General features: G+C 47.4%; 5 protein-coding genes and 2 long non-coding RNA genes across 10 annotated transcripts in view; 3 read left to right on the top strand and 4 right to left on the bottom strand.

Moving 5' to 3' along the window:
• Cfap92 (cilia and flagella associated protein 92 (putative)) overlaps positions 1-1,613 on the bottom strand; it is a 36,063-nt gene extending 34,450 nt beyond the window's left edge. Inside the window, exon 1 of the mRNA XM_048355067.1 lies at positions 1,352-1,613. Within this exon, the coding sequence (XP_048211024.1) occupies positions 1,352-1,613 (262 nt within the window). The remainder of the gene's footprint in view (positions 1-1,351) is intronic.
• A 21,720-nt stretch (positions 1,614-23,333) lies between these two features.
• Gp9 (glycoprotein IX platelet) lies at positions 23,334-24,120 on the top strand. Its single transcript, XM_048356375.1, has one exon. The coding sequence runs from the start codon at positions 23,347-23,349 to the stop codon at positions 23,884-23,886; it is 540 nt and encodes a 179-aa protein (XP_048212332.1). The 5' UTR covers positions 23,334-23,346; the 3' UTR covers positions 23,887-24,120.
• A 3,722-nt stretch (positions 24,121-27,842) lies between these two features.
• On the top strand, positions 27,843-40,756 carry LOC125358882. Its single transcript, XR_007212414.1, has 3 exons — positions 27,843-27,960; positions 37,965-37,968; positions 40,708-40,756. It is a non-coding gene; the product is annotated as an uncharacterized LOC125358882 (long non-coding RNA).
• On the bottom strand, positions 29,728-50,443 carry Rab43 (RAB43, member RAS oncogene family). Its single transcript, XM_048356372.1, has 3 exons — positions 50,040-50,443; positions 34,267-34,450; positions 29,728-30,639 (listed from the first exon to the last, which is right to left on the bottom strand). Exons 1-3 carry the CDS (start codon positions 50,235-50,237, stop codon positions 30,389-30,391), a joined length of 633 nt encoding a protein of 210 aa, XP_048212329.1. The 5' UTR covers positions 50,238-50,443; the 3' UTR covers positions 29,728-30,388.
• A 5,548-nt stretch (positions 50,444-55,991) lies between these two features.
• On the bottom strand, positions 55,992-76,199 carry Isy1 (ISY1 splicing factor homolog). The gene is made up of 11 exons (XM_048356371.1): positions 76,045-76,199; positions 72,734-72,756; positions 70,225-70,276; positions 68,705-68,770; positions 68,510-68,552; positions 66,183-66,295; positions 63,657-63,774; positions 60,781-60,903; positions 59,803-59,930; positions 56,980-57,066; positions 55,992-56,605 (listed from the first exon to the last, which is right to left on the bottom strand). Exons 1-11 carry the CDS (start codon positions 76,045-76,047, stop codon positions 56,498-56,500), a joined length of 864 nt encoding a protein of 287 aa, XP_048212328.1. The 5' UTR covers positions 76,048-76,199; the 3' UTR covers positions 55,992-56,497.
• A 3,127-nt stretch (positions 76,200-79,326) lies between these two features.
• Positions 79,327-84,907, top strand: LOC125358883. Its single transcript, XR_007212415.1, has 3 exons — positions 79,327-79,388; positions 81,193-81,199; positions 84,753-84,907. It is a non-coding gene; the product is annotated as an uncharacterized LOC125358883 (long non-coding RNA).
• On the bottom strand, positions 81,476-91,460 carry LOC125358881 (CCHC-type zinc finger nucleic acid binding protein). 4 transcript variants are annotated; one of them, XM_048356378.1, is made up of 5 exons: positions 91,299-91,460; positions 83,784-83,922; positions 83,593-83,685; positions 82,909-83,107; positions 81,476-82,482 (listed from the first exon to the last, which is right to left on the bottom strand). In XM_048356378.1, exons 2-5 carry the CDS (start codon positions 83,905-83,907, stop codon positions 82,365-82,367), a joined length of 534 nt encoding a protein of 177 aa, XP_048212335.1. In that variant the 5' UTR covers positions 83,908-83,922; positions 91,299-91,460; the 3' UTR covers positions 81,476-82,364. The 4 variants fall into 4 exon arrangements, with proteins under 4 accessions (XP_048212335.1, XP_048212334.1, XP_048212336.1 ...); XM_048356377.1 differs by having other exon boundaries at positions 82,909-83,110; positions 91,299-91,456; XM_048356379.1 differs by having other exon boundaries at positions 82,909-83,110; positions 83,805-83,922; positions 91,299-91,456.
• Positions 91,461-107,256: the final 15,796 nt, after the last annotated feature.

Here is a 107,256-nt window from a genome sequence, read left to right as displayed (position 1 = left end):
ACAAAAATGTAGCATAAGGATATCTATTGAAGATCAGAAATAGGAGAATATTGGAAGCAACTTAAATATCCACCACAAAAGAAGCAGGATAGGGCTGGGATATAGTTCAGAACACTCAGCTCCATAAAACAAGGGAGTAATATGAGAGACATATAATAAAACAACAGAACCATACAATAGGGATGTGGCCCACAGCTGTAATCCTAGTACTTGTGAGGCTAATGCAAAAAGATCAAGAAATTGAGGCCAGCCTTGGCTTAATAGCAAACAACAACAACAACAATAAATAAATAATAAATAAAACAATTATGTACTCTATCTTCTATATTTTGAGTTATCAATAAAAATATGAAAGTTGTAGAATAGACCACATGAAATCTAATTTCTCTTAAATAACTTACATTTATATACTTATTATAAGTATTTAGGTATTGAAGGGATAGCGGAGCCTAAAATTTTATTTCCAGACAAAAGTATATCAAAGGTTTCACAAAGTTTTGAAGATAAGTTCTTCAAAGGCCTTTTATAGAAGTACCAAAATAAGGAAATAAAATGAAAAGGGACAGGTGTAATAATTCACGTCTATAATCCAACTGCTTGAGTCCTCAACAAAAAACCCCATCTCAACAAATAAGCCAGGTGTGTTAGCACACATCTGTAACCCAGTGATACGGAGGAATGAGGAGGGAACATGTGGTCTGAACCCAACCCCAGGGGAAAAAATGAAACCCTAACTGAAAAACAAAGCAAAAAAGGAAGAGGGCATGACTCAAGTAGCATAGCTCCTGCCTAGGAAGCACAAGGCTTGGGGTTCAAATCTTAGTACCAGCAAAAAATAAAATAAAATAAAATAAAAAGAAAGAAAAAAAGAAAAGAAATATAAGAAGAAGGGGCTGGGAATGTGGCTTATTGGTAGAGTGCTTGCCTAGCATGCATGAAGCCCTGGGTTCAATTCCTTAGCAACACATAAACAGAAAAAGCCAGAAGGAGCGCTGTAGCTCAAGAAGTAGAGTGCTAGCCTTGAGCAAAAAGAAGCGAGGAGGAGGAGGAGGAGGAGGAGGAGGAGGAGGAGGAGGAGGAGGAGGAGGAGGAGGAGGAGGAGGAGGAGGAGGAGGAGGAGGAGGAGGAGGAGGAGGAGGGAAGAGGGAAGAGGAAGAAGAGGGAAGAAGAGGGAGGAAGAAGGAGGGAAGGGAAAGAAGAAAGAAGGAAGAAGAAGGAGGAGGGAGGAGGGAGAGGAGGGGGGAAAGAGGAGGAGGAGGAGGGAGAGGAGGGGGGAAAGAGGAGGAGGAGGAGGAGGACAGCACTACTGACCTCCTGGGAGAGGATTCTGGAATTCTGCCTAGGTACCTACTTGCATTTGCTGGGAGAGCAAGTGAAATAACAAATTTGCAGGGGACAACCTGGGGCACGTCTGAGTCAAAGGTGCTAGCAGTCTTGACTGAGGAGTCCATGCTGAAGTGGTCATCAGAGTCTGACTCCTGGGCCCTGGCCTTGGCCCTGAGGTATTCCTCCATGTCACGATCACTCAAGGACTGATAAAAACTTGCCAGAGAAGAGATGGGTTCCATGTTTCCTGGGTCCTCATCTTCCCACTCCCAGGCCTGCAGAGACATACTGTACAGTGCCCACCTGGCTGGCAGCCCTGGCTGAGAGAAAGGAAAGACTACATCACCACCTGCCCCAGGAGTGAGCCTGTCTCCTGCAGGAAGACCACCTTCCACACACTGCTCTGCCGCTTCCTATGAATTGCCCAGACCTGGGTCATTGCCAGTCTTAGACTCTTAAGTGCTCAAGAGATTTGGAGAATAAATGGATAAAGGAACCACTGACATGGCAACTGGCCTATTTTCATTTCTCTAGCTGCCTCTCCTTTCACAAGTCAGGAGTCAGTCTGGCACCAGTGGCTCATGCCTATAACCCTAGGTACTCTAGGAGGCTGAGATCTGAGGATTTCAGTTCAAAGCCAACCTACGCAGGAAAGTCTCCAATGAATCACCACAAAAAAGGAAGTGAAGCTGTGGCTTGAGTGATAGAGTGCTAGCCTTGAACAGAGAAGTTCAAGGACAGTGCCCAGGCCCTGAGTTCAAACTCTAGGACAAGTCAAGAGGCAGTCATTGGGTGCTTCTGAAATGCCTGCCCAAGTGAGCACAGTTCCTCAGATGCCAGAAGGCTAGAGGGTGGAGAGCCTGGGTGTGGGCTCCAGGGAGGGAAGGCACAGGGCAAGGCACTCTGCATTGAAGCACAGTAGGCCTTTGCCATAGTGGGTAAGGGACACCAAGTCAAAGCCAGTGCAAGAGCCTGGCTGGTCTGGAGGGGTGAACTGCAGAGACAGGACAAAAGCTTTGGGCTTGGGGTGGAAGAATGTTGGAGGAGAGATCAAGCAGAAAGGCACATCTGGCTTGTGGGTAGAAGACAGGGGTACCTGTGCTCCTGTGTGCTGGTAACAGCCCAGGTAGACCCTCAGCCCCAGCTTGGCAGCACACACCCCTCCTCACCTGGGGCTTGCTCAGAACATGGAAGGCAGTGAGTCGTCTCGCTTTGTCTCACTGTTGCCAGGAAACCCAGGACTGGGCTGTCTGGGGCTGCTCCTGGTCTGGGGCCAGGCCTCCCTCCTAATGCCAAGGCTCCTACTGGTAGCAGCACACAAATCAATTCTGCAAGCAGGTGTATCCTGATTCTTTGAAACCAATCTTCTTCACTTATTTGTTCATTCTATCCTTAGGACATGTTTACTCTGGACATAAGCACCTATCACACATCAGGCTTTGACCTGTACTATGGAGGCAGGAGATTTGCGGACACTCTAGATAGTCCAACACAACATACACACACAGAATGATAGAATGATGAAACTTCATGAAAAAGTTTGTCAGTATCAAAAGCTTGCCAAGTGTTTATAGTTTATAGTTCTTGTCCCACTAACAAAGCACCTGGTATCTACAGCTAACCATTCTCAGTATTGTCTTAATGAAGGAACACTGAAAGCTACTGCCCTGTGTACTTCAAGTGCAGTAGCCAGTATGTGGAGTAGCCTCAGAGCCACTTTTGCAAAGAATTGATAATGATGGCATGGCTGTTTATGAAGTTGAGTGCCTACATTGGTTTTTATGTCAAGTGGAATGAGTACAATTGCCATACCATAAAACAGTGCCCTTTGTGTTTTGACAAATGTATTCAGTCATGGAATCAACACTCTAATGATGATACAAAGTATTTCCATCACCCCAGAAAGCTACTTGGTATTCCGATGCATGGAGACTCTGCAAATAAACATATCAGAAACATACCAACTCTCATCTTTGTAGCAGGGTGATGGATAGTTTATGCTCTTTAGCATTTTCCAGACTTTATAACAGCAATTGGAACAATATACAGCTGGAAATAACTCAGACAATGTTGAAGTGACTTCAAAAAGTAGACAGGACTATGACTGCCCACAGTAACCCCACCCCATCTCATAGAAAGGGTTACAGGTCTTGCCCACAGAGTGGCCCTACCTCCATCTCCTACAAAGGGACAGAGATTTCTACATTTGCTTACTTTGAACCTCAAACAAAACCTTGTAGATCCAAATGGAATTACTTCAGAGGTGCCTAGAAACAACCCACAGACCAACAGGCCTAACAGCACACCATTATAAACCCTCGCCTCCCACAGCCATGAAGGGGGGCAGAGGCCAGGCAACAGCTCCATGGCCAGATAGAGAAAGCTTTCTTTTCAGTATTGACCGGTCCTGGAAAGTAGTTAGCTGCATGGGAGAGGGGAACCAGTGTATGCTTAATCATTGGCTGGGCAATCAGCTCTCAGCCCTGAGAATCAGTCTCATCTGCAGAAAAATGAGACTCAGTGTGCAGAGTCTTGCTCTTAACGTACATCTCAGACCCAATCATGGGTGTCCAGCATGGAGGCCTCTGCAGTCCAGCTAGAGCTCTGAGTTTCTACCAACACGTAGACCTCTGGGGCTTCACATCTCTGGACCAGAGGGCATTCAACTCCTGTCAATGTTTGATAGAGATAGTTTTCTTTTTTGGTGTTGGGGACACACAGCCCATAGGATGCCCAGTGTCTGCTTTGTGCAGATGGCTGGTAGGCTCAAGATTTCCAGCCTTGTGTAACTAACTGGACCTTGCATGAGGCTCACAGATAATATGGTGCTTGGGCTGCTTTTTGAAAACCCACGTCAAGAAGGATACCTGCAGGGGCTGGGGATATAGCCTAGTGGCAAGAGTGCCTGCCTCGGATACACGAGGCCCTAGGTTCGATTCCCCAGCACCACATATACAGAAAAAACGGCCAGAAGCGGCGCTGTGGCTCACGTGGCAGAGTGCTAGCCTTGAGCGGGAAGAAGCCAGGGACAGTGCTCAGGCCCTGAGTCCAAGGCCCAGGACTGGCCAAAAAAAAAAAAAAAAGAAGGATACCTGCAAAGAAAATGCCATCTGCAGTGGCAACTGTGAGAAGGAAGCTGGGATAAGGGCCAGAGGTTCTCTCCATGTACCAAAAGAGATGTAGTTTCAGGCAACAAGAACAGGAAACATCCCTCCCCCTTGTCAGCCCACAGTTTCCTACCTGGAGACAGACAAAGCAGGAGGATGTAAATGGCTAAGGCTGGGTGCTAGGGGTTCTCATGGAAATTAGTGAAACTGGAGCATAGAATTTGAAGGAGATGAAGGGTCAGAGTATATTTCTGGGTGAGCAGGTCTAAAGGTCTCCTGTCCCCAGAGATGACCACCAAATTATTTGTGAATGCATGTATCTTCTATGTATTTCCATACCTGTGTCTTTATAGAAAACAGGGCTGGGAATATGGCCTAGTGGCAAGAGTGTTTGCCTCCTATACATGAGGCCCTGGGTTCAATTCCCCAGCACCACATATACAGAAAACGGCCAGAAGTGGCTCTGTGGCTCAAGTGGCAGAGTGCTAGCCTTGAGCAAAAAGAAGCCAGGGACAGTGCTCAGGCCTGAGTCCAAGGCCCAGGACTGGCAAAAAAATAAATAAATAAATAGAAAACAGTAATGTTTTGTGCAGAGTTATTGTTATGTGTGTGTCAACATGCTCCTGCATACATGCTCCAGCTTCCTTCCCTCTCATTTGATTTGTCCTGCCTGATATCCCATGCATAGCAGTTTCTCACAAGTATCAACAATGGTGCAGTGAACTTTCTATGCAAATGGCCTTTTCTAAGGTAGAAGCCAAGAAGTGGAACTGTAAAACTCTGTCAAATCGCCATTACTTTTATTATTAAAAAACAAACCTTGGGGCTGGGGATATAGCCTAGTGGCAAGAGTGCCTGCCTCGGATACAGGAGGCCCTAGGTTCGATTCCCCAGCACCACATATACAGAAAACGGCCAGAAGCGGCGCTGTGGCTCAGGTGGCGGAGTGCTAGCCTTGAGCGGGAAGAAGCCAGGGACAGTGCTCAGGCCCTGAGTCCAAGGCCCAGGACTGGCCAAAAAAAAACAAACAAACCTTGACCTAGGAATGTAGCTTAGTGGTAGAGGGCTTGCCTAGCATACATGAAGCCCTGGGGTGAGGCGGAGGAGAGGAGGGAGAGAAGGAGCAAGGCTAAGAAGATGAGGGGGAGGTGTAAGAGGAGGGGAGGGGGCGGAGCGCGTGAGGAGGCGGGGCAGGGTGTGCCAGGGGTGGGGCGGGGGAGGGCCTATTTTCATTTCTCTAGCTGCTTCTCCTTTCACAAGTCAGGAGTCAGTCTGGCACCAGTGGCTCATGCCTATAACCCTAGGTACTCTAGGAGGCTGAGATCTGAGGATTTCAGTTCAAAGCCAACCTAGGCAGGAAAGTCTCCAATGAATCACCACGAAAAAGGAAGTGAAGCTGTGGCTTGCGTGATAGAGTGCTAGCCTTGAACAGAGAAGTTCAAGGACAGTGCCCAGGCCCTGAGTTCAAACTCTAGGACAAGTCAAGAGGCAGTCACTGGGTGCTTCTGAAATGCCTGCCCAAGTGAGCACAGTTCCTCAGATGCCAGAAGGCTAGAGGGTGGAGAGCCTGGGTGTGGGCTCCAGGGAGGGAAGGCACAGGGCAAGGCACTCTGCACTGAAGCACAATAGGCCTTTGCCATAGTGGGTAAGGGACACCAAGTCAAAGCCAGTGCAAGAGCCTGGCTGGTCTGGAGGGGTGAACTGCAGAGACAGGACAAAAGCTTTGGGCTTGGGGTGGAAGAATGTTGGAGGAGAGATCAAGCAGAAAGACACATCTGGCTTGGGCCTCTTCAGGGCATCATACTGACTGGGCAAGCATATTAGCCCCGGGAGGGAACCAGGTCAGACGTAAGACAAGCTTGTCTTAAAGTCCGATTCTGTTTGCAGCTGCCTTGGAGAGGTTTGGAGGATTTTGTCCTCTACCCATATCATACAGGCATTTTAGCACTTGTGAGTGAACAAAAGATCATTATTCCCAGTCTCTTTCTGCAATGGAGCCTTCCTCGAAGGAAAAAAAAAAACCAACAGTATGGCACATAGGAAGAGCAAGATGTGTGTTAAGGAGGGAGTGCTGCTTTCCGACTTACATTGGCATCAGGATCTTGCACACCTGGGTAGCCTGAGTAGCCTGCTGGCCTGGTGCCCCAGCAATACTTGACCACCAAGCAAGGGACAGTATTGGACCCCTCACAGGGTTGTCTTTAGCCTTGGGGTACACAAGCTGAGGGACCTTCATGGAGGAGGCCCTGGTTCAGGAGGCAAACCTGGTACCAGGTTCAAATCCCAGCTTCCCTCTCCATTTTGGTGGGCCCCCTTCACCTTTGTAAGCCTTCTCTTCATCTGTGGAATAGGGTGAGTCCTGTTACTCTGGGTCTTGGTGAGAAGGTTTGTGGGAGAATTAACTTCTCTGACCAGTGGAAAACTTAGCCAGGGCACAGTTACTCTGATGCCTTATTAGCATACTAATAGGCCCTTGGGAACATATTCCCAGTAAAGATTTCCTTTGTGTTTGCGGGCCAAAGGACACCACCTTTTGTGATGAGAATCTCCCCCTCCCTAAGGAGACTGGCTAGACCAGCTAGCTGCCTTTAGTGATAGATTCTCACTGTAGATAGGGAAGTCTCTTCACAAGTCAATGGGGAAGTCAAGATCAAAGTTATTTAGCCTTGAGGAGATAGTAGCTAGGAGATAATTATAGCTCTGCCTTGACTGGTTATAACCCCTTGTTTTCATATCAACAATCTTTGTAGTTACTACCTCCTGTAATAGGAAAGCTTTTGTATTGTTTCCTCCCTCACAGTAGTAACATCCTCAAATACTTTTGTATTTGAGATGGATATCATGCTGTGTTAATTTTTACCCTTGAAGTTGTGAAATTGATTTGTAACCCTATATAAACCCTGGCCCTCCTGAAATAAAGCATGCATTGGTTCACTCGCCTTGCATCCTCCGTGTCCGGACTATGGCTGCAGTTACAGGGGTCCAACAAAAGTTGACATAGAGAAGCAGTAGCCCAGCTTTGGGGCTGCAGCCTATAGCAAGTAGCTGTTGCCTCCAAGAACCTTGTCTTCATCTGTAAATGGGAAGAGACTATTACCAACACTCACTTCTTAGTGGGTCTGAAGATTTAGAGCTAACCTAGGATAGTGCTTAGCGTTGAAAAAATGTACTTTTTCCTTATCACAGAATGCAACACATGAAGAATGTCCTGTAAATAGTAATAGTCACGATGTTTGCCATTAATATTCAGAGTTCAGCCTCCAGAAAGCGTTCTGACTCTGAGGACATCTCAGCAAGCAAAAGGACCATTTTAGTGCCTGGGTGATCCTGGCTGAGAATCAGGACATCTCCTGGGGAAATGCTATAATCTGCTCTGTTGAAGAATAGGCAGTATTTTTCTGGACAGTGTACATTTGGGGTCCAACGAATGCAAAGTCTCAGAGGTGAAAGACTTTGGTCCCTCTTGAGAAGGAGCCTTAGAATATAGCTTGACTTTGAAGCAGGTAATGGCAGGCAAAGCAGCTAGAAGGGTGGGCAAAAGTTCTGATGGTGAAGGGCCGAGGCACCAGGCCTTTACCGCAGAGAATAAGTGAGACTGGGGAGGGATTGAGTCAGGGAGCAAAGTGATCCAATCTGAGCTTCATCAAGAACCCACTGGCTGGGGCTGGGAATGTGGTCTAGTGGCAAGAGTGCTTGCCTCAAATACATGAAGCCCTGGGTTCGATTCCCCAGCCCCACATATACAGAAAATGGCCAGAAGTGGCGCGGTGGCTCAAGTGGCAGAGTGCTAGCCTTGAGCAAGAAGAAGCCAGGGACGGTGATGAGGCCATGAGTCCAAGCCCCAGGACTGGCCAAAAAAAAGAAGAAGAACCCACTGGCTATGCGTGGATGACGGCCTGAGCTCATAAGGAGTTGTCTCAATTTCTGTAGGAAGAACACGGCCTGACCACTTGATCAGGAAAGAGGGACCACAGGCTCCATACCTGGAGGCCTTTCCTGGAGCTAGGTTCCTCAGCCTTGTTACCCTCCATCCTAAGACCAAGCCCTCAGCACAGTGACAGGGTTTTAGTGCTAGAACTCTTCCTAGTGTTTTGCTTGCGTGCAGGACCCCCGAAAAGACCACCAGAGACCAAGACCAATGAAAATAGCAAAGAGGCGTTTATTGCGAGCTAGCTCAGACCTCCGCTGATGACACTCAAAGTGTCCCGAGTCAAAATCTAGCAGTCTTTTTATATCATGAAACAAACAACTCTCTCTTTTTTTTTTTTTTTTTTGGCCAGTCCTGGGGCTTGGACTCTGGGCCTGAGCACTGTCCCTGGCTTCTTTTTGCTCAAGGCTAGCATTCTGCCACTTGAGCCACAGCGCCACTTCTGGCCATTTTCTGTATATGTGGTGCTGGGGAATCGAACCCAGGGCCTCATGTATATGAGGCAGGCACTCTTGCCACTAGGCCATATCCCCAGCCCACTAGGCTAATCTTATCTATAGTTAACTTTGTTAGCAGAGGGCCATAGTTAACTCTGTTAGCAGAGGGCTATAGTTAAACTTTGTTAGCAGAGGGCTAAACCGCATTCCTAAAGTTAAACTTCAATCTCTGTTTATATCTAACACATACATCCTCCATTTGAGACATTCAGCAGTTTTTCTCAAAAAATGTTTTGTGCAGACTTTCTGTGTAACCTCATGATTTAGGGGAGAGCAAGCATAGATTTTTTAAGATGGAGTCACTTAGGCCTTTTCACTAGCGGTCAGGGATTATTCTGTTATTCTGTTGCTAACCATGGTGGCAGATTGGGCTGGCAGGACCTTGGAGGGCACCTGTCCAGAGGCGGGAGTCCAGGTCTGATGGGTGTTCCCATTTTCCTGGCCTACTAAGGGTGGTAGATAGGGACCAGAGGGGAGGAATCTCAGAAGCTGCTATCCAGGAGACCCCATAGTCTCCTCATGATTTACTTTCAGCCCTTCCTCCATGACCACTCTGCTCTGGCTCTTCCTACTGTTATTCTCTTGTTTTGACATGCTGGCGCTTGACATGCTGAGTGAAAAACCTTTTTCACTCAGGAAACATCTCACAGCAAGGGAAGCTACTGTGTGGAGCCTCCAGTATTCCGCAGCAGGCTCAGTGGAGGCTGTGCCTTGACCATCCACACCAGCCTCCAGGAGCCTGGCCTGCAGTCTGTGGCTCCTGTCAGCTCTGTAACTCCCTGAAGCTCCCAAGACTCTGAGTGTAGTGCAGAGGGTTGGAGGCAGAGATGGAAACAGCAGTGATTTTACCCATACCAGAAAAGACCACCCACTGGGTATAATAGTCTTTTGATGTGTGGCTTCATCTTTTGGCACTTCTAAGGTGTTTTGGGGTGTTTTTTTTGTTTTGTTTTTTGTTTTTGCCAGTCCTGGGCTTGGACTCAGGGCCTGAGCACTGTCCCTGACTTCTTTTTGCTCAAGGCTAGCACTCTGCCACTTGAGCCACAGCGCCTCTTCTGGCCATTTTCTGTATATGTGGTGCTGGGGAATCGAACCCAGGGTCTCACGTATACGAGGCAAGCACTCTTGCCACTAGGCCATATCCCCAGCCCCAAAAGTAAATAATTTTAAAAGAAAATTGTATCACCGTCGTAAGTTTAGAAATGGGATTGATGTGTTCATTACTTTTAGTAGACATTAAATGCTTAACAGCCTCCCTGTTAACTGAGCACCACTTAAAATAATCTCAAATATTAGCAAAGACAGGCACACCACATATTTGGAGGCTCTATGTTCTTTTAGTTCATCATTACAGAGCCTCCAGGTCCTAGCGCCAGGCAGAGCCTCATTACTGCTTGCTGACAGCTCAGCGAAGAAAGGCTGATATGGAGGGCCCACAGTGAAGCCACAGCACTGCTGGGTAGAACCATGATGGTAAGTTCTGGGACCCAGCTCTCTGTATCACATGACTGAGGGAGAGTTATGGCCAAAGGATGGGGGAAGGGAAGGACCATGGCAAGCCATCCAGGCCACTGGGCTGGCAGCCTGACAAGACTATCAACAGCAACAGGAAGATACCATCAGAGGCTGGCCCCAGGCTCTGGGAGGGTGCAGCTGGAAGGAGCACCCATAAATGATGTGTCAGAAAGGGAGGGTGTGAGGAGGAGGGCCGGCCTGCCCCTCACCACCACCCTTCAGCATCATAGAGCCACAGGAGGTGCTCCAACAACTACTTCCAGGCTACAGGCATCTCAGTAGCTTCTACGGGCCTGTGCACGTGTACACACTCACTCATACACACCTCTCCAAGGTCCCAGAGGAGAGTGTTCAGACACAGGGGAAGAGACCAGGGGTTGTAGGTCTGGAGGCAGGACCCACTGCCATGCTCTCTCATGCCTGGTGTCTCAGTAGCCCTGAGGAGTGACATAGCAGAGGGTGGGCCAGTGATGGAGGAGGACACTTTAGTCCCCTGGGGAAATGCAGCTGCCCACAGCCTCTTTCCTCTTCTTGGAAAATTCTATAACCTCTTCTCTACTGCTCACTCTCCATTGGTCCTACCCCTGTGACCTGTGGTCACCTAATGCAGATGGCCACTGGCCTGTGCCATTTGAGAGCCCTGCCTTCTGGTGTGGTGGAAACTGAGGTACAGACCTAAAGTCAGGACCTAAGAACTTCTCCATTTCTGAGGTGTGGGCAGGCTACTCCAACTCTCTGTGCCTCTATTTCTTCTGTCCAGTGGTAATGGTGACATCAGGAAATATTTTAAGTACCTACCATGGTTCCTCATGGTGGTGAGCACTCTGGAATCACTCTGATTAACAGGATGTTGTGCCTGGACAAGGTTTCTAAGACTCAAGAGCTGCATGTGTGTGCGTGCATGCATGAGTGTGTGCGTGCGGTGGGGGGGGGGTGGTACATAGGATCCAGTCCATCCTCAGCCAGCTTTAGGTAAAAACTGGCAAACAAGGCCACTTGGTAAGGGCTATCTATCTCATTTTGTCTGATGATAATAATTTAAGGAAAAATGAAGATGCATCTCAGATGTGGTCTGTTTACAACTCTACTGAGTCCTTTACAACTCTACTGAGGTCCTTATTCTCTCTGATGCCTTCCCCAAGCAGCTCACTGCCTTCCAGGGCTACATAATAAGCAGGATGCTCAACTCCCAGGTCTGTGAGCAGATGGAAGATACATTCCTTGCCAACACCCCCCAATTTCACATCAGAGTCTGGTCTTGCCCACCCTTGCCAAGCTGGTGGCAGGAAAAGCACCAGTACTGGTGGAGAGGCAGCTGCCCTGGCAGCTGCTGGCAGCAGAGAATATCACTTGGTGGGTCCCTCCAGCCGTGGGAGCCCCTGTGCTGCCACCCTACCTGCCAGGATCCTTGGGCCTCTATCACCAGTCTGTCTCCTACACCACTCCAGGCTGCAATACCACAAAGACTTAGAATAATTGGAGGAGCTTATGCTGGCCAACCTATCTGCATAGAGCAGAAGGGCCCCAGCAGCTGGGTTGTAACAGTTCTGGGGTGAAAGCCCCATATCATTCTTGGCCAGTAATCCTCATGGGAATGTTTTCCTTCCTGAGTTAAAACTGCCTCTCTTGACTTTGTCTTTTACTTTCACTGGTACTCATGTTTGAACCCAAGGCCTCCTGTATTTCTAGGCAAGTGCTCTACCACTTGAACACATCCTCACCCCTGGAACTGCCTCTCTTTGACTCTTCTTTCTCTCACGTTGGTGCCTCACTCTGGTCAAACATCCCCTCTGGGACGGTATAGCAGGTACTTCATCCTGAGTTGCAGGGCCCGTGACCTTATACCCATGTCTTCGCCAAGCTTTGGTCTATAGCTTTAGTAGTGCAAGGAGACTATCATTTTCATGGTTCAACCTTAACTGCTGGGACCTAAGCTCCAGACACTTGTCTCAGGTTTGCCCTTGCTTCCAGGGGTAGAGAATCTCAGAGTTGACTCTGAAACTCCCGTTCTCCTCTTGAACTGGGTGAACCTGAACACAAAACTTTCTAAGTACAAATGATGGTCTTGTAAATCACTAAAGTTTACAGCCACCTTTGGCTTCAGGTAAAGCCTGACCCAACAACTCTTATGCTTTGTGGTTGTCCTCAGTATGTTGTCCCAGAACCCAGAGGGTCTTAGATTCTGGCCCACAATTCCTGTAACCTGGTCCTCACCCTGCCCTGACCAGCAGCAGCAAAAGGCCTTCTAGTCCAGAATAGTGGCAGGTACTTCTTTTTCACCAGCCAACTAGAACCCTTGGAAGCCCTGTGGAACCCTGGGCCAGATACAGTGCTAGATTGGGGATATGCTTATTACTCAAAGAATATCCTGTGCTCACCCTCCAACTTGCTGCCACTTACGGCTCTGCTGTGGGTTGGCAGCCTCAAGATGATGCTGCCCCAGAGGGCTCCTGGGTGCCAGGCCCAGGCCTCCCTCCATACAGTCCCCTAGGTCCCCCTCAGCTCTCTACCACTAGACCCACAACTCCACTTCCAGCTTTTTGGTAGTTAATTGAAGAGTCTCAGATTTTTCTCCTCAGATCTCGGCCTCCTGAGTAGGATCACAGGCATGAGCCACCAATGCCCAGCTGGTGAAAACATTTTTTTTTTGTCCAGTCCTGGGCCTTGAACTCAGGGCCTGAGCACTGTCCCTGGCTTCTTTTTTGCTCAAGGCTAGCACTCTGCCACTTGAGCCACAGCACCATTTCTGGCCATTTTCTGTATATGTGGTGCTGAGGAATCGAACCCAGGGCCTCATGTATACGAGGCAAGCACTCTTGTCACTAGGCCATATTCCCACCCTGGTGAAAACATTTTAAAGAGCTCACCCATATGAAGTCCAGAGGTGAGTATCTGCCAGCCTTGTTGAGTTCAGCAGCCAAGATGCCAGAACTCTTGGGAGATCTCTCAGACAGTTCCTTGTGGTCACAAGCTAGTGTCTGCTGCTCTAAACATCCCATCCACACATGGCAATGTCCACAGGCAGAAAGGAGAGGGCACTTTTTCTCAAGGCCTCTTTTTCTTATCTTTTGGCCGGTCCTGGGACTTGAACTCTGGGCCAGGTGCTGTCCCTGAGCTTCTTTTGCTCACGGTGAGTGCTCTACCACTTGATTCACAGCACCACTTATGGATTTGTGTGGTAGTTGGAATCTTGTAGACTTTTCTGCTCGCACTGGCTTTGAACTGCAATCCTCAGATCTCAGCCTCCTGAGTAGCTAGGATTACAGATGTGAGCCGCTGATGCCTGGCTCCAAACCAGCACCTTTTTTTTTTTTTTTTTTTTTTTTTGCCAGTCCTGGGCCTTGGACTCAGGGCCTGAGCACTGTCCCTGGCTTCTTTTTGCTCAAGGCTAGCACTCAGTGACTTGAGCCACAGCGCCACTTCTGGCTTTTTCTATATATATGTGGTGCTGAGGAATCGAACCCAGTGCTTCATGTATACAGGACGAGCACTTTACCACTAGGCCATATTCCCAGCCCCAAACCAGCACCTTTTTATGATATGAAAATTTGTTCAAGCATACTGGTAGAAATTAGTCCCTGGCTTGTGCCATGATGCAAGGAAGGGGGGCTAGGAATATCGCCTAGTGGTAAAGTGCTCACCTTACATACATGAAGCCCTGGGTTTGATTCCTCAGCACCACATATATAGATAAAAGCCAGAAGTGGTGCTGTGGCTCAAGTGGTAGAGTGCTAGCCTTGAGCAAAAAGAAGCCAGGCACAGTGCTCAGGCTCTGAGTCTACGCCCCAGGACTGGCAACAAAAACAAAACAAACAAACATGATGCAAAGAAGGTTGGAAGACTGGCACTTCCCCCTGGGTGAGAGGCGCTGAACCTGCCAAGACAGTGATAGACAGTCTTGGAGATCTTGGCTGTGCAGAGTGAGTGGTAGAAGAGAATTGACTCCATGCCACTCACCTTCCCGGCATCTGTCTCTCCCCTGCCCACAGATCAGAGGGTCCTCAACGTGCAACCCTCCCACAAACCTCCACAGAGCCAGGAGACTAGAGTGGTGAGCCTGAAGACAGAGGGACCAGAGACCCAGCGGCCACTCTGGAAGTAGCAAGGAGCCTGGCAGTCAGATGGCAGCTCCAGAAGCAGAGCTATGGAGGAAGGTCTGTTCATATTCAGACCTATTTCCAGACCCTCCCCCATCAGTCCCACTGTACCTCAGGCCTCTCACCACCAGTACCAGTGCCACCATCCAGCCCCAAACAGAGCCCTGCTCCTAGCTCTCAGGCTGGTTTCTTGTGCCCACAGGGACCCCTCCCCAGGTCCCTGCCCTTAAGTATTGAGTCACCTACCCCATCACAGGCAGAGCTGTGCCTCCAGTTCTTACAACTGCCCTCAGAGCCCCTTGCCTGCCCCTACCTTAGGCGCTGGACAGTGATCATGAGTGCCACCCTAGACACACATGCACACAGAAGCAAGTTGTCAACAATGGAAACATACAGCATCAAAAGTAATGAGACGTGGCCCTGACGTGGGCAGAAGAGCCCTGGCCACCACAGCTGGAAAAGCCAGGAGCATTAGTATCCAAGGCCATGAGTCTCCAAGTCTGAGGCCACAGAATTCACCAGGTGGCCAGGATCATTGCGAGCCATTAAAACCCAGACTTTCAAGGCATAACCCTGGCTACTCTGGAGGTAGAATTTGAGAGGATCACAATTAGAGACCACCCCTCTTTCAACCCTATTTTGACCAGTAAAAGACTGTGCACAGTAGCTCACACATGTCATCCTAACTTCATGGGAGGCCCTCAGTCCAGGCTATCCCAGGCATTAACATGAGACAATGAAAAATAAGAAAGACAAAAAGGGATGGATGCATGGTTCAACTGTAGAGTGCCTTCCTAGCCAGTACAAGGACCTGAGTTTGAACCATAGTACCAAAAATACATTTAAAAGACAGACACCAGACTCTACCCAAAGGCCACTTTTTTTTCTAGAAGGAGCTCTTCAACCTGGTTTTGTTCTAAACCAGTTGGGACAGACATTGTATGTGACTGTCAAGACAGATTAAGATGAAGGAGAACTTCAATCCACACTAAAGAGTCTACACAGGTTTCAAGCAGCCTCCAGGCCTGCTTTTAACCCAGTCCCAGAGAGCACCTCAGCCTGTCCTGTCTGGTCCCCAGGCCTTCCCAACCCTGTGGTGGTCACTAGGGTGACTTGTCTCTGACAGTCTCCAAGGTGAGGAAGAAGAGGGCCTAAGACCCCAAGGAAGGTCAGGACAGCTACAGCAGACCCCGCCTCAGATTGCTTGTGTCCAGCCAGGCCACGCTACCAGGGCACAGCTGTGTTGAAGCCCACACAGTCACATGTGGGATACCAGTTCTTCTATCACCCCTAGACGTGAGAGCTGGAGAGCTGTTCAACCTGGTGCCCCACCCTGCAGAGACCCACTCAGGCCCTCAGGGGCTCCTGAGGTCCGGTGGGTGTCCTGAAACAGAAACTTCCCACTGAGGCCCAGGCCTGCTGAGCTGCCCCATCCTACAGAAGAAGAGGTGTGAGACTATCTCCCTGGGGTCCCAATGTGGAGTCCAGGGAGGGGCTTCTTCCCTGGGGTCCTGGGGTTGCAGGGAGGAGACACCCCAGCTGAGTCCTGTGGTCCTGGGGTCACAGGGAGGAGACACCCCAGCTGGACCCTGTGGTCCTGGGGTCGCAGGGAGGAGACACCCCAGCTGGACCCTGTGGTCCTGGGGTCACAGGGAAGAGACACCCCAGCTGGACCCTGTGGTCCTGGGGTCACAGGGAGGAGACACCCCAGCTGGACACTGTGTTTTTGAGGTCACAGAGAGGAGATACCCCAGCTGAGTCCTGTGGTCCTGGGGTCACAGGGAGGAGACACCCCAGCTGGACCCTGTGTTTTTGAGGTCGCAGAGAGGAGATACCCCAGCTGTACCCTGTGGTCCTGGGGTCACAGGGAGGAGAAACCCCAGCTGGACCCTGTGTTTTTGAGGTCGCAGAGAGGAGATACCCCAGCTGTACCCTGTGGTCCTGGGGTCACAGGGAGGAGAAACCCCAGCTGGACCCTGTGGTCCTGGGGTCGCAGGGAGGAGACACCCCAGCTGGACCCTATGGTCCTGGGGTCACAGGGAGGAGACACCCCAGCTGAGTCCTGTGGTCCTGGGGTCACAGGGAGGAGACACCCCAGCTGAGTCCTGTGGTCCTGGGGTCACAGGGAGGAGACACCCCAGCTGAGTCCTGTGGTCCTGGGGTCACAGGGAGGAGACACCCCAGCTGGACCCTATGGTCCTGGGGTCACAGGGAGGAGACAACCCAGCTGAGTCCTGTGGTCCTGGGGTCACAGGGAGGAGACACCCCAGCTGAGTCCTGTGGTCCTGGGGTCGCAGGGAGGAGACACCCCAGCTGGACCCTGTGGTCCTGGGGTCACAGGGAGGAGATACCCCAGCTGGACCCTGTGGTCCTGGGGTCGCAGGGAGGAGACACCCCAGCTGGACCCTGTGGTCCTGGGGTCGCAGGGAGGAGACACCCCAGCTGGACCCTGTGGTCCTGGGGTCGCAGGGAGGAGACACCCCAGCTGGACCCTGTGGTCCTGGGGTCACAGGGAGGAGACACCCCAGCTGGACCCTGTGGTCCTGGGGTCACAGGGAGGAGACGCCCCAGCTGGACCCTGTGGTCCTGGGGTCACAGGGAGGAGACACCCCAGCTGGACAATGTTTTTGGGGTCGCAGAGAGGAGATACCCCAGCTGTACCCTGTGGTCCTGGGGTCACATGGAGGAGACACCCCAGCTGGACCCTGTGGTCCTGGGGTCACAGGGAGGAGACACCCCAGCTGGACCCTTGGTCCTGGGGTCACAGGGAGGAGATGCCCCAGCTGGACCCTGTGGTCCTGGAGTTGCAGGGAGGAGACACCCCAGCTGGACCCTGTGGTCCTGGAGTCACAGGGAGGAGACACCCCAGCTGGACACTGTATTTTTGGGGTCGCAGAGAGGAGACACTTCAGCTGGACCCTATGGTCCTGGGGTCACAGGGAGGAGATGCCCCAGCTGGACCCTGTGGTCCTGGGGTCGCAGGGAGGAGACACCCCAGCTGGACCCTGTGGTCCTGGGGTCACAGGGAGGAGACACCCCAGCTGAGTCCTGTGGTCCTGGGGTCACAGGGAGGAGACACTTCAGCTGGACCATATGGTCCTGGGGTCACAGGGAGGAGACACCCCAGCTGGACCCTATGGTCCTGGGGTCGCAGGGAGGAGATACCCCAGCTGGACCCTGTGGTCCTGGGGTCGCAGGGCGGAGACACCCTGGCTGGGTCCTGAGGTTCTGAAGTCACAGGGAGAGGACACCCCGGTGAGGTCCTGGGATAACACAGAAGAGACACCCCAGCAGGGTCCTGGGGTCACACAGAGGAGACACCCAGGAGGGTCCTGTGGTCCTTGGAGGTGACAACCCAGTGGGGTCCTGGGATCACACAGAAGAGACACTCTAGCCGGGTCCTCACCTCACAGGAGGTGGGACACAAGGGAGCCCTCCACCAACCCACACATTTCCTCTGAGTGGGCTGGTCCCCTTGCAGTGAGCTTCTCACATCGTCCCACACCTAGTGCTTCTCTGGCAGTAGATGAGCAGCTGTTCCAGTCTGTGGAGGACCAGGCTGCCTCTGAGGAAGAGGAGGAGATAAAGGAGGAGAGGCAGGAATGGCTGGAGGAGCAGGGACACTGTGGCCACAGATGTGGGTAGGTGCCTTTGCAGGGGTAGCTGGAACCTGGGGACATACCCAGGCATTTATTAAGCAACTGCCAGGAACAATGTGACTGCTATCCTGGAGGCTCTACTCCAGTGAGGAAGGGAGAGCCAGGGCAGAGGGCAGGCTTCTCTGGAAAGAAAGGTGCTATATAAGCAGAGATCTGAAAGGAAGGAGGAGGCAATGCTGATTCAGAGAGAACATTCCAGGAAAAGGGAGCTCAAGCACAAAAGCTCCGGGGCACATTGGAGGGACAGTGTTCCAGGAGGCCACTGCGGCCTCGGAGAGGCTGGGGCGGAAGTGGATACGTCATGGGTGTGGCGCTGGGCCTTTTCTCTGAGTGGCCATGGGATGGCGCTGAGTAGAGGGTGCTGTGGCCTGGCTCCACTTTCAGGAGACTGGCTAGTGCCAAGGCTGCTCTCTAGGGTGCAGCAAGGCAGCGGCAGCTGGTGATGAGCCTTCTCTCTGAGGCTGAGGTCAAAGGACCTCTCCCTCTCCTCAGTGGCCTATCTTGCTCTTTGGAGTTCCAGGAGGCCAGAGTCTGGGCTTTCTGGTTAAGGAGTCTGGTTATCCATGATGCTAGAGCCGTGCCTACATGAAACCAAGGCCTCTCTATATCCCATGGGGTGCCCAGAATTCACTGGCTGTTAATTCCATCTGTGTGCAAATTTTACTATCTGCAAACTACTGGTTGATTTGGTTAATGTTTCATAATAATGAAACCTTCATGATTTATTTAAAAATGTAAACATTAATGTTCTAATGTGACAAACTCTCACACTTCATTTCAATTAATATCTTATGCGAATGATATAATTAAACTAAAAGTAAATTCATTTATCTTTATGTTTTATTCCAGTCCTGGGGCTTGGACTCAGGGCCTGGACACTGTCCCTGAGCTTCTTTTGCTCAAGGCTGGCACTCTGCCACTTGAGCCACAGCACCACTTTTGGCTTTTTCTGTGTATTTGGTCCTGAGGAATCGAACCCAGAGCTTTATGCATGAAAGGCAAGCACTCTACCACTAAGCCACATTGCCGGACCCAATGCATTTATTTTTGAAGAGAACATTGTATGACTGAAATAAAAGGAGAATGACATCATTTCCCTAAGTAGAGGGTAGCCATTAAAGTAAATAAAACAGTGATTTTAAGTTCTAGCGAGACACTAACTTCTGGTAGAGGTCCCGAGGGTACATCTGCAGTTCTTCATTAGAAAGAAGGGTCAGGGAGTGCTAGGAATGCTGAAGGTACCACACACCAGAAAGAGACTCTCTCTGTTCGGCCTGTTCAGAGGGACTGAGGAAAATTAAAAATGATGAGCGCAGGCTGCAGCTTTCAGACTGTGTCTATCCTTGTGTTACTCCATTCTGCTACTCCATTTTGAATATTAGTTGTTGGGGACTCAGTTTTGGCCTTAATGGGGGAAGGGCGACAAGAACTCCCGAGACGCTGCCCTTCCCCCAGCCCTGGGACAGTGTAAAAAGCTAGCCCCTCCCACCTTCCGGCCTTGCGAGAAGACCCCGCCCCTGGGGGAGGTAAACACGTGGGTGCCACCATGATAGGAGTTGTCCAGCCCACAAAGGAAGTTTCATGACATCACCTGATGGACACGGTCTTTAGCCTATGACTGGCCCTTTGGCCAGTCCCCCTCCTTTCCCGCCATTACCGCTATATAAACCCCTTCCCAATTAAATCCTGTGAGACCCATTCAAACATCAAGGTGTCTCCCTGATATCTTCTGCTGCTGCTCCTGAAACGTGAGGGGACCAGGGGGAGGGGAGGCATCAGCAAGCTTTCCTCAACTTACTGCAATCCATGAGGGTACGCCTTTGCCTTCTGCTGGCGGAAGACAAGGCCAAATGCTCTTTCATAGTTTCTGGGGTTCAGGCATTTCCCCAGGAGATAGGGGAAAAGGGATCCTTTAGGTCCCAACATTAGTGACAAGACAGAATGAATTTGCATTTTGTTTATACAAGTAACCCTCCACCACCTGCTGGTACAATATGATGCACAGAAAGTTTATTTGTGACAATAAACAATTTCTTTTTCTTTTTTCTTTTTTTTTTTTTTTTGCCAGTCCTGGGCTTGGACTTGGCCTGAGCACTGTCCCTGGCTTCTTTTTGCTCAAGGCTAGCACTCTGCCACTTGAGCCACAGCGCCACTTCTGGCCATTTTCTGTATATGTGGTGCTGGGGAATCGAACCCAGGGCCTCATGTATACGAGGCAAGCACTCTTGCCACTAGGCCATATCCCCAGCCCCGACAATAAACAATTTCATTTGTAAATTACATAAAATCGTATCAAAAATGCCACACACATAAACTTATTGGTCACACTGTAAGCCCCTGATCTGAGAGACAACAGAACCCTAAGACTGATGGGTACCTGGCCCACTGCCCCATCAACCATCACACTATCACTCAGGGAAAATTGCATAGTAAAGGCCCTGCTACCCCTGGACTCCAGCTCAAGCAGCTTCTCTTGCTTGCCGTGTGGACTTTTGATGCTGAAATGCTCTGCTGCCCAGATCTGTACCCAACAACTGTGCTCACCACAGCTCTGCACCTGAGGCTCATAAAATTTCTTTTCCAGGCCCCTACAGAGATATCTCCTTGGGTTTTGGGTGGGTTTTTTTGTGGTTGTTGTCGCTTTTTTGTTTTGCTGGTTGTGGGGCTTGAACTCCGGACCTGGGTGCTGTCCCTGAGCTCTTCAGCTCAAGGCTAGCTAACACTTTACCACTTCAAACTACAGCGCCACTTCCAGTTTTCTGGTGACTAATTGGTGATAAGAGTTCCACAGACTTTCCTTCTGGGGCTGGCTTTGAACCACAATCCTCCTATCTCAGCCTTGTAAGTAGCTAGGATTATAGGCATGAGCCTCCTGTGCCCCATTGTTGTTGTTGTTTTTTGTGTGTGTTTGTGTGTTTTTGTTTTGTTTTTTTGGTGGGGGGTTGTTTTGCCAGTCCTAGGGCTTAAATTCAGGGCCTAAGCACTGTCCCTAGCTTCTTTTGGCTCAAAGCTGTGCCTCTACCACTTGAGCCACAGTACCACTTCTGGCTTTTTCTGTTTATGTGGTGCTGAGGAATTGACCCCGGTGCTTCATGCATGCTAGGCAAACACTCTACCACTAAGCCACATTCCCAGCCCCTTGTTTTATGTTTTTATAAACTCTTTGCCTGTGCCTTCCCTACAATCCTCTGAACTCTGTTGCTGCTTTAACCCTTTCTTGACCCACTCTTAGGCATATATTCCATAATGAGTAAATAAAATTGGAATAGAAAAACCTGTGTTTGTCAGTGACTCTTAGCCTCCAGGTGAAATCAGTAGCACTTGGTGCATTAAAGGCAACAAAGCTGGTGTCAGGGGCTGGTGGCTCACACCTATAATCCTGCTACTCCAGAGACTGGGCCAGCCCAGGGAGGGAAGGCATGAGGCCTTTATCTGGTAGAGGAGTGGTAGAGTGCTAGCCTTGAGCAAAAAAGCTCAGGGGCCATGCTCATGCCCTGAGTTCCTGCCCCAGGGCTGGCACACACACACAAATTGATATCATATGTGATTTATTATAATTCAGTAAATTCTGACAATGTGAAATAACACCAGTGTGTTTGTGTTTCTAGTCACTATCTTTCCTCAAAATTCCAGGCTGGCCAGGCAGTGGTGGTTCATGGCTGTAATCCTAGGTACTCGGGAGGCTGAGATTTGTGGATCATGGTTCAAAGCTAGCTCTGTCAGGAAAGCCCACAGACTTCCATCTCCATTTAAGCACCCCAAACCAGAAGTGGCACTGTGGCTCAAGTGGTAGAATGATAGCCTTGAGTGAAAAAGCTCAGGGACAGTGCCCAGACCCTGAGTTCAAGCCCCACAACAGACAAAAAAAAAGAAGAAAAAAAACCTCCATGCTGGTGGGTGCTCCCTAGCCCACATCTGTAGGACACAGCAGGACAGGGGTGATTGCTCCTGTTTTATGTGTCTGGAGGCACCAGTGGCCCAGGAAGGCATCGCCACCTCTAGGACTCAGGTCCTGGATGCCACAATCACTTTCAGACACCACAGAGGCCCACAGGACACTGGGCATGTGGGGGGGGGGGTCCCCTCCACGACCTGGGCGTGGCCTGTGGCTCTGGGCCCACAGCCTCCTGCCTGTGGAGATAGGCCCTCAAGGGCTGCATTCAGGGGATCAGGCAGGCTATTTTCATCACTTCCTTCCTCCTTCAAGCAGCACCCTTCACTGAGGAGCTAGCTCTTACGGCTCTGCCACACAGCCTCAGCCTCAGCCTCAGCCAGGGAGGCAAGCCCAACCCAAACCCTGCAGGTAAGTGCCAGCCTATTACCCAGTATGGCCTTCTATTCTGCAGCTGGGCTGGAAGGGAGTGAGAGGGCCACCTGATCACCACTGTCTCCCTACTAGAAGATGAGGGGGTGAGAGGGCCGCCTGATCCCCCCTCTGTCTCCCTACTAGATGAGGGGCAGAGTTTTTTTTCTAAGATACCATGGCTCCTTTACTGAATCAAGATAGATTGGTTCAATTACTACTCAGCCATTCTGTGAAGGGCTCTGGTGAGGGAGCTGGGTCTGACAAGGAGACCAGCCTCCACCCCCAGGCCGGAGGGAAGGCCACAAAGCCGACAGAAGGCTGGGCTGGCTCCTGGGATATTTTTATGACACTGGTGATCCTGAGCAAGCTTCTCTCCCTCCCCAGACCTGTTTCCCAATTCTAAGCATTAGCCTAAACGAGTGGCTTTCTAGACAGGCCCCTTGGGGTTCCATCCCCTGCCCCCTCCCAGAAGACCCCTCCTCAGTTGAGCTGTGGAGGTCTGATGGTGGATCGAGGCCATCTGTGGAGGGTTCTACCCTAGCCTGGGCCAGGCTCAGGCATGAGGCTGGGTGTGGTAGCTAAGAAGCACTTTGTAGTCTCTCAGGCTCAGGAGCTGGGCAGGAATCTCTTAGTCCTCCACTGTGCTGCCACCCAAATAGGGTCTTCTAGAGACCAAAAAGATCCTCCCCCTCTCACCTCAGAGGCCTCACTCCAGATGTTCTGCATCAGCCGCCACCCCCATTTCACCGAGGAGAATGCTGAGGCTGAGAGATGAACACACACACACACACACACACACACACACACACACACACACACACACACACCCCGCCCATAGCTTAGGAGCCCTGGCCCTGGGGAAGGGCTGCCAGGCCCTCTTCATGCTGCTCTCCCCCCAGCCCACCAGCCTGATGCCTGCCTGGAGGTTCCTGTTCCTGATCTGGGTGGTGGTGAAGGCTTCCCAGGCCTGTCCCTCACCCTGCACCTGCCAGGCCTTGGAGACGATGGGGCTGAGGGTCGACTGCGAGGGACAGGGGCTTACAGCCCTACCTGCCTTGCCAGCCCACACTCGCCAACTCCTGCTGGCCAACAACAGCCTGCGCTCAGTGCCCCCGGGTGCGTTTGACCACCTGCCCCAGCTGCAGCACCTGGACGCCACGCAGAACCCCTGGCACTGCGACTGCAGCCTCGCCTATCTGCGACTCTGGCTGGAGGATCGCATGCCCGAGGCCCTTGTGCACATCCGCTGCACCAGTCCTGACCTGGCCGCCCACCGCCCGCTGGGCCAGCTGACAGGCTACGAGCTGGGAAGCTGCGGCTGGCAATTGCCGGCATCCTGGGGATCCCCAAGGTTCTGGTGGGATATGGCTTTGGTGGCTGTAGCTGCGCTGGGCCTGGCTCTCCTGGCTGGCCTGCTGTGTACTTCTAGAGAGCCCATGACCGTGACATAAGCCAGGCAGCCAGGCCCAGGGCAGTCTCCCAGGCCCACAGCCCTGGTCAGCCCAAAGTGAGGCCGATGAGCACCTTCGTGTGAGAGCAAAAAACATTACTTGTGCCTCAGGACTGAGTCTGGCCCCTTCTTGAAGGTGGGTTCATTTTGTTTTAACAAAATACAGGCCACAGTGACTCTATTGCTCCCATTTCCCACCACCTCTGGGTCCTAGGACTCCGGCTCTCACAGACTCTCTGGTCTCATGAGCCCCTCACGAGGAATGGCCAGGCCATGTGTTCTAGCATTCAACCCTCCAGAGTGCTCGCTGCACTGAAGGTCCTGGGGTAGGGAGGGCCTCCATGAAAAAAATACTTTGAAAGGCACCTCACCTTTCCTGCATGGTCTCTGGCCACTCCATCCTGGCCACAGTATGCTGCCCAGGCATACTGTCCTTTCCTCCCTCCTCCCTGTCTCACAGAAAACAACTCTCCTCCAAGCTCTGATACCAGCTGCTTCCAAACCCAGGTCCCTTCTATCCCAAACAACAGTCATCACATGATGCAAGTGACAACATTCTCTCCCTCTAAGAGATTCTGCTGTCAAAATGGCTCCCTGTGGCTGGCCAGGCAGGCCTCCTGCAGTGGCTCCCTGTGGCTGACCAGCAGAGCTGAGAGCAGCCCTGGCCTTCTGCAAGCTCCTCTGTCATGATGTCCCAAGTCATCCCAGGCTCCAAAGCAACTGGACTAACCCAGCATTAAACTGTGGGCCAAAACAGGACATTCTCCATTGATTATCTCCAGTATATTTTCACAGTGGTGGAAAGCTAACACAGAGTGATTTGTAAACGACAGTTTATTTCTCACAGTTCAGAAGGCTGGTGAGTCTGTGATTAAGGGAGCAGCATGCCACTTCTGGCAGGAGGGCAGGGGAGGAGGATACCACTCACTCTAGCTCTGCTTGAAGGCCCTAATCCCGCCCAACAGGCCTCACCTCCACAGAGCCACCTCTAAGATCAAGGCTCCCCAGATGAATTTGGGGGACACACTCAGGCCACAGCTCGACCTTCATTGTCCCTACAGTCTGTGTCCCTGCCTGGCTGGAGCTGGGCATGGGTGTGAACCTGGGGTCTTAATACAGTCCTTCTGAGCTCCAAGACTGGGCATGGCACTCTCCCAGACATGGAAATTAGGCATGCTTGCCCAAATGTCTAACCAATTAGATGATGTTTTGAATGTGTCTTGAGGTCTAGGCACTGCAGTTGTGTAGAGAGGACTGAGGGACAAACTGACCCATGCCCAAGCCTGTGGGGGACCCTGGAGTGGCCAGGCCCAGGCAGGCCACTCATTTTGTCTAGGAGCACAGTGAGCTTTGAGGCTTCTTCCTTGTGCTGAAAGCTAGACAGTTCCATCAGACATTCCTTCTTCTCGCAGCCCACTTAGAAAGCAGGACTGGCCAATTAGAGCCACTTTGGTGGATACTGGGTCCAAAGAGCTGGCATTACTTGCTCATGGTCAACACGTCAGGGTCAAACTGGGACAGACGTGGCTGGCCTGTTGCAACCATGCTGGTCAGCTCCACTTGAGGGGGCTGTCCAAAAGCCCCCTTTCAGCACAGCACCGACAGAGTGGACCAAGTTACCAGGATGGTTACTAGCACACAGGGGCTGACTCAGACACCTCTCCCTGCATGGAACAGAGCAGGAGCAGTCTGGCTGCACAGGGGCTCCCAACTACACTTTGAATGACAGCTCTACTTCCTTCCTGTTGACAGCCTCTAACACCCAAGAAGCCTCCCCAGTTCAACCAGCTAAGGAGCCCTGGGCCCAGAGGAGAGCGGTTACTTGTCCTGGGTGTTGCAGGGCCTGCCAACCTTCCCTCCCCCGAGCTTTTTTTTTTTTTTTGGCCAGTCCTGGGCCTTGGACTCAGGGCCCGAGCACCGTCCCTGGCTTCTTCCCGCTCAAGGCTAGCACTCTGCCACTTGAGCCACAGCGCCACTTCTGGCCGTTTTCTGTATATGTGGTGCTGGGGAATCGAACCTAGGGCCTCGTGTATCCGAGGCAGGCACTCTTGCCACTAGGCTATATCCCCAGCCCCCTCCCCCGAGCTTTTATGTTGTTGGTCATGGGGCTTGAACTCAGGGCCTGGGTACTATCCTTGAGCTCTTCAGCTCAAGGCTAGCACTCTACCACTTGAGTCACAGTGGCACTTTTGGTTTTCTGGTGGTTCATTGAAGATAGAGTGTCTTACAGGGCTGGGAATATGGCCTAGTGGCAAGAGTGCTCGCCTTGTATACATGAAGCCCTGGGTTCGATGCCTCAGCACCACATATATAGAAAACGGCCAGAAGTGGCACTGTGGCTCAAGTGGCAGAGTGCTAGCCTTGAGCAAAAGGAAGCCAGGGACAGTGCTCAGGCCCTGAGTCCAAGGCCCAGGACTGGCCAAGAAAGTCTTACAGACTTTCCTACTGGGGCTGGCTTTGAACTGCAATCCTTAGATCTCAGCCGCCTGAGTAGCTAGGACTACAGGTTTGAGTCACTGGTGCTTGGAGTGTCTGCCTCCCTTTGCTCAGAGGCTGTAGGTGATACTTACTCTTAGGCATCCAGCTGGGGAGGAGTGCCAGATGGGCAGAGCTGAGTGGTGGGGAACCACCTCCTCCCAGTCCTCCCCAAGCCTGGGGTTTGGTCAGGGAGGCCCCTGGGCTGGGGCCGGGGAGACCCACTATGACAAGAAGGTGAGAGGGTCAGTCTTGGGAAGAAATGTTTAATGGCTAATATATATACTCTGGCTCTCCAAAGTCTCCAAAAAGGCAACTTTCCATGTGTTAATAGACTTGATATAGACACATATTCATAAATAGGTAACACGAAAACTTCCCCAATGCCAATGGTACTGGGGCTGGCAGAGTACCACCCCCTAAGCCAGGCCCTCCAGGGTCTGGCTGGAGAGGCCCAGCCCTGACAGCACTCCTGGGGGGAGGGCATCTGAATTCAATATGAATCAGGATCTTCTCCCCACATCCCCCCACAAGGGGGCCTGTGTCCCTGGGGGAAAAAAAAAACCTTCCTTGGGAGGCCCCAAACCTCCATCCTGGTACCTGTAGGAGGATCCTGGGACCTCCACTCCAGCACCTACCTGTATTACAGGCATGAGGCATGAGGAACCATGCCTAACCCTCATTTCACTCCTGCTGGGAGCAGAAAACAGCAGTCACCCTTGGCTTCCCTCAAGCTCCCCTGGCCTCTGCTCCCCAGGCTAGACAGCTCCTCTACCTCCTGTTCCCCACCTCCCTCCTGCAGAGCAACCCTTCCATGCTACCTCAGCTTCTACCTGCAAAGCAAGACTGAAATGTTCTCTTCTGGCCCCAGAGGCCCTGAGCTGCTGGGAGCAGGACAAGCCTGCCACAGGGAAGAGTCCAGTCTGCTCTGTCACACATTTCCTCATTTTCTCTCACTGAAGCCTAAGTTCCCTTTGAGAGAGGCCCCAGGCCAAGAGACCCAGACCCCTCCTACGGGAGTACAGCAGGGCTAGACCCTGGCAGGCATGTGAGAGTGGGTGATCATGGCTTCTCCTTAGGAAACTGGCTTCAGTTGGACTCCCGGGACCTCCCAGGCCTGAGGCTGGGAGGAGTCCATTCTCAGAAATGTGTCCTGCGACTCCAGATTCCCACCACTCTGGAGGGCAGGGTTGATAGGCAGGGGGTGGGAATGGGTGTCTCAGGGGTCTGGACCAGGGAGGTCAAGCTGGTCTTGGCAGGTCCAGGGTGCCAGAAGGAAGTGTGCATCCAGGCCAAGTGCACACCACCTCTTGGGCCTCTGGATCTGGTATGAACTTCAGGACTGCCACTTGGCAGTGCAACTGCAGCCCAGAGGGCAGCAAGATGTCTGTGACTGGGTGAAAAGACACAGTGGGCACAGAAGCAGCAAGGCAAAAAAGCAGACGTCAAAGTACCTGGAATGAGGTACCTGGAATGCTCCTCCTCCTTGGACCACATGGGAGCAGGGAGTCACTTAACCCACAGACTAATACCTTGCCATTAGAAAAAAGGAGAAAGTAAAATGGGCCTGGCCATGTAAACCAAGAAACTACTAGTGCTGGTTAATCCCAGATACTCAGGAGGCTGAGATCTGAGGATCATAGTTTGAAGCCAGACTAAGCATGACCAAAAAGGCCAGAAGTGGAGTTGTGGCTCAAGTGGTAGAGTGCCATCTTTGAGGGAAAAGCTCAGGGACAGCATACAGATGCTGAGTTTCAGCCCTAAAACACACACACACACACACACACACACACACACACACACACACACACACACAGCCACTAGTGAAAAGGGTTCCTAGGTTGAGCAAGTAACCCTCTTCTAAGCCAAGCCTTTTAAGGTTGAATATCTCCAGCCCTAGAGAGGAGAAGGCAGCAGTGTAAGTGACCTCCAGCCCTAGAGGGGAAAAGGGCAGTGGCCCAGGGTGACAGGTGACCTCCAGCCCTAGTGGGGAGAAGGGTGGTAGCCCAGGGTGGCAGGTGAACTCCAGTCTTTGGGGGAGGAGTGGTGGCCCAAGGTGACCTCCAAGCCAAGAGGGGAGAAGGGCAGTGGCCCAAGGTGATGGGTCACCCCATCACAGAAGCTACAGCCCCTGTGAAGGGCTGGGGCTCTGTCCAGAACTGCAGTGGGCAGCATGCAACAATGGATTTGACTGCTACCTGTGGCTCAATGCTGGACTTGCCCTAGAAATGCCACTCAGACACCAGGTGCAGGCTCAAGACCCCAGTGACCTCCCTGCCACCCACAAAACAGCAAAGCTAGTATTAATGCCCTTCTCTTCCTAGCCTGGCCTCTAGGTTGGAAGCACAGCTGACAGAGCTACTCCAGAAGCGCCAGCCACTGCCATGCGGGCAGGGCCAGGCAGGGCTGGTCTGGGGGAGGCCCTGCTCATGGAGCATAGCATCCCAAGTGAGTAGGGACCCTGAGTGGTATGAAAAGCACTAGGTACTAGGCCCTGACTATAGCCAGACTGCAATAGCAGGGCTGATGGGCTGCTGTCCATCAGCAGACTGAGAATGAAAGAGGCACACAGAGCCCTGGGCCCACTGGGCTACACTGGCCATGTGAGCCAGGCAGCCTGCATCTGTACACAGGCTCACCCCTACATGGGCCATTCCTACCCTGGCCCGCCTGCCTTCTCTCCTGAACCAGGCTCAGCCTTCTCAGAAAAGGGAAGACCAAAGTGTTTGATGTTGGTGCAAGGACAGTCTGAGGAGGGCATGAGCCCTGTTCTAGGACTGGGTGGAGACTGGCCAAGTTGGGGGGATTGGAGAGCCTGATGGATGTGGGCTCACTTGTGAGTCCGAGTGCAGTTCATTTCTGGGAGGCTCACACTGAAGAGTGAAAAGGCAGAGCTGGCTGACACAGGGGCCCTGGAGGCCTGGGAAGACCAGCCCCTTAGCCCCCCCTCCCCTGTCCCCATCACTGTGACCTCTGAGCCTCCACCCAGAGAACAGCACTGGTTCTCCCGGAGACTCTGCCTTCTGCTCTCTCAGCGCAGGCTGAAGCTGTTATAGCACAGACCAAAGAGACCACCAGCCATACCGTTTTTGTTTAAGAAACTGAGAGCAGTGTGGAACCGGATGCTCCTGACCATGCCAGAAAAGATTTCTGTACATGAGGTAAGGAGGAGGTTCTCCTCAGACTTCAATCTCAGAGATAAAATGCAGGTGCTTCTTTCTTTTTGCTTTTGTTTTCTGTTTTGTTCTGGTGTGGAGGATTTAACCCAGTCCTGTGAACGTTAAGCATCAGCCATGCCCTCTAATCTTCTTTTACCTCAAGTGTTCACTTTCCATCTTAACCCCCAACCTTCTGACTTCAGAAACTGTTGAAAGACTAGCTGGTTTTTCAACCCAACTGGTACAATTTGGGGCCCAGGCCAGCAGAGTCCCTAGCTGGCCATGGCCATGACCCCACACTTGTACAGATGAAAATGAGAAGCTACATGGAAAACCAGAAGAACCCTAGAGGTCTTGATAAGGCAGTGAACCAGGCCCCAGGAAGTGTCTGTGAGCTCTAGCTGGCAGTGGAAGAAGGCAGCTGTTCCAACCTGGACAAGCTCGGGCACCAGGCTCCTGGTCCGGTCACGCTTGCTGTCAGTGCTCCAAATGGATGATCTGTAAAAGTCTGGGGCACTAGCTACATCCCTGGAGGGTAACTGCTGCAGTCAAGGTCAACAATGGTCAAAATTAGCAAGTGAAGGACAGAGGCTCAAGCCCCTCTCTCACTGCAGTCCTGTTGAAGGGCTTGGGACAGTCCTGGAATGTGAAGATGAGGGAGAGACCCCAAGTTGGCTGGAAGGACAGGCCAACAGGCCCCCTGCAAGGGGTACCGTGCAGCTCCCTTCCCACCATGCATCCACGCCAGGGTGCAGAATGCTGGGGCTGACACAGCAGCTATTGAAAGGCTGGGGCCCTGGAAGGCCATGCTCCACAGGCCAGAGAGAAAGAAGGTGGCTCAACCCCTGGCCTGCTTGCCCTGTGCCCTGGTCAGCACCCACAGCCCCAGCTCTCCCCAATGTCCTTGCTGTCCAGCTGGATATGGTCGGTACTCTTCTCACTGAACATGGGGCCTCCGTGCCTCACGATGAGCTCGGTGGCCACCCTCATGAAGGCTTCGTCCACGTTGCTCGAGTCCTTGGCTGAAGTCTCGATGGCACACAAGATGTCGTAGTGTTCTGCTAGGCTCTGTGCCTCAGCCAGCGGAACCTCCCGGAGCTCAGCAAGGTCCAACTTGTTTCCTGTAGAGAAAAGCCAAGTATAGGGGTAGCCTGGGAAAGCCTAGAAGCCACCCTGAACACCCTTCAAGGTGAGCACCACCCTGCAGAGCCACCCTGAAGGCTCACAAATGTCCTCTCCTTGGCCTGCTAAAGCTAAACATTTCTGAATATAGCAACCCATCTTTCTTAAAATAGTCTTTCTTATTTAAACAAAAATGGGTTCTCATTTGGCTGTCCAGACCAGCCTCCACTCCTGGACTCAAGAGCACCCTACCAAGGGCTCCTGAATAGTTGGGTACCACAATGGCCAGGTGCCTTTCTATTGTAAAGATCTTACTCTAGTCTTTCAATCTCTTATTTTGCCTTTTTCAGCTGCTTGTTTTTGCAGTGCTAGGGATACATGCCAGGCTTATCCTTGAAGCTGCCCTGCATCCCTGACTCCCTGCCTCCTCTGAGAAGAAGCCATGTTGTTTGGTGAGAAGCACATGGCACTGTAGAGCTGGAACTCCAGCCTCTGTCCACATGAGCCCTGGTAGGTGATTTCATCTCTGGGTCTTGGGTTCTCAGGCCAATTGTGCCATAATTGACTGTGGAAACATTAGCACTTGGTAGGTACTCCACAAATGTGAACACTACAAAGAAATCTGGCGTTGCTATTTTTTTTCTTTGCTAGAAGTTCATAACTATTATTTATTCTCTATTTTCTTTTAGATTTTTTTACACTTAATAAGTTTTTTTCTCTTCATGGTGAAGATTGAGCCCAGGGCTTTGGAAACACTTGCTTATACACTAAGCTATACTGAGCTATACTCCCAACTCCTGGGGGTTTTACTTTTCTGACAATAACAGCATAGGCTACCTGAGAGTATGTTAGTTCTTCTAAGGGGAGAGGTGTTTTCACTGCTATCTATACAAGCTGTTAAACTATTACATGACCTAATTTCTAGAAGAATACTTTTTAGTCTCTAAGTGTTTGCAATGTGGTTACAGGGAGAGAAAAAATTAAGAACTTGTAAAGATCCACTCCTTGTTAATTTTAAACCATCAAATTTTTCTGGATCCTGGTGTCAACAAACTGGAGAATGGCCACCACATATAAGCCTTTTGACCAATTATAAATATAAACACGTACCAGTTATTTGATGCCTACAAGGAAATGTATTTTTGAGACTTTCCGTTGTTTTTAAAAAAAAAAAAAAAACTGGGGGTGGGGGTGGGTGGTACCAGTCCCGGGACTTGAACTTAGGGCCAGGGTGGTATCCCTGAGCTTTTTTGCTCAAGACTAGTATTCTACCAACCACCTGAACCACATACTTCCAGCTTTTTGGTAGCTAATGGGAGATCAGTCTCATGGACTTTCTTGCCTAGGCTGGCTTTGAACCATGATCCTCAGATCTCAGCTTCCTGAGTAGTTGGGATTCCAGGTATGAGCCACTGTTGCCTGGTTTGAGGTTTTGTATTTCTGAAATGGGGTCTTACTATGCTGCCCAGGCTAGACTCACACTGCTGGGACGTGGTAATTTTCCTGCCTTATCCTCCTTAGTAGATGTGGGCACCATCATAGGATTAGAGGATTGTAGGCATGAGACACTGGTACCCAGCTTCTGAGTTGCTTTCTAAGGAAATGTATTTTTATATATGAAAATACTATTCCTATATAATTTTACATACCTGTGTTTTATAGATTCATGCAGAGGAAATAGTTTGGTGTCTGAGATTAGTCCCCAAGTAATATAAGGGAAAGGAGTGACCAAGATGAACTTAACTGCCAATTACCAGAAGCAGAGGAGCAGGCACTGGAGACCTACTTTTTACACTATGTAAAATGCACTATAGTAGAATGTTTCCTAGAAAGGTCCTATATAAGAAATGTGGTTGGCTCAAGTGATAGAGTGCTAACCTTGAGCAGAAAAGCTCCAGGGTAGTACCTAAGCACTGAGTTCAAGCTCCAGAATAGGCACACACATGCATACGCAGGCAAGCAGGCACACACACATACAACAGAGGAGTGATTGGGCCAGATAAGGCCAGCTCTGTTCCTGCCAAGGAGCTGGGTCTGGAGTATACCTCCATACCCCTTGGAAAGCAAGGAATACTGGCAGCATAAATAGGAAAATCATGCTCCAGGCCAGCCTAGGCAAAAGTGAAGGATCTATATGAAAAATATCTAAAGCTAAAAAGGATACAGGTGTGACTCAAGTGTTAGCATGCCTATCTAGCAAGCATGAGACCCTGAGTTCAAGCCCCAGTATTGCCAAAAAACAAAAACAAAAACATACATCCCTGGGCCCTACCCTCCTGATTGAAGTAAAGCCCACCATCTGTATTTTAACAAGCCTTCTAAGTGGTTCTGAGACCCACAAACAATTGAGCATTCACAAGGTAGTTTGGACACAGAAAGCCACTGAGTTGTGCTCAGCAAAACTCAAGTCAAACTCCACATCGCTGTGCTAACAGGCTGTGTGGACTTGGATAAACTGCTCCACTTCTCTGAATCTTACCTTATCTCATTGACAAAGAGGAACCATGGCTAGGTGAACTAAATCTCACATCAACCCTGAGCACAAACACAGTGACCCTGTGCAAGGGTTTGGTCTGCCACTCAAAGTGGAGCACAGGCTGCAGTCCAACTGCCACATGAAGCATAAGAAGGTAGAAACTCAACTATGCTGTTTGGTGGGGGAGGTGATGAGGGGTAGAGATCTCCAGGATAGAATCCCCACTACTGGATCTGGTGGCTTTATAAGATGAGGCAGAGAGACAAGACAAGCACACACATGTGCTTTCTGTTTCCTGTCATGTGACCAGTGCTGCCTGGGATCTGCCAGCAAAAAGGCAATCGCTAGACACAGTCCTTTGCCTTGGACTACAGGGCAGGAAGCCAAAATAAGCCTCTTTTCTTTATAACGCAGTCTGTGGTATTGTTTTATTAACAACTGAAAATAAACTAAGTAAGACATGTGGGCTGCAAATTTCAGCTCCCCTTCTGTCCATTTATTTATTATTTATTTATTTATTTACTTACTTACTTATTATTGCCAGTCCTGGTCCTTGGCCTGAGCACTGTCCCTGGCTTCTCTTTGCTCAAGGCCAGCACTCTGCCACTTGAGCCACAGTGCCACTTCTGGCCATTCTCTATATATGTGGTGCTAGGGAATCGAACCCAGGGCTTCATGTATACGAGTCAAGCACTCTTGCCACTAGGCTATATTCCCAGCCCTCTAATTTCAATTTTTAACTAACTTTAAAGTGATTAGTAGTGGGCTGGGAATGTGGCTTAGAGGCAGAGTGCTTGCCTAGCATGCATGAAGCCCTGGGTTCGATTCCTCAGCACCACATACACAGAAAAAGCCAGAAGTGGTGCTGTGGCTCAAGAGGTAGAGTGCTGGCCTTGAGCAAACAGAAGCCAGGGACAGTGCTCAGGCCCTGAGTTCACGCCCCAGGACTGGCAACAAAAACAAAACAAAGTGATTAATGGGATTAGTATCTACCAACTCATGTTGAACCTGAAGCTCACTCCTGTATGGCTAAGCTCAGCACTCCTGCACTTGAAAAGGAGAGAGAGGCAAGGAGAGAGAGGCAGAGACACAGAGGGATGAGCTTTATCATCCCAAGGCCTCTTCTAGCCGTCCAAGGTTACCAGCTCACCGATCAGCAGTTGCACAATGTTGGAGCCTGCGTACTTCCTCACATCCTCAATCCAGTGAGGCACAGACAAGAAGGAGCTCCTCTTGGTGATGTCATATGCGAGGATGGCCCCATTGGCACTTCGGTAGTAGCTCTGTGTGATGGTTCGGAATCGTTCCTGGCCAGCTGTGTCCCAGATTTGCAGCTGGAGAAAGAGGGAATCTTGGGTGAACTCAATGTTGTGTGTGGAACACAGGAATAACGACCCATGCCTACAGCAGCATTTTCAATGGCCTTCAGAGGCAGGTAGCCCACAAGAACAAACTTTCTGGGGCTGGGGATATGGCCTAGTGGCAAGAGTGCTTGCCTTGTATACATTAGGCCCTGGGTTCGATTCCCCAGCACCACATATACAGAAAATGGCCAGAAGCGGCACTGTGGCTCAAGTGGCAGAGTGCTAGCCTTGAGCAAAAAAGAAGCCAGGGACAGAGCTCAGGCCCTGAGTTCACGGCCTAGGACTGGCCAAGAAAAAAGAGGCAGAGATCTGAGGATCATGGTTTGAAGCCAAATCAGGCAGGAAAAGTCTGAGACTCGTCTCCAATTAATCACCAAAGAAAGCCAGAAGTGGCGCTGTGGCTCAAGTGGTAGAGTGCCCAGGCCCAGAGTTCAAGCCCCAAGACTGGCATGGCATAGAAAGAGGGAAGAAAGGGAAAGGGAGAAGGGAGGGAAGAAAGGCAGGCAGGCACAACAATTATGAAGAAAGAAAGTGGATATGAAGGAAAGGCAGGCAGCTTGTCTCAGAACCCCAAGGTATTTGGGAAGGTGGGGGGAGGCTCTAAGGAACCTGGGACGTTGGAGGAAAGGCTGTAACAGATATATCTAAAATGAGTCCTCCAAGGGCCCACCTTCCCTCAACACTGGGCTCACAGCCATGGCTGCTAAACAGCAAGAGCAACCTGTAGCTGCACCTAACAGCCACCGCCAGGGTACGATGAAGCAGTGCTGGCCACACTATAGGCACACTGGATCCTGGTCAAGCCTAAGGCCTCTCTAGCACTAGGGTTCCCAACCAGCATGGTGGTGACCATGCTGGGCTGGGGACAGTAGGTGATAGGTGGAGTCTTTCCTTGACGTGAGAGACTGCTTCCATTAGATCACACAGCTTGGCCAAAGTGAGGGGCTTGAGGTCTTTATTTAACAAATGTCCACCAGTGCCCTCTAGAAGCCTCCTCCTGAGTATAGGCTGTGGAAAAGAGGGGCTTACATGTGGAAAGAGGTGTGCTGAGTTGTTTTAGAAGGAATAGCCTGCAGGATGAATCTCTGATATGGCAGAGGAAGAGGCTGGACAAGTGGGTCCAGCAGACCACACCACCCATAAACTGAAAGCCTGTCATCATTTGATGGCTTACGCACTCCAGATAAAACTTTTTTTTTTTCTTTTCATTTTTTCTCTCAGTGCTGGAGATGAAACTCAGAGCTAGGCAGTGCTCTACCACTGATCTGTGCTCCCAGCTCTCTGGGTACTTAGTACTCCAAGTAGGGGAGACCTTCTTATCTGCCTTCTAACAAGCTGAGGCTTCCAGCTGTTCCTGAAGGCAGGTCCCCTTACCCTCACTTCCCCTGCTATGATGGAAGTAGAGAGTTAAAGCACTGAGGTGTGGTGTACCGCATAAAATCTCTTTCCTGAAATTTCTACTTCTCCCTTGGCTATGAGAGACTCCAAGAGAACCCGACCCCGCAGGGCTCATGGTGCCCACTTGCTCACACAGGGCAGCACAAGGTGATACATAAGGTTCACTAGCCTAGGACCTAGAACCTAAGGCCTCACTGCCATATCGGAGGGGAGGGCAAAACACAAAAGACACAGGCCAAAGAGGAAAAAATTATAAGAAAAAGGAATTTTGTATTTACTCTCTGACTTTCCATCTCTGGGGTTCCTTAATCCTTGCATGGGTCTGAGTTTCTGCTAATGTTTAGTCTTTTTTTTTTTTTTTTGCCAGTCCTGGGGCTTGAACTCAGGGCCTGAGCACTGTCCCTGGCTTCTTTTTGCTCAAGGCTAGCACTCTGCCACTTGAGCCATAGCGCCCCTTCTGGCTTATTTCTATATATGTGGTGCTGGGGAATCGAACCCAGGGCTTCATGTATACGAGGCAAGCACTCTTGCCACTAGGCCATCTTCCCAGCCCTAATGTTTAGTCTTGAACACTGGAGGGCAGCTTTAGCCTTACTTGTAACAGTACACATCTTCCAGGGAACTTTTGTCTGCTATCATTTTTTGAAATTGTCTTTATTTCGCTCTTCCCTCCCCCACCTCCCCACCCCCGGGCCTTAACACTGTCCCTGGCTTCTTTTTTTGCTCAAGGCTAGCACTCTGCCACTTGAGCCACAGCGCCACTTCTGCCCATTTTCTATATATGTGGTGCTGGGGAATGGAACCCAGGGCTTCAAGTATACCAGGCAAGCACTCTTTGCCACTAGGCCATATTCCCAGCCCCTCACTCTCTCCTTAGAGGGATTCTTTTGCTTAATGCAGACAGCAGCACTGAAACTTCCTTCTAGCACTTTTCAGCCATCTTGTGACCTTTGTTATTCTGAGAAGTTACTTGTTATGTATATTGATGTTCCCCAGTACATGGTATATCCTTTTCACTGACTGCTTTCTAGATTATCTCCCATATTTAAATTTTGTTTTTCTGTTGGTCTAGGGGCCCTGAGTTCAGGGACTGGGTGCTGTCCCTGAACTCTTGCTCAAGACTAGCACTCTAGGGCTGAGAATGTGGCTTAGTGGTAGAGTGCTCACCTAGCAGCATGCATGTTTTTCACATCAGGCTCCTCACACCTCTCTTTCTTAGCCTCAGCTTCCTACCTCTCTCAACTTCTGCTGCCACTCTGGTCTCCATCATCTCTGTTCCCTGTTATTTCTGTTCTCTCATTACAACTGCCACTTTCACTATCTTCCATTACCAACTCAGTCCACTCTACAAATGGTAAAGATCAAAAGAAGACGAAAAGGGCTGGGGATATAGCTTAGTGGCAAGAGTGCCTGCCTCGGATACACGAGGCCCTAGGTTCGATTCCCCAGCACCACATATACAGAAAACGGCCAGAAGCGGCGCTGTGGCTCAAGTGGTGGAGTGCTAGCCTTGAGCGGGAAGAAGCCAGGGACAGTGCTCAGGCCCTGAGTCCAAGGCCCAGGACTGGCCAAAAAAAAAAAGAAGACGAAAAAAGACTACTCAAGAGAAGCCTTTTATTGGGCCTAGTGTTGCAATGCCAGGAGCAGCACAAAAAGTAATCTCCTGCCTCCAGGTGAGCCCTACAGTCTGCTTTAGGAACACAGAAAGGTATGTGATAAAGGGGTGTGGCAAGTTTTCAGAAGGGCTGTGTTTGCACCAAGCACAGGCCTTCTGCCAGGACAGCAGGACAGTGTTCTCCCTCTGGCCTGGATGGAAATGGCTGCTGGATCATCTATAGTTCACCAAGGCTTGTGATGGTAAAAAGTCCAAAGCAAGTTATTTGAAATACTCATGGTTGGAATAGTGCCTTTGGGAGTTGGAGTTGTGCTTCAGCAACAAGCAGCCATGGCTGCAGTGTCGCCTCATGGATTCAAGGCAGCTGTACTGCCAATGAGAGCAGACTGGCTGGCTGGCTGGATGGATGGATGGATGAAAGTCCTGTGCTGAAGGCACAGAGAGGTTCTAACCGCAGTCAATTAGGGAAAGGTGGGTCACTCTGATCTATCTCAGACCGAGAACAAATGTTGATGAGAAAGGTGAAATCGTACTGGCAGAGGGTACATAAGGTAGGGATGAAGTGGCCTGAATACTCTAGGGTTTCTTGGGGGACACAGTTGCCCTCCAAATTCATTCGGCCAAGCCCAGAAAGGTGATGCTGCCTGCACCAGGAGGGAACCAGATGAACATGGAGAGCTGTAACCTCTTCAACATTATCACGCCCATCAGGAAAGCCTCTCTGACTTCCTTGGTCCTCAGAGCTTCCACAGTTCATTAAACCCCAAGTCTTTTGTTTTTCCAAAATTCCTCATCTGCAAAAACCCCATCTATGCAGACAGGGATATTCCAGGACCAAAATATATGAACCCTCCTGTATCCTACTATTTGATCATTGGATAGCAACCTACCCCAGGGGCCTCAGCCCAGCCTTGGGCTCTCCCAATCATCTTCCTCCTCCAATCTTCTCTGTATAGGCATAAACTCTCAAGAACAAACAATGGTAAACCATCTCCAGGGGCTCCCAGACACAGCTGACCATTTTGCTTCCAGTTGCCTTCAGGTGGCCTTGCCAGCAGGTAGGCCTGGGAATTTTCCATAGCCTGGTCTCCACCACACTCCAGCCTTGAAGAGCTTACAGTCCTGGGTCCATCTGACACCCTCCAGGCAGGTACCTAGACAAACACCTGCCATTCCTCTTGCACCTGTGGCCCTGCACCCACACAGCTACGGCATCCAAAGCTTTAGAAACAGAGGAATTCTCACTGACTATATATACTACCAAGTTCAGAGCTAGATGAATGAAAAACTGCCCTATATCTAAACATACTGTAATAATATTTCAGAGCAGCATTTTTTTTTCAGAAATCTATGCTTCCAAAAAGAAAAAGCAAGTAAAGAGCAAAAAAAAAAAAAAATAGTACTTGGCTGGGGATATGGCTTAGTGGCAGAGTGCTTGTTTAGCATGCATGAAGCCCTGAATTTGATTCCTCAGCACCACATGAACAGAAAAGGCCAGAGTGGCACTGTGGCTCAAGTGATAAGAGTGCTATCCTCAAGCAAAAGAAGCTTAAGGACAGCACCCTGGCCCTTGATCCCCAGGACTGGCAAAAAAAAAAAAAAAAGAAGAAGAAGAAGAAGGGGGCTAGGGATATGGCCTAGTGGCAAGAGTGCTTGCCTTCTATACATGAGGCCTCGGTTCAATTCCCCAGCACCACATATACAGAAAATGGCCAGAAGTGGCACTGTGGCTCAAGTGGCAGAGTGCTAGCCTTGAGCAAAAAGAAGCCAGGGACAGTGCTCAGGCCCTGAGTTCAAGCCCCAGGACTAGCAAAAAAAAAAAAAAAAGAATAAGAATAGTACTTTATCAGACATCAACAGCAAGGAAGCAACATCTTCAAAATTCTGAGGAAATTATTGTGTACTTAGATTTCTATCTTTAGCTAGGCTGACATGAAAATTAAGGAAATAAAGTTAATTTGAGTATGTGGTTATTGAAAGTTTATCAGGTAGTAGGTAGTGAAAAATCTTTATAAGGCCTAATAAAAAATTTTTAAAGTAAAATCCCAAAATAGAAAATAAAGTGAGGCTTAGTATGAATAAACTGGGTCAATAAAGTGTGTTTGTTTGGTTTTGGTTTTGTTGCCAGTCCTGGGGCTTGGACTCAGGGCCTGAGCACTGTCCCTGGCTTCTTTTTGCTCAAGGCTAGCACTCTGCCACTTGAGCCACAGCGCCACTTCTGGCTTTTTCTATATATGTGGTGCTGTGGGCTTCATGTATACGAGGTGAACACTTTACCACGAGGCCATATTCCTAGCCCAATAAAGTGTGTTTCTGAAGGAGATATAAAGACATGGGACACTCATTTTGGACCAGAGAACTGCTAACACTATGTCAGACTCTAGTGGATTGGTAACTAGTTCTAATCATAACATCCTGCCACAAGAGAACACTAGTTTAAAAACATTTCAATTGATTTAAACATTTCTCAAGGGGCAAACTCTGAAAAGAACAACACCCATCTACACACTTAGGCTCTTGGCTGTTATTTCTAGCCACACTCTGTATTTCTCTTTTGTTTTGTTTCTGCGGTAGTTATCACTGTTGCCCAGACTGGCCTTGAACTCCTGGGCCCAAGGAATCTTCTTGCTTTGGCTTCTTAGTAGTTTGGGACCACTGCATACAGCTTAAAAACTCCACATTTGGTATGATGTCATCTTGTGATCACTCATGAACACACAGTGAAAAATCTCTACGAATTAATGCATACATACCTCACTGAAGAATAGTTTCCCATGTTTTGGGGAAAAAGTAAAGGTGGAAGCACACAAACGGAGGGAGGATGAGCAAATGCAAACATTATAGTCAATGCACATTACATACAAATTGAACTATGTAACTTGATGGTAGAGATGGAAGGGAGAATAATAGGGAGAATAATGGAATGGGTGACACTGATCAAGAAGCATTATACTCATAACCTGATTTATGGAATTGTAACCTCTTTGTACAACTACTTAATAATAATTTTAAAATAACTATCCTCCCTTTTTCCAATAGAAGGGGAGTTTGAGAGCCAAAGTGGTAAGAATAGAGAAGACACTGAGTGATGTCTATGTACAAGCTGTTAGTGACACAGGGTCCTTATCAGGATTTCATTGGTTTCTGTTCTGAACAACAGAACACCAGTTAGTAGGCCAGTCTAAAGGTAAGCATTTTCACCAGGCATGGGTAGCTCACACCTGTAATCCTAGCTACTCAGGAGAGCTACTCACTGAGATCTGTGGATCACATTTCAAAGCCAGCCAGAGCAGAAAAGTTTGTGAGAATCATCTCCAATTAGCCAGCAAAAAAAGCTGGAAGTGGAGCTATGGCTCATGGGTAGAGCCTTAGCCTTCAGCAAAAAAGCCAAGTGAGATCATAAATACCTGGGTTCAAGACCCAGTACTGAAAACAAGAAGCAGTGCTGTGACTCAAAGGGGTAGAACACTACCCTTGAGTGAAATCACCAAGAAACAGAATTCTGGCCATGAGTTCAGCCCCAAGACCAACAACAACACAACAACAACAACAAAAAATAAAATCCAAAATAAAATCCACAAAACCACATTCTTTCTTTTTTTGGCCAGTCCTGGGGTTTGGACTCAGGGCCTGAGCACTGTTCCTGGCTTCTTTTTGCTCAAGGCTAGCACTCTGCCACTTGAGCCACAGCGCCACTTCTGACCATTTTCTGTATATGTGGTGCTGGGGAATCGAACCCAGGGCCTCATGTATATGAGGCAGGCACTCTTGCCACTAGGCCATATCCCCAGCCCCAAAACCACATTCTTGAACGAAAGTTGCCAATAGGAAAATCTGATGGAATTCTGCATAGAAGCTTTGAAAAACTAATGAAATGCTAAGAAATCTCTACCTATAACTTTATGAAATCTCTCTTCTGTCTATTGGTGTGCAAATAACTATGTAAAAAACAAATGGATGTATATAGTTTGTATGATTTTTGAAAATTTTATTAAATATTGGAAAAGTAAAAAAAAAAAAAAAAAAAAGGAAGACCCAGTACTGGCACATATGCATATGCACACGCACACACACACACACACACACACTTTCAAGTAAAATAAAATGATCTATAAAATTAGTCTTGACATTTCTTGGTTGTTAGTTCTTTTGTGTGTTATGTATGCTGGAAGTGTTGCAAGGCATAAAGCTGCAAAGAGGAAGCTCCTGACTAGGAGCCAGAGGCTAGGATCTGGTTTACTCCTAGTCACATGCAGGCCCAGAGTGTCCTGAAAATCAAACAGAGCATTGCATAAGGAAAGTGGTAAAAATCAGTAATACGTGAACACCTGAGAGCAATTTTCCTCTTGCTAAGAACTCTTCATGCCCATAGCACCAAAAGAAAACCATACAGCCTCAGGAGAGGTATATAAGGTCAATGGGAAGCAAAGAAAACCTACAGAGTTTAAGAACACAGAAAGGAAATGAATACAGACAAGGGGATGCCCTAATGCCCATGTAAAGCCACAAGGTTCTTGAAGTCCATCTGTGACTTTACCTCCCCATTATCCCTCACTGGTTTCAAGTTACTGCCCAAACCCCCTCTAGTGCTAACACAATCACTGGAATCCAATTTCTTATACAGAAAACCATCTGTGGACAGGTAAGGCAGATATGACTTTCCTCACCTTATTTTCAGGGCAACAACTCAGTGAGTGACCTACTCACATCACCTAGCAAGTAGGCTAAGTACATAAGCTTCCTGACTCTCTTTCCCACCCTCTCTTCAGGGACTTAGGCACCAACATTACTTCCCATCCACTGATGAGCCACAGGGCCAGGTCCTTAAAGGCACCTTATAAAACCTTAAAGGGGTTTTGCAGGTAAAAGAGACCGGAAGAGGTGACATCACATGTCCAAGGCCATATAGCAAAGCCAAGGCTCCAGCATGGTGTCGTGAAGCTCTGAAACTGGCCTTCTTTCCTCTAGCTTCCACTATGCACTGCATCAGAGTTTTAAGAAACCTCGAGGGGTTGGAGGTGTGGTTCAGTTGAAAGAGCTCTAGCCAATGAGCAAAAGTGCCAGGTACTGAGTCCAAGTCCAGGTCTCAGACCAAAAAGAAAAGGAAAGAAAAAATAAGAAACCTCCAAAGCAAGGGTCTTTGCAGTGAAAATAGTTGCCATTAGAATTAAGAACAGATTTCTTCACTTAAGTAGCTTGAACCAGAATGTCTTTCTTACTTAATAATCTTGTTGCTATTTCTGATCAAAAGTGAAAAGTTGAACTTTCTTATCCAAATAGGAAATGTATACAAGCAAAGCTAGACTCAAGTGGAAGGAGAAGCCATACTTTAAAAAAAAAAAAGTTTAAAAATGTACGGTATCGGGTGGCTCACTCCTGTAATTCTAGCCACTCAGTAGGCTGAGATTTGAGGATCACGGTTCAAAGCCAGCCAGGCAAGGAAATCTGTGGGACTCATCTCCAATAAACCACCAAAAAATCAGAAGTGAAGCTGTGGCTCAAAGTGGTAAACTGGCAGCCTTGAGTTAAAAGGCTCAGGGACAGCACCAAGGCCCTGAGTTCAAGCCCCATGACCAACTAATAAATAAAAATTTAAAAATCCAAGTTGTAGTTCAGTTAGAGCACTGAACTAGCATGCATTAGTCCGTGTTCTAACCTCAACACCAAAGCACACACACACACACACACACACACACACACACACACACACACACACACTTCCTTCACCGTCCCCTGCCCCTTCTTTTGGAAGTACCAGAAGCAACTACCAAAACCAAGATGACATGTAGGGCTAAGGGCAACCAAGGCCAAAGGTCCTAAAATCTGGATGCCCAGATCCAAGGGCACAAACTTTTACCTCTTTGAAGAACAGATCTTCAAACAGTACATTAAAAAACAGAAACAAAGAAACAAAACCAAAAAAACCTCATTTCTACATCTTGGAGTTCATTTCAATTAGCATCATTTTATATGGTAATATACACATAGCTATTGAGCTATTGTGACCTCTGCTAGGACTATCCTAGGCCTATACTAATTACTACAAATGAGGGAAACCATGGAGCCTACGTTTCTTTGGGTCTGGCTTACTTCACTTAGTATGATTTTTTTCCAAGTCTTTCCATTTACAAATGGGGGGAATGTCATTCTTTCTGATGGAAGCATAGAATTCCATTATGTATATATACCACATTTTCTTTTTTTTTTTTTTTTTGGCCAGTCGTGGGCCTTGGACTCAGGGCCTGAGCACTATCCCTGGCTTCTTCCCGCTCAAGGCTAGCACTCTGCCACTTGAGCCACAGCGCCGCTTCTGGCCCTTTTCTGCATATGTGGTGCTGGGGAATCGAACCTAGGGCCTCGTGTATCCGAGGCAGGCACTCTTGCCACTAGGCTATATCCCCAGCCCCCACATTTTCTTGATTCATTCATCTACTGAGGGGCATCCGGGTTGGTTCCATATCTTAGCTGTGGTAAATAATGCTGCAATGAACATAGTTGTGCTGTTAGCTTTAGTGTGGCCTTGCTTGTGTTTGGGTAAATGCCCAGGAGTGAGACTGCTGGATCATAGGGGAGCTATATGCTTAGTCTTTTTTTTTTTTTTTTTTTAAACATCCCTGGGGCTTGGATTCAGGGCCTGAGCACTGTCCCTGGATTCTTTTTGTTCAAGGATAGCAAGTCTACCTCTTGAGCCACAGCACCACTTCTGGCTTTTTCTGTTTATGTGATGCTGAGGAATTGGACCCAGGGCTTTGTGCATGCTAGGCAAGCACTCTACCACTAAGCTGTATTCTGAGCTATGTTTAGTCTTTTAGAGAACCTCTATACTGCTTTTCAGAATGGTTGAATTTCTTTTTTTTTTTCCTTTTTTTATTCCCTGTTGTCACTATTTTTTATTTTGGTACCCTGTGTATTGTACATACAATATATACAATAATATAACAAGATGGTGAGACAAAGGACAAAGGGTGAGCCAATGCAACAGTGATATAAGACACTATGTTGGGGGCTGGGAATATGGCCTAGTGGCAAGAGGACTGGCAAAAAAAAAAAGTCACTATGTTGGAAGTGAACTTTACAGTATGGGGGTATGGGGGGGGAGTGGGGGGATATGGAAGAAAATAATGGAGGGGATAACACTGTTTGACAAGAAATGTACTCATTACCTTACTTAAGTAACTGTAACCCCTCTGACATCACCTTTACAATTAAATTAAATTTTAAAAAAGAGAGAGAGAACAGATCTGGCAGTACCTCAACAAATGGGCAGCTAGCCTGACAGCTGAGTGAGGAGTAAGATTCTAACAAGGCTGACCTAGGTTGCAGCAGGCTTGTGTGCCTGGTGATTTAAAAAAGTGACTTTACATAACAAGCCTTTTTGTGTCCCAGATAAAAGGGAGTACCACAACATTCACAAGGGTTTAAGGCTTGTGAGCCGGTGGGGATTTTCTGGGTGGGGGACAGTGTAACCAGAGAAGTAAGGGGGGGGGGGGAGGCAAGCTAAGACATATGATGTGTCTTCTAGGGAGGAAAGTGGTAACAACAGCAATAATCAAATTAATCCAAATACTAGTTTATATTATAGGCATTTGGTTTTCTTTATAATTTCAGGATAAACAAGAAATAGGTAACACAGATTGCTTCTGTTTAGAGTAGCTTAGAGGACAAAGGAAAAGAAGGAAATTTTTTTCCTATGTATCCGTTTAAGTCTTCCAAATTTTGGAACTTGAACCATGTAAATGAACTATCTATTCAAAATGACATCAAGGGGCTGGGGATATAGCCTAGTGGCAAGAGTGCCTGCCTCGGATACACGAGGCCCTAGGTTCGATTCCCCAGCACCACATATACAGAAAACGGCCAGAAGCGGCGCTGTGGCTCAAGTGGCAGAGTGCTAGCCTTGAGCGGGAAGAAGCCAGGGATAGTGCTCAGGCCCTGAGTCCAAGGCCCAGGACTGGCCAAAAAAAAAAAAAAAAAAAATGACATCAAGGGGCTGGGAATATGGCCTAGTGGTAAAGTGCTCACACATGAAGCCCTGGGTTCGATTCCTCAGCACCACATATATAGAAAACACCAGAAGTGGCGCTGTGGCTCAAGAGGTAGAGTGCTAGCCTTCAGCAAAAAGAAGCCAGGGACAGTGCTCAGGCCCTAAGGCCACGCCCCAGGACTGGCACATAAAACAAAAAACAAAAACAAAAACAGAATCAAAATGACATTAAGGAGGCTAGGCACCAGTGGCTCATGCCTGTAATCCTAGCTAGTCAGGGGGTTGAGATCTGAGGATCAAGATTCAAAGCCAGCCCAGGCAGCAAAGTCTCCCAGACTCTTATCCTCAATTATCCATCAGAAAACCAGAAGTGATGCTGTGGCTTAAAGTGGTACAGTGTTAGCCTTGAGTGGAATAAGCTCAAGGACAACACAGAGGCCCTGAATTCAAGCACCATTACTGAAAAAAACAGAAAATCAAGAAAATTTTAAATTATTTTAAGCATGTCCACTATTCTTCAAAAACCCTCAGGCCTAGTGGTACAGTGCTTGCCTTATATACATGAAGCCCTGGGTCCAATTCCTCAACACCACATACATAGAAAAAGCCAGAAGTGGTGCTGTGGCTCAAATGGTAGAGTGCTAGCCTTGAGCAAAAAAAAAAAAAAAATCCAGAAACAGTGCTCAAGCCCCAAGTTCAAGCCCCAGGACTGGCAAAACAAAAACAAAATAATCCTCTAAAGCAGGCAGAAAGATTAAGTCCCATTTAAAAGATGAAGAAGCCTGAAGCACCAAACAGAAACTAGAATTACTCAAGGTTGTGGCAAGGATGGAGTAATATCCAAGCCTTCAGACTCCTGACCTAGTGTTCTGTCTTTCAGAGACTCCACAATCAGGAAGACAGCACTCAGATTCACATTACCACTCCAGTCCAGGGAGGTAGAACCAAACAAATATATGAGGGAATGGACAGGAAATCATGACCATGCAAAAAGTTTACTAACTAGCACATCAACATGTGTAAACTGGCTGGCACTATCTAAATACTCTGAGTAATTGATAAATAAAACTTCTGTCAAACACCCAAGGCTACATCTTTCTTTCAGTGAGTACAACAGGGACAAGTGCAGTTTCACTAAATTCACCAACAATCAGAACCCCGTGGTCTACTTCACAGGCTTGGAGTTAATCAGAAAGTGAGGGAGAACAGGGCGTAAGATATCACAAGAAATGTACACACTGCCCTACTATGTAACTGTTCCCTTTTTGCACAACACCTTGTCAAAAAAATTTGTGTTCAATTAATAAATAAGTTGAATTTAAAAAATTTTTAAAAAAAGAAAGTGATGGCAAAAATAAACACTGAGTTCAGCTAGATAGACGCTGTGTTCAAATCCTGGTTTTGCCAATGACCCATTAGAAACCTTGGGTAAGCCAGTCACTTACCTTGGCCTTAGCTTCCTCTTTATAAATACTAACCAATGTACAGATATAGATGAACACCATGTGGCTGTTACCGACCAACTGGATAAGGGAGAGGACAAATCAGATAATTTTAAGTCCAGATAAGTGCTATGATCAGATATTATAAGAGAAAAAATAGGCCTGGGAGATCAGGAAAGTCCTCTCTAAGGAGGCTGTACTCATACTGTAACCCAAAGGATGCAAACAGCAGGTACATAGGGATCTAGGGGCAAAGTATGACAAGCAGGGCAACAGGTACAAAGGTCTTGAGGCAGGAACAATCTTGCATGTTTAAAGGCTAGTGAGGTCAAAAACAGAATGAGAGGCACGGTGAAGAGAAATTAAGTTTGGGAGGCAGATAGGGGCCCATGTCTTCAGGTAAGGTTGGATATTACTCTGGTTGCAATGGCAACCAAGGGGGAAGAAAAGTAATTTAATCAGATCTGTATTTTCAGACCTTTTACATTTAGCAGCAACATTCTTTCTTTTCTTCTCTTTTCTTTTTTATTTTTATTTTTGCCAGTCCTGGCTTGGACTCAGGGCCTGAGCACTGTCCCTGGCTTCTTTTTGCTCAAGGCTAGCACTCTGCCACTTGAGCCACAGCGCCACTTCTGGACATTTTCTGTATATGTGGTGCTGGGGAATTGAACCCAGGGCTTCATGTACATAAGCCAAGCACTCTTGCCACTAGGCCATATTCCCAGCCCAGCAGCAACACGTTAAGCAAATAACAAGTGGAATTTCTTCAACATAGAACTGGTAAATGTGGTAGGGCTTAGACAGGCTAGGAAACTAGTTAAAGCCTTCTGAGGTTCAGCCTTCTTAGCCTTTCCAATTTACCTCAATGTATATCCGCTTCAGAAGAGCTAGTATTCACAGATGATCTGTTTCTAAGGTTCCTTAAGCTCTTATGAAATCCAGCATCAGAGCTGGAGGTATGTTTTAGTGATATAGCTCATGTGCCAGGTCCTGGTGTGTGCAAGGCCCAAGTCAAACCCAGGGCCTAGCATATGAGCTCTCTCCATAAAAAGAATAATAACACCACCACCATCATCATCATCATCATCATCATCATCAACAACAACATGCATTATATATGTAAACTGATTTGTGGATGGTAACTCTTTTGTACACTACTTAAAGATAAAAATATAATTTAAAATAATAAGTGTCCTCCTGTAACAGAACACAGTCGTTCAGCAAGGATAACCACTGTAGTTTTGAAGCCCACTACTCAGCTCTTCTGCCCCCAGGCTACCTACCAAGGAAGCAATTTGGAGGCAACCATAAAGAAAAGAAATAAAGGGCTGCCTAGTCCTACACTGCATAATCAATGCTTGGGGGCTCGGAATATGGCCTAGTGGTAAAGTGCTTGCCTCCTATACATGAAGCCCTGGGTTCGATTCCTCAGCACCACATACATAGAAAAAAGCCAGAAGTGGTGCTGTGGCTCAAGAGGTAGAGTGCTAGCTAGCCTTGAGCAAAAAGAAGCCAGCCCCAGGACAACTGGGGACAACTGGCAACAGAAACAAAACAAATAAACAAATAATCAATGCTTGAGTACACAGTCCACCCTGGGCCCTACTAGGCCCCAGGTTATCTCCACAGGTAAATGGGTACTTTCCTCCTCAGCAGTCTTCCTGACCACAGCCAACCCAGAGCCACTCCAGGCGCATGCCAGCAGCCTTCCAGAAGGACATCACTGCTCTTTGTGCCCCATTTGTACACTGCACTTCCAATATGACTGCTGGCAACATCATGGAGCACACATTCAGCCACAGAACACTGGGGGTGGACCTGAATAACTCAGCTGCCTGCCTGCACCTTGCCCTTTCTTACACTGTAACTCTAAAGATTACAAAAAAGATAGAAGAAGTTTCTGTTTCCCCAGTTACATCTTCTAGAGGCAGTGTGATCATATAAATGCGGTTGGCTTACTTTTTCTCCAAGATGGAGCAGAAGGGAGACAACACCCGGAAATCACCCCAATTTTACAGAAACAAAAACAAAGAGCTACCTAATCCTGGCCAAAGGCAACAATGACCAGGTCTGCAGCCTCATGGACAGACAGGGCCCTGAAAAAATACCCTGGTAGGAGTCTAAAGATTACCATTACCTAGCTCCACTTCTTGAGAACACAGAAACAGGCCCTTCCCTGTGCTGCCCATGCTCTGAAGAGTCCCGGAGCGGCCAGGCATTTAAACGAGAGGTAAAGCACTGGCCTAACTTGTGCAAGGCCCTGGCTTCCATCCCAAGCACTGGAAGAAAAGAAAAGTCCTGATGATCGCGTGAAATTTAAACTATAAACGAACACAAAAGATTTCTCTGCAAGGTGCAATTCAGAAAAGTTACTGAGTGCCTCTCGGAGCAAGAACAAGGATAAATGCTCTGGCCGGTCCAGGTCCAGATTTCCTCCGTTAGGGAGGACTGACACGTTAACAAACTCATTTCATTCATCACAAATATTTATCAAAACACTGCCAGGACACAGTGTCAACCGCACCCTGCCGTTTCTACCCGGGGCTATGGCCACAGCCCGGTCCTCGCCCCCACTTTCCGGCGTCGGTCGTCTCCGTTTCGGTCGAGCTCCGGGAGGAGGCCCAGCGCCGCCCCTCCGAGAAAAAGTTCCGCTACCCGTCACAACAGACGGCCGGGGGCGTGGCCAGGCCGGAAACTCTGACCAGAACTTCGGGACAGGAACTCGGGTCCAACCCGGCCCTACTTCCTGGGCCCGCCTCGGCCTTCCTGGCCGCGAGGAGCCGTTTTTCCAGCCGAGTTCCCCACCGAGGTCCGGGCGCCCCGGAGGGCGGCCACGCAGGCTGCCTCCCGCCTCCCCAGCTCCCGGGGCAAAGTCCCCGCCGGCGTGAGCTAGGGCGGGCGGTCTTCCTGCTCCGCACCCGCCACGACCACCGCCACTACCGGAACCCGGGCGGCGCCTCGAACTTGAGCCCCGCGCGGCCCCCGAGCTGGGCTTGCTCCGGCGGGAGGAGAAGCAGGAGCTGCACCCCGAACCCTCAGCCCAAGGCAGCGCGCCCGCCGACAGGGAGGGAGGGGAGCCCGGGGGAGGGAGGGCAGAGCCCCGCGAACCCCACGACCCACCTTGACCCGCTTGCCCTGGATCTCCAGCGTCTTCATGGTGAAGTCCACGCCGATGGTGCTCCCCTGGCGCTCCGAGAAGGCGCCGGTCTTGAAGCGCTGCACCACGCACGTCTTGCCCACGCTCGCGTCCCCCACGAGCACGAGCTTAAACAGGAAATCGTACTGCTCGTCCTGCTCCGCCGGGCCCGGCCCCGCCATGGCCTCGCCCGGCCCCAGGCCTGCGCGCCGGACGCGGCGCCGGCTCGGGCTCACGAGAGCCGCGGGCAGAACCCGGTAACCTCCGGCCTGCGGGTCACGGACGACGTGGAACCGCCACAGCACCCGAACCGGCGACGCCGCCGGCCGCCGGCCGCGGCCCCGCCCCGGCCCGGAGCCCGCGGACTCGGCTCCGCCCCGGACCGCCCAGGCCGGCCCTCCGCAAAGCCCCAGGCCGGCCCCTACTCCGCCCCGGGCCAGTCCGACGTGGAGCCCGCCGGAGCGCCGCCCTCAGCTCCCTCAGCCCATGACTCCGCCCCCCAAAACGTGCTCCGACACGGCCCTAAGCCACGCCCCCGCCCTATAGCGCCTCCCCCACTCCCCACCCCCGCTCCGTCAGCCCCGCCTCTGCTCCCCACTCAGCACCGGCCCCCTCGCCCTCCTCGCGGCTCCTCCTCCCCTCCCCTCGGCCCCGCCCCTGCCCCGCCCCTGCCCTCAGGTCCTCCCTTTCTCCCCGCGGCACCGCGGTCCCTCGTCCTCCGTGCCGGCTCAGCTCCATCTTGTACTCCGCCCCCAAACAGTCCAACTCCCCGGAAGTCCGCACCCTCTCCAGCCAGCTGGCACCGCCACACGGGCAGGCCCCTCCCACAGGTTGACACCCCCCTTTTTCGTGGCTCTAGGCCCCGTCCCAGCCCACGGCTCTCTAGGCTCGGGCACCGCGTCGTGCCCAGGACCAGGGGATGCCTCTGTAGAATCCTAACCTCCCCAGACCCGTCCTCACCCCGCCCCGCCCCCCCAGGTTCGTGGCGACCCGCTGGTCTCCCTCTCCTCAGGCCGGCTGATGCCTAGACTCACAGTCGGAGCCTGCTCCCGGCACCCGAATGTCCTCCCGGGACCGGCGCCCAGAGAAGAGCTGCAGCGCTCACGCTAACGGGCGTGCAGAATCCCTCTCGGTTCCCACACAGAAGCAGGGGATGCCCGCCCTTGTAGCACACCACAAGGAAGAAGGCTTCAGAGAAGTCAGAAACGAACGAGTGCCCGCGAAGATCCTTGTGGGTAGGAGGGTCCAGCCAGCGCCCTATTTGGTGGAAGACAGAGCCAGAAAGGGGCGGAGAAATGCCACTCCCCAAAGGCAGCCTAGAGTAGTTGCCACCATTTAAGATGAGCTGGATGGGAGGGTGTGGTCAAGAAGGTCAAGAACTAACTCAACCCAAAAAATCATTTGAGCCTGAAGAGAGGAGCAAGGGAGACTTGCAGGCCTCTGTGGAACAGTGAACCAGCTCCTGGGTTGGTCCAGGGAACCAGGGGTGAGAGAAACAGGGTCCTAACACCTGTAAGAAGTTTGAGTAGATCAAATAATATCCGTCTCCCAAAGGGGCTTCCCTGCTTACAAGACAGAAGGGTACTGAAAATGCCCATACCCTTTCATACAGCCCACCTGGAGCATTCTATTTAATTCAATAAATCCGATTAATACCTGCTAGAGGCCAGGTACAGTTCTAGGGCCCTGGAATGGATCTGAACAAAACAGCCATTAGAAAAGGAAAGGTGACCTTCCAGCAGCTTAGGCAGACCATGGAGCACAAGTCATCAACACTTCGCTGGCCAAGTGGATAAGGAGCCAAAGGCCAATTCCATGGTGAGAAGGCAGGATTGTTTTGTTCTGAGTCTGAACTCCTCTCCCATGGAGTTTTCCCATGGGAAAACCCCCAGCAGTTGTAGGCAGGAAACCCCAACATGCCACTGAAAGGCATTCTGAGTCTTGCTTTGGTACATCATGCACATGTGAGGAATTGCAATGGCAAGAAATGGCTTCCCTTCCTAAGCATTAGACTGAGAAGGGATGGAAATTTTCCTGCACTAGACCTGGCTCTGGCTCTGGAGGACTGGGAATACCTCCAGCTCAGCTGTAGCTTGCAGTGAAAGGTGGAAAAGGAATGTAGACAGTGGTAGATGTGTTTAACTGCCTTCTACTTTGCCTTCAGCTGGAGGTAATATGTAAAGGAGTTGGGAGGCAGGCAAGCTGATCTGGACTGGATTTTGTGAAAAGACACCCACCATTTGCATTTGTAGGATACTGAAAGCATAAAACTGGACTGTAGAGAGAGTTGCACAACTCAGGAATTTATAAATTTAATTAAATGTATAATTATAAAAAGCAGACCTTACAGTATGTAAATGATACCTCATCAAAGCTGTTTAAAAAACAAAATCTGCACTTCCTTCCCTTTAGTCGTAAATTCCTGAAAAGCACAGTTGCATTTTATTGAAACGGAAATGTGCTTATTTGAAATGTGCCAGTTCAAAAATATTTAGGAAGTTACATTTTATGTCCAAAATTTGATAGCATGCTTTCCACTTAAAAAAAAAAAACGCCGAGAATTTGCCAGGCACTGACACTCAGGAAGCTGACATTTGAAGATCATAGTTTGAAGCAAGCCGGGGCAGGAAAGTCCATGAGACTCTTATCTCCATTTAATCACTAAAAAATCAGAAGTAAAGCTGTGGCTCAAGAAGTAGAATGCTAGCTTTGAGCACAAAAGCTCAGGGACAATGCCCAGACTCCAAGTTCAAACCCCATGACTAGCTGGCAAAAAGCAAATGCCAAGAATCTAATATTCTTAAAGACAGTTGTAGGTAGGCTGAATGGATGTTAACTGTTGGAGCCTCTGCCACATGATAGCCCATCTAAGTTGGCAGATGGTCAAGACTCTATAACCAGAGTGTGGAGTCAGAGCCCTTACCAGTGGTTAGTGAGATCACTGCATCTGCCCTTCCTGCCTTCCTCCCTGTCTTTCCTCCTTTTCTTCCTTGTTTCTTACTTTTGCTGCATCTTATGTCTATAATTGCCATTACTAAAATATATAGCCTATAACAATATTACCTAGATTTTCTTTGTGTAACAACACTAAGACCAATATTGAAAATGAGCACCCAATCTAAAACAAGTGAAAAAAACACCATGAAGACAGATACCAACCATGAAATCCATGCCCTTAATATAGGAATGATTGTTGTAAAACATTAGAGAACTAGAGCTTGGAATACGGCCTAGTGGTAGAGTGCTTGCCTTGCATACATGAAGCCCTAGGTTCGATTCCCCAGCACCACATATATAGAAAAAGCCAGAAGTGGTGTTGAGGCTTAAGTGGTAGAGTGTTAGCCTTGAGCAAAAAAAGAAGCCAGGGACAGTGCTCAGGCCCTGAGTTCAAGCCCCAGGACAGGCAAAAAAAAAAAAAAAAAAAAAAAAAACAAATCCCATCCCCTCCATGCTTCTGTTGATGGTCTCATGCTAGAGGCCACCTACCTCTCAGAGCCCTTCCTCCAGCCTCCATGGCCATGTGCTCTCCCACTTCCATTGCTACCCAAGAGTAGGCCCATCCTCTCCCAAAATGCCCTGGCTTCTTCCCAGTCTCAACTTCTGGTCCACCTGAAGTCTCCCACCCCCCCACCAAATAAGCCATATAGAAGCTGTCTCACACATACCTGGCTTAGATAATTTCAAGGGTAGCTTCTGACCCTCTAGCAATGCCTGACCAAGACCTAATTTTCCTCCCCATCATCATATATTCCCCTCTTCCTTGAAGCTGTCACCTGATTTCACAACCCCCAAACATGCCAACTAGAGGTGCCCAACCAGAGGGGACTGTGAGCAGCTCCGTCTTCCCACCCCTCACTTCAATGAAGGGAAAACTCATTAAGACTACAGTGACTTGTTAGGTCCCAAGGGGCTACAACAGAAAAGCTTCTAGTGGAGGAATGCAGCACAAGCCAGGGTTGGACAGGATGATCTCCCTGGAGATTCATCCATTCAAGACAACGACCTTTGAGCCCGTGTTCCAGGACAGGGAGCGGGTGTGGGCCAGGCTGAAAAGGAAAGGCTTCAACACCTCCTGAATTATACGACACAGAGTCAAGAGCAGAAGGGGGAGGGGGGGTCAAGGGCAGAAGGGGGAGGGGGTCAAGGGCAGAAGGATTCAAGGGCTAAGGGTGCAGGGTAAAGAAAGGTGGAGCAGGGCAGATCTGGGTAAGACCTAGCTGGAGCTGGAGGGACTCATCTTAAAGCAAGACAGAAAGGAGAATATGTTTTAGACTTACAGGAGGATAGGTGGGGTGACAGAAGTAGAAGATGGAAATTTGTCTGTAGAAAGATCACCTTTTAATAAAAGTGAAGACAGAACCAAAGCTAGCAAACCATTAAACAAATGGTTACCCAAACAAAAGCTTCCAATACCGATTCTAAGCAGAAAGCTGGACTTAGGTGACTGCATCTGCACCACGGGTTACAATGGCCCCATCAGCTTACTTGCTGTCCACAGAAGCCCTGCGTGGTTGAACCGTTCCTCATGTCCAGTCCCTACTGGAACCACTGTCAGGGAACCTTGCTGGTTGGCAGGCCAAGTGCTTCTCCATTCTGAGTCAGTTTGCTCAAATGGGGGCTCACTCTGCTCAGGCCCACAACCTAGGAGGCCCTGAAGAGATTCTGGGAAGGACCCCAGCTCTCAGGATGGGCTCCTCCAGGTACTTGCCCTCCTCCTGGGGAAAAAGAACATCTGATGTAAGGCCTGTCTTTTCCTTTCAAAACAAGAAGCGCTACAGCCCACTGTGCCCTTGGAAGACAAACAGGCCCTAAGTGGGCCTGTCTCAGCCTGGCCACGCCAGGGTCCACCCCTCCCCTACCGCAAGGCGCAGACATAAATCAGTTTGTCCCCAGAGTCTCTGTCTCCTCCAAGGCTAACCCTAGGACAAACTAGGAGAGCAACCATATCCAGTTGTGGACTTGAGAGCAAGGAAACCAAGGCAGGAACTCAGACAGATTTTCTCACGACCCCAAGTTCATACCTAGGTACAACTCCAGCCAGGCAGAATCTGTCCTGCCTGCCTTTGAGGTTGCTGGAGTCCTCCCTGGACCCCACCCCCCCTCGCCCATCTTCTCTGACACATCAGCCCCAGGGCTTGGCTCAGCCTTTCCTCACAGGAAGCAGGGATTTTGAGGACGCCCACCAGCTCTTCCCAGAGAGCTAGGCTCCATGGAAGCCTGCAACCCCTTCCCACAGGGAATGAGGCTGAGTTGAGGGGAGCACTAACCCCACCCAGGGCAAGCTAGGCTCAGACAGTTGCCCACCAGCTCTTCCTGCAGTCAGCTGAGCTCAGCAGTGGCTTCCTATTCTCCCTTCCCACAACAAGCTTCCTGGAGTAACTTGCCATCAACTATGTTTCTCCTCCTCCCTTGTTCAGAACCCTCCATGGCTTCCCCACAGTCTCAGTCTCCTTAAAGAGACAGCCAGTCCACCCACTGGCCCTGCCTGCTCTCCTGTTAAACCACAGGCAGCCACACAGTAGGCACCACCATTCCCAAGGGTGTTGCTCCCACAGAGGCCAGAGGACCGTAGCTCCTGTTCTCTGAAGCCTGAGCTTCAGGGCTGGCCGCTTGCTTTCAAGTTCTAGATCCCTGCAGAGAAGGCTGCCCAGGGCTGCAGACTCCACAGGCTCCTACCTGGGACTAGAGACCCAGATCAGAGTGGGCTCTGGACTCTCCTGGTGTCGACTGTGGACATCCATTCACACAGGCCGGCCTGTGACCCAGGCTGTGATGAGCAGCAGGTTCTGCTGAGAGGCTCTGTGCCACCTTCACTCCAACAGGGGAGCCTGGGACCTGGCCTGCAGATACCACACCCAGGGTACCCTTTACGGACTGACCTCATGTCACCTCAGTATAGTTACCCCATGGAACAAAGTGCAGCCACAGAGGTTTCCTTTCTTATAAAAATCTTTAATAAAAATAGCTGCAGAGCAGCTACAGAGCAGGTAATAAAACAGATGCTTCTAACTAATCCCCCCTCCCCCAGCGGGCACAGAGGGTAAAGCAGACACATCAGGTGGCATTGAGATTCAGTTTTCAAGAGACGATAGGAAAAATCACATTTTTAATGTTGCCTCTATAGTTGACTCTCCTCTCAAAGTCACAGAATAGCTGTCAACCTGTTTTACACATTCCTATTAAAACTAAATGGATTCACAGGGTAACAAACATTTGTACAAAGTTGATGGCCACAGTGTTCAGCATCCTGACAGCCTACAAGGGAGATGAGGGGCAGAATCCTACCCTCAGACCAGCTGATGTGAGAGGCTAACAGGTAAGAAGGGTGTGAGGCCACGCAGCCTCAGGACCTGCAGTAGCCATGTGTGCAGGTGGTCCTGGGGGAGGGGGAGCTATGGGCCCTCACGACATCTTCCAAACTCCAACAAGAACACCCATTTGCCTAATAACCCAGGAGCCTCTTGGCTTCTTCACTTTGAGCTTGGAGGGTCTCGCTGGCATATTTCTGAAGCAGTTCCATTTTCTTCCTTCGCACAAGTGCCTCCTCAATCTGTTGACACCGGAATAAAGGGCTCACTCCCCAGCAAGGCATCCAGCCCATTCCCAACCCAGCCAGGACATTATCAAGAAGCCAGACTTTCACTATACTTACACACAGAGTAGTCTGTGAGAACCAACCTATTCCCGCTGAGACCATTTGAACAAAAGCATGTATTTGTCAGTTCCAGAGCAGAGTCCTGCCTTTTGGGGATCCTACACCCTTTCATGAATGAGCACAATGACAAGTGCCAAGTGGTCAGATTCAGAGTTGCTGGATGGAACTGAAGGCCCAGAATACTGAGAAGGCACTGAGACCCTGCCCTTGAGGAATAGCCTCATCGATGCCACACCCCACCCCCCAGTAGCTCTCAGCTTCAGTCTTACCTCCTGCTGTGATGGCACAGGAACATGTGCGATGAACTTCTGCTGCCCATCCTCCCCTCCTTTCTCCTGGCTGCTTTCCTCATCAGACTACAAACAGACACACACAAGGCCATCATCAGGACACTAATATGAATGTAGATATCACTATAAAATGCACCACTCTCAAGCTGTTTGAAAGAAAAAGAATGCAGAGGGCTGGTAATGTGGCTTAGTGGTAGAGTGCTTGCCTAGCATGCATGAAGTCCTGGGTTCCATTCCTCAGTACCACATAAACAGAAAAGGCCAGAAATGGTGCTGTGGCTCAAGTGGTAGAGTGGTAGCCTTGAGCAAAAGAAGTTCAGGGACAGTGCCCAGACCCTGACTTCAAGGCCCAGGACTGGCAAAAAAAAAAAAAAAAAAACACCAAAAAACTAAAAAAGGAATGCAGAAGTCTCAAACTACCACAAGACGACATTCAAGATAGGTTATTAAATAGAAAAGGCTCAGAGCTGTTTTACAAAGGCAGAGAAAGTAGGATAGAAACTATCAGTAGCAGTGAGAAGTAGGTGGAGAATAAGTATAGAAAAGAGTCTTTGTTGAATACGCTTTCATTTTTGAACCTTGTGAATGTATTATATTTTTAAAATTTTAAATGAAAAAATGTACTTTACAGAAAAAAAGATCAATTATTACCCATGCATGGCCAGGCACCAGTGGCTCATACTTGTAATTCCTGCTATTCTGGAGGCTGATATCTGAGGATCATTGTTCAAAACCAGTCCAGGCAGGAAGGGCCATTAAATTCTTATCTCCAATTAATCACCAAAAAAGCCAGAAGTGAAGGCATGGCTCAAGGAACTGTGCCCAAGCCTTGAGTTCAAGCCTCAGGACCAGCAGAAAAATAAAAAGACTGCATGGAATACCTGCTCTATTTGTTAATATTAAACACATGTTTGCCCTATAACCTGGAAATTTCACATTGAGTGTGAAAAAGAAACTTTACAGCAACTCTATGCTATAGCCCCAAACTAGACCTTAAACAAACAAACCATGCACATCAGACCCATGAGTATATACAGGGTCCCATGGAAATATAGACAAACTATGCATCTATGCATCAGACAGGACAATACAATTCATTACCTGACTTAGGAGATGGTAACGTGTGAGAGAGAGAGAGAGAGAGAGAATAATAGGTGAAGCATCAACCCATCAGAGATGAGTAATCCTGGACAGAACTGCATCTGTGGGCCGTAGTCAAGTCCTATTTCCCCCTGGGCATTTGTGTGGGGGTGTGTCTTGGTCATTTGCATGTGGGTGTGTCTCCTGGGTATTTACGTGTGTGTGTGTGTGTGTGTGTGTGTGTGTGTGTGTGTGTGTGTGTACACTCCTGGGCAGCTGAGTGTGGCTTTGTCCTAGCATTTGTATGTGTATATCCTATGTACTTGCATGCGGGTGTGTCCTCCTGGGAATTTGTTTTGTTTTTGTTGCCAGTCCTGGGGCGTGGACTCAGGGCCTGAGCATTGTCCCTGGCTTCTTTTTGCTCAAGGCTAGCACTCTACCTCTTGAGCCACAGAGCCTCTTCTGGCTTTTTTTGTATATATGTGCTGCTGAGGAACGAACCTACAGGGCTTCATGTATACGAGGCAAGCACTTTACCACTAGGCCATATTCCCAGCCCCCTCCTGGGCATTTGTATGTGGGAGTATCTCCTGGATATTTACATGTGTCCTCCTTATGTTTTGTTTTGTTTTGTGCCCATCCTGGGCTTGAACTCAGGGCCTGAACACTGTCCCTGGCTTCTTTTTGCTCAAGGCTAGCACTCTGCCACTTGGGCCACAGTGCCACCTCTGGCTTTTTCTATATATGTGGTGCTGAGGAATGGAACTCTGGGCTTCATGTATGTGAGGCAAGCACTTTATCACTAGGCCATATTCCCAGTCCATGTGTCCTTATTATATCAGATGGGAAAAAAAAAAAAAAAAGCCTTTCTTTCTACTGCTCTTACAGTAACGAAATGGGACCTCTTCCCACCACAGCCCATAGTCTCCTCTCCCGTGTTGTGCGCTCTGCTCTGCTGCTGGTCTGCCACCTGCTCCTCATGCTCATGCTCTCTGCACCTCCTCTGCACATAGTTGTCCCAACTCCAGAGGAGGGCCAGGCCCCAAAGCAAGGCAGCCCTGGTACGGACACCAAGACTAGGAGCTCCACATGGACTCATGTGGTTCCTGTGCCTTGTATGTTCCTGGCTCACGTGTCCACTACCTGAGCACCTCCCTCAGAACAAGCAAGTATCCCATCTAGAAAAATCCTCCTGGGCCACAGTGCCATCCTACTTCAGGCCTTTATAGATCTTCCTCACGCTCAGCTGGACATGAGTGGAACCTCCAGCTTGCTATGTCACAGATGTAATGACTGTCCACTGGCTTGATTCTTTACTAGTGGTGTCAAGACAAGCTCCTCCCCTCTCACAACAGCAGACCACCTTCACTCTGGACAGGTCCAGAATCCCCTCCTCTGCTATGGACCTGCTTCCATCTGTGACATGGGCAGGTCATCAGAGTGACTTCAACTGGGTTCATGCTTCCCATTTTAGCGTGTTCAGGGAGGCTAATCTTCTAAGGAAGGATATCATCCCTAGCTAAAAGCACAGCTAACAAGAAGCTCTCAGGGCCATTTCTTTACAGAACCCTACCTGTGATCATGATGGGATCATAACAGACATCCTGCAAGGGTAAAGGTTGTGAACCTTTACCCTCAGTCTCTAAACTGAGCTTCCTCCCTAGGATCCTTTGTGGCTTGGAGCAGAGGGAAGTAAGTGACAGACGGAACCCATGCCAGTACCTCTTCCTCATTGACAGCATAAATGTTGATCTCCTCTTCCTCCTCCTCCTCCTCCTCCTCTTCCTTTTCGCCTCTTGCCAGCCGAGCCTCTCTCTCGGCTTTCCATTTTTCCACCAGCTCAGCTCTCACTTAAGACAAGGGAAATGGAAGGTATTCATTCCCTTTCCAAAACCCTTTCACCATTACACTGGAAAAGGCAAGACTTTCCCTCTATAAAGAAACAACCTGATTTTGTTCTGGGGGTGGAAGAGGCTATGAAGAATAGTCTAGTCCCACAGTATCTCTAGCTGCTACAAGACAGCTTTTCAGAATGCCACCAAGCTGAGTAGTCTGAGAAGAAACGCCACACTCCCACAATTTGGTCAGTATGTCACCTGGACTCAGCACTAAAGTGCTCCTCACAATGTGCGCACTTCGCCTGAAGGTGGCGCCCACTCACAGGAACCCTACCTTTCCGGGGGAATGTAAAATACATCCAGAAACTGCTAACATGAGGACTGGGAATATGGCTTAGTGGTAGAGTGCTTGGGTAGCATGCATGAAGCCCTGGGTTCAATTCCTCAGCATCACATAAATAGAAAAGGCTGGAAGTGGCGCTGTGGCTCAAATGGTAGAGTGCTAACCTTGAGCAAAATAAGCCAGAGACAGTGCTCAGGCCCTAAGTCCAAGCTCCAGGACTGGCAAAAAAACAAAACAAAACACAAACTGCTACCATGAGCACCTTCAATGAAGGCCAGTGTGGAAGAAATCCGGATGACCTCCTGACTGGCAGGGACAGGCCAGGGACAGCTCTGCAGCCTCCCTGCCTGCTGCTCCAGACCCAGCATGACCTGACTGACTTCCATACCTGACCTGCAGGTCAAAACTTCTCGGAAGACCCTCAGCAAAGGAAATCCCTTCTGGTATAATGAACTATTCCAACCTTATTTTTAAAAGAGAAAACAGAAAACATTTATAATGAAACCCCCATGGACCTACGTGTCTTTTCATATTCTTGCTCCAAAGGCACAATAACACCATCATCTTCATCCAGGTAACCATAATACTCGAAATCGATTGCCTTCATTAGCTCAGCACGTGTCTTTCTGGGAGGAGGAAGAGCTAAAACAAACAGTGGTAATTCAGCTGGATTCACATGTGCATCAAATCTTCAGACATACAAGATAACATGGTCATATGGTCAGAAGAATATCATAAAAAGGGGCTGGGAACATGGCCTAGTGGTATAGCACTTGCCTCATATACATGAAGCCCTGGGTTTGATTCCTCAGCACCACATATATAGAGAAGGCCAGAAATGGTGCTGTGGCTCAAGAGGTAAAGCCTTGAGCAAAAAAAAGCCAGGGACAGTGCTAGGCCCTGACTGGAAAAAAAGAATGCTACAAAACACACATCTGGGGGCTGGGGATATAGCCTAGTGGCAAGAGTGTCTGCCTCGGATACACGAGGCCCTGGGTTCGATTCCCCAGCACCACATATACGGAAAACGGCCAGAAGCGGCGCTGTGGCTCAAGTGGCAGAGTGCTAGCCTTGAGCGGGAAGAAGCCAGGGACAGTGCTCAGGCCCTGAGTCCAAGGCCCAGAACTGGCCAAAAAAAAAAAAAAAAACAAACACATCTGTAACAAGCACAGGACTGCATAGATGGGAAAAACCTCTATAAAACTGTGTGTTGGTTCAATTAGTACATTTAAAAGGAATCTTCAGGTTGGGAATGTAGATCAGTATTAATAGAGTGCATTGCCTGAAGTATTCAAGATCCTGAGTTTAATCCCCAGCAGGGTAAAAACAAGCAAATAGAACCTTTCCTGATCTTGAGAAAAACAACTGGAAATGTAGCTGAGTACTAAAATATGTTAGCCAGCTCAAAGTCCTAGGTTCAATCCCCAGAACCTTCCACACTCCTGCAAAATAAAAGAAAAAAAAAAAGAAAAGAGGGCTGGGGATATGGCCTAGTGGCAAGAGTGCTTGCCTCGTATACATGAGGCCCTGGGTTCAATTCCCCAGCACCACATATACAGAAAATGGCCAGAAGTGGCGCTGTGGCTCAAGTGGCAGAGTGCTAGCCTTGAGCAAAAAGAAGCCAGGGACAGTGCTCAGGCCCTGAGTCCAAGCCCCAGGACTAGCCGAAAAAAAAAAAGAGAGAGAGAAACCCTCCAAGATCACAGCACAGCTCATGGATACAGATGTGCACTACAGCACTATTTCTGTAACAGTGAACACCTGGGAATAATCTAGAACTAACTGTAAGTCTCAGGATGTGTGTGAAATGAGATACTCTGTACCTGTACAACATAGGAAATGTCATAATGTTAAATAAAAAAGGCACAATACAAACACCAACAAAGGAAACTACAAGTATAGACTAAGGGTTATTATCAGAATATTTAATCACTCTTTTCTGTTGTTTTAGTTTCACACGACAGAGGAAGAATGTGGGAGGAGGGAAACAGCCCAGCAAGGGCCTTCACATAGCCCCATTGAGATAAAGAACACATGTACATGGAGGGAATTCTAGGGATGATGACCTGTGTTTGGAGTTTTTTGCTTACTTACTGGGCTGATGGCTTTGGCGTTTTGGTTTTCTTGTTTGTTTCTGTGGCAGTACTAAGACTTGAACTCAGGCCCTGGGTGCTGTCCCTGAGCTCTTTTACTCAATAGTGTTTAACCACTTGAGGTACAGTTCCACCTCAGCTTTTTGGTAATGAACTTGAGACAAAGAATCTCACAGGCTTTCCTGCTGTGCTGGCTTCAAACCACGACCTTCAGATCTCAGCCTCTGGAATAACTAAGGATTATAAGTATAAGGCACTAACTGCTAACCACTAACTACTTTTGATCTCATGAGGAGATTAATACATTCCTCAGTCTTTTTCAACGGCATTTAGAGAGGTTAGTAATTGGAGACATACATACATACTACCCTGGTTGGCTCAGAGCCTTGATTCTACAGGGAATGGTTTACTAATGAAGTTATACAGCTGAGTTGTTTGTGGTTATTTTTTAGCTCAGATGAAGCCCTAGATTTCATCCCCAGCACCACCAAAAACTAAGAATGCAATTTTGACTCAACCAAAATCCATTTCACACAGTTCTGGGAAATTTGTTGAAATGCCAGGGTACGGCTGGGAATATGGCCTAGTGACAAGAGTGGTTGCCTCGTATACATGAAGCCCTGGGTTCGATTCCCAAGCGCCACATACATAGAAAACAGCCAAAAGTGGCACTGTGGCTCCAATGGCAGAGTGCTAGCCTTGAGCAAAAAGAAGCCAGGGACACAGAGACAGTGCTCAGGCCCTGAGTCCAAGGCCCAGGACTAGAAAAAAAAAAAATGCCAGGGTAGAAGGCGGTGTCCTGTTGTTGAGAGGACAAGATATAAGCAGATAATGGGTCACTTGCCACAAGTAGTATATGGAAAGAAAGCAACTTACAACATAGCAACACAGAGAAATGTAGTCTGGACAGAACTATTCCCAAAGAAAACTTTCCTTGCGGTTTTCAGTAAGCCAATGAATTCATTTTTCTGCCTAAGTAAATTGAAGTGAGGCTTGACACCTACATGGGTGAAACACACATGTGAGTGCCTGGGAAAGGTTTGGAAGGGGCGCACACCCAGACAATCAGTAATGGTTCCCAGTCACCTCTGGTGATGGAGGCAGGAGGGGTGAGGTCCAGACCAGCCTGGACCTACTTAGTCAGACAATGTCCCAAAACCAAAAATGGAACAATAATTCCAACTCATCTAAACTTCTATTGTGTAGCAAAAAAATAACAGAAGAACACTTAGCACATATTGTCTCTATTCACATTACTGATATTTAGAGACTAAAAAATCTTTACAAATTTGAGTTACTTACGTTCTTTTTCGAACAGCTCTCTAACACCAGGTAAATCCTTTGCTGCTCCAAAGTACTTGTAACCTCGGTTTCCTGGGACTTCTTTCCCTTCGTGATCCAGCATTTTAGGACCAACTTTCTTATTAGGAAGGAAAAAGAGAAAATGGATGTGATCCATAAACCTATGTCTATACTCTAAAATACATTTTGAGATAATAGTGTTAAATATTAAAATACTTAAGTACACACAAAAATATTTACATACGTGTTATGCCTTAAAATAATAATGATGTCTGGGGCTGGGGATATGGCCCAGTGGCAAGAGTGCTTCCTTCGTATACATGAGGCCCTGGGTTCAATTCCCCAGCACCACATATACAGAAAATGGCCAGAAGTGGCGCTGTGGCTCAAGTGGCAGAGTGCTACTAGCCTTGAGCAAAAAGAAGCCAGGAACAGTGCTCAAGCCCTGAGTTCAAGCCCAGGACTGGCCAAAAATAATAATAAATAATAATAATAATAATGATGATGTCTAACTGTAGGAGGATATAAGTGAATATGGCATACACTACAGCTCAGGGACAGTGTCCAGGTACTGAGTTCAAGCCCCAGGACCAGCATAAAAACACAACCACCAAAAAGCAGAGAATGGAATATCTCTGATGTAAAGAATGAACAAATATGGGGCTGGGGATATGGCCTAGTGGCAAGAGTGCTTGCCTCGTATACATGAAGCCCTGGGTTCGATTCCCCAGCACCACATATATAGAAAACGGCCAGAAGTGGCACTGTGGCTCAAGTGGCAGAGTGCTAGCCTTGAGCAAAAAGAAGCCAGGAACAGTGCTCAGGCCCTGAGTCCAAGCCCCAGGACTGGCAAAAAAAAAAAAAAAAGAATGAACAAATAGTGTCTATGTTTCTTTGGGTCTGGCTCACTTCACTTAGTATGATTGTTTCCAAGTCCTTCCATTTCCTTACAACTGGTGCAATGTCATTCTTTCTGATAGAGGCATAGAATTCCACTGTGTATATATACTACATTTTCTTGATCCACTCATCTACTGAGGGGCATCTGGGTTGGTTACATATTTTAGCGATGACAAATTATGCTGCAATGAACATAGTTGTGCTAGTGGCTTTGGTGTGGTCTTGCTTGTAATCTTTTGGGTAGATGCCCAAAAGTGGGGCTGCTGGGTTCTTAGTACATGTCTAGGATAATCCTAGATCACAATTGCTCAGCAGCTATGTAAATATGAACACATAAGATGATGCTAAGTGAAATGAACTTCAAGTTATGGAAACAAGTGGTTTATCATTGTTATTTTCAACATACCATGTGAAATTATGCCCTTTTTCTTGTATTTCTTTCCCATGGTTTTACCCCTGATGTCACTGTACTGATTTTGATACCCTCAATATTGTATATACGTGTATTGGAACTAGGGAAGGGAAAGAGAATATCAAAATCGAGAGACTAAGGATAAAAAGACAAACCAATACAACAGCAATACTTACAAAACTGTATGGTGTAAACTAACTGTACAACTCATGGGGGGGGGGGCGGGAATGGGGAAGGGGGAAGACAGGGGAAAATGAGGGAAGAGGAACAAGTTGGATAAGAAATATATGCCCTGCCCTACTATGCAACTGCAACCCCTCTGTACATCACTTTGACAATAAAGAAATGAAAAAGAAATTAATTTTTTAAAAAAGAATGAACAAATAGCTGTCCAAATTTCCCACACCAGAGGATGTGAGGGAGCCATGACAATTTTTTTTTTTTTTTTTTGGCCAGTCCTGGGCTTGGACTCAGGGCCTGAGCACCGTCCCTGGCTTCTTTTTGCTCAAGGCTAGCACTCTGCCACTTGAGCCACAGCGCCACTTCTGGCCATTTTCTGTATATGTGGTGCTGGGGAATTGAACCCAGGGCCTCATGTATAGGAGGCAAGCACTCTTGCCACTAGGCCATATCCCCAGCCCCCCATGACAATTTTTAAAAGCTGTCCTACCTGCTTTAAGGACTATGCTTTCAAAATTGTAATGCCAATCCATTTCCTTTTAGAGTGTGTGTGTACACGCATACATGCAAATGTCTATGTGTGTGCACACACGTGTGCATGTGTGTGTGTGCGTGTGCAAATGTATGTGTGCGTGTGTGCAAATGTGTGTGTGCGTGTGTGTCCATACTGGGGCCTGAACTCAGGACCGCTCAGGCTCACAGCTTTTTTGCTTATAGATGACACTTGAACCACCCCTCCAATTCCTATTTTTGCTATTTAATTGTAGAGGTAAGAGTCTTGATGATTTGTCTACCCACGCTGGCTTCAAACTAAAATCCTCAGATCTCAGCCTCCTATGTAGCTAGGCTTTGCCTATGTTTACATACATGTCCTGCTCACTTGCAATAGAAGCTAGTCATGCCTGTCCCTATCCAGTGGCTTTGGCTTCCTCTACAGAAGTTTAGCAGGCTTCAGGAAGTGCAGAGCTGGGTAGATGAGTCTGCCACACACTCACTAGCTGACCCCAAGGGGACTGAAATGGTAGCTTACTTACTCCATAATCAGGGCCTCCAAGTTCCTTTATCCGCACCTCCCAGTGTCCTTTTTCTCTCAGTAGTTTATTAATTTCATCATTCAGGTCTCGAATTCGGAATTCACCTAAACCAGCTAGAAGGAAAAAATGTTAATATCATTTCTTCAAAATGAATGTTGATACCCTAACACACTCTTACTTTCCTACCTTTAAAATGAACGATGACAGCCCCAAAGGTATGTACAACATGAAAATATAATTTCAATTGAAAAGAAAACCATAACCAGACAAACTAAAGAGCAGGGATTAGAGAGTTCCCATTAGGCACAGGACAAAAAATAATCCTTGACAAAGAAACTTCATCTTCATTAGCAACCAAGGAAACAAATTGAAATGACCTTGCAATCCTAGTTATCAGCTTTAAGGTGAACACTGTTTAAGGGATGGGAACAAGATGAGCTCCTGAATGACTCAGTAGATATCAGCACATATGGCTACTGCGTTAGTCCTTTCAGGAAAGCAAAGTGTGGCTTCATGGGAAGTTTTCTGGCAAGAACTATCAGCTTGAGAACTAAGCATAAGGGAGTAGCTGAAAGGGAAGTTCAGAAAGGAGTCTGCTGAGGTGTGCTGTCTGTGGTGGCCAGGATCTGAACACAGTTGGTAGTCCACCAGAGAAAGAAAGATGGTTTTAAGCATTGATGGGTTGAAAAGAAGCACAGATCCAGACGCCAATAGCTCAGGAGGCTGAGATCGGAGGATCATGGTTCAAATCCATCCCAGGCAGGAAAGTCCATGAGACTCTTATCCAATTAACCACAAGAAAACCAAAGTGGTGCTATGGCTCAGGTGGTAGAGCTCTAGCCTTGAGCTGAAGAGCTCTGGGACGGGGCCCAGGTGCAGAGTTCAAGCCTCACGATCAACCAAAAAAGAAGAAAAAAAAAGAAAAGAAAAAAGCACACAAGTGGGCTGGGAATGTGGCTTAACAGTAGAGTGATTGCAGGAAACCCTGGGTTCAATTCCTCAGTACCACATACACAGAAAAAGCCGAAAGTGGTGCTGTGGCTCAAGTGGTACAGTGCGAGCCTTGAGCAAAAGAAGCTCAGGGTCCGAGCCCAGGCCCCAATTTCTAGCCCCAGGACTGAAAAAAAAAAAAAAAAAAAAACTACACAGGACTGGAGCACAGCTTAAATGATAGAGTACTTGCCTAGCAAGCACAGGTCCTCAGTTCAAACCTCAGTACCTTGGGCTGGCAGTATGGCCTAGTGGCAAGAGTGCTTGCCTCATATACATGAAGCCCTTGGGTTCAATTCCCCAGCACCACGTATATAGAAAAGGCCAGAGGTGGCGCTGTGGCTCAAGTGGCAGAGTGCTAGCCTTGAGCAAAGAGACCAGGGACAGTGCTCAGGCCCTGAGTCCAAGCCCTAGGACTGGCAAAAAAAAAAACAAACCTCAGTACCTCAGTACCATAAGCAATAAAAATATGTATATATGTGTATCTGTGCACCTTATCATTTTTTAACCATTTGCATTTTTAACTGTTATTATAAAGGTGATATAAGAGAGGATAGTTACATAAGTCAGGTAACTAGTACATTACTTTTGGACAATGTATTTCTTATTTTATATATATGGGGGGAGGAGGAGAGAGGGGCTGGGAAGAACACAAACGTGAGCACCAAGCACTAGTGGTTCACGCCTAAAATCCCAGCTACTCTGGAGGCTGAAATCTGAGGATGAAGATATGAAACCAGCCCAGGCAGGAAAGCCCACAAGACTATTATCTCTAATTAACCACCAAAAACCAGGAAGTAGAGCTGTGGCTCAAGTGGTACAGTGCTAGCCTTGAGCAAAACCCTCAGGGACAGCACCTTGGCCCTGAGTTCAAGCCCCATGACCAGCACAAAACATACACAGACAGACATAGCAGACACATACACACACAAAATAACAGGCAACTACAACAGATGGATGGCTGCAATTGCACAGTGGTTATCAGTAGGAAGCAGCAGGGTGAATGGAGAGGGTAAATGAGGATGCATATAGTTAAAGAATTTTATATAGGCATGTTGGAAAACAGAACAATGAAGCCTGTTGAGGTTGTTTTTGAATGAGAGTGGTTAGGATAAGGGATAGTGATGGAGGAAGTAAGATTGATGAAGTTTTGTTGAGAGAAGTGTCAGGTGCTCTTCTCTTTAAAAGTCAGCTAGGTCAGACTGACCAATAGTACTTATTATTCAGCATTCTGTGTCCTTCCTTATCTCCTGTTTGTCCTACTGATTACTGAGAGAAGTGCTAGAGTCCCCAGTCTCAGTGTAGAAGAATCACATTAAAGAGACAAGTTAGCTTACCATTCTGAATCTGAGCCACTTTTTTTGAGATCTCTCCAATAATCTACGAGAAAAAAGAATAGTTCATTTTCAAGACTTTTGACTATGTCCAAAAGCACAATAAAACTTAGAATTCTGATTTAGGAGCCATTTATATAAAAAGAAACAACCACATGCTTATTACTTCTATTGAGATCAGATTTACCCAGAATATACCTGCCTTCTCCACTTCTCCGCTTTAGGCAACTCTGTACATTCTGAAGCAAGGAAAGGTCTTCGTTCCTAAAAAACATATTACATGTTTCCACTAAACTAGTCACATGCTTATGTATCATTCCATTCCACAAGACCCTCAGCCACACAAACACAAACATTCAATGCATTGCATCTAAGACAGTGAAACAGTGGGAACTAATATCCAGTAATCAAAGGCTAAATGGTCAAATAGCACTGGTCTACATCTGTAATCCTAGCTATTCAGGAGGCTGAGATCAGAAAGATCAAGGCTTGAAGCCAGACAAGCCAAGAAAACCTGTGAGACTCTTATCTTAACTACCAAAAAAGCTGTGCCTTGAGCACAGAAGAGCACAGAAGTGAAGCTGTGCCTTGAGCAAAAAAGCATCCAGGCCCTAAGTTCAAGCCCCAGTATGGGCAAAAAAAAGTCTAAATAACTCATGTTGTATCCATTTCATGGAATATTTACATTGCCTATAAAATTATAGCTCTCAATGTTTAAAATAAACATGTATAATTATGGAACACAAATAGGTATGTGTACATATACGGGTGGCTCACGCCTGTGATCCTAACTACTCAGGAGGCTGATATCTGATGTAGCTAGGGCAGTAAGTCAGTGAAATTCTTACCTCCAATTAACCACAACAACAATGGTTCAACTGGTACAGTACTAGCTAAGAATTGAGCAAAAGAGCACAGGGACTGGGCTGCGAATGTGGCTTCATGGTAGAGTGCTGAGTATGCATGAAGCCCTGGATTCAATTCCTCCGTACCACATAAACAGAAAAAGGCACAAGTGGCGTTGTCGCTCAAGTGATAGTGCTAGCTTTGAGCAAAAAGAAGCCAGGGACAGCACTTAGGCCCTGAGTTCCAAGCCCTCAGGACACACACACACACGAAAAATTATTAGAAGAAAAAAGACTGCCAAGTGCTGGTGGCTCACACCTTTCATCCTAGCTACTCAGGAGGCTGAGATCTGAGGATCATGGTTAAAAGCCAGCCAGCACAGGAAATTTGACAGAGAAAAAGGAGCATGTAGCACAGATATGCCACGGGCAGACAATCAAGTCAGCCATCCTATATCATCATCAGCCATTTTCTTCAATACAGAACTTAGCCTTGGATTAATACTGAAAACTGGATGGCTTTCTGATTGTTATGCTTCCTCTGTTTCCTGTAAGGCTACAATGCCAAGGATTTAGTGCCCAAGGCAGAAAGAAAAATATCTAAAAATTGGCTATTATCCTTAATCTTACTGAGTCTCCATTAATTTATATTATGTCATCTGATCCTATATCACACTCTTTTCCTAGGATTCAACTTTGGATCACCATACTATCTCAGCTACAGAAAGGATTACCTGGAATCCAAGTGAGTAGACTTCTATTTTAAGAGTATCAGTCTTACAGACAGGAAGATTTGGATTGCAAGCTCTACCTAAGGAGTTTGACTGCATTTCTCTTGATACTTCACAATTTATGAGGAGGATTTACACCAACCTTCACTTTTCCCTCTTCCAGTTGTGCTTGGCGAAATCTTGCTAAGGCCGTCCTACAAGGGACATAAAAGACTCCATTAGATCCTGTTCACAGATTTCTTAGCACCCAAGTTCTTGATAGGGTAGATCTACTTATAATCATATCTAAGTTCATTCATATAAATGGCATAAACTAGGGGTGGGAGATGTAGCTCAGGTGATAGGGTATCTGCCAATGAACAAAAGTATCAGATACCAATTTGGGGTCCTAGTCTCAGACAAAAAAAAAGAGACAAAGAAATGGAATAGGGATGGGGCTGGTAATCTGGCTTAGTGGCAGAGTACTTGCCTAGCATGCAGGAAGCCCTGGGTTTGACTCCTCAGTACCACATAAACAGAAAAGGCCAGAAGTAATGCTAGCCTTGAGCAGAAGATGCCCAGGGATAGTGCTCAAGCCCCAGGACCAAAAAAAAAAAAAAAGAAGAAGAAGAAAAGAAAAGAAATGGAGCTTGGTGCCAGTGATTCACGCCTGTAATCCTAGCTACTCAGGAGGCTGAGATCTGAGGACTCAAAGCCAGTCCGGACAGGAAAGTCCATGAGACTCTTATCTCCAATTAAACACCAGAAAACTGGAAGTGGCACTGTGGCTCAAGTGGTAGAGCACTAGCCTCAAGCTAAACAGCTCAGGGACAGTGTCCAGGTACAGAGTTCAAGCCCTACAACCAACAGAACGGAGGGAGAGAGGGAGAGAGGGAAGAAGGGAGGGAAGAAGGGAGGGAAGGAGAGAAAGAAAAAGAGAAAGGAAAGAAAGAAAGAAAGAAGGAAAGAAAGAAAGAAAGAAGGAAAGAAAGAAAGCTGGGAATGTGGCTTAGTGGTAGAGTCCTTGCATAGCATGCATGAAGCCCTGGGTTCCATTCCTCAGCACCACAAAAACAGACAAAGCCAGAAGTGGTGCTATGGCTCAAGAGGTAGAGTGCTATCCTTGAGCAAAAAGAAGACAGGGACAGTACTCAGGCCCTGAGTCCAAGCTCCAGGACTGGCAGAAAGAGGGGAGGGAGGGAGGGAGGGAGGGAGGGAGGGAGGGAGGGAGGGAGGAAGGGAGGGAGGGAGTAGAGCTGATTCCATCTTTTCTTTTCTTTTTTTTTTTTGCCAGTCCTGGGGCGTGGACTCAGGGCCTGAGCACTGTCCCTGGCTTCTTTTTGCTCAAGGCTAGCACTCTGCCACTTGAGCCACAGCGCCACTTGTGGCTGTTTTCTATATATGTGGTTCTGGGGAATAGAACCCAGGGCTTCATGTATATGACACAAGCACTCTTGCCCCTAGGCCATATTCCCAGCCCTGATTCCGTCTTGATTAGGGAAACATGGTAGGAAATGTTGGGGGCAGTAGATTAGGCCAACCTGACCCCAAAATTCTGCTTCTGTAAATTACTTGTTTGTTGCTTGCTCTACCCCCTGCGTCAACCTCCTACATCTGTGCCACACTCGTTCATTTGTTGCTTGCTCTACCCCCATGCGTCAAGCACCTACAACAGTGCTATGCTTTTACCTTTATAAACCGCAATTTGAGGACTGCTCAGGGTCACAGTGGCAGCTCCCAAGTCTGCACTGTGTCCCTGGCCCATCAGCCCACTTTTCACTGTCGCAGTACAGCTCTTGAATCTGTGCTGTGTTCCTGGCCAGTCAGTTAGCTTTTTGCCTCCCAATAAACCCATCTTTTTGCTTGAGACTGTCTCTGAGTGGTGATTCTTGGAGGGACGGGGAATCCCCTCCCTCGAAACCCATAACATTTCTTACCCCGTAACAGAAGGAAGGAAAGAAAAGGCAGGAACTAGAGTAGACTAGCTGCTGGTTGTTCAAGCCTATAATCCTAGCTACTCAGTAGAGTAAGATTGAGAATCACAGTTCAAAACCAGGCAGACATATCTGAGACTCTTGTTTCCAATTAATAAATTAAAAAAAAAAACAGAAGTATGGCTAAATAGATACAGCACAAGCTATCTATTTACATTGCATGTGAGACCTATGTGAAACTATAGATTGAAGTACTGTGGTGGGAAATATATCCAAATATTAAAAATTAATACCACAGGGGCCCTGACACCATTCACAAGTGAACAAACGTTCATTCAATGTATTTTCTAGACGGTACCAGAAAACATTTATGGGGAAAACAAATGGACAAGTATGAGAATGTTATTTTAACATATATAAAGAAAACTTTTCTCAGAAGCAATGTACTAAAAGAACCAATTATTAAAAATTCTTAATAAGTTATATATATGTTTTAACCAGCCCTGGCTCATGCCTGAAATCCTACCTACTCAGGAGGCTTAGATTTGAAAATCACAGTTTAAAAGCCAGCCAAGCCAGGAAAGTCCATGAGACTTATTTCTAATTAGCCACCAAAAAGTTGGAAGTGACACTCTGGCTCAAGTAGTACATTACTAGCTATAGAGATAGTACCCAAGCCCAAGTTCAAGTTCCAGGGCCAAAAAAAAATTTTTTTAACAAGAAAGGTGTGATACTTACATGGCCTTTTCTGCATTTCGGGCCTAGAACAAGAGAAAAGGAAAGAAAAACAATCATGTTTAAAATACATTTTTTGTACCTTTTTTTTAATGGGGCAGGGTCTTGTTTTATAAACCAGGGTAGACTAGAACTTGTAATCCTCCTTCTTCAACTTCCTGGGTCAAATGTGTGAACCACCAACATCTGCCTTGCTCCATTTACTTTTTTTTTTTCCAGTCTTGGGGCTTGAACTCAGGGTCTCTGTACTGTCCTTGAGCTTTTGCTCAAGGATACAGCTCTACTACTTGAGCCACAGTGCCACTTCCAGCTTTTTCTGTTTATATGGTACCGAGGAATCGAATCCAGGGCTTCATGCATGCTAGGCAAGCACTGTACTACTAAGCCACATTCCCAGTCCCTCCATTTACTTTTCAGTAAAAAGGTTTACAAGAATGATGGTAAAGTTTTTCAAACAGAATGCTTGAGCTGCTGTATGAGCAACAATAACAAAAATGAAAAATATGTCCAGACAGATGTTGGTGGTGCACACTTGTAATCCTAGCTACTGAGGAGGCTGAGAGCAGAGGATCGTGTTTGAAGTCAGCCCACTGAGAAAAATTTCTCTCCAAAATAACGAGCAAGCTGGCTGGAAGCATGTCTCAAGTGGTAGAGCACCATCCAAGCAAGCAAGCCAGGAGCAAACAAAGCCCTGTTAGAATCTTGTTTCATGAAAGGAAAAAAAAGAGTCCAAATCCTTACAACATATACCGCTCCTCCCTCTACTTTAATTCTTTACTCCTCCACTGCCTCCACTGCTCCATCCACCTAGGATCTTGCTAATTCCCACTCCTTCCAATTTTGCCTATATCACCAACCACCTAGACGAGAGGCTCTGCACCCCTTCCTCCCAACTAGGTTGGAGTCCTCTGTCTGTTACCTGCAAGTGGAACTGGGGGCAGGGGATCCCAAGACTGGCTTTTGCAAAGTGACTTTTATCAAAATGCTATCACACTAGTGTCAAGTCAGTTGTTTCTGAAACACATGATCAGGCACAGATCATGTTTTCTGGATTGGGTTACAGGATATAGAGAAAGAGTGCTTGCAAAATTCAGGAATTGAAATTTTCTCCCTGTTCCACACCTTCACTGAGAAGTGGTCTCTCCAAACCTGTTTCCCCATCTTTACACTAGAGACCATATTTCTTATCTCATAGAAATGTGATAATTTAATGAGATAAATATACTGTGGCTCGAGTGGTAGAATGCTAGCCTGAGCAAAAAGAAGCCAGGGACAGTGCTCAGGCCCCGAGTCCAAGGCCCAGGACTCACAAAAATAAATAAATAAATAATAAATCTCCCTTCAAATTATCCACCTTTCAACCAACACAGAAAGGCATTTGACAAGCTGGGTACCCGTGGCTCATGCCTGTAATCTGAGCTGCTCAGGAAGCTGAGATCTGAGGATTGAGGTTCCAAGCCAGCCAGGGCAGGGAAGTACGTGAGACTCATCCAATGAAGCACCAGGAAAATTGGAAGTGGTGCTGTGGCTCAAAGCGGTAGAGCACTAGCCTTGAGCTGAAGAGCTCAGGGATGGCACCCAGGCAGAGTTCAAGCACCATGACTGATGAAGAAAAAAAAAAAAAGGCACTAGACAGAGGCTGAGTGGATAAACAAACATGACAGCATACATTCTCTTATAGAAGAAGCCACCTCTACTCCCTGATCTCTCTCCTTGTTCCTTATGCTCAACAGTCTACAGTGCTTTCTAATACTTTTTTCCCCCAGTCCTGGGGCTTGAACTTAGGGCCTGGGCACTGTCCCTGAGCTTCTTTTGCTCAAGGCTAGCACTCTACCACTTGAGCCACAGCACTACTTCCGGCTTTTTCTGTGTATGTGGTACCCAGGGCTTCATCCATGGCAGGCAACCACTCTACCACAAAGCCAGAGTCCCAGCCCCTAATACATCTTCTATAACCATAGCACGGTATCATGTGCTTATTTTTTATGTATCTATTTTTACTTAACACATCAAATTGTCTGTGCCGGCATGTGTGCAAATGTCACAAGTAAATGTATGAATGTTCTTTTTACTTGGGTTGCGAAGCAAGCACTCAAGATTGTTGAGTAGAGCTATGTAAGCATATGAAAAATTTCTGTATTTTACACGCATATAAACTTGTTTCATAAGTATTCATCAAAAAAGGGCCTGTTGGGCTGGGAATGTGACTTAATGGTAGAGTGCTTGCCTAGCATGCTTGAAGCCATGGGTTCAATTCATAGGCACCACATAAACAGAAAAGGCTGGAAGAGTGCTAGCCTTGAGCAAAAGAAGCTTAGGCACAGTGTCCAGTCCCTGAGTTCAAGCCGCAGGACTAGGAGGGGGGAAAAAAAAGCCTGTTTTGAAATTCCTATGTGCATCTGATCATACAATATTTATCAAAATGAAAAGAAAAGGCTTTTTGTGAAAGAACATTGATGACCTTAGAGACATCTCTAAACCTTGGTGGTCCTCTTATGTGCTTCTTACAGGGGTTTCACTTAACGAAAACATAATAATCAAGCTCCTTTGACCTAATACTACCTACATTCTCACATTTATAAATATCATAAACTCACTATGGAACAAATGAAATGATGCAGACCAAAAAGGGCACCGTCTTACAAAGCTTCCTGTCTAAGCTGTTCTCACTCAGGGCGAACTCACTTACAAGATTCCTTACAAATCAATGGAGGCAACAGTAAGGAGACCCTACCCTTGTATGTGTATCTACAGGAAGAGAGTGGAGAAGCCATCAACAAACATCACAACACCAGAACGGATGCTTTATGAGCAAACAACCACAGTGGCTCCAAGCACCACCATTCAGTCCATTCTCCAGGGACAATGCCAGAGCACTGTGGTCGGGAGTGGGAAGAAGACTATAGTCGCAGTCTTCTCTCCCAACTTCTAACAGCCAAGTTGGCAGAAAGACCACCAGGGTCACACTGTGGGGCCCGGGCAGGACGACAACTCAGGATAAACTGAGGGGTCCCCGAGAGGGCAATCCGGGTAACACTGAAGGGAGCTGAGCAGGACAACCCGGGTCACACTGAGGGGTCCCAGACAGAGCAACCGGGGTCACACTGAGGGAGCCCAGGCAGGACAACCCAGGTCACACTGAAGGGCTCTAGGCACGAGACAACCCGGGTCACACCGAGGAATGCCAGACCCAAACTGGTGACAGCAGTGGCGCCGGCCGTGCGCGGTAAGGGCCCGCGGAGCCACTGGTCCCTCCTCCCCCTCCCGGTCCTTCCTAGCCTACCCACCCGCCCTGTCTCATCCCGGCCACTCACCATGGCGCAGGAGAAGGCGCAGTCTGGGGCCTGGCGGCCGCAGGCCCTAACACTCGCGGCTTCTCACAAAGTAGCCCCTACAGGAATCGGAAACCGCGTAGAGACGGCTCTTTCCGGCGGAAGGATAAAAGGACAGGACCAGAAGGAGGGCACCGGAAGAGATCACGTGGAGGAAAGAGAAATGGAGTGGCGTGGGACGCGCAGATTCGCGCGTACGTCAGTTGTGGGCGTGGCAAAACCAAACGCGTAGTTGTAGTTGAGCGGGAGTTGGCGGAGCGTGGCTTTGCTCTCGCGGGAACGAGCGCTTCTCGCGGTAGTTGGCGGCTTCTCTGCTATTGTGGAAGCTACCGGCGCGGCCGCTGGCTCCCTGTCCCGTCCTCCCCGCCGCGGGCCTTGGTGGGCCTTGGTGACGGCTGACCTCCCCCTGCGGAGTCCCCGGCTTCAGCCAGGGGCGCCCCGAGGACTCCCCTCGGAGAAGTGGTATGGAGGTGCTGAGTCACTTTCCGGAGATGTGGCCGGGGCGTGGCGGGTGGGGCGCCGAAGCTGGGAGCTCCGGGAGCGGCCCGAGGCCCTCCGCGGCTCGGCCCTCCACGCCCGCCTGCATCTGTGGGCGCTCACCGGGAGACCGCCCTAAGGCCCCATCCCCAAGCCCTGTGCGGTGTTAAATCCACTCAGCAAAAGCAGCTCTGCCACTGTGCTTAAGATAGGATATTTTGCGTGTGTAACTGTCACCTTGACAATAAAAAAATTAAAATTTAAAAAAAAACCTGAGGCAGCACCCAGGCCCTGAGTGCAAGCCCCAGGACCGGCATAGAAACGAAGGTTGGGCTGTTTGGCCGGGAACTGCGGGATGTAGACAGCCTGTAGATGCTAAAAGGAGAGGCAAACTTCACATGAGTTTCCTTAAAGTATCAGCTGACTCTCTCATAATAATCTCAAACTTATTTCAGCATTGTTTTAGGCCACTAAGCTTGTGGTCATTTTCAACAGTAGAAACACAACTAATGCAGATGTTTCTATCTGAAGCGCAGTGCTTTTTTTTTTTTTTTTTTTTTGGCCAGTCCTGGGGCTTTGCGCTTGGGGCCTGAGCGTTGTCCCTGGCTTCTTTTTGCTCAAGGCTAGCACTCTGCCACGAGCCACAGCACCAGACCCAGCTTTTTCTGTCTATGTGGTGCTGAGGAATGAAACCCAGAGCTTCCAGCATAGGAGGCAAGCACCCTGCCACTAAGCCACATTCCCAGCCCCCTGGAGTGCTTTTTTTTTTTTTGGGGGGGGGGCAGTCCTGGGGCTTGGACTCAGGGCCTGAGCACTGTCCCTGGCTTCTTTTTGCTCAAGGCTAGCACTCTGCCACCTGAACCACAGCACTTCTGGCCGTTTTCTGTATATGTGGTGCTGGGGAATTGAACCCAGGGCCTCATGTATACGAGGCAAGCACTCTTGCCACTAGGCCATATCCCCAGCCCTGGAGTGCTGCTCTTAATACCTGAAAATGTAGAAGTGCCTTTAGAACTGGGCAGTGAATGAATAATTCTAATGCTCGATAGCCTGACCAAATTGTGGGTAGAAATATGCACGTCATCCATCCTGCTAGTGAATACTGAAGGAACCGGGAAGATTACAGACATAAGCCACCTGGCTGCACAGGTTGTTCATGAGTCTCAACTCACTTCCTGTCTGGGAGCCTACCCAATCTGTGACCTACCATTTTTTTCCTAGGATTTGTCCCAGCTAGCTGGGATGATAGGCACACACCACCACATCCAGCTTCTTCAGCTAAAAGGGGATCTACCCAAGAAATGCTTTGAACCTTGATCCTTCTAACTTCAGCCTCCCAAGTAGCCAAATCAACACTCATGAGTAACCAGAACCCAGCTGTTTAAGGAAGGCTTAAGAAATCTCAACATTAGGGCTGGGAATGTGGCCTAGTGGTAAAGTGCTTGCCTCATATACATGAAGCCCTGGGTTCGATTCCTCAATACCACATCTATATAGAAAAAGCCAAAAGTGGCACTGTGGCACAAGTGGCAGAGTGCTAGCCTTGAGCAAAAAGAAGCCAGGGACAGTGCTCAGGCTGAGTTCAAGCACCAGGACTGGCAAAAACAAAAAGAAATCTCAAGATTAAAAACTAGGCCAGGTTGGGGCTGGGGGTATGGCCTAGTGGCAAGAGTGCTTGCTTTCTATACATGAGGCCCTGGGTTCAATTCCCCAGCACCACATATACAGAAAATGGCCAGAAATGGCGCTGTGGCTCAAGTGGCAGAGTGCTAGCCTTGAGCAAAAAGAAGCCAGGGACAGTGCTCAGGCCCTGAATCCAAGCCCCAGGACTGGCCAAAACAAAAACAAAAAAAAACTAGGCCAGGCGCCAGTGGCTTACCCTTGTAATCCTAACTGCTCAGGGAAGAGGATCACACCTCAAAGCCAAGCTGAGAAAGCCCGACTTACCTTTAATCACCAAAAATGCCAGAAGTGGAGCTGAAGTTCAAGTGGTAGAGCAGTATCCCTGTGCAAAAATTCTTAAAGGTGCCAAGACCATCAATTCTAGTTGCAGGACTGCCATCAAAACAAACAGCAGGGCTAGGAATATGGCCTAGTGGCAAGAGTGCTTGCCTCATATACATGAAGCCTTGGGTTCAATTTCTCAGCCAGAAGTGGTGCTGTGCCTCAAGTGGCAGAATGCTAGCCTTGAGCAAAAAGCCAGGGACAGTGCTCAGGCCCTGAGTTCAAGCCCAAGGACTGGCAATAAAAAAAAAACAATAAAAGCTATTTGGTAAGGGATCAGAAAGAATTAAGGAATACTGGATTTTTCCGAGATATGGGTACACTGATATTTTATACCTTCCTATCTCAGCCTCCTGAGTATGGAGATTATAAGTACTCAAAAAAAAAAAAAAAAAAGAGGCCAGATTGCAAAGGATGCTAAAATTAGGAGACTCAGTCGTGTGAGAAAAGATAGTCCTATTTTTTGAACCCAAAATAATCAAATGTCGGCATATCCTTGGAGATGAAATTACTCAAGACACCATCTCAACAGAACCCAGGAATATATAGGCAAGGCTAATCTCCGTAGAAGAGCCTACCTAATGGGAATGGAATTCCTGTAAGACACCTTAGACTCACAGGATTTTGCGCCGGGCCCGCACCTGCGGGCCCCCCACCCCCCACCCCAAGTCCTGGGGCTTGAATTCAGGGCCTGGGCACCATCCCTGAACTACTTTTGCTTAAGGATAGCACTCTACCACTTGAGCCACAGTGCCACTTCCAGCTTGTTTCTATGTATTGTTACTGAGGAATTGAACCCAGGGCTTCATGCATGCTAAACACTCTACCACTAAGCCACATTCCCAGTCCCAACCGTTTTTTGTGGGCTTTTTTTTTTTTGCCAGTCCTGGGGCTTGAACTCAGGGCCTGAGCACTGTCCCTGGTTTGTTTTTTCTCAAGGCTAGCACTCTACCACTTGAGCCAGAGCAACTCTTCTGGCTTTTTCTATGTATGTGGTGCTGAGGAATCGAACACGGGGCTTAATGTATGCTAGACAAGCACTCTACCACTAGGCCATAGTCCCAGCCCTCAACCCACACTATTCTTAAAAACTTCATACCAGAACTGCCTACTTGAACTGAGAAATAGAGGAAGGCAACCTCCCAAAATCCTACCAGCAGTAAGCAGACCGGTAAAATAATTCATGGAAATGTTTCATGCTCTTGAAAAGTGGCTACTTTGTACAATGGAGTCTTGCCCAGGCCTTGAAACCTAATAGTATTAGCTCAACTGGACACCCACATACACAAACCTAGGGATCAAACCCAGAACTTGTTAGCCCCTCTGCTGTGTTGTCCTGAACTCCATCCCCAGCCCCAGTTGAATCTGTGTACTGCAGGATTGAACACAGCTTCCTTGTGTACCTCGCACTCTACCACTTGAGCCTCACCTCAACAAACTTCTCTGCTGCTTAATTGGAGATGAACGTCTCTGATTTCTGCTTCAAACCTCTATCTTCAGCTGTGTTTTCAAACAGATCAAGACCTCTATTTTCTTCCCTTTTTTTTTTTTTTTTTTTTGGCCAGTCCTGGGGCTTGGACTCAGGGCCTGAGCACTGTCCCTGGCTTCTTCTTGCTCAAGGCTAGCACTCTACCCCTTGAGCCACAGCGCCACTTCTGGCCATTTTCTGTATATGTGGTGCTGGGGAATCGAACCCGGGGCCTCATGTATACGAGGCAAGCACCCTTGCCACTAGGCCATATCCCCAGCCCCTTTCTTCCCATTTTTAGGGGAATGTCTTACAGGTACATTGTCTCTAACACTGAAATTTTGGAAGCCGGTGAGATTTCTACACTTTGAGTCATTACTTTTTATGTTAAATCCTCAAACTTATGACTATTATCTTATTGGCAAAAGGACTTGTAGATAGGATTAAGTTATAACATCAGTAGGAAAATGCAGTAATTTGTCTTGAGGCAAAAAAAGAAATTAGAATAGACCTTAGAGTAGTGTCCTTAGCATTACAACAGTAATAGGAATTTATAGTAATTCAGAAAGGGAGTTCCTGAGTTGAAGTCCAGGTACCTGAGGGAAAAAAAACTCCTAAAACCAGGGAAAAAAATGTTCAGACAGGGCTGAGAATGTGGCTTAGTGGTAGAGTGTTTGCCTAGCAAGCATGAAGCTCTGGAATCAATTCCTCAGTACCACATGCACAGAAAAAGCCAGTTGGCAAGTGGCTCAAGTGGTAGAATGCTAGCCTTGAGCAAAAACAAAGCTCAGGGAGTTCCAGCCCCAGGACTGGCAAAAAAAAAAAAAAAAAAGTACAAATACAACAAATTATAAGGGCTAAACAACCTGAGGTAGGTTCACCACAGCACCACAAATAAAACAGGAACCTGTGGCTCATGCCTGTAATCCTAGCTAATGAGATTGAGATCTAAGGACCACAGTTCAATGTCAGCCTGTGCAGCCCATGAGACTCATCTCCAATTAACCACCGAAAGGCCAGAAAGAGCTGGGAATGTGGCTTAGCAGTAGAATGCTTGCCTCGCATACATGCAGCCCTAGGTTCGACTCCTCAGCACCACATGTATAGAAAAAGCCAGAAGTGGCACTGTGGCTCAAGTGGTAAAATACTAGCCTTCAGCAAAAAGCCAGAACAGTGTTCAGGCCCCAAGTTCAAGCCCAGGACTTGGAAAAAAAAAAAAAAAGGCCAGAAGAGCTGTGGCTCAAGTGACAGAACACTAGCCTTGAGCAAAAATAAATAAATAAATAAAAATTCAGAGACAGCACCCTGGCACCAATAAACAAAATCTCTACCCAAGCCTATGTGATCCTTGTTCTCAACATGATTTAGTGCTCCAAGTCCAAACTAAGTTTGGACAATCCCCACATTCCTCTTTAATGTGGCATTCTATGCAAATACATTAATGAAAATTTGAAACAAAAAAACTTTTAGTCAAACTCCCCTTCCTCCTCCAGCTTTATTGGAATAGTTTAAAATTACATTTTCTATTTTCTAGGACTCAGTTGCTTTTTCCATCTGACTTTTAAAAACTGATTACAGCAAATGAAACACAGTTGTCTAAGTGATATAGTATACAAAAATAACATCTTGATTTCTGTGAAAATGCATTTCTCTGCAATTCCTGAATAAATCCAAATTATGCTAACTCTGAGAATTGATGTTCACGCTGGGTTTTAGATTTAGTCTTTGAAAATGTGTTCTTAACCTTTGCCATCACCATCTATATATCCAGCATCAGCGCTGTGATAAAGCTGTACTGTTGTAGGCTTTTATTCCAATTTCTCTCCTGCAGCCTTAACACGTTTGCCTTCTCATTTTGTTTACTCCCACTCAACTGTATGTTCTATGAGGGCCTGATACAGATGTTACTTGATGTTATTTAATAGCTACTGAGGTCAGACAATCCAAGGCCATCATTATGCTAAAATTAAAGTTACTTATGGAAGTTCATATACACCTCCAGAATTGGTTTTACCTCTTACATGGGAATATTTAAGAAACCCAGAATGGGCTTACCAGTCTGACAAAATTCTTCCCATTTATCAATCCCTATTCACCAGTGGCACGGAAAGGGGGTTCTTTAACAAAGCATTATACATAACACCTCTACCAAACTAAACATAAACTTTTTTTGTAGTTAAATGCAGAAAGTCGTGTTTTTTTTTTTTTCCACCCCTTTCCTCCTTTTACACGGCAAGTAAAGCTCACTGGCCTGGGAGTAGCCTCTACCTGCCAACCTTTGGCCAGTGAAGAGGGTTCAGAGAAAATAATACAACCATCAATCAGAAAAAGGAGGGGCGACAAAGGAAAATAATTAGGCTGTGGCCTCAATCGTGCATTCCCGTGCAAGATGCCCTGACTCGCCACAGCGGTAACAGTTGACTTCACTTGTCTTGCTGCAATTGATGGCTACGTGACCAGTTTCACCGCACCTGAAAAAAGAAAAGAATTTTCACAATGCCATTCAAGTAAGTAAAACTCTTACCAGAGTAAGTCAGTACAGAGCAAAAAGCCATTAACAGCCAGGGCCAGTGATTCACACCTGTAATCCTAGCTAATCAGGAGGCTGAGATCCAAGGGTCACGGTTCAAAGCCAGCACAGGCAGGAAAGGCCATGAGACTCTTACCTTCAATTAACCACCAGAAAAATGGCCAACCAAAATAAATAAGTAAATACATTTCTCTTTAAGACTACAATTACTTTTCGGAGTTCAAGCCCCAGGATTGGCAAAAAAAAAAAAAAAAAAACACCTAAAGAGTGCTATAAGGGACTGGAAGTATGCCTAACAAGTTCAGAGTTCAACGACAAAGAACATCTCTGCAATGAGTTTTCTTACAGCAACGTTCTAACTAGTTACCTGTAGCACTTCACTTTGGTGCAGTCTTTCTGAATGTGTCCAAATTCCCCGCAAGAATAGCACTTCTGCTCATCCGCGTGGTCACAGTCACGAGCCAGATGGCCTGGTTTGCCACAGTTGTAGCAACACTGCTCTCTCTCTCTCTTGGGCTCCTTGCAGTCCTTGGCAATGTGGCCACCTCTACCGCAGTTATAGCAGGCTTCAACAATAAGGAAAAGAAGCAGACCAAGACTATAAAACCTTTACAAAGTAGGGCTGAGAATACGGCCTAGTGGTAAAGTGTTTGCCTCATAAACATGAAGCCCTGGATTCAATTCCTGAGCACCACATATACAGAAAAGGCTGGAAATGGCGCTGTGGCTCAAGAGGTGGGTAAAGTGTTTGCCTCATATACATGAAGCCCTGGATTCAATTCCTGAGCACCACATATACAGAAAAAGCTGGAAATGGTGCTGTGGCTCAAGAGGTAGAGTGCTAGCCTTGAGCAAAAAGAAGCCAGAGACAGTGAGTGCTCATGCCCTGAGTTCAAGCCCCAGGACTGGCAAAAAAAAAACAACCCCACACATTTACAAAGATCAAACCATATGATGAGAAACCTCAGAGGTAGAGGTCATTTCCAGGGCTATATGCAGTGGCACATGTTCACTTCTAATTGTAGAAGAGTAAGAAGTATTAAATACTTACCATCCTCCTGGAGATCACAATCCTTGGCAAGGTGACCAGACTCACCACAGCGATAACAGATGTCTGGAAGAGATGAGGAAACAAACTGGAAACCTATTATGAGCAGAAACAAAAAGAATATGGCTAATTAGACCATTCATGATATTACTGAATACTGAAGTATTTCAAAAATTTTTATTCGATAAAAATACCTCTATCCGAGGTAAAACCACCTCTGCCACGGCTTCTCATTCCACGACCCCGTCCACCACCAGTAGGGCACTCCCTGGCCCAGTGGCCAGATCGTCCACACTTGAAGCACTCATTGCTGCTCATGGCTGCACTTAAGAGCTTTGGAATATTAAAAAAGACATTAAACTACTTAAAATTTGCTTAAAAAAAAAACTCTACCCATACCCTATACATTTCTTTAAAACTATGTACCCATTTTATACACTATATTAAAAATGAAAACGAAATAAAAAATATCACATTTTATGATCTTCAAATCCATTAAGCTGAAACAAAAACTAATTAGCAAGCATATGTTAAATTACAGAGAAGGTGATGGGACCTACAACATTACAGTCAGTATTTGTTTGGTACTAGAAATAATCCACAGAGGAAGAATGATGGAAGAGATGACATTGATCAAGACACACTGTACACATCAATTGACATGATGAATTGAAACTTTTACAACTATTTAATAAAAGAATTCACAGCAGCACCTCACTCCAGGTCTAACATAAATAATTGACACATTTACATTGTTATAAGCTAGTAAGCCTCATTTGGGCCAACTGCAAGTCACTTTTACTGATCACAAAACTGGAATAAATCAAACTAAGGAAGCTGTAAAATGAGTTCTGTAATGTCAAAGAACAATTATCTCATCTGAAATAATAGCACCTAACGTATTCCCTCGTTACACTAAAGTGACTACCTGCAAAGTAAGGTAGTTTTTTTTTTTGTTTTGTTTTATTTGCCAGTCCTGCGGCTTGAACTCAGCACCTGAGCACTGACCCTGGCTTCTTTTTGCTTAAGGCTAGCACTCTGCCACTTGAGACATAGCACCACTTCCAGCTTTTTGTTTATGTGGTGCTGAGGACTCAAACCCAGGGCTTAATGCATGCTAGGCAAGCACTCTACCTCTAAGCCACATTCCCAGACCCAGTAAGGTAGTTTTTAAAGTAAAGTTAAAAGACTTGTAGCCTATCTCTGCCAGGCACCAATGGCTTCAAAGGTTGGGTTTCAAATCCAACCTAACAGACTCTTATTCAATTAACTAGCAAAAAGCCCTAAGTAGAGACATGGCTCAACAGTACTGGCACAAGGAGGGGGGAATATAAACACATTGGAAAGTATACTAAAGTACTAATAGGCCATAGTGCTGGAGAACATTCATATTTTTCTCTTCTATTTTTCATCTTTCCAATGTTTCTATAATTTTTTTACATTTACAGCTACAAAAAATGTATTTCATACTAGACTCCTCTTGTCATCTTTTAAAAATAAAACACTAAATTAAATATATTTTATACTTACGTAACAACCTAAAACCAATATTGTAAAGCTATTCTTAGAATAGAATGAGAACATAACTTTGCACTCATTTCCATATCTAAATATTTTGTCCCTTAATTCCATCACCAAGCAATGGTCCACAAGGTTTACAAATATCCTCAGAACTAAACAACAGCCTTGGTAAAAAGACATACTATCTGAAATGAATAAGGCCAAAACCGGACAGTAGAAATAGCCAAATCACCAAAAATCCAAAAGGTAGAAAAATGGCGTGGCTCTCCTCTATCAACCTAGTGGCAAAAAAATAAAATAAAATAAAAATAAAAATAAAGCTGCTTCAAAAAGTTTCCACTGTCAGAAGTGGCAAGGTGGCTCAAAGTGGTACAGTGCTGGCTAGCCTTGAGCAAGAGCTCAGAGACAATACCCACCCAGGTAGGTTTCAAGCCCATGACCAAGCAACCCCACCCACTGCAAAAAAAGTTTCCATTGCTACCTGGCACTGGTAGTTCAGACCTGTAATCCTAGCTACTCAGGACGCTGAGTTCTGAGGATCATGGTTCAAAGACAGCACTAGCAGGAAAGTCTGTGAGATTCATATCCAAACAACCGCCAGAAAACCAGAAGTGGTGCTGTGGCTCAAAGTTGGTAGTGCTAGCCTTAAGTAAAAAAGACCTCATGGACAGTGCCCAGGCCTTTAGTTAAAGCCCCATGACAAAAAGTTTCCAGTGTTAAATATTCTCAAGAACCAAATACTCATGTTGAGTTTGCAATCCGATTCTGAGTATGACTCCAGAGAACCTAACATTTGTCACTTTCCTATGAATCCACCCCCTAAAAGTCTTATTTTTAGCTGTACAAAACACTTGCAATTTGTGATAAACTGCACAATTCTAGTCAGAAGGAATGATTAGACTATGTTGGGATTTGTGCTCAGGGACTTGCTTACTCAGTCTGCTTCCTAGCTGGCACTCTTACTACTTGATCCACATCAGCCCTGCTTTATGCTGGTTATTTTGGACAGAGTCCCTTGGACTCTTCTGGTCAGGCTGGCCTTAAAACATATTGTCTGGAACTCAGCCTCCAGAGCAGCAAGAATTATAGGCATGAGCTACCAAGCACCCAGTGAGGCTTTAAAAGTAAGTTCAAGGGGTTGGAGGCATGGATTCGTCCATAGAGTGCCAGCCAATGAACAAAGCAGAAAACAACCAAAAACAAAGGAAAGAAAAAAAAAAGAATACACACTCCTGTAATCCTAGCTACTTAGGAAGCTGAGAACTGAGGATCCAGGTACCAAACCAGACAAGGCAGGAAAATCTATGAGACCTATCTCCAATTAAACACCCCAAAAGCCAGAAGTGGAGCTAAGACTCAAATGGGAAAACACTAGTCTTGGGCAAAAAAGCTCAAGGATAGCACCCAAGTCCTGAGTTCAAGCCCCAGGACTGGCAAAAAAAAAAAATTAAATAAGGAAAAGGGTGATACTGCCTAAAAAGAAATGTATTCACTACCTGACTTATGTAACTATAATACCTCTGTACATCACCTTTAAAAGCTTAAAAGAAAGCAATCCTATTGAAGTGCCTTATAAGGCTGGGAATGTGGCTTAGTGGTAGAGTTCTTGGCTAGCATGCATAAAGCCGTGGGTTCCACTTCTCAGTACCACATAAACAGAAAAAGCCACAATTGGCCCTGTGGCTTAAGTGGTAAGAGTGCTAGCCTTGAGCAAAAAAAAAAAAAAAAAAAAAAAACCTCAGACAACTGAGGCCCAGAGTTTAAGCCCCAGGACTGGCAAAAAGAAAAACACTTCTAGGCAGTGGTGGCTCACACCTGTAATCTCTGGTACTCTGGAGGCCGAGGTCTGAAGCTCTCCAACCCAAGTCAGGACAGGCAGATAAGTCCCGAGACTCTTCATCTCTGATTAACTGATTAACCATTAAAAAGCCTGGAGTAGTGGCTCTAGTGGCTGAGCACTAACTAGCCTTGAGCAAAAAAGCTCAGGGACAGGGCCCACACTTACCAAAAAAAAAAAAGAAAAAGAAAAAGAAAAGGGGGGGGGGAGGGAGAAGGGAAGGCGGGCAGTGACAGCAAGATTTAGAAAGTCAGAGGAGAGGTGAAGGAAGGAGGAAAACACCCAGGAGGACAAGGTAACTTCCGCTTTTTGCGTATTTTATTTATTGGAGATAGTTCCTCAACTCCACAGTGTTGAGACTGCTGGAATTCCTTGTTACACTGGGCTTTAACTTGCAACTTGTTCTTTTCTGAGATAATAAACTTCTGGGGCTGGGGATATGGCCTAGTGGCAAGAGTGCTTGCCATGTATACATGAGGCCCTGGGTTCGATTCCCCAGCACCACATATACAGAAAATGGCCAGAAGTGGTGCTGTGGCTCAAGTGGCAGAGTGCTAGCCTTGAGCAAGAAGCCAGGGACAGTGCTCAGGCCCTGAGTCCAAGCCCCAGGACTGGGAAAAAAACAAACAACAACAACAAAAAAAACTTCTGAATGATAAAATCCAATAAAGGAAAAAAATCCAAGAAGGGTTAGATTATTTCAGATTACCTAATACAATCTCTGCCAAGAGGCTAAGAAATTTCCATCAGGTTTCACTAAAAGCACTCAGACCAGTATCCTCAGTGTATTACCTAGACTCTGTTAGTCCAAAACTTAACCCTCAACTAGTAATGTGCTATAATATGTATCTACTTGTTTTTTTCATATTTTCCCCAACACAGCTGTATACTCTTATTTACCCCAAACTCAGTATTAGCCCTAGTTCATTGCTGCTGGTCCAGTGTTTAGACTACAGTAGAGATTTTTACCCTCTGAATGTATGATTGTGCTCGTTTGATACCCCAACATAGTACTGAAAAACTTTGCTGTTCTAATAAAAATAAACTGCAGATACAATAAGAGGAAGCAAGACACATTTCACCTTACCCCTGGTTCTGGCCACAATAAGGAAAAAAAAACATAATATATAACTGGTAGCAACTCTATTCTTATCATTTGTGCATTTACTGCCTGACTTGGTTAATTACATCCATTTGCCTGACAATTACCTCTTAAGGTCCAAATCTACTATGAGCCATGAATTAAAATGTGTACATCCTCTCAAATTTACATACACCTTCACACAGATTTTCTGAATCTTTTTGTTTTGTTTTTGTTGCCAGTCCTGGGGCGTGGTGACTCAGGGCCTGAGCACTGTCCCTGGTCTTTGCTCAAGGCTAGCACTCTACCACTTGAGCCACAGTACCACTTCTGGCTTTTTCTATGTATGTGGTGCTGAGGAATCAAACCCAGGGCTTCATGTATACGAGGCGAGCACTTTACCACTAGGCCATATTCCCAGCCCCCATCTTTTCTGAATTTTAAGCCAAGACAGTATTTTCCTTAAGCCTCTTCATAAGAGGGTACCATAAACAGTGGCGTCTTCATTTTCCAGGCTAATACCTTCATTTATAATGATGGAATCACCTCTAGAAGACCACTGCTGCACTTTCATATTCCTAACCAAATTCTTTTACTTACAACCTGAATTTTGGTGGCTACAAGTTCTAATTTTATTATCCCAACAGTTTTCTACAACACAGGAATACTGTGTAGCTCCTTAAAAATCTTGCAATGACTTTCTTGCTTTCTGCAGCAACATCTGACACTGAGCATGGGAATTAAGTAAGATGGAAAGAGGGTTCATCAAAGAGCTGGTCAGACGCCTTGGTGTAGTCTTCTGGCTCTCCACTTCCAGGAGGCTTAGGACAGGAAATGAGCCAACTATTTTTTTTTTTTTTTACTATTTTCTAAGCTATCACTTCTGTAGGAAAAAAAAAAAGCACAACCTTTTTGTTGTCAGTGTTGAGCCAACAGACCAATCATTCCAATTAGAACAATGAGTGGTTTCATTGCTTCTAAGTCATCAACCTAGTACTGTCCCATATATCTGCTACATATTAGGTTATAAAATAATGGCTAAACAAAGATAATCATAAATCAATTGCAAAAGTCCACTTATGATACCTTAGAAAAGAAATTGCATTGCCAGTTTCAGATGTGCATTTGCCAGGGTTAACAAATGCTCGTGGTCTTCCACTAGGTATCAATAGATAAATGGAAAAATAATCCTGAGTGATGCTGATAGAGCATAGGCATGATGGCTTCCCATCACCTAATGCCACCTGTGTACGTGTAAATGTGCGCATGCCAGTACTAGGGCTTGAACTCAACTTCTCAACACTGTCCCTGTCCCTGAGCTTTTACTTAAGCCACAGCTCCACTTTTCTTTCAGCTTTTTGGCCATTAATTAGAGCTAGAGATAAAGTCTCAGAACTTTCCCTGCCCAGGCTACCTTTGAACAACAACCTAATCTTGGTTTCCTGAGTAGCTAGAACTACAGGCCAGCACCTGGCTGTAGATATATTTTTAAACTCACACTTGAAGACCTACTTTTGGATTTGGGGTTACCCAAGCTTCAGCCTTACATTAAAGCATATTTTTTAAAAAGAAAAGAAAAAAGAAGGAAAAGAGACCAAAGGGAAGTTAGAAAAAAGTTAAGATGGTCCCCAAGAACTGTAAATTTAGAAAAAAATTACATCCTAATTCAGCCCTTGGAAATCCAATGAGGTATCCTCTTTATACTCTACTTGAACTCCTTGAACACAACTCCTTGAATTCCTTGGAACACAACATTCAGGCTGAATAAGCTATACACCTGTACCTAGGATTGTGGCAGTTGTTTGGTAAGCCTTAATGGGGTGATGCCTACCACATTGTTTTGTAGGTAGGAAGAAAAAAGCTTAATAATGACTTCACCACTGGAACCTTTTAAAAGTCTGAAAATTTATATTTTCAGTACACTAAACTGGTAATCCAAAAACTTAACTTACTGACTTAAACACCAACTGGATACTTCTCCAAAATTGGACAAAACGGGAAAAAAAAGGGAATCAGTTTCAAGTTTAATTTAGGGTAAAAATGGAGATGTAAATTAATCCTCTCAAGGATATCAAAACCCGAGAGTACTGGTTTCTTTATCTTGATTGTTTTTGTGGGTGCCTTCGAATGACACACACGACCTGAACGCACGGGTGATCAAAGAGCCTTTTCTTTATCGAGGACCCCCACGACCAGATGAAGTCACTTCCTTTGCAAGTAACTATAGCTGTGACCATGTGCTTAACATGTGGCAGAAGTAAAAAACTTTACCCATTAAAAAAAAAAAAACCAATACCCAGACCCAAGTGTGGGTGATTATGTCGTCCTAAGAGAGGTTTTCACGCCATGTAAAATCTACAGCGAGCCTAAATTCGAAAGTGTTTCCTTCGAAATTTATCTCCATCTACCCTGAGAAATGACGGCAAAGAAAATGCTACTACGGTCTTGAAGGCTCGAAAAATTCATGTTTTTTAATAGGATAATTTTAAAGAGTATTTTTAAATTTTTGGTGTAGTCCTGGAACTTGAACTCGGGGCCGGGGCACTGTCCCTGAGCTTTTTTGCTCAAGGCTAGCGCTCTACCACATCGGCCGGCCACAGCTCCAGTAGGAGCACTTTTAACGCAGTCTTGATGCTCCAGAGCCAGTGGCTCCTACTAGGTCCCTCTGAATAGCAGTGAGACAAGTAGCTTAAGACATAAATGAACATTCAAGAGGGAAGCTATCAGGAGAGAATAACGAACGCCAAGGCTCGCAAGCCTTCCGGCGGGATTCCCGCGTCCCGCCAGGCTTCCCCGCGGACCCGCTCCCTAGGCCCCACAAGCCCTGGCACATGGCCCGTCCGGCCGCACCGCCGGCGCGAGCGCCCAGAGCGGCCCTCCGTCCGCAGCCGGCCCGGCTCCCCTCCCGCCGCCGCCTTCCAGAGCCTTCCCGCCAAGCCGGCCCTCGGCGCCCGGCCCGCGACCCGGGGCCAGGCCGGGCCTTCGCCGGAGGGCCGCGGCCTCCCGCGCCTGGCCCTGAGGCCTGGCGGGGCGTGAGCACTGGGAGAGACCCACGCAGCGGGGCGGCGGGGGCGGCCGAGGGCCGCGGCCCCCAAGCTCGGCCTGAGGCCGCAGGGCCTCGGAGCGGCCCGCCTGACGCAGCAGGGCGCAGGCCAAGGCGCGGCCGCCATCGCGCCGCACCGCTCCGACCGCCCAGTGGGCCGCGGCGCGCCACGCCCGACCGGCTCCCCAGCACGACCCTCGCCCGGGGCCCTCACCCGGGGCCCTCACCTTCGGCGTCGGAGCGGCCGCAGCGGCGGAGACTCGGACGCAGGCCCGGGAAAGACGACTCGAAAGGCAGCGGCTGTTTATTTTCAGGGTCCTTGCCTGCGCCACACGCGGGTCTGCACACGGCCCCACACACGCCGCTGCGCACGGCTCGCCCCCGCCTCGCCCACGCGGCCAATCAGCGCGCACAGCTCGGCCAGCCAATCAGAGTCAACCGCGAAGAGCACCGCCAGGCGAGAGCGCGGCGTGAGGCGGCGGGGGCGGGGGGGAGGAGCGGGGTCTTCCTGCGCGCGCCGCCGCGGCCTTTCCCGTGGTGCCACGCGCGCCGCCTTTCCCGCCCGGAGCAGAGCCGCGGCCGCCTCCCCCTTCCTCGGCCTCCCCTCCCTTCCGTCCTCCTTGAGGGCCGCTGTGTGCAGCGCTGCCCCGTCCCCGCCGAGGTGGCTCGCGGCTCGGTGCGGGGCGCGGCACCAGGCTTGGCCTTGCGATTTAGTGTGGCCTTGAACCCTGGGCTGACCGCCTCGGATCCGCATGCCGGGCATGAGAGGGTGAACCGCGTGGGGATGGGGGAGATGGACTTCGTGGGGAGAGGTGGGCATCATGGGGATGTGGACGTGATGGGAATGAGGAGGGTGGGGGCGGGGAGGATGGACAGGAAGAGGATAGCCCAGGGATAGTGTCTTGGTGTCCTTGTGACACCCTGGGGTTCAGGGGTCAGATGTCATGGCGCTCCTGCAACTCTCCGGGTTCGGGGTTGACAGCCATTCCATCCAGCCTGCGCCACCCCGGGGTTCAGGGGTAAGATGTGGTGCTCCCATGGCATCTTGCGCATCGGCTTGGGCTTAGGTACTTAGGTATTGGAGCCCTGGGGATTCTGTGACCCCGATGTTCCACTTGATCCCCAGTACTACCAAAATATTTTGTTATTCCCTGTGAACTAAAACATCTCATTTTGGAATGATTATTTTATTTATTGCTGGCCCTGGGCTTGAACTCAGGGCCTGGGCACTGTCCTGAACTTCTTTTGCTCAAGGTTAGGACTCTACCACTTGAGCCACAGTATGACTTCTGGCTTTTTCTGTGTACTGAGGAATGGAACCCAGTGCTTCATGAAGGATGCAAGGCAACCATTCTACCACCGAGCCACATTCCTAGCTCTAATGCATTCTTTTTATTGGTAATTAATCCGTGGTGTATACATTCTTTGCTGCTCATGAAGGACCTTGGTGCTATTTCTGATTCTGGGCTATTACAAAAAAAGTTATCAATATTCATGTGCAGGTTTTTGTATGCACATGTTTCCATTTGGCATCTCATTTTTTCATTTAGTATTTCCCAGATCACAAGTAGAATTGAGCATCTTTCATTAACTAGGTTCAAAGATTCCTCTTTGAAAAAGGCTTATTTTTTTTTCCTCTCTTCTTTTTGTCTAATTGGGTTTTTTGTGTTTTTCTTACTAGTTTGTAAGTGGTTTTGTGATGCTGGGAATGCAACTGAGGGTTTTCAGTCGAGCTAGGCAAGTGTGAGCTATATCCCCAGCCCAAGAGGTTTTTGTGTTCTGAATTGTTAATCTTTTATCAGTTATATGATATTATATGTGTTGGTATTTTAATGGTCATTATTTTTCAAAGTATTGTAAACTTTATTTTTTTATTTTTTATTTTTATTTTTTGGCCAGTCCTGGGGCTTAGATTCTGGGCCTGAGCACTGTCCCTGGCTTCTTTTTGCTCAAGGCTAGCACTCTGCCACTTGAGCCACAGCGCCACTTCTGGCCATTTTCTGTATATGTGGTGCTGGGGAATTGAACCCAGGGCCTCATGTATATGAGGCAGGCACTCTTGCCACTAGGCCATATCCCCAGCCCCCAAAGTATTGTAAACTTTAGAGCAGAGTACTGGTGCCTCATGCCCAAAATCTTAGCTGATTATTATTGGGCTGAGATCCAGATGACAGAGGCTTGAAGCCATTCCCAGCAGAAAAGCTTGAAAAAGCACTTGTGTTTGATCACCACTACTACCAAAAATGAAAAGACAAACCAGGTGCTAGTAACTCACATCTGTAATCCCAGCTACTCAGGGTGCTGAGATCTGAGTATCACAGTTCTAAACCAGCCTGGGCAGGAAAGTCTGTGAGACTTTTACGTCCAGTTAACCACCAGAAAACCAGAAGTGGCACTGCAGTTAAAGTGGTAGAGTGCTAGCTTTGAGAAAAGGGCTCAAGTACAGCACTCAGGCCCTGAGTTCAAACCCCAAAAGTTGTGGTTGGAGGCATGGCACAGTTGGTAGAATGCTAGCTGATGAGCAAAAACAGCAGGTAGCATGTTCAACCTGGTCTTAAATATAAAAAAAAAAAAAGGAAACTTTAGAATCAATGGAAAATTTGTGAAAACTTGTGTTTACATCAGGACTTTTATTCATTTTGATTTTCAGACACTGATGTACTCTCATTGTCAGCAGCATGCTTTCTTCAAATGGATGTGTTCAGTTCCAGGAAGAGCATATAAAAAATTTCTACCTGCTGGAGGGCAGATGCCATATTCAATTGTTTCATAGGAAATGTTTTGCCTCTTTTTTTTTTTTAAAGCATCTAGCTGTGTTTATTGCATTGCAAAACCAGTCATGTTTTCCAGTATTTCAACCAGCCCTGGGAAAATGCTGACATCATGATCCTTCTTCCCCCCAGCATTGCCACCCCACAACACACACAGACACACACTCAAGCCAGAATGTATTAAACTGACTCATCCTTTAGTCAGTCAGCCACAGAAAATGCTGAATATTCCAGTATAGTCAATGCTCACAAAGTGACTTTGAAAGAAGAAATCACTTTTGGACAAGCTAAAGCCAGTGTGATTTCAGGTAACAGGCAGGGTTTTTTCTTTTCTTTCTCATCTATTCAGCTGCTGCTACTTTCCTCCCTTGGCAGAAGGAGAAGCCATAGTTCTGCAACCCTGGCCATGGAGTTGTGGCTTACGCAAGCTGGCAAGGCAGTTCCATCCTGAGCGCAGTGACAGCAACTCTTCCTTCTGGCCTGCAGCATGCACTGAGGGAGCTAGCTGGACTGTGACTCAGGATTTATCTGTGACAATCTACAAAGCTGAGCTAGCAGTTTTTAGCTCTCATCTCAATAAGTAACCATCTAAAATGTTTCCTGGGCCAATTTCCTTTGCTGCTTTAGTTAGTTAGTGCTGGTCCTGGAGCTCGAACTCAGAGCCTGGGCACTGTCCCTGAACTTTTTTAGATTCTTGGCTTCCCCATTTCATGCAATATTCTCAAAGGACTAAAATTGGGACTCTAGGGTAGGAGTGTGACTTAATAGTGAGCATTTTGCCTAGCACATATGACAATGAGTTCCCTCCACAGCACTAAAGGAAGGAGAAGGAGGCTGGGTGCCAGTGGCTCATACCTGTTATCCTAGCTACTCAAGAGGCTAAGATCTAAAGGTTGGAGTTCAAAGCTAGCCCAGGCAGGAAAGTCCACGAGACTCTTATCTCCAATATAAACTACTAAATAAAAACCGGAAGTGGTGGCTGGGAATATGGCCTAGTGGTAAAGTGCTCGCCTCGTATACATGAAGCCATTGGTTTGATTCCTCAGCACCACATATATAGAAAAAGCTGGAAATGGCGCTGTGGCTCAAATGATAGAGTGCTAGCCTTGAGCAAAAAAAAGCCAGGGACAGTGCTCAGGCCCTGAGTTCAAGCCCCAGGACTGGCAAAAACAAAACCAGAAGTGGTGCTGTGGCACAAGTGGTAGAGAGCTAGCCTGGAGCACGAAGAAGCTCAGGGACAGTGCCCAGGCCCTGAGTTCAAGTCCTAGGCCCGGAAAAAATAAAAGAAGAAGAAACTGACTTTAATTGTTACTAATGTGTATGATTTATCCAAAATGAAGTGTGCTTTGGGCAACATGAGATCCAAAGATAGCTCTAGAATGAACCAAAGCAGGCAGATGACTGTCTTGTATATCCCTTTCTTCTTCTAGGTGTCCACGCCTGAAATACACATCCACATTCCTGAGAACTTCCTGGGTCCCTCTTCCAGATAGAACCACCATAGTTAGTCAGGAAATAACCGGCATTCTCATGGCACCATAATTTGTACATAAAAGGTCCATCATTTTTAAAGAAATTATTACGTGATACAATATTGAGGGAATTTTTGCCTTTGTTACCTCATTTAGACCTTACCTTATCAAGTTATGCACAATTTCAATTTCAATGTATGATATATACTTACTTAAGTAGGAGGCACTATTGTCCTGAAGTTTTTGTCAGGGCAAAATGCATAGAATGGTCTCAGATGGCACATGGCAGGGCATTGGCTGAAGTAGTTGCATTATATGGAAATAAAGACCCATTTCCAGTCTCCTTCAATCCCTCACTTCATCTTGAGGAAAGAGTCTCAGTCTGGCAACAGTCATCTTTAAACTCTAGAACACAGTGTTTAGAACTCTAGTCAGAAGAGCATAGACCAGCTAACCCTCAAGAAAATCAGATTACCCCAAGAGCATAATATACAAGTTATACTGGTTTTCATCTATATGTAGTAAAGTCCCCCTGAAAATAAGAACAAAAGGGGTATTGATTTAAGAAGAATCATGAGGAGCTTAGCATAGTAGTGCAAGCTTGCAGTTTCAGCTACTCAGAAGCTGAGGAGGGAGGACCATCTGTCTGGGCTGGCTTCAAACAGTGATCCTCTGATCTTGGCCTCCCCAAATAGCTAGGCTTACAGGGGTGAGCAATACGTACCTTTCAGTGCCATTCAGCGGCACAAAGTACATTCGCACTGTTGTGCAACTGTCAGTACCACCCATCTGGAACTTCTCCAGTCTTCCCAAATTGAAGCTGTCCCCATTAAACACCAGCTCCTTTCCTCAGCCCTTGAGATTGTCCATCCTACTTCCCATCTCTAGGCATCTGCTGGCTCTAGAGGCCTCAAATAATGAGAATCATATGGTATTTTCTTTGCACTTAGCATTCTTTTGCTTAGCATTGGATCCTCCAAGCCTATCCATACTGTAGCGTGTATCAGAAATTTTCATTCCTTCATTTTGCTTCAAATTAAAACAAGTGAATCTGTTTTTACATAAATGTACCAAGGCTACCTAACACCAGAGTGCATCCCAGAATAGCCTCTGGCATAGCCCCTGTGTGCTGGTTTTTGGCCACAGTCCCCAGAGGCTTTTGCCTTTGCAAAGATGGTCATTTGGAACAAGAAGCTCCCAGATGGATCTATTGACTGCCAGAGACGTTGCAGAACATCACTTAGTATTCTTTGCCAAAAGTGAATCTGAATTGTGCTGAGTCAGAGGAACTATAAACTGTGTTTGCTTTTAGAAATTTTACTTCTTTTCTGGACTCTCAAACAATAAGCCCAAGTTATTAAACTGCTTTTCTGAAAAATAAATACAAACAAATTGGGCTGGGACTATGGCCTAGTGGCAAGAGTCCTTGCCTCATATACATGAAGCCCTGGGTTCGATTCTTCAGCACCACATATATACAAAAAAAAAAAAAAAAAAAAAAGGCCAGAAGTGGTGCTGTGGCTCAAGTGGCAGAGTGCTAGCCTTGAGCAAAAAGAAGCCAGGAACAGTGCTCAGGCCCTGAGTCCAAGCACCAGGACTGGCAAAAAACAAACAAGTTGACAAAGTTCACATATAAACTATCTCAGATTTTCTAGACTAGGACACATCAATTCAGTATAAATAGTAAATTTTTCCCACTGGTCCTGGAGCTCAAACTCTGGGCTTAGGTGCTGTCCCTGAGCTCCTTTTTGTTCAATGCTAGTGGTCTAGCAATTGAGCCACAGCACGAATTCCAGCTTTTTCTGTAATTAATTGGAGATCAAAGTCTCAGATTTTCCTGCCAGGGTGGCTTCTAACTGTGATCCTCAGATCTCTGCTTCCTGAGTAGCTAGGCTTATAGGCATGAGACACTGGGGCACAGCTCTGAGACTCTTATCTTCAATTAAGCTGTGGCTCAAGTAGTAGAGCCCTAACCTTGAGCAAAAATGTTCAAGGAGCCCAGTGCTGGCGGCTCACTCCTATAATCCTAGGTACTCAGAAAACTGAGATCTGAGGATCACAGATCGAAGCCAGCCAGGGCAGAAAAGTCCGTTTGAGACTCTTATCTAAAATTAACCACTAAAAAAAAAAAAAAAAAAAAAAAAAAACTAGTGGAACTGTGGCTCAAAGTGGTAGGTAGAGCACCTTGAACAAAAGAGCTCAGGAATAGCACCCAGGCCCCAAGTTCAAGCCCCACAACCAACAAAAAATTAAAAAAGTAAGTAAGGGTAGTAACTTCCTCTGGAAATGAAGCTTTCTTCCCCCCCCCCCTCCTCCCCAGTCCTGGGGCTTAGACTCAGGGCCTGAGCACTGTCCATGGTATTTTTGTTTTTGTTTTTTTTGCTCAGGGCTAGCACTCTGCCACTTGAGCCACAACACCACTTCTGGCTTTTTCTGTATATGTGGTGGTGAAGAATCAAACCCAGGGCTTCATGTATATGATGTTGTAGGGAATACAGCTGACTCCATCTTGACTAGGGAAACAGTAGGAAATGTTAGAGGGAGTAGAGCTGACTCCATCTTGATTATTAGGTCAACCTGACCCCAAAATTCTTCTTCTGTAAATGGCTTAACTTGTTTGTTGCTTGCTCCATTCCCTGCGTCAACCCCCTACATCTGTGCTATGCTTTTACCTTTATACCCAGCTCAAGGACTGTTGTCACAGTGTCAGAGTCCGAGTCTGAACTGTGTCCCTGGCCGGTAAGCACACTTTTTTTATTGTCACAGTGTAAGCTCCCAAGTCTGTTCTGTGTCCCTGGCTGGTCAGTTCGCTTTTTGCTTCCCCAGTAAATCCATCTTTTTGCTTGAGACTGTCTCTGAGTGGTGGACTCTTGGAGGGACATAGAATCTCCTCCCTTTCAAGGTTCACCCCATAACATATGAGAACCCAGGGCTTCATGTATATGAGGCAAGCACTCTTGTCACTAGGCCATGAAGCTTTCTTATAGTGGGTTAGGATAAAAGTCATGTCTTGGGCTGGGAATGTGGCTTAGTGGTAGAGTGCTTGCCTAGCATGCATGAAGCCCTGGGGTTGGTTTTTCAGTACCATATAAACAGAAAAACCTGGAAATGATACTGTGGCTCAAGTGGTAGAGTGCTAGCCTTGAACAAAAGAAGCTCAGATGGATAGTGTGCCTGAGTTCAAGCCACAGGACTAGAAAAAAAAGTAAACAAAAACAAAGCAACAATATCAAAAACACATAGTGTAGCAGCAACCCATCAAAACAAAAAATAAGGCCTGGGAATATGGCCTAGTGGTAGAGTGCTTGCCTCACATACATGAAGCCCTGGGTTCAATTCCTCAGCACCACATATATAGAAAAAGCCAGAAGTGGCACTGTGGCTCAAGTGGTAGAGTGCTAGCCTTGAGCAAAAAGAAGCCTGTGCTCGGGCCCTGGGTTTAAGCCCCAGGACTGGCTAAATAAATAAATGAAGTATTTTAGAAGGATTTTGTTGTTTTTGTTGTTGTCATTTGTTTTTGCAATGGTAGTAGTTTATTCAGGGCCTTAAACTTCCTAGCTAACAGTTCTATCACTAAATGAACTCCCTCAGTCCTTTTTTTTGCTTCATTTTTTTTGTTTTATTTTGTTTTTTCTAGGACATGAGACTTGAACTCAGGACCTAGGTGCTATCCCTGAGATTTTTTGCTCAAGGCTAGAGCTCTGCCACTTTGAGCCATAGTTCCACTTCTGGTTGTTAGGTGATTGATTCAAGATAAGAATCAGCCTTTCCTGCCCTGGCTGACTTTGAACTGTGATCCTCAGATGTCAGCCTCTTGAGTAGCTAGGATTAGAGGTATGAGCCACCAGCGCCCAGAAGATCTCATATTATTCCTCAGAGACCAGCCTCTCCAACTCTGACGTTCTACCTGTGCCTCTGAGTAATGTGAGCCACGCTCACGGTTTTAGTTGTTGTCGTTGTTTGGTAGTACGAGTTTGTAGTACTAGGGTTTGAGTTCAGGCTTAGCTACTCAAGCTATGCCTTGAGACCAGTTATTAACATGGCCATGACTGGCCTCAGGTCCTCTTTCCTAGGCTTCCTGAATGCTGAGATTATATAGGCAAACTCCACCAGGCCCAACATTAAAAAACCTTTCTAACTTAACACATCTCATGGCCAGTCATCAGTGGCTCAGGCCCCTGTAATCCTTGCTACACAGAGGGCTGGGATCTGAGGATTGCAGTTCAAAGCCAGTCCAGGCAGGAAAGTCCAGAGATGCTTATCTCCAATTAACCACCAGAAAACCAGAAGTGGAGCTGTGGCCCAAAGTGGTAGAGCACTATCCTTGAGCAAAAAGAGCTCAGAGACGGCACTTAGGCCCTGAGTTCAAGCTCCATGACTACCAGCAACAACAAAATGCCTAAGGTGTCAAATTTTATGTCATAATATTTGACCACCCAGACAGAAAACAAAACATACCACTCTAGGGCTCCACAGCTTTATAGAACTAAAATTTCAAGGCACTGTGACTGTCAGGCCCCATGCTGGACTTTTGTCCTGGGTGCTGCCTTCCCAGATCTTTCCTATACAGCTCCTAGGCTGAACTTGGCCTGTGCCCAAGTCTGCCTACTCCAGCTCTGAGGAGCCTATTTTACTCCAGGTCTAAGAAGCAATCCACTGCCACCCCCACCACACCCTGACCCACCCAGCCTACAGCTCTGAGTCATCTGGGAAACTCAGAGATCAAGAGAAAGAAAGGAACAGAAGCAAGACCAGCTTCTGGAAATGCATAGCACCAATGGAAGGCTGCTCTGGTGGTGTCTGCACCAGCCAATGGAAGCTTGGAGAAGCCCTTGCCCTCTCTGATCCTGTTTTTTCTCTGTGACACCAAAGCCATACTAAATCTCAAGGGTGTTTTCCATCCATGGGTGTTAAATAAAAGTCACAGGAAGCTGCTGGGATTTTGTTGGTTTTTCCTGGTGCTGGGTTTTGACTCCACGACCTCCTGAATGCTAGTCTACCACTGGACCAAACCCCAGATAGGAGGCTACAGATTTGGACTAAATTCCTGTCCCAGGTCCAGTAACCAGGTTAAAAGTCAAGGTAGAGTTGCTCATGTCAGTGTGGGGGGTGGGGGTGGAGTGCCATTCCTGAAGTTTGAACTCTGGGCCTGGGCACTGTCCCTTTTGTGCTCAAAGCTAATGTTCTACCACTGAGCCACAAGCTCCACTTCTGGCTTTCTTAGTAGTTTATTGGAAATAAAAGTCTCATGGACTTGGCTGCTCAAACTGGCTTTAAACTATGATCCTCAAACCTCAAACCTCAGGATCCTTACTTAGTAGCTAGGATTACAGGCATGAGCCGCTGGCATTCAACTGTTAGTTTCTTTATTTTATTTCTTTTTTGGCCAGTCCTGGGCCATGAACTCAGAGCCTGAGCACTGTCCCTGGCTTCTTTTTGCTCAAGGCTAGCACTCTACCACTTGAACCACAGCGCCACTTCTAGCTTTTTCTGTTTATGTGGTGCTGGGGAATCGAACCCAGGGCTTCATGCATGCAAGGCGAGCTCTCTACCGCTAAGCCATATTCCCAGCCCTGTTCTTTTATTTTTCCTTCCTTCCTTCCTTGCTTCCTTTCTTTCTTTCTTCCTCTCTTCCTTCCTTTCTCTCTTTTCTTTATTTTTTTCTCCCTCTTTCCTTCTTTCTTTCTCTTTTTTCTTTTTTTCTCTCTTTCTTTCTTTCTGTAGAGTGCTAAGGCTGGAGCCTAAAGTCTCATGCATGCTAGGCTAGTGGCACACTACTGCACTGCCCCCTCTCCAGGCCTGCATCTGAATATTGAGGAAGGAATTCACCGGGCCAGGAATAGAAAGCAAATCCCAAGAAGAGCAACAGGTGCAAAGCAGGGAGGCAAGCAGGCTGTGTGGGCTTTTGTAAACTGGAACATACTCTTGCTTGTAGGGCTTGGAGTCACAGAGCTGGATGGCATCCTGGGTTTAGCCAGGCAGCTGTGCATTGCCTTACCTAGATGGGAAAGAAGACACCTGTCATTCTAGCTACTTAGAAGGCTGAGATTCGGGCAGAAAACTCCAAAGATTCCAGTTAACCAGAAAGATTCTGGGTTAGAGGCCTAGTTCAAACTATATAACACCAGCTGTGAGCCAGCAAGTCAAGTGAGAGCTTAAGGCTCTGAATTCAAGCCCTGGCTCAAGAGGAGTGGGGCAGACATAAGGGTGAGTTTCTGGGAAGAGCATTTCTAAACCAACTATCAGCTCCAATGAAACAGAAAATGCTGGAAGCAAAGGTATGGCTCAAGTAGTAAAATGTCAGCCTTAAGCAGAAAAAAAAACAGTGCCCATGGTCTGAGTTCAAGCACAGAAATAGCAGAAAGAAAAAAAAGCTGGGCACTGGTGGCTCACACCTGTAATCCTAGCTACTCAGGAGGCTGAGATTTTAGCATCATGGTTCAAAACCAGACCAGGCAGGAAAGTTCCTGAGAGATTCTCATTTCCAATAAACTCCGCAAAAAAGCTGGAAATGGTGCTGTGGTTGAAGTGGTAGAGTGCTAGTCTTTTTTTTTTTTTGGCCAGTCCTGGGCCTTGGACTCTGGGCCTGAGCACTGTCCCTGGCTTCTTTTTTGCTTAAGGCTAGCACTCTGCCATTTGAGCCACAGCGCCACTTCTGGCCATTTTCTGTATATGTGGTGCTGGGGAATCAAACCCAGGGCCTCATGTATATGAGGCAGGCACTCTTACCACTAGGCCATATCCCCAGCCCAGTAGAGTGCTAGTCTTGAGCATAGGAGAGAGCATAGGAAAGAGAGAGAGAGAGAGAGAGAGAGAGAGAGAGAGAGAGAGAGAGAGAGAGAGAGAGAGAACATGCGCTCAGGCTCTGGGAATGTGGCATAGTGGTAGAGTGCTTGCCTAGCATGCATGAGGCCCTGGGTTCAATTCCTCAATACCACATACACAGAAAAAGCTGGAAGTGGGCAATGTGGCTCAAGTGGTGGAGCCCTAGCCTTGAGGAAAAGAAGCTTGCAGTGGGGGGGGGGGTTGTTGGGAATGTGGCTTAGTGGTAGAGTGCTTGCATAGCATGCATGGAGCCCTGGGTTCGATTCCTCAGCACCACATAAACAGGAAGAAAAAAGAAAAAAAGAAGCTCAGGGACAGTGCCCAGTTCAAGCCCTGGGACAGTCAAAGAAAAAGAAAAATAAGAACTGGGGATAACTCTTTAATTTTTTTTTCCTCAGTACTCAGGGTCAAACTAGATTTATCCCTGCCAGGCAAGGAGCTCTGGGAAGCTACACTCCTAAACCCACCAATGACTCTTTTTTTTTTTTTTGCCAGTCCTGGAGTTTGAACTTAGGTCCTGAGTACTGTCCCTGGCTTCTTTTTGCTCAAGGCTAGCACTCTGCCACTTGAGCCACAGCGCTACCTCTGGCATTTTCTTTGTATGTGGTGCTGAGGAATCGAACCCAGGGCTTCATATATATGAGGCAAGCACTCTACCACTGGGCCATATTCCCAGCCTCCACCAGGGACTTTTAAGAGGTGTTTTCCTAATTCCTAAAAACCCTTCTTTTCAAATTATAGACAGTTCTTTTTTATTGTATAACTTTTATATTTTATTATTTTGTATGGTTTACTGAGCTGGAAATCAGCCCAGGACCTCACACATGCTAATAAAAAAATTTTGCTTGTTTTATATACAAGCTCCACTGAGGACTCTCCTGAAACACAATAGCACAAGCTGCTGACCTCTGGAAAGCAAAGCAGAAACTATATTGAGAAAGAGTTGTAATCAGGCTGGGCTGCCATGAGAGTTATTTAGGGAACAGCCTCTTGCTCAGTTACAGCCCAACCTGTGGGCCAGAGGGGTCATTGGAACGTGCTGACAGCTCTGAGTTCTGGACATGGGAGCTTCTGTAGCAGGCTGGGATTTGGAGAAGCCACAAGACTTCCTCAGCAGGCTGCACCAGGCCAGCCAACTGCTGATTTATGCTTGTGCCATGTTTAAATCTGGACTACTGTTCCCTACAATATGGAAAGGCAAAGTTAATACTGGACTGCACAGGGCTCAAGTCAGGGGCAACAGTGTCTCTTGGGGATTGAGAGAGACTTGGGAGTCTGTGGATTATTGAAATCGAATCAGGTTAAAAAATTGTAATAAAGGGGGCTGGGGATATGGCCTAGTGGCAAGAGAGCTTGCTTCATATACATGAGGCCCTGGGTTCGATTCCCCAGCACCACATATACAGAAAACGGCCAGAAGTGGCGCTGTGGCTCAAGTAGCAGAGTGCTAGCCTTGAGCAAAAGGAAGCCAGGGACAGTGCTCAGGCCCTGAGTCCAAGGCCCAGTACTGGCCAAAAAAAAAAAAAAAAAAAAATTGTAATAAAGGCTGGGGATATGGCCTAGTGGTAGAGTGCTTGCCTCGTATACATGAAGCCCTGGGTTCAATTCCTCAGCACCACATATATAGAAAAAGCCAGAAGTGGTGCTGTGGCTCAAGTGGTAGGGTGTCAGCCTTGAGCAAAAAGAGGCCAGGGACAGTGCTCAGGCCCTGAGTTCAAGCGCCAGGACTGGCAAAAAAAAAAAAAAAGTGTAATAATAGCCGGGCTCCGGTGTCTCATACCTATAATCCTAGTTACTCAGGAGGCTAGGTAGGATCTGAGGATCATGGTTCAAAGGCAGACCATGTGGGCTGGGAATATGGCTTAGCAGTAGGGTGCTTGCCTCGTGTACATGAGGCCCTGAGTTCGATTCCTCAGTGCCACATATATAGAAAAAAAACGGAAGTGGCTATATGTAGACCAAAGGAAGACAAATTCATGACAATATCATAAATACTTTCTTTTAATCTTGTGAGTGTACCTCTGACTCATACATACCCTTGCCTAGAAAATGTGCTCCTAGAGAATATGCAGCCTTGGCCTTCTGCCTTTGACTATTCCCACCAGGAAAAGCCAGAGTCACTGGGAATGGATGCAACCTCTGACTTAGAATGGAAGGACTCAGGTTGGTGCACTTCTGTCATTTCTTAAATGGACTCTGAGCACATATCCTCCACTACAAGAGGGTGATAGTTAATAAAACCCTATTCACAGGCCAATTGGGAAGATAATGGGCAGCAAAGTCCTTACCACAGCCCTTAGGTTGCCCAAGCATTCATTTCTTTGGAGTGTCTCCCCATGGCTGGTTGGAGTGATACTCTTGGGTGATGTGTGTGAAAACAAATGTTAATTACAAATAGAAAGACACAACAGGGCCTGAGCTGAGCCTAGGTTGAGATACCTGTAGAGGGTTAGGGTATTGGAATATTACCCTCAAAGGCTATAATTTTTTAAACTTTCTTTTCACTCTTTCCCCCTTAAACAGTCCCCAAGTCTACCTAGCTTCTCAGAATGGTCTAGAATACAAAGGAAAGTGGTCTAGAAGCAAGCTCACAGACAAGGAGCTAAGGATCACAGATCCTGACCCTATACTTCCAGGTACAGTCAAAACCCCACTACAAGAGAAGAATATTTGAGCACACAGAAGGAAGACTATGCCTACTCCAAGTTTTACAGCCACAGCCTGATTGCTAGTTGGTCAAATTCCTGTTTCCTCGTGGGAATCTAATGGATGGTGATATCAATATGCTGTCCAGCCTTGGTTACAGGAGTGCTCCTTGGACTGGCTTGTCTTCAGGTTGCCCATAGCCTTCTGCTACCCACGCCCACGTGGCCACCTGGGGGGGGGTGCTATCACAAGCACACGGCCTTCCCCTGGTTGGCAAGGGCAGAATGGCAGACTGTCCTCTGAGCACTTGTTCCAACACACTGAAGCAGGACCTGGTCTTGCACAGGAGCAGGTGAGAGCTCTGAGGACCAGCCTACCCAGACCCACAGTGACAGAACACATCTAATGTGTGACATTGCTTCTTCCCGCAGCCTGCAGGTATCATGGAAAAAAGCTGCATCTACATTTATGCACCCAAAACAAAATGGACTCAGAACACATGTGAGAGCTTTACAAAAATATATCTCAAGAGAAACCTCAACAAATTTCAAAGGATCAATATCAAAAGGAAAAAAAAAGGCTTTTGCGGGTTAGGAACCTGGCTTAGTGGTAGTGCTTGCCTAGCATGCACAAAGCCCTGGGTTCGATTCCTCAATACCACATAAGCAAGAAAAAGCTGGAAGTGGTGCTGTAGCTCAAGAGATAGAGTGCTAGCCTTGAGCAAAAGAAGCCAGGGACAGTCCAAGCTCTACGATTGGCAAAAAAAAAAAAAAAAAAAAAAAAAAGCTTTTATTTTATTGCTTTGTTTGTATTTTGGTAAATACTGAGGAGCTATTAAATCTGTCTTCAGAAATTGTGAATTAATAAATCAATAGACCATTAATAAATGGTCTATTTTCTGTCATGAAACCTCTTACTCCTTTTTTTTTTTTTTTTTGGCCAGTCCTGGGGCTTGGACTCAGGGCCTGAACACTGTCCCTGGCTTCTTTTTGCTCAAGGCTAGCACTCTGCCACTTGAGCCACAGCACCACTTCTGGCCGCTTTCTGTATATGTGGTGCTGGGGAATTGAACCCAGGGCCTCATGTATAGGAGGCAAGCACTCTTGCCACTAGGCCATATCCCCAGCCCCTCTTACTACTTTCAGTACACAATTAGTAATCAATGCTTTTGTACACTTTTTTTTACATGTCCTGGACCTTGAACTCAGAGCCTGGGCACTGTCCCCGAGCTTCTTTTGCTCAAGGCTAGCACTGTACCACTTGAGAAAAAAAGAAAGAAAAAGAAAAAAAAGTCCATACTGACATCTGTGATGACTGCAAAGAATGGGTTAACTTTAGATGGGGGCCAGGGCGAGGGGGTTCCCAAGAGCTGCTCCAAACAGAGTTTCTGATGAGGGGTGCTGGGGAGGGGGAAGGAGACATTGGGTGATAAACAGCAAGGCAGATTGCCATCACTCCATGTGCTCTGAGACTGGGCAAGCCTGCAGTCCTCTCCTTTCTCCTCCTTCACTACTCTCCCTCTCTTTCTTTTGATCCAAGTCCCTAAATTTCTCCATCTACCATGGTCATAATTATAGGATTATCTTCTTGCTGGGCCTTGTGGAGCTAGGTACTGTGTAACAGGGCTTAAATGAGGAGTCTGGTTGTTTCCTGAGGAGTATTCCACACCGGCACTCCCCAAATTCTATTTTAACCCTTATGTTAATTACATTTTCCAGTGTGGGGCAGTTTCTTTCCTATCCCCCTACACAGCATCCTCTTTTGCTATGACGGTTAATCTAGACCTCTAATTTGGATGAAGTGCCTAGATTAGTAAAACAAAATGGGGAAAAAAAGAGGAAGCCCTTAGTGTGTTCTTTCTTTTTATACCCCCCCCCCTTCCTGGCTGTGATAATGTGGGGTGCTCTGCTATACCATGCCCCTCATCATGATGATCCAGAATACATCTTTATTCTGTCATAGTAACAAAAGGTCTAATATGGTAGGTTTTCCTTCAGCAAAACTACTAGCATTATATTGAATACTTACTGAGTGCCAGACCTACTGTGTATCTTAAATACATTACATTTATTAATTTGGTTCTTGCCAACCCTGTTGGCAACTGTACACTGCAAAAACTAGTTTAGGGGCTGGGAATGTGGCTTAGTGGAAAGAGTCCTTGCCTCATATACATGAAGCCCTGGGTTCGATTCCTCAGCACCACATATATAGAAAATGGCCAGAAGTGGCACTGTGGCTCAAGTAGCAGAGTGCTGGCCTTGAGCAAAGAGAAGCCAGGGACAGTGCTCAGGCCCTGAGGCCAAGGCCTAGGATTGGCAAAAAGAACAAACACCTACTTTTCAAAGGATCCCCTTAACTGGGCTGTGAGTGTCACAAAGATAGCAATCTTGCCTGTCCAGTTTTAGCTGAACAGTGGAGCCCACAGGCAGGCTGGCCTGGAGATAAAGAAGAATGTTGGATTTGGAGGCCAA

The sequence above is a fragment of the Perognathus longimembris genome, chromosome 10 (assembly GCF_023159225.1).
Source record: "Perognathus longimembris pacificus isolate PPM17 chromosome 10, ASM2315922v1, whole genome shotgun sequence".
Taxonomy (NCBI): Eukaryota; Metazoa; Chordata; class Mammalia; order Rodentia; family Heteromyidae; genus Perognathus; species Perognathus longimembris.
The sequence above is the reverse complement of the archived record's forward strand: the minus strand, read 5'-3'. Positions and strand labels throughout refer to the sequence as shown.

Bases quoted from the DNA above. Each gene is read 5' to 3' on its own strand.
- Isy1 (XM_048356371.1), bottom strand. The intron at 70,277-72,733 runs GTAAGTATCACA...TGTCCCTTGTAG, and splicing joins CGAAATGCAGAAAAGGCCAT to GACGGCCTTAGCAAGATTTC. The intron at 59,931-60,780 runs GTAGGTCCATGG...CCTTGTCTTAAG, and splicing joins GCAAGAATATGAAAAGACAC to TGAGAGCTGAGCTGGTGGAA.
- LOC125358881 (XM_048356377.1), bottom strand. From the start codon at position 83,907: ATGAGCAGCAATGAGTGCTTCAAGTGTGGACGATCTGGCCACTGGGCC. The intron at 83,111-83,592 runs GTAAGTATTTAA...TCCTTATTGTTG, and splicing joins TTGTGATCTCCAGGAGGATG to AAGCCTGCTATAACTGCGGT. The intron at 82,483-82,908 runs GTAACTAGTTAG...TTCTTTTTTCAG, and splicing joins ACCAAAGTGAAGTGCTACAG to GTGCGGTGAAACTGGTCACG.
- Gp9 (XM_048356375.1), top strand. From the start codon at position 23,347: ATGCCTGCCTGGAGGTTCCTGTTCCTGATCTGGGTGGTGGTGAAGGCT.
- Rab43 (XM_048356372.1), bottom strand. From the start codon at position 50,237: ATGGCGGGGCCGGGCCCGGCGGAGCAGGACGAGCAGTACGATTTCCTG. The intron at 34,451-50,039 runs GTGGGTCGTGGG...CTCTTTCTCCAG, and splicing joins TCCAGGGCAAGCGGGTCAAG to CTGCAAATCTGGGACACAGC. The intron at 30,640-34,266 runs GTGAGCTGGTAA...TTTTCTCTACAG, and splicing joins CATTGTGCAACTGCTGATCG to GAAACAAGTTGGACCTTGCT.